Source organism: Medicago sativa, chromosome 2 (genome assembly GCF_051527215.1).
Source record: "Medicago sativa cultivar Bolivia chromosome 2, Bolivia_mono, whole genome shotgun sequence".
NCBI classification, from domain to species: Eukaryota; Viridiplantae; Streptophyta; class Magnoliopsida; order Fabales; family Fabaceae; genus Medicago; species Medicago sativa.
This window is the reverse complement of record NC_140750.1, coordinates 77,984,871-78,105,375: the sequence shown is the minus strand read 5'-3', so window position 1 is coordinate 78,105,375 and position 120,505 is coordinate 77,984,871. Positions and strand designations below refer to the sequence as shown.

General features: G+C 34.6%; 10 protein-coding genes and 3 long non-coding RNA genes across 18 annotated transcripts; 9 read left to right on the top strand and 4 right to left on the bottom strand.

Annotated features, from left to right (window-relative positions):
• Nucleotides 1-4,895: 4,895 nt before the first annotated feature.
• On the bottom strand, nucleotides 4,896-9,672 carry LOC146951042 (uncharacterized). The gene is made up of 4 exons (XM_085747006.1): nucleotides 9,041-9,672; nucleotides 6,358-6,641; nucleotides 5,917-6,144; nucleotides 4,896-5,747 (listed from the first exon to the last, which is right to left on the bottom strand). The coding sequence occupies exons 1-4, from the start codon at nucleotides 9,465-9,467 to the stop codon at nucleotides 5,238-5,240; spliced, it is 1,449 nt and encodes a 482-aa protein (XP_085603132.1). The 5' UTR covers nucleotides 9,468-9,672; the 3' UTR covers nucleotides 4,896-5,237.
• A 4,209-nt stretch (nucleotides 9,673-13,881) lies between these two features.
• LOC146951041 (inactive rhomboid protein) lies at nucleotides 13,882-19,930 on the bottom strand. Of its 2 annotated transcripts, none has more exons than XM_085747004.1 (7): nucleotides 19,420-19,930; nucleotides 17,740-17,952; nucleotides 15,893-16,036; nucleotides 15,376-15,495; nucleotides 15,195-15,281; nucleotides 14,306-14,752; nucleotides 13,882-14,218 (listed from the first exon to the last, which is right to left on the bottom strand). In XM_085747004.1, exons 1-6 carry the CDS (start codon nucleotides 19,774-19,776, stop codon nucleotides 14,312-14,314), a joined length of 1,362 nt encoding a protein of 453 aa, XP_085603130.1. In that variant the 5' UTR covers nucleotides 19,777-19,930; the 3' UTR covers nucleotides 13,882-14,218; nucleotides 14,306-14,311. The 2 variants fall into 2 exon arrangements, with proteins under 2 accessions (XP_085603130.1, XP_085603131.1); XM_085747005.1 differs by having other exon boundaries at nucleotides 15,893-16,033; nucleotides 19,420-19,894.
• Nucleotides 19,931-23,200: 3,270 nt separating this feature from the next.
• LOC146951040 (uncharacterized) lies at nucleotides 23,201-26,051 on the top strand. Of its 2 annotated transcripts, XM_085747003.1 has the most exons (10): nucleotides 23,201-23,360; nucleotides 23,599-23,866; nucleotides 23,957-24,175; nucleotides 24,265-24,355; nucleotides 24,454-24,592; nucleotides 24,683-24,840; nucleotides 24,940-25,060; nucleotides 25,151-25,321; nucleotides 25,421-25,501; nucleotides 25,599-26,051. In XM_085747003.1, exons 1-10 carry the CDS (start codon nucleotides 23,223-23,225, stop codon nucleotides 25,893-25,895), a joined length of 1,683 nt encoding a protein of 560 aa, XP_085603129.1. In that variant the 5' UTR covers nucleotides 23,201-23,222; the 3' UTR covers nucleotides 25,896-26,051. The 2 variants fall into 2 exon arrangements, with proteins under 2 accessions (XP_085603129.1, XP_085603128.1); XM_085747002.1 differs by having other exon boundaries at nucleotides 23,599-24,175.
• A 2,667-nt stretch (nucleotides 26,052-28,718) lies between these two features.
• LOC146951039 (uncharacterized) lies at nucleotides 28,719-30,046 on the top strand. Its single transcript, XM_085748704.1, has 2 exons — nucleotides 28,719-29,149; nucleotides 29,251-30,046. Exons 1-2 carry the CDS (start codon nucleotides 28,761-28,763, stop codon nucleotides 30,044-30,046), a joined length of 1,185 nt encoding a protein of 394 aa, XP_085604830.1. The 5' UTR covers nucleotides 28,719-28,760.
• A 1,310-nt stretch (nucleotides 30,047-31,356) lies between these two features.
• Nucleotides 31,357-32,285, top strand: LOC146951038 (uncharacterized). The gene is made up of 3 exons (XM_085748703.1): nucleotides 31,357-31,479; nucleotides 31,561-31,911; nucleotides 32,037-32,285. The coding sequence occupies exons 1-3, from the start codon at nucleotides 31,357-31,359 to the stop codon at nucleotides 32,283-32,285; spliced, it is 723 nt and encodes a 240-aa protein (XP_085604829.1).
• Nucleotides 32,286-33,058: 773 nt separating this feature from the next.
• LOC146951037 (uncharacterized) lies at nucleotides 33,059-34,142 on the top strand. The gene is made up of 3 exons (XM_085741584.1): nucleotides 33,059-33,162; nucleotides 33,254-33,604; nucleotides 33,687-34,142. Exons 1-3 carry the CDS (start codon nucleotides 33,091-33,093, stop codon nucleotides 33,960-33,962), a joined length of 699 nt encoding a protein of 232 aa, XP_085597710.1. The 5' UTR covers nucleotides 33,059-33,090; the 3' UTR covers nucleotides 33,963-34,142.
• A 997-nt stretch (nucleotides 34,143-35,139) lies between these two features.
• On the top strand, nucleotides 35,140-44,140 carry LOC146951035 (uncharacterized). Of its 4 annotated transcripts, XR_015027763.1 has the most exons (4): nucleotides 35,140-35,810; nucleotides 36,038-36,091; nucleotides 36,886-37,009; nucleotides 42,893-44,140. It is a non-coding gene; the product is annotated as an uncharacterized LOC146951035 (long non-coding RNA). The 4 variants fall into 4 exon arrangements; XR_015027764.1 differs by lacking the exon at nucleotides 36,886-37,009; XR_015027765.1 differs by lacking the exons at nucleotides 36,886-37,009; nucleotides 42,893-44,140 and having other exon boundaries at nucleotides 35,140-35,488; nucleotides 35,636-35,810; nucleotides 36,038-36,796.
• Nucleotides 39,236-41,934, top strand: LOC146951036 (uncharacterized). The gene is made up of 2 exons (XM_085747001.1): nucleotides 39,236-41,619; nucleotides 41,735-41,934. The coding sequence occupies exon 1, from the start codon at nucleotides 39,718-39,720 to the stop codon at nucleotides 41,587-41,589; it is 1,872 nt and encodes a 623-aa protein (XP_085603127.1). The 5' UTR covers nucleotides 39,236-39,717; the 3' UTR covers nucleotides 41,590-41,619; nucleotides 41,735-41,934.
• A 19,918-nt stretch (nucleotides 44,141-64,058) lies between the features above and the next one.
• On the bottom strand, nucleotides 64,059-65,531 carry LOC146951034 (uncharacterized). The gene has a single exon (XM_085748702.1). It carries the CDS (start codon nucleotides 65,529-65,531, stop codon nucleotides 64,059-64,061), a length of 1,473 nt encoding a protein of 490 aa, XP_085604828.1.
• Nucleotides 65,532-73,764: 8,233 nt separating this feature from the next.
• LOC146951033 (uncharacterized) lies at nucleotides 73,765-75,183 on the top strand. Its single transcript, XR_015027761.1, has 2 exons — nucleotides 73,765-73,958; nucleotides 74,036-75,183. It is a non-coding gene; the product is annotated as an uncharacterized LOC146951033 (long non-coding RNA).
• Nucleotides 75,184-83,248: 8,065 nt separating this feature from the next.
• LOC146951032 (transcription factor bHLH130-like) lies at nucleotides 83,249-87,010 on the bottom strand. The gene is made up of 7 exons (XM_085747000.1): nucleotides 85,950-87,010; nucleotides 84,945-85,267; nucleotides 84,681-84,854; nucleotides 84,007-84,072; nucleotides 83,833-83,901; nucleotides 83,616-83,689; nucleotides 83,249-83,421 (listed from the first exon to the last, which is right to left on the bottom strand). Exons 1-6 carry the CDS (start codon nucleotides 86,530-86,532, stop codon nucleotides 83,630-83,632), a joined length of 1,275 nt encoding a protein of 424 aa, XP_085603126.1. The 5' UTR covers nucleotides 86,533-87,010; the 3' UTR covers nucleotides 83,249-83,421; nucleotides 83,616-83,629.
• Nucleotides 87,011-89,622: 2,612 nt separating this feature from the next.
• On the top strand, nucleotides 89,623-91,456 carry LOC146951031 (uncharacterized). Its single transcript, XR_015027760.1, has 2 exons — nucleotides 89,623-89,768; nucleotides 91,205-91,456. It is a non-coding gene; the product is annotated as an uncharacterized LOC146951031 (long non-coding RNA).
• A 3,791-nt stretch (nucleotides 91,457-95,247) lies between these two features.
• On the top strand, nucleotides 95,248-98,962 carry LOC146951030 (uncharacterized). Its single transcript, XM_085748701.1, has 3 exons — nucleotides 95,248-95,512; nucleotides 97,292-97,776; nucleotides 97,855-98,962. Exons 1-3 carry the CDS (start codon nucleotides 95,248-95,250, stop codon nucleotides 98,881-98,883), a joined length of 1,779 nt encoding a protein of 592 aa, XP_085604827.1. The 3' UTR covers nucleotides 98,884-98,962.
• The last annotated feature ends 21,543 nt before the right edge of the window (nucleotides 98,963-120,505 follow it).

Here is a 120,505-nt window from a genome sequence, read left to right as displayed (position 1 = left end):
CGCAATCTTGTGGATGCAGTTGTGATCGTTGATAACATAGCCGTCTGACGATCATAAATTTCTCTAACCCAAATTGAATATTTAGTTAGTACTATAAATATACATCTCCAAATCATATTTAACTTCCACACATTCATTGATATTGATATCAAGTAAAATTCACAAATCTATGTGATAGTTTTTTTGTTTTTAGAAGAAATCTATGTCTTAATTGTTACACTTTAATTTGCAAATTATGTGATGTATGCAAACCTCAAATCTTGCAGCCCCATGCTTAGGACAACAAAATTCAAACCTAATGGAACTCATCCAAGAGCATCAAGAGGGACAGTTGGGTGCTTTGGCTCCTCAGACCATTGCTATCACCCAATAGAACGAGGCCATTCAACGACTTGAAGATATGGGGTTCGACCGAGATCTTGTGGAGGTGTTCTTTGCGTGCAATAAAATGAGTTTGATGATTAGTCAAAATTCTAGATCTTTAACCTTTAGCCGTGGTATTTTTGTGTCTATCGTTCTATCATTTTTCTATGCTAATTCTTGTGTCAATTGTTTGTGTCCTTTGTTGTTGTTTTCAGAAACAATAGTATCTATTAGAATTGTGTTGGGGATGGACCATAGATTTATATACAGTTATTCTTGAATTGTATAAATAAATAAGAAAGTATTCAGATGTATATTATACTATTGAATCAATGAATTTAATTCAAATAATCGTTTTTCGATGTTGTGCGTGGATGTGCTAAAGAGCAATCTTAGCTTTATAGGACTTCAGAATTTCCAATGCAAAGGGTTGATTATATGATTGCGTGTATCCAAGAAGTTTATAATATTGGACGATCAATGAACAGCTTCATTGAATTTTGTTATAAAAGAAAATATGTACTCCCTCCGTCCCAAATTGTATGACGTTTTGGGCATTTACACATATTAAGAAATGCAATTAATATTGTGTGGAAAAAAATATTATGAGTTGTTTTACAGAATTGTCCTTAATAAATAATATAGGAAAGATAAATGAAAGAATTGAAAGAATAGATAGTAATAAATAGTTATTAAGATTATAATAGGAAAAGTAACATTAATGCTGCATTGGTATTGTAAAGCGACATATAATTTGTGACAAATTTTTGTCCCTAAAGCGACATAGATTAATGAAAGAATTAAACTTAGTTCGGATAATAAAAATCCTCTTAAGTTTACAACTTAACGTGTTTTTTTATAAGAATGTTTTTTTTTTGAAGGAATAAGAATGTTAGTGTTGTTCACATCATAAGTCTGGCGCCATTGACTGTGAAGACATGTTTGTAAATTTAATGAACAAATAACTAGTCACGAAGAGAATAATACAAAACATAGGAAAGCCATAACTCTCGGTTCAAAAAAAAAAAGTCATAACTCTTGATATGCTCCTTCAAAAAAACTTTTTTTTTGAGAGAGAAAAAAAAAACTCTTGATATGTTGAAAATAGTCAAGTTTTCAAAAACTTTATTATATCAAATTTCACATGTCGATACATAAAACTTTGCTTCCGCAGATATAAACACATAAAATCTCCAATGTGTGTAGTGCAAATATTTAACGGTATTTTGCATATAAAATAAAAATATTAATAGAAACATTATTAATGTTGATGTTTTAAAAATAATCACGAGTTTTTCAATTTTTAACATATCAACTTTCTCATATTAATAAATAAAAATGTGTTTCCCCATATATAAACACATAAAATCTGTATTGGAGACAATCCAAATATTTAAAGGTGTTTTGTATATAAAATAAAATTAATAATATTTAATAGAAACTTTATATGTTTAAAATTAAGAATGTAATTAAGAATGTTCTGATGTTTCTCATATATGTTCAAAATAGCAACTGTAGTAATTTATAATTTTTGAAAAATAGTTAAAATTACATGTGATTGTTTAGAAAAATTCAGTTATTTGGTAGATAATAGAAATAGATAAATAGATAGTATAAATGTAATGTGGGCTAGTATTTAAAATTTATTTGTATTTTTAGTATATAATATATTCATTCTCACATGACATGCATTACTTTAAAAATCATTTTTAATACATGAAGAATGAAAGAGAATGAATTCTCATGATGCATATCAAATCAAAGTGGTTGTAAAAAATAATATTTATCATAAATATGAAAAATGGATAAAGTTGTTTTTATTTTTTAAGGAAAGAATGGATAAAGTTGTTCTTAAGTAAGAAACTAAAGTTAGGTATAATGGTTAACTTTATTTTCACATGCACAACAAATTAAGGTGGTTACAATATCAACCCTTACTTTTCTCACTTTACTAACTAGTCACTTTAGAGGAGCCTAGACCATGAAGATGAATTGAAATAAAAGTAACATAAAATACGCACGATTGGTATACATAATTGTCTCATCGAATTTTCAAAATTGCGCTTATAGGATAGCATAAATTGTCATTAAACACAACATCATTCATGCAATTCCACATGACCCAAACTACAGCATTCCATACCAAAAGAAATCCTCTCATTCCACTTTCTTGCGACCTAAATCCAACAAGCTCAGAGGCGTTAAAAAATCACCCAGAATAACAAGAACCAGACCCATCCAACAGAATTGAGCTAGGCTGGACTTTGTAAGGCCTAAGTCTGACCTACTTAAAAAATTATTGGTATGAGGCTGGAAAATTGCTCTTCTCCCATCAAGATTTGCTCACTCTCATACAAACTGACGAAAATACCCCTAGTGTGCGTTAAGTCACGTGGATTACAAGTCAACTTGAGTTAACTCACGATGGGTACTGATATATCAGCAGATAGCATTGAATGCATGCAACCAAGTCATTAATAACCTGTAATCAATACACACTCATAATTGAACCGAATTATATCAGTTTAACAACATAATCACATAATCGCACATAAACGATCGAAATTACACAAATACGTCGCTAATCACACAATCACATAATCACACATAAACGGTCCAAATTATACAAATTCGTTGTTAATGACGCATAATCACTTAATCACACTTAATGACATATAAACGATCCAAATTACACAAATTCGTCGTTAAATTACACATAACACAAATTCATTAAAATGGTAAAATTAGAGAAAGATATGTTACACTAAAATACAATATTTTTTATATAAGGTTGAAATAAGATTTTTTTTATAATATCCAAAATTGTTATTATTAATGATTGTTCCTATTTTAAAGGAATATAACTACTTTTTTTAATTGATAATTTAAATAATAAAATACAAAAATGATAAAATTGTTTAATTCAAGGATAAACATGGAGGAAAAAGGTCTCTGTGGGCTTAGCTTTGTTGGTATGGACATTGCATAATATATGCAGGGGTCGAGGTTCGAACTCGAACTTCCCACTTTTCCACATTTAAAATGTGTAAGCTCTTACCGCTAGGCTACTTTGCCAAAAAAAAAATGGAAGTTTTTTCGGTGAGCCCTTATTGATTACAAAGGATAATTTTATCATTTAATTGTCGTACTCCCTAAAAAAAATCATTTAATTATCGTATATATCCTATCATATCATTATTATACATTTTTTTTTTTGACAAATATCATTATTATACATGTATCAAGTATTAGATATGATAAAATAATATTATCATGTGTGTTTCAAAAAAATGATAGGATAAGTGATTATCAACTCTATATTCTATCATGTATCTATCAAACTACATTTTTTTTTTCTTTTCTCCATATCTATTATATTTATTAATTCAGGCCCCTAAATTGTATTGACGACACGTCAACTCTTCATCCGCCACTTAATACAATTATTGTCATGTCAAAAATATTATGGTATGGCACCTCTAAGAGGCTACTCTCCCATTCTCCTATGTTGCTCTCACAATTTTTGCATCCAATATTATTCACTACTTGAGTTACAATATAATATAGCTGTTACAAATTAAAGGTATCAATTATTCAAAATTCATTGTTTCTCCATCACTTTTGGTATTTTACCTTTATTTCTTTAACGATGCGAAACACATTAATGTCATTGAGTAAGTTATACATTACAAAAATTATTTCATCATTTTTTTTTAGGGATAAAAATTATTTCATCGTGTCAGTTACAAAATAGAATTAACATAATTTGATGCATCTTATAAAAATCCATTATTGGCTCACTCAGATATAGGGTCCATTTGTTTTGGATTTTTTTGATAAAAAAATCTATTTTTTGATCTAAAAAAATCACTTTTTTATTTTTGTAGTTACAAAATAGAATTAACATAATTTGATGCATCTTATAAAAATCCATTATTGGCTCACTCATATGTAGGGCCCGTTTGTTTTGGATTTTTTTGACAAAAAAATCTATTTTTTGACAAAAAATCTATTTTTTGACAAAAAATCTATTTTTTGATCTAAAAAAATCACTTCACAGGGCCCGTTTGTTTTGGATTTTTTTGACAAAAAATCTATTTTTTGATCTAAAAAAATCACTTCATAAAAAAATCACTTCACTTTTTTATTTTTGTAGTGTTTTTTTTTTTTTGGTGGCCGGGGTTTGAACCCCGGACCTTGCATATATTATGCATTGTCCATACCAACTGAGTTAAACTCACAACGACATAGTAGAATTTGTGAAGCAATGGATTGAAAGAAGGTAGAACAAATTGGCCGGTTTTCAAAGATTTCAATTGGCTTCTCTTTAGAGAGAAAGAAGGTAGAACAAATTTTATTTAGTGATTCAATGGATTGAGAACTATAATATTCTTTTAAGCATGCGTGTTAACGTAATAGGATTTTCATTGTCCCTTAATGGACAAACACTAATATATGCTCATTTAAATTTATATATTTCGTCTTATTTGATAGTCTAATAAGCTTCTTTAACATTGGCAACATAAATCAACTTAATGATGAATAAATAATATAATTATTCTTATAAGATGGGACCATATAATTATTGGAATATAAAATTCCAACCTCACATAGACAAAACACATTACATTTTTAATTAAGATTCTAGTTTCTTCAAAACCAGTCAGTTAAATAAGAAGAAAACTTCTTGCTACCTAGTACAATAGTGTACATTATCAAAATCAAAAACTACAAAGAACAACAAAATAATGGTTTTTCTTTTTCAACTCTATATGCTCCATTGTTCTACAAATCAAATGCAATGTATATAGTTTGTATTTATGTACATTACAATAACGACAACAAAATCATAGTCTTCAAGTAAGTAATATATATCATACCCAGTTGCTAGAGAGAGAGAAATCATGAAATCTGAATGAGGCTTCACCAGCTGTATCTCTCTCAAGCCTCGATTGTGAAACCTCGCTAGTGATATCGGTTGGATCAGAAGCTTCTGGTGGCAATGGGAGCGTATGAGTTTCATTTGAAAACCGGCCAATTTGAACTTCAGATGGCAATGGCTGCAGCACAGAAGGAGATAGAGCTCTGAATCTACTGCTCCCACCGCTTGAATTAACCAACGATCGGTCCCAAAGGAAGACATGGAGGAGAATTGGAACTCTGGTGTGTCTGTGCAAGGATAGCTTCTGGCTCAAGGAAACTGTGTCGTAACATCGAATTGCTCCTGTTGAAGATACCATCCATGGAAGTACTTTTTGGTTTGACACTCTTGACACTACCAATAATCTACAAGTGTCTGTTGCTAGTTTATAAAGACTGCTTAGCCCTGAACGTGTAGCAGGTACATTTTCTTGATTAATCACTGATGATATGAAAATAAATCCCTGTATATTACAATAAAATTATCAGCTAAAATTTTATTCAATATAAGAACCTCTTTAACTATATGTATTATAGTAAATATGTATGTATATATATAGCAAAGATTTTCTTATGTCTCTGCAACATAAGACAAATGATAATCGACAAGAGAAGAGATGGTGAGAGAGAGACCTCTTCAGTACGACTAATGGCGAATCCAAGTTTTGAATCTTCTTCTTTTAGTTTGATCTCAATAGAAAGCTCTCCTCCAACTGGAGCATACCATAAACGAACTGCTCGAACAACACCTATGTCTATTCCATGGTAATCCTCAAAACCATAAAGGCTTGCATTTGCTAGGTTAGATAAGTCAGACAGAGAACCTGCATTCACAGTAGCAGAAGCTGTCTCTCCAGATATCTGTCACACAAACGGAAAAATCCATGTGTTAGTATGTCATGTTAGAGGTTAGAATTCCAATCCTAAACTTCCTTCTCAAACTTCTTCGAATGTCTCAGCTCAACCACTTAAGTTACATGTTTGGAGACTCAAAATCCAAAAATGAGTTTTCGATTCTCCCAAGCTTAGTTGATTAAGTTAACCTACTAAGTCTTTTTTTGTGTGATCATTTACCTTAGTGAGTAGGGACTCAGTTTGGATGTTCATGAAGACAATAGGAACCCCAGAAGCTTGACCTGCATTAATCCATGCATTTGCTCTTGCTAGGGTATCTTCTAGATCATTGTAGCGAGATGCTACTCTATCTGAAGCTTTGGGGAGGAGCAATATGGAAAGAAAGTTACTTGAATTTGGAACTGTTAGCATCTCTTGCATCCTTCTCTCCCATGGATAAGAAACATATCCATCTTGTAGTTTTGTCCTTGTTAGTGCATTTACCATTCTACTGCTTCTTGAAGCTGAAAATTGTGGTTATTGCTTACTAATTAGATGCAATGTGAGAAAGTAAGAAAGCAAAGATGCATTAATGTTCTTGTCTTATGAAGCACTAACACAGACACGGAAACCATACACAACACTGACACGTCAACACCGATAATAATTTAATAAAATGAATTAATTGAATGTAATAACATGTGTTATAACCTTACAAGTCTTCAATCAGAAATGTCGGTGCTACAGAGAAGTTGGTATAACCTTACAATCAATTGAAATTCTTAATCCACGACAAATCTTTCTTCTTTCCTTTTGCGTGGGTGTGTTCTTTCCTATGTGAGACATTTTTACAATTCACACCAACACAAGTTCTAGCTAATGGGACATGTGTTTACTCTTCTAACTTTCACTCACATTCAACTAGTGTTCCAACAATTAATTACCTTATAATCACTATATAATCAACCAACAACTAATTATAATTAACTAGTAACTACCTGATCAATATCAAACCGAATCTAATAAATCACCAATTATACCGAACATTTATCTATAACATCTATATATCTATAGCAAAGTGGGGATGTAATAAAAAGTGGGTGAAACAAACTGTCTACATCATTCATGTGCAGCAAGGACCCATGTGACATCACAAGTTTCATGCAGAACACACAACAGCGTGCATGAAGATAACAAAGTTTGCATCTCTCACATGAAATGTTTTTGCCTCAAACAAAAGGTGTGGCCTATTGTCAACATTCAACAAAGCCAACCAGTTCAAACAAAGTGACATAAATTGCTGGCAACAGCGTTAGAGCTGAGAAAGAGATGAATTTCATTTCTATATGGAGTAGGAAGAAATTTATGCTAAGAACAACTCACATGATAAGATAGGGTTTAATAAAAGAAAAGGTTAAAATAAAATTCACTTTATGTTACTTATTTTCCCTAATTATGATTGGAGTCCTATATTTATAGTCTAATTTTTAAAAAAATTGGAATTTTCTCTACTGTTAAATTTTCTAAATCTAAACATATTATAATTAAACAATTTTTTAATTAGTAAATGACATTATAAAAAGTTATTGGAAAAAAAAGTTATTGGAAAAAATCTAGTAATAGTGAATGATAAATATTTTTTAAGAAAAATATAAACGGAACCTAATGTATCCAAATTGACATGATGTAAATCTAATGAATCTATCACATTTTAACTTTTAACAAATGCTTTAATTTTTAGGTTTAATTGCACTTTTGCCCCCTATATTTTGCCAATTGTGCGATTTTGCACCCCATTGTTTCAAACGAGCGATTTTGCACCCTCTATTTTGCCAATTGTGCGATTTTGCACCCTATTGTTTCAAACGAGCGATTTTATACCCCGTAGTTTTCCCCCTTTCTGATTTTGCACCCCAAAAAAACTATGGGGTGCAAAATCGCTCGTTTGAAACAATGGGGTGCAAAATCGCACAATTGGCAAAATATAGGGTGCAAAATCGCTCGTTTGAAACAATGGGGTGCAAAATCGCACAATTGGCAAAATATAGGGGGCAAAAGTGCAAGTAAGCCTAATTTTTATACACTGACCGTGTAAATTTTTACACCTGCATCTAATTAAATTACATTTTGTAGATATATTTCAAGAACTAACTTAAAAAAGGACACTATAATATGATTTAATTGAGTACATACATAAACAAAACAAAACAAAACAAAACAAAATTGCCGTCAGTCATAGAAATCAAACAAATGCAGCGGCTACATATGTTCCAAAATATTTGTCCTAAAAACATGTACATTTCAGCTGATTTTGTTGACTTTCAAACTCCCTCAACTGTAAAAATTATTCTCGTTTTCTAACCAACTTACACCCCAAGTCAAAAAAATAAATTCCTTCCCGATTACATAGTTTGCAACTTGCAAGCTTTGTAACCTTAAAAGTTGAAACAAACAAGTACCTGTTAAGGTTATTGCCACACGTGTGAAGTAAATCACGTGAGAAAGGAAATAAAAATGTAGCGGGAAGCAACGTTCTCACACGTACTCAAACATTTTTAGAAACAAAAACTAAAAAAACACACAAACCAAACTAACTAATTGATTTAGCTCAAATAGTTAATGAATTTTATCTAAAGACGGATGAGAAATTATGCATCCGCCCCATCTTGCTCAAAACCGGAGAAAAAACCTTTTAAAAATTAGAATTCTATAAACAATGGAGTCTCGTTAAAGACGAATCCTTTAAAAATACTAGAATAATTCAATATCTGAATCGAAAAATTTTAGGTCGAGTTTTATTTATCCTCTTAATCGAACTTTGAATTACTGGAACAGAACTTGGTCGTAATTGGAGGATAAACAAACAACACAAAATAAAAAGTCAAAACGCAAAAGAAAGGAAGTTGAGGTAGGTGTAAAGTACCTTGAATCTCAAAGCATTCAACTTCAGTTCGATCCAAAAACCCGACAACATAATTCGGGTCATCAATGGATCTCAGAACAAACTGTTTCTTCCCCGACGCATCATTCGGAACAATACAAGCTTGTAACTCCGCCAATTCATCAGAGCCTCTTCGAACTCGAATCATTATCGAAGTTTCCTTCTTCTTATACGCTTCTTGAAGAATTTTCTGAACTCCACTTCTACCACCTTTGAACGGTGAATTATATCGGATCTGTGATTTTGTTTTTGTTCCGATTCGAAGCTCTTCGACTATGTCACCGGTTTGAAGCATGTCTACTGTCCATTCATCTGCTTTGGAACTTCCTCGTAGACATTCGATTGATAAAACTTTTGGGTCTCTGGTTGGTGAGTCTGAACTTGTTTGTGATGTTCTGTCCATGATCATGTTTCAGTTTAAGGTTGTGTACATGTGATGTTTCTTTTATGTATGATAAATTTGGTAAGATATGGAAAATTTTGAGTTATTTTATGAAGGTGGTTTTCTTGTTTCTTTGTTTGAAAAACAGAGAGGTTTTTGTTATTGTGAGGAGAAAGAAGAAGAGGAATTTGACACAATATGGGTTTGGTATGTGTCGTGTTTGTGTGAATCTGTCACAATTACTTGATATAACTGTATAGTTATACTACCATCTGAAAAATAATTAAGAAGGTAAAGTCAAAGAATCTCTAGAGATTAGTAAATGGTGGGAACATACTCTGAAAGTTCATGTTCTATTAAAATATTACAAATGGAATTTAGGATTGAAAGCAAAATACTAACAACCAATAAACATTTTGTTTTAGGCCAACATTTGATTGATTGAAGTGGTAAGCAGGGACGATCTGGACTCAAAATATTAGTGGGGCAACTTTTTTTTTTTTTTTGAGAAATGATATTTGTATAACCACTTTCTTACAATTTTTTGACAACTTTCTCTCTCATACTCACATTATATTCTTATTCTCTCTCTTCCTTTTTCTCTCTATTGTTTTGGACCAATGAGAAGAGAGAAAATGAAAGTTGTCAACAAAGTTGTCACAAATGGTTGTACATATATCACTACTCTTTTTTTTTGTCAAATAATTAAATAATATTGTATTTAGTAAGAAGTTATATTAAAAATAGTTGTAGCAATCAAAATTAGAAAGAAAATAATCTATTTTCCATTTGTTGAAAATGAACTAAAATTATATCATTACTAATTGTTCTAAGAACATCTCTTTCTATATAGGTTACAAGAGATTAATCGAATGCTCTTGCATGATACACGTGCATACGGGCGGGTGAGTGTGTTGAGCTCTTTTTTTAAAGCAAGTCGCAATTGCGTAAAAATTATAAAAATATAGACATGTGTACAAATTGTACAAAAATTTATTTCCGTATTAAATATGAGTAAAATTATAGACATGTGTATAAATTAAAAAAAATCGGTCCTCATGTAAATATATAAGTTAAAATATAGACACATGTATAAATTAAAAAAATAGGTCATCTTATTAATATACGAGTAAAAATATAGACACATGTATAAATTACAAAAAAATATATCTTCATATTAATATATCAGTAGAAATATAGGCATATGTATAAACATAAAAAATTAAGTTTGTATTAATATACAAATAAAATTATACAACGAACCAGTAAAAAAAAATTTTAAAAAAAAAAAGAAAAGAAAAAGGGGGGACCTAGGCTGATGTGGCACTTGCCACACTGTGCCTTAAAGAGGTCCGCCCCTGGTGGTAAGGATCTTGAAGTTCCTAAGCATCTGGTTAGAAGTTCGATCTCTGACTCATATGTATGAAAAAAAATTGGTTTAGAGAGAAGAACCCACCTTATGTATCTCACATGTTCTTCGATTAAAATTAATAAGCGGAAGTAGAACTTCGTACTAATATCATGTTGGAAAAAACATTTTTTTTTTTGAAAGAAATGTTGGAAAAAACATTTTGTTTACACATTAAAGTGTAAAACTTTTTTTTATAAAACTTTTTAACATATGTGTATTCATTTAAAACAAAAAAAAAATTAGAATCAAACATAACAAAATGCATTTGTTGTGTGATTTGATTGAATGCATACATAAATAATTTTGCATTACTCGTACATAACCAATATAAGTTTAATTATGTATTCTACTGCATATAAAGGGTCGGGGGAGTACTTTCTATTGCATTGAAAAACTAGTCTTTTTCTTTTAGAAAAAATAAATAGTTGTATTTAAGTATGAACTAAATTTTTAATGAGCATGAGTTTATTTACTTTTGCGTATAATGTAGATGGGACGAAATAAAATGTACTTGAGTAAATTCGATTCAAAGTTTAATCATATAATTGGAGCTCCAATTCTACAACCGACCATAATTGACCAACATCGTTCTCATTAGTGAAACTAACTCAGTCCCTTTTCAAAAGAAGCTTAAGAACAGTATACTCCTCCTACTCCCACTACTTCATATAACTATTTTTAGATACCCGGTCTAACTAAACTGGTTGACTTAAAACAACACTAATTTTATTTTTGTTTTTGGATTGTATAATGGTTAATAGCAAGGTTTGGTTGGAAATTTGTACTCCATTCTAATCACAATTTAATAATAATACAGTTTTTTTCAACAACAAATAAATGATACAGTAGTCTCTTTATTTTAAATCTGTTCGTATTTTTTTAAAATATATTAAAAGAAAATGAATAATGATATTAATGTTGATCAGTTAGAAGATATTTTAATAAACAGGGATAACAAGATTAAAAAGAAAAAAAAATAAAAATAAAATAGAAACAGGATTACCACAATTATTCTTTTCAATCATTGAATCTAAGGAAAAATATAAAGACCTTATTTGATGATGTACTGTGTATCTTTTTTTAATCATTTAATGATGTGTGTATCTGATTACATTAAGTAGGAAAAGGGTTTTGTTGGTTATTTTTCAGGTTTCCAAATAGGGATCCACAAGTAAGCAGCAGTACCATCCAAGAAAAAAGGAAGTAAGTAGTAATACTAAGATTAAAGATCAAAGGTGAAGATATAATTTAAAGGTTTTCTCTAATTTGCATAAGTAAATTAGTCTTGCATCATACAAAAGTCTATTTTCTATCTTTTGATCAATAAGTTTTATCATATTTTATTTGATTTAATGATGAAATTTATTGATCAAACTATAAAAACAATTTTGTACAGTACAAGATTTATCTTATCTGCGCACAACTTGGCCAAATTTTAACGGTTCATATGATATACTCCCTCCGTCCCGGAATAACTGACCTATTTTCTAAAAAAAAGTGTCCCAAAATAACTGACCCATTTCAATTTTCAATACAACTTTCATCATTCTCAATACAATATAACACTAAATAATACTATTTTTATCATTCCCAATACAATATATTCCACTTTCCCCTTTATTTATACACTTTTCTTAATCTGTGTGAAAAACCAAAGTAGGTCAATTAAACCGGGACGGAGGGAGGAGTATTATTTTATGGGAAAGAAATCAAAGAATGGTGTAGTTTTCACTCTTCAAATGAATCTCTTGGAGGAAATGATTTGGAAGTTGAATATGTGTGGGGTATTCATCAAATGATGCGGTTTGTGTACACATGTGGACTGACTCTGACTCAATGGAAGCTTCATTATGCGCAGCCCACACAGGTTGAAGTTTGTAGCGCAAACATCATACCAACGTCATACTTCACAACCGTCATACGTAGTAGGCAAGTAAATTATTACTCCCTCCGTCCCATATTACTTGACCTATTTAGAATATTTGCACTATTCATGTAACATGTTTTGACTCTTTTTTTCTACTAATATATAAAAACAAAATATAGCATATAAGATGTTGTTAGATTCGTCTCGATTAATATTTTTAAAATATCAAATTTTCGTAATTTTTTCTACTAGATTATTAAAGAAATTTAAGTTTAAAATTGTGCATTGGCATACGTGACAGAGTCAACTAGGTCAAGTAATATGGGACGGAGGGAGTATTATTATTATTTGTGAAAATAAGGAATGACTATTTAAATTACTATTATTTTCCATTATTTTTATTCCATCAAATAATATACTTTTTATAGTATCACCGTAAAACGCATTTTGATGGAGATTCCATTCCAACTCCACTTGCTCGGTGCCTCTCCACTGCAGCATAAAATTCACAAATGTGAAATACAGATAGAGCCAACAAAACAGAGTGAGGCTAACAAGAATAATGAAGATGATGACGACAAAACAGAAGATAAGACTAGGGATGTGAAAGCAATTTGAAATTTGAAGGCCTGAAGAAATAATTCTGAACTCATGTTTGCCGAAAAATCTCCTTCATACATTACATCTAAAAAAATTAAGTTGGTTTTATAAGAATATAGAATTTAATAATTTACTTTATAATAATAATAATAATAATAATAATAATAATAATAATAATAATAATAATAATAATAATAATAATAATAATAATAATAATATATTTGAAAATGCCGTCAATATTCAAAGATTTGTTGAAGAAATTCTTTGCCCAAAGAGAACAAAGGAAAAGGAGAACCAAACTTGAGGTAACTCAATAGAGAAGGGTTTAACATTGTAACCGGTTCAGTTAACCACATTTTTGCACACCCCTACCTATAGATGTAGAGTTAAAACTCATCGGGGTGGTTGTGAAATAGTTACTAGTGTCACTTTGATTAAAAAAAAAAAAAATAGTGCTAGCTATAATGAGAAATGAGCAGAGGTTCATTAGAGGTTATAAATCGGGAGAGTTCATCGTAACGATGAAAATGAAGTCTCACTGGTTTGGTTTTGCTTCTTTAATTACTTGACAAAATAAAAGACCATACTTAATGGGTAATTAGTCTATGAAGGATACTAATCAAAATAAGAGATCATCCCAAAGACAGCAATAGCTGGCTATAATTTACAAAACCATATTTAATGGCTAAAACTTAAAATAGTCCCTGCTACTACTATCTATAATTTAACAACGCAACAAATTTTTAAAATAGTATCACCATAAACCTGTAGAATATTGACTACCTATTGTTTGCTACTATTTGATCATGTTTGCTAATTGCAAAGCATAGCGCAGTCTAAGAAAATCCAAAATATGTAAGAACAAAAGGCAACCTGTACTCTGCTACATTCCACAGCAACCTACAAGGAGACATCAACACGAATAAGCATATGTAAATGGAAGTCACCTTAATGTAAATTGAATTCCAGAATTTTGAGCTGACTTACTCGCTACTAAACCCATCTCTTATTTGCACTCGCACTCTTAGTTCCATTGAGAGATCGTCTTCTACTCTTTCTTAAGTCCTTACGAGGTGACAATTGTTTTTGGCTCGAAGAAGAAGCTGCATTAGATTTCTGATAAGAAGGAATTTCTTTAAGAGGACTAGCGGATTGAAATTTCGAGCGGCGTTCAATGAGTCTCCCTGACGAATTGAAGATTTTTGCTGGCGTAGATATCTGATCAATTGTAGATTCAGAATTCTTCGTTGGTAGAATGACATCAACAGGAAGATCTTGTGCATTGTTGACAGGAGAACTATCAGAATCAGAAGATGAGGGGCTAGTGGTGCTGTCCATATCATAAATGAGGTTATCTCTCATTTGTGGCAGCTGAATTTCATTTGGAATACTTGCAGAGAAGGATGGTCGACGAAGCCTTGAAAGCTGCATAACCTGCAGTCAATTTTGAAAGGGCCATTAATATAAGAAGCATTTCAAAATTGTACTTAAGAAACATACAACTTTACTTGAACTCGTAAGAGTTTAGTTAAAAGAGAGTTTATATACAAGTTGACACTTTTTTGTGATTTAGAATCGTAAACTCGTAAGAGTTTAGTTAAAAGAGAGTTTATATACAAGTTAACACTTTTTTGTGATTTAGAATCGTAAATTCGTAAGAGTTTAAAAGTCAAATCGGGAGTTCAACAATCATGCTAAAAGTAATGTGATATTGAATGTATTTTCAATAGTAATTCAAATTCTGTGCACATAACAACAATAACAGTAATTCAAATTCTGTGCACATAACAACAATAACAAGTGAGTCAATCAACTTATGCACCTAAATTACCTATTGGTGCATTCCATTGTTTATATCTACCATGTATATATGTACCTTTTGTTCCAGAACAACCAAATCCTTCTTTAGTTTTGAAATTGTTGTATTCTTCCTCCGTATAATGTCTTCTAATTCAGAAACCCTCTGTTTTAAATTGTAGTGAAAATGATAAGTGGGTTAGGAAAGGGGAAAAAGAAGTTGCAATTTCCAACTCTGGAGAATAAAATGCAGATATTACCTTGCTATTAGCAACCTCAGAAGAGTTTAGCAGATTGGTCAGCTCTTTTATTGTGGTCTCCTTCTCATCACAGTCCCTCTTAAGATTATAAACATCTTGTTCTACAGCCAAGTTGTTAAACTGAGCATAACAAAAAGCATGTCAAAGATAATAATATATAACAGATGATATAGAACTAATAAAAACACAAGGAAACCAGGAAAAGAAGCACTGCAAGAGAGTAAAACAAATTAACAACACAAATATAATTCTGCCATTGCATTTAACTATGTCAATGCAATAACCACAATTAAGCAATTACTAATTCATTAACTTGATTCCAATTAAAGTCAAGACCATGGAATGCAAACAGGCTACAAAATTATTTGATGAATGAATCATGAGAATCTGGTTTGATAAAAGTTATAAAGAGAATCCTGTATCATTTGATAGATAACCTGATATATGATGTATTTATAAACTGTAACAGAATAATCATACCAATATCATTCAACGATGACACTGAAGAAAATAATACCTGGATATCAGCAGCAGATGTGACACTTGAAGCCAAATCCGACAAGCCAGACATTCTTCTCTCCTCTTGGTCTTCATTAGAGAAGGGTGACTTATATTGGAGGAACTCATTTCCACTGGAGGCTCTTCTACTCAAGGCACCCTGCTAACAAAGTCAATGAGTGATTAAGTTCAGAGCTAGTTGTTCCAATGTTGTCATTTGCGGATAGCAGAAAATAACAGTTTATTCAAATTCGTCTGCACAACAGTGCTATAACACCGGTACCATTATTTGACAATATTTAGTACTAAATACGTATCATGGAACGGCAGTGATTTGTTCAAATTCCGCTATATACAACAACAACAACCACCAAGCCTTATCCCACTAAGTGGGGTCGGCTACATGGATCAAATGACGCCATAATGTTCTATCAAAGACCATATTTGGATCCAACTCATTGACCTCTAAATCTTTTCTAATGGTTTCTCTAATGGTTTTCTTAGGTCTTCCTCTACCTCTTTTAACTTGACTCTCCTCCATTTGATCTACTCTTCTTACCACGGCGTCTACGGGTCTTCTCTCTACATGTCCAAACCATCTAAGCCTATTTTCTACCAACTTTTCTACTATAGGTGCTACCCCCACTCTCTCTCTAATGATGTCATTCCTAATCCTATCATGTCTAGTCTTACCACTCATCCAACGCAAAATCCTCATCTCCGCTACGCTTACTTTACTCTCGTGTTGGCTCTTAACCGCCCAACACTCCGTCCCATACAACATTGCCGGTCTGACTGCTGTCCGATAGAACTTTCCTTTCAGCTTAAGTGGTACTTTCTTATCGCACAAAACACCTGAGGCTCTTCTCCATTTCAACCACCCAGCTTGAATACGATGATGTACATCAGCTTCTATTTCTCCGTCATTTTGTACTATGGACCCAAGATATCTAAACCGTGTAACTTGGGGTATGATATGATCTCCAACTTTCACCTCTAAGGTAGACCCACTTCTCCTTTTACTGAAGTTACATTCCATATACTCCGTCTTGCTTCTACTCAGGCGGAAACCATACGCTTCTAAGGCTTGCCTCCAAGTCTCTAGCCTCCCGTTTAACTCCTCCCTCGACTCACCAAGCAAGACTACATCATCTGCAAAAAGCATACATCTTGGTGCTAACTCTTGGATGTGTTCCGTCAGTACATCCAAAACTAAAGTAAAAAGATAAGGACTTAGGGTTGACCCTTGGTGCAGTCCTATTGTTATGGGAAAATCTCCGGTATCCCCATCCTGCGTCCTCACACTAGTCGAAGCCCCCTCATACATATCCTGGATAGCTCTAATATAGGCAATCCTCACCCCTTTCTTCTCCAGGGCTTTCCACAAAATCTCTCTAGGTACTCTATCATACGCCTTCTCCAAATCAATGAAAACTAAGTGCAAGTTTTTTTATCCGTCCGGTATCGCTCCATCATGCGTCGAAGTAAGTAGATCGCTTCCATAGTCGACCTCCCAGGCATAAAACCAAATTGGTTATCCGTAACGTGAGTCTCTTTTCTTAGTCTTCGCTCAATTACCCTTTCCCATAACTTCATGGTATGACTCATTAGCTTAATTCCCCTATAATTCGCGCAATCTTGTATATCCCCCTTGTTCTTATAGATTGGAATTAAGGTGCTTCTTCTCCACTCGTCTGGCATTTTCTTCGTCCTCATAATCTCGTTGAAAAGTTTTGTGAGCCACCCAATTCCTCTATCGCCAAGACTTTTCCACACTTCGATAGGAAGATACAGAGTTATAATTGCCCAGCACCAAGTGAAAAGCTATATAATAACCACAATACAGTAAGTATATGAGTTTCTTACCTTATATTCATTACAGAAGGAAGAGTGTTCATCACAATGCCAACAACCGCAATCAACAAACTTAATTCGCTCAGAGCCAAATGTTTCATCTAATTGCAATTCTCCGTCCTTGGTGGATAACTTGTTGATAGCAGCAACTGTGTTCTCTTTAGAATTGTTAAACTGCTCACAAAGATTGTCAAGCTTCTCCTGCATGCTTGATAACAGCTGATCCTGGAAAATAGCGATGAAACAAACCAATATTAATACACACATTCAAAGTTGGAACAATCAAACAAGTTCAAAAGTTCATCTTACCATGATAAAAAAATCAAAAGCATAGAAAAATACTAATGAGTTCGCTGTCATAACAGCCTTTCAAAACATATTACAATTACGGAATATATATCGTTATTTAGCAATGAATAATCCCATTGAGAAACTTGCTCAACCAAGTTTTCTCATATTCAAGATGAAAAGTTCCCACATCAACCACTTGCTTACGGTGTTCTGCACAGTTATAAATTGATGGGATCACGGATATGGCCATTGTGGCTGTGACAATGTGTATTGTTGGTGTTGGGTGTGAATTTATTTTTTATTAGCATCAAACGTTATAATTTATTATCATGTCTATCTTACTATTTCATTATCAACTCTCCATTTTAAAAGATCTCGAATTCTTTATAAACTTATAGCATCCTCTAAATCGGATATAAAGAAAAAGAAAGATAGAGAAATAATTTGTGTGAGCACTATATAGTCCACAGCCTAATGCGACCTATGCGCGATGCGTCCATTGCACCCACTACATTGAGGTGTTGCACGGATATTAGGCGATTTACAATCACCACGCAATTACGGAATGATGCAGTTGCGGACACTGTCACAACTGCAACTGTGCATTTGGTAGGTTTGAGTTCCTTACCACTCGGACTATTGGTTACTATGACAACAACATTTCTTGGTAAATCACAATTATGTTACATAATCTCAAATAGTAGCTTGAGTTAAGGAACACCAAGGCTCTGTTTGGTAAAAAACAACAATTAGCTGATAAGCTAGCTTATAGCGGATAGCTGATAAGCTAGCTTATAACTGATAGCGGATAAGTTAGTTGATTGAATTTGTCGTGTTTGGCAAAATTAGGGGTTAAACTAGCTTATAAATATGAATAGACATAAAAAATGATATATTTATTTTTAAATTAAGATTGTAGAGGCAAAATTGAGATAAGTAATGATAAGCTTTAAGCTATAAGCTACTTGAATTAGCTTATCAAAATGCGCAATAATCTAGTAAAAATAAGCTATAAGCTCGTGAGAAAGTGACGGTTACCAAAAGGTCTTTTTTAGTGAAATGAACTTAAAAGACATAAGTTATAAGCTATAAGCTCAAAAACCTGTCTTACCAAACAGACCCCAAATGACTATTAACATAACAAACCCTACAAACTAACATAACCACTAATTTACGAACATTTTGCAACAAAAGAAAAAAAACAATTATTCTTCATAATCAAAATTAATCATGAAATAAAAAAAGCAGTAAAGCATATTACACAAATAGATTTAAATATCAACTTTGAAAAGCCAAAATGCTTTTCAAATAATTAAATTCAAATTTTCATCAGAAATTGGCCCCAGCAACAATATTATAACAAATTTGAAAGAATAAAAGCAGAAATTATATTATACATACCCTAAGCTCAACGGATTTCTTAAGATTGAAAATCTCTCGATCCTTTTTGGACTGAGCAGCAGCAACACCAATAACAGCAACAATAAGAAACCGATGAATAGGCGGAAAAAGATCCCAAGCAAATGCAAGTTCATCACTCAATCCACCACCAACAGTTCTAGCCGCGCTAGCTTCATCAGCGTTAACAACCCGTCCTTGAAGGTTAATCCAGGCCATTGGCTTCGAAAATGAGATCGGACGCCGCGGCTTGACCGTTGCGGCGGAGAGACGACGACGGCCGGAGAGAGTGATTGGTGGAATTGAAACGAGACATGGTAATGGTGAAGTAGCGTTAGGGTTGCCGTTAGAGTTGTTCATGGAAGCGTTGTTTGAATTTTGAGTTTGAGAGGGAAAAGAGAAAGAGAAAGACTCTATGCCATTTTGTTTAGAGTTGGATGCTAGCGAAACTTACAGTATCAATCATTTTCTGTCACATTCTCCTCTCAATTTACTATACTATCATTTTCTCTATACAATAGTTTTTTTTAAAGGATATTTTCAAATTTATGATGTCAATTTATTCAAATAACTTCTTTGACTATTATTAACATAAAGAGTATTTCAGTATTTTTAATGAGTATTTTTATCTTTTTTTTTTATTCTTTGACCAAGTGTATTTTTATGTATTATCAACAACAAAAAATGAGTATTTTTTATCAAATGTAAGAAAATATAATAAAATGTTGATTTTATTTTATTGCAAGAAAAGATTGATTGATTTTTCTCATAAGAGCTAAAGAGGAACAATAAAATTGAAGAATCGTCCAACAGAATGAACCATGATGACTCAAGTTGGTAAGAAAAACAACAAAAGAGTTACCCTTCGTGTAAACATGTTTTAACGATGCATTTAAATATAGAAGTTTCAGCTCATATTTTGGTCTCCTAGAAAAAAAAAACTCATATTTTGGTTTTGTAGAAGAGAAAAAAAAAAAGACTCATTATGATCACTTATACAATCTCAAATTAATTTTGCACTATATATTTCAATTTTTCAATGTGTAGGTAAGCCTATCATCATAGTATTAATAATTTGAGTTCTAAATCATAATTCAACCCTTTGCCATTCAATTTTGACTATGTGTCTAACACATAATATACAAACGAGTAATGATATTTTGACATCCATTTGATGACAACTTTGTTGACAACCTTGTTTTTCTCACTTCTTATTGGTCAAAAACAATGGAGAGGGAAAAAGGAAGAGAGAGGATAACAACATCATGTGAGTATGAGAGAGAAAGTTGTCCAAAAATTGTCAAAAAGTGGTTGTCAAAATATCATTTCTCTATACAAATTAATTGCACAGAGTTGGCCTCTAGCTATAGTCTTTGAAGTCTAGTATCACTCCTAATTTTTCCAGTATTTCAAACTTATAATTAAGACACAATATATAGGCTTGATAGGAATTTTATTAACAACTCGATTATCAACGCTTGTCTTCAAAGTTCAAACTGCCATCTTCTTCATTTGGAGTCAGTGATGTTAAGATTGCAAAAGGCTCGTCATGTTTTCATGATTAGTTTCTTAGGCTTTGTTTGCGAGTTTGGAGGGAAGGGGAGGGGAGGGGAAGGAAAGGTTTTGATGGGTGGAAAATATGAGGGAAAATGAAGAAATTTTTCAAATTTTTTAAAGGGTAATTTTTTAGAGAATGATAAATTAATGCATATGATTATTATATTTTTAATTTTAAAAATAATATAACAACATAGATTAAATTTGAAGAAATCATATAAACTTTTCAAAACCCCCCAAAACTCTCCTCCAATACAATTTTTTAGTTCCCCAAATAAGGAGGATCTAATATTATGAAGAAAAGTTAACCCCAAAACCCTCCCCTCCCATTTTCCTCTATTTCTTCCACTGGTTCATTCCTTTTTTCTCAAGTCTTCTCCTCTCTTCTCCACCAAACTCGTAGACATAGCCTTAGGCTCTGTTTGCGAGTTTTGAGGGGAGGGGAAGGAAAGGCTTAGGAGGGGAAGGGAAGGGAAGGGAGGGAAAGGGAGAAAGGAGGGAAAACCTTCCCCTTGTTTGGGAGTTAAAGAAACCAATAAGGAAAGGAGATGGAGGGCTTATGTTATAATTTTACTATTTTACCATTTTTTCTTTTAAAATCAATACATTGTGTTATACTTTGTAATTTATCTTGTAAATTATAATTGGAATTTTGAATTATTATGAGCACAAAATTGTCAATTTGTATGTTTAACTCCCCAAAACCCCCTAATTTGGGGGAACTTTAAAATTGGACAAATGAAGCCCTTCAAAACCCCCCAAAACCTTTCCATGTTTTTTTAAAACTCCAAAACAAGGGTTTACCTCTCCACAAGCCTTTCCTTCCCCTCCCCTCCCCTCCAAAACCCAACTCGCAAACAAAGTCTTAGAAAGCTACTCATCAACTTTTTTTTTCTCATTAATGGTCTGTTTGTTTGAGGAGAAATAGAGACGAGAGAGATGCAGAAGAGAGAGATGCAGAAGAGAGAAGCAATTTCTTTCGTTTGGCACAGAAGAGAGATAGAGTAGAAAGACTAAAATGTTGTGGGGCCCGCGCTTTTTCTTTTCTTCTCATGCATGCGAAGAAAGACGAGAGAGATCTGTGAAAGTTTGATATTTCCTAAGCTGCCCTTCTCTCTCTTCATGTTACAAGGTCATTGGCAAAATAACATCATTGTACTTGTCCAAATTAAATATAGTATCTTATATAAGTTATATTTTAAAAATAATAATTAAACTAATACATGTTCACACCAAAAATAATTAATTAAGTTGATCTAGTTTATAAATCTAATACAAATGAAATCAAGTAATCAATTAGTTAAATTAATTCTTGAAAAATAAATAGTTAAATTAAAATGGGATGTGCTTTTAATTCAAGGGTATTATTGTACTTTCAAAAATAATCAACACTTCTATCTCTTCAATTTCTCTCTTCTTTATCTTATACCAAACAACTCATCAAATCTACTCTATTTCTCACCTTTTTCTCTCTTCACAACTCTCACCTATTTCTCTCTTCACAACTTCTCTTTTATACCAAACACACCCTAAGCTTATCTCTTCAATTTTCGTATATAAATGAACTTACGGGCTGATGTACATTTAATTTAATTAGGTGGGAAATTTATCCTAAGAAAATAAGATAATATCATTTTAACCTAAGGAGATTGTCAAGTACTGTCAAATTTTACGCATTTAGATTTTTGGTTACAAAACAAACTATCCTCCTTAATATAAGAAGATTCAATGTTGTGGAAAATCCCAATCTGGACATCCTATACAACTGCCACGTCCTAAATTAAGGGGTAAAAGAAGTCTAAATAATGCTTTTTGTAACTAAATTAACACCTAAGTATCAAGTTATGTTTGTTTGGTTACATTGCACTTCATAATGCTTTTCCCGGTTTAATGCTGACTAAATATACAATAGCTACATTGGTTTAAGTTACCTTTTGTAATAATACAGAAAGTCAGATACCCAATCAATCAAACTGCTTCACTATTATCAATATCTATCATCATACCTAAGTCTATTCTGTCCTGCTACTTTTAAATATACTACACACACAATATATTACTACACTCTAAACACACAAACTCATATTTTCACACTTCAACTTTGAGGTAGCCACTTCTCTCATCTATCATGAATCTGAATACCAATTATTTTCATTAAGTTAGTGTGTTGTTATGTCATTCCGATTTCGTTTTTAGATCTGAGTTTACATCTAACATATGTATTTATGTTTATTCTCAGAGGAATCACAATGGAGAGACCAATTCAATATATCGGTGATATTAACCAAAAGAAGGATTTCTGGAAGCTGGCTGTGAGGGTGAAAGACAAATGGGTTGTTGTTAAGGATGGGAAGGAGCACTTGGAAATGGTTATCGTTGATGCTAAGGTTTTGTGTTTATCTTAAGCTGTTTTAATATTGTAGATGCTTAGTAGAGGATAAAACATACCTGAATAACAATTACTTTTACATGCTAAGGTTTTGTGTTTATCTTAACATACATCTATGATTATATAATTTTTCTGAAAAAATAATAATAATGATTATATAATTATATGTGTCTCTCCTTACTTACTTTAACATACAAAGTTTGCTTCCATAAACTAACAATCAACATATGTTATAGGGGGATGATATTCATGTTGCGATCCCTACTGAATACAAAGCTATGTATGACCTGATACTGAAAGAGAACAACACCTACACATTGAGCAACTTTCAAGTTGGTACCAATGATTTGCTCTTCAAATCATCCGATCATAAGTACCGTTTGAAATGGACTGGCGGGACAACAGCAACTGATGTAAATGTTCACAACATACCAAATCCTCCACTGAAAATGAAACCTTTAGCTGAAATTATCTCTGGAAAATGGCGGCCTGATATCTTATATCGTGAGTGTCTTATGTTTATTTTCAAAACTCTGTTAACATGCCTGACTTATAGAATATGGTTTAATGGGTTTATGTGTGATTTATGTCCAGATGTCATCGGTGTGGTTCAAGACATGGGATATTGCCAGCTCCATGAAGGTACAGGGAAGAAACTTCAGGTAAACTTTACTTTGAGAGACTTGAGTGATGTCACTCTTAACTGCACTCTATGGGAGTCCTATGCTGGGACCTTTATTCACTACAACAATATGAGGAAAGAACATGGTCCAGTAATAGTTATGCTGAAGTATGGCAAAGTCAAAGAAGAAGGTTTGTTTATATTTTTTCATCTACAATTTAGAAGGGTAGTAATGTGTTTAAAATTGGTTCTTTACTACTTATGTCACTCTCAGTTGTAGGTCGTTTTCCACTCAGCATTTCTAACACTTACTCCTTCACCAAGTTGTTTATTAATGACGACATTCCTGAGATCAATCAGTTTAGGGAAAGGTCTGGTCTAATTTTTTAATGACTCTACATTACTCCATACTTTTGTCTTATGTTATTGTACTTTAAAGTATGTTTATATCGATACACAATCCATGTAGGTTGCCTAAGGAAAACCTAAGTCAGTCCCAAAGTCAGATTGTGTGTACACAATCAAGTGGTTCTCAGATGTCGACTGAAGCTGATTTGTTGTCCGAGCCAATGATTATGCCATTGTCTCAGATCATGGAACTTGATCAGGTTTAATAAGTGCATCACTACTAAATATGTTGCTTTTTTTTCCACACATTTATTTGCATTTATCAATACTTTATGATTTGGAAAATCCAGATATCCTATTGTGTCACTGTTGCACATGTTGAGAAGGTAAACTCTACCAAATTTGGCTGGTACTATTTGGCTTGCTGCAAGTGTAATAAGATTGCTAAAGGTGACAATCCTCCATATACATGTGATTCTGGACACAACACCGAAACTGAGGTAGTCAAGTAAGTATTCTACCGTAAGATTTATACTATCTTTCGCAACTTTTTTAAAGGTAACCTAAACATTAAGACACTTAACTGATGATATCACATGGCTGTTAGGTACAAGTTGGAGATTGATGTATCTTACGAGAACACAAAGGCTAAATTTGTTCTTTGGGACCGTGAGGTCGCTCAATTGTTGGGTCTTTCAGCAACACAGCTCCGCAGTGACATGATTCAGGTCTATTCCTATTTAAGTTATTTGAATTTTAAACATTGCTTTCGCGTTGCATTTCATAACTTTACTTAACAATTGTTGTTGTTACCTCAGGCTGGCATAACTAATCGCTTTGAGTATCCTATGATCATTGATAACATTGCTGAAAAGACTTTCGTTTTCAAGGTCAAGTGGCAACCCAGGTGGAAGTCATTTTCTGTGGTGTGTTGCCGGGTAGGGCAACCATTTGTTGATCAAATCATTTCTATGTTCCCTATTGTTGAGGTAATATTAATTATATAACTATCACCTAATATGTAGTTCAACTTTATTCATATTAGGAGACACTTACGTATCTATAATGATCACAACTATAATATGCAGCCTGTTGCACCACGTGCTGACCCAATTGAAGTTCCTCAGATTTCAAACACTCTTGAAAGTGAAGATCATACCATTCCAGCTGTAAGTACTATCATTATATTTGAGGACAACTTCTATTGTAGTCCCTGCGTATAACAAACGAATTAACCTTTATGCCGTACAAAATCACCAATTGCAGGAAGGGATGTCTGGAACATCTGAATATGATCCTGATCAAACATCATCTCAGATCACACCTATTAGCAACCCCAACAATGCTGACAAAATGGTTGATTGGGATGGTCTTTCCCAACTCACCCCTCTGAACAACATATTGCTTGCTGAACCATCATTTGCACCAGCCCGCACTCTAACAACCCCAGAAACTCCTAAGGCCACATTTCCTGTTCCTCCGCCACGCACCCATGATGAAATGCCTCCTGCGAAACACTCTTCATCCAAAAGGGTGAAGCTAATCAAACAGGAGAAGAAGTGACCTACATACCTGCATTATTATTATTATTACTTTTAGCTATAGCATCTGTTTTGTAATATTTTGAAAACGTATTAACTTGGTGAACTTTTGTTTCCCAAGTTATACATAACTTGCTACTTTACTACCAATCAATGATGCTGTTATATTATTTCACTATTTATATAACTTATTTAATCAACTACTATGTAACTTCTATCTATTTAAAACTTCTGTAGACTTGAATTCTATATGTAACAATGTTTTATCCTAATTATACAAAATGATTCTCAATCATGTCCAGTTATGACTCATTTTTTACCATAGAAGTTATAACTTCATGGCATAATATCATATCCATTCCCAAAATACTCAACATATTGTTGTATCAAGACAAGGATAATATTCTACTGAATTCCATTCTAATGGATCCTTCTAAAAGTTAATATGAACTTACCATATCATATTTTTACTCTAATCCCTCATCTGAATCGTTTAATACATATACATATACATACATCATATTTTTCCTCTCATTCACTTATACTTCTACTCTAAACTATATTGTTCTACTATAAACTAAGTGTCTACTATTATTCATTATAATTTTTGTTTTTATAGAACAATTTGGTATTAAAGTCGGTTTTCTATTCAAAATATCTGTATGTCAATGCAACTTGAATGTCCACTGTACAGTTATCTGAGGTACTTTGATCAACTCATTGTATGAAACTAATTATTAAATCTGAAAATAATACTCACAAGCAACATAATACTTCTTTCCTGACTCCACAACACTTTACAACTTATATAATAAATACATATAAAATACACTACTTCCTGTTTGACAAGACATTTGAACTTTGGAAAATGTACCCTATCTACCATGCATTAATTGATGAAACAGTGTTGGCTGGTACTCAGCTGCACGCTTATACATCTTTTACTAACTTCATGTTTGTTTCTACAAGTCCTTTTGGTTTATACTTACTCTCATAACATGTCTACATTTTCATACTAATCTTTTTTAAAAAAACTATATGCAATGTCTCACTTTGCCACCTAATTAATTTGTATATGGATTATATGTTTGGATCTAACTCAATCTTTCAACTATCTTACAACAAATGTGATATATGAAATGAAGAAGTTTCATTCAATCATAGAACATACCAGCAAGGTACATTTGTTGATTGCAGGCTGAATCTATTCAATATAAGTACCAAGTGGAGAGAAGACACCAGGTATTTTTTCAACTATATCCATAATAATCTCTCCATTTGAGGATATATGCGGACCTGATCTGTTTTATTCATATATGTGCAGGAAATGGATGAAGATAATGTATCACCTCAAACAAGCTCTGCAGAAGCTAGAAACAAGAGGAAGTTAACTTGCAAAAAAAAAGGTAATATTTCAAAAAGACCAACTAGATCAAAACCTCTTTCTGATATAACCTCATCCACACTTAACAGCCAGATTAATCCAACAAACACCGCTAATATCTCATCCGTTGCTAATCAAACCCAGTTTTCACAACTTGATCATCATATCCAACACCCACCTACCTATGGAAGGAGATGTGTACCTGGGTTAAATCTTATTGCAAAGTTTGATGCAACTTTGCAACCTGGATCAACTGCTCACCAAAATAATAATTTTGCCAATAAGAATGTTGCCAATAAACGCAAAACACCTGATATATCATATGTTCATAACACCCCTTCTTCATCCATTACAACAATCAACAACCAGACGTTTCCAACATCAATAGCTAAGTCAACTGCATCAAAACCTCTTGCTGATAGAACCTCATCCACATTTAACACTCAAATTAATCCAACGTCAAGCCAAAATTTCGTACCTATACCATATGTTGGAAGAACAAGCCTACATGGCTCGAATCTTCTTCACCAATTTGATGCTGTGGTGCAACCTGGACAAACTGGTTCCCAAATTCCTAATGTTGCCAGTATGGAAAAAAACACCTGATAACCGTAATGGTGATCACCTCCCATCTCCATCTATGAAACAGCTTAATAAGAGGATACTTCCGGCTTCATTAACTAAGCCAACATATCAAAATCAGCAAACTTTCCACAAATCAGCTTTAAATAACCCTCCAAAAACGCCTGCTACTCAAAACAACTCCACCATTATTACACAACCTTTCCCAATCAAATCTTCAACTTCTAATGTTGAAACATACACCAAAACTGCCTCATCCAATCCTGATTGCTTCGCAAGGGGATTCTTATGTAGAAACAGCAGAAATGCCAACACAAAAGACACTGTTCCTACTTTTGAGCCATTACATCATTTCAACGGCTCAATGGTTCATAACTCTTCAACCACATTCATGGCTTCAAACAAGACCAATAACCTCCCAACTTCACATACAACCAGAAGTGATCCTTATGTGCCTAATAATGTGAGTAATACACCAACATCCAAATCTGATCATGGTCATTATTATCCATCATCTAATTTTCACGTCGGTGAAAGTTCTAATTCAACTGCTCAAGTTCGAAGAAGGAGTACATCTATTGCCAACGATGCTGAATACTTCAGGACCAGGCCTGTTCATTGCAACACTGCAACACAAACTAATGTTAATGGTAATGATACGGATTCAGACTCTGACTCTGATCAGAGTACCAACACAGATCACTCAGGCAGTACTTCAGATGAAGAAATTGACATTGAACAAGACAACCATGCTGAAGGTATATTACAATGTATTACAATTTCAAAATGTTCTCTTTTTTAAATACTGTCTATTCATATTACAATGATAACATTTAAATACATATTAATATACTTTATATCTGCATAGGGTACTTTGATATAGGTGATCCAGTTTGGGAGTGTCAATATTGTGGTTCTTTAATGTGGTATCAAGAGAGGAAAGAAAAATCAAGGAACACAACACAGCCAAAGTTTAGCTTATGTTGTGGAACTGGTAATGTTCAACTACCACTGCTGGAACAACCTCCACCTTTACTTAAACATCTCTTATTTGATCATCAAAGCAGAGACAGTAAGAATTACCAAGCAAACGCAAGAGTATATAATGCTATGTTTTCTTTTACTTCACCTGGTATGAGTATGGACACCGACATTGGAAAAGGCAGAGGTCCACCCACATTGAGACTGCATGGACAGACCTGTCATAGAATTGGCAGCATGTTACCCTTAGCAGGACAAAGACCAAAATTTGCACAGCTATATATCTATGACACAGATAATGAAATTGCTAACAGAATATCCACTTTCAAGTCAGTAAACATATATAACTTTTGGTCTATATCTATATTTACCCTATCAAGTCATATTTATTTTATTTATGCACTTTACAATTTTTTTATTGGAATACCAGGAACAACAAAGACCTTGACCCGAAGATTGTGCAGCAATTGAAGTCAATGCTTGATCAGAATAATGTACATGCTAAAGCTTTTAGAATGGCACGAGATATTTTAAAGGATGGCCCTGTTCAGCATGTTAAGTTGAAACTCATTTCTGAAAGGAAGAGTGATGGTAGGGTTTATAACAAACCTACAGTTTCTGAGGTTGCAGCACTAATTGTAGGTGATATCGATTCAGCTGCAAAGAGAGATATTATAATGCAAGGTCAAAGTGGACATTTACAAAGAATTGATGAGTTTCATGCAAGCTATCTAGGTTTTCAATATCCCCTTATTTTCCCTTATGGAGAAGATGGTTACCGCCCTGGAATATTGCTAAGGTACAAAGATGATACTGTTGTTACTGGAAGAAATCGATTAACTATTAAAGGATGGCTCTCATTCCGTATCGTGGTCAGAAAATTTGAGGCACATACTTTAATATGTTCTAGAAGACTTTTTCAGCAATTTTTGGTAGATGGTTACACAATGATGGAAACAGAAAGACTTACTTGGTTAAGAAGAAATCAAACAAAATTAAGAGTAGGTAAATACAGGCAACTAACTGAATCCACTGCTGGTGCTAATCAAGGTACACAAACAATAAAAGGAACAAGAGTAGTGTTGCCCTCAACGTTTGTAGGCAGCAAAAGATACATGGATCAATTGTATTTTGATGGGATGGCTATTTCAAGTATGGTTGGATTCCCAGACTTTTTTATTACATTTACATGTAATCCTAATTGGCCTGAGATTACCAGTCAATAACTTTTTCTTTTCAATTGTACCATTCAATTACTATTATGTTATACTACTTCCAAATCATTATTTTTTCTTTAATAAAAAACAAACCAATAGTTGATTATGATAATTTGGTATAATTCCTATGACATTGTACTACTTTTTTCCATTACTAAATCTGTTTGCAATTGGCTAAATCGGCATTCATTTTTTATCCGCCATATTACATATATTAATAAACTTTTTCCAATTTATATTGACTGGTCAAATCAAATTATGTAAGGAATCTCCTTTTACTTTTGCAGGTCTATTACCTATTGAATAGACAACACTATATATGAATCTCAATTATATAACTGTAAGTATCATTTGCATCAAATAAAATTATGTTTATATATAGAGACGTGGGTAGTTTATCATCCCAAACAACCATTTTTCTTATATATATTCCCTCCGTTTTAAAATGAATGTCGCTTTAGTAAAAAAATTTGTTTCAAAATAAATGTCATTCTCACTTTTCAACGTACTTTTAATTACTTTTTTCAAATAGTTTCCTTAATTATTACTATCCACCCACAATTCAAAGTAGTACTTTAATTTATAATCATGATAAATGCACCAATAACTACCAATGTTATTTTAGTAAAAGTATCATATCTTTGGACAACATTATTTCATTACTTAATATATGTGCAATTGGCTAAATTAACACTTATTTTGAAACGGATGAAATAAGACAAATTATATTTTTGCAACAATTTTTTATAAATTGTGTGACAATTTTATCTCTCATACTCACATTACCTTTTTACTTTTTCTCTCTATTACTTTAGTTTTTGTACCAATATCTCATTTTATTAGTAAAATTTGGGTTGTTATAAAAATTTTCACATATATAAATGTTCAGATAACACAACTCAACAAATAAATACAATATCCAATGCATTGTTTGTCTTATTACGAAATTTTTCTACCACCACTGAATTCTCTTTCACAACTTTATGTTTAATTTTATTCACTTATACACCGAATATATTAACTCTGTAGTGCCATCTAATCAAGCATGCATCAAAAATGTCCATTCCAATACAATGCTTCCATTACTTTTATGTGTTTTCAATTTCACAAGTACAACCTATGCTATATTTTTATATTACTTTATGTCAAATTGATAATTTTCAATACAGCTATTGAAATTATATTCTTCTCTCTCATTATATTCTTCATCAAAATCGACATTTTTATCTATCTCAACTTATTATGTATACCGCATTATTTATATAATTTTTGCAATTCAACTCTACTTACTAATTTTTCCTCATCATCTCTTTTTCAAAATGGAGTCAAGTTCATCTTCTATGACTACACTACAACAAGATCAAATTTCCGTCAATTGCAGTGTTGCTCCAACAATGACACTTGAATCTAATAGACCATTTTTCATTGCTGTTTGTACAGATGTATTACTCCCTTTTTAACTCTTTGTTTTTTCGATTCAAATTAAATGTCTATATACTAACAATCTATTTTTTATATCACAGATAATTTGTGAATTAGATCCGATTTTTATTGCAGAACATTATAATGATCTCTCCGTATTATGGTACCTACAAGATGGTTATGGCAATAGTCATGAAATTGTTTTTAACAATAGTCTAATATTTCCAATTCTTGCTGACGGTTGGCACGACTTCCGTAATTTCTATAATATCACAACAAATCCACTCATGGCTTACACATATTTAGGTAATAGTGTTTTCCAAATTAAATTTTTCAAAGGTTCTACCACAAATATTGAATATCCAAGGTACCATAGATTAACTACCTCAAGCACTAGAAATCTTACATTTGAAGTCAACGTTCCGAACACTTTTCCAATGAACTCCAAACTGGTATGTTTTTTTTCCTCTTATATTATATATATATCATATATATATATATATATATATATATATATATATATCTTTCAACATTATTTATTTTTCTCTATATGATAATAATCAATTTTTTCTTGCAGATTTTACCATCTGATATTAGTGATTTCCTAAGTATTACCAACCATGAATGCCTAAGATTATGTGGACGATCTAACACAATCACAACGTGCAAATTGATATTGAAAAGAAATCTTCAAACCCAACAAGTAACTGCGATAATTGGAAGTGGATGGAAATCCTTCCGTTCAATCAATAATATTCGGCCAGACGCAAATTTGGATTTTAAGTGTGATTCGATCATGGCAAAAAAATTTGTATTTGTAATTTAATTTGATAAGTTTATTAACTTCTACTACTAATTCATTTTTACAAGTCTTGATCATGTCCTTCTAATGTTCTATTCATTTATTTATATAGCATGCCAATTTTTTTTCCTTATTAATATACGTTGCACTGTAATTTTATCAACTTATTATTACTATACGCAATAGGTTTATATGTATATCATTTATAAATATTTTTACTTCCTGTTCGATACATATATCCATTGCACTGATAAAAAGTATATACCAATCTCTAAAATTAAGAAATTAAATACGTTTCAAATTCATTATCGCTTTATCCTTTTTGCACACAGATTAAGAAATTAAATGAAATCATCATTGGATATACTGCTTTTACTCAACTGCTCTTACTTTATAACATAAATACAAAATTAAACCATCATTTAAAATTATGTGAGACAAAACTTGGAGTATTTATTGACGGTAAGTTGGAAGTTAATAATTAAATTTTTATTGATAATGTAAAGTGAAATTAAATTTGAAAACTTTTTTTTTTCTTCCTAAAGATACACTCATTATAAAATGGTTTAAGTATTATAAAGTTCATAAGGAATTTAACTACAAACTTAATTATTCAACCATATTATTTAATTTTTTCGCCCTGCTACAACCATACAAATTTTATTCAGTGGTGTAATTCATATACTAAACTTTATTCTTACATATCATATGGACTGCCTTTTTAATATTAAAATAAAATCAATTATCCTTGGTTAGTATACAATACACACCATTCAACATCCTCACCATTTGACAACCTTTTTCTTCAACTCACGCCATAAACAAGACAATGGAAAAAATCAGATCTTTGCTTCAAACAGACCCACTTGAATATTTCTCGGTTGTGAAGGTTCAAGAACAGGTTTATGCATGATATTTTGGTCTTTACTTCAATTCTTTTTTATTGCTTAATTCTTATTATCGTTATCAATTATTATATCTTATTTCTTTAGATGCATCCTCAAATTGAACCAGCTTTTGTGAAGGAAAATTTAGCTAACCTACCAGCTTCATGGCATCTTCTCAATACAGAAAACAGAGGTCACATTTTAACTTTCAACAAAAGCTTGGTTAACCCTTTGCTTACTCATGGTTGGACTGAACTTAAGGAATTTAATGACCTTCCTGAAAATGTTGAAATTGTTTTTGCTTACTACGGAAATAATTTGTTCTCAGTGTATATGTTCAAAACAATATATACACATAATGACTTACCTACATGGCACAGCCGCTGCACAATCAACAATCACACTGCATATTTTGATTCTCTCCTTACTGAAGATGACTTTCTCAGCCCCATGAAGGTTTTTATTCTTTTTTCTTTTTTTTCACTCCATTCCTTTTTTTTTCTTTGTTTTAAATATCATATTATAATTCTTTATACAGCAAGTTGATGAACAATTTGGAATGTGTCTCAAGCAATATGGTTTCCAGGATATTAAACTTTGTGCTGATAATGGCAATGAAGAGAAATTTAAGGTCTACTTACTTAATGATGGAAAATTGACCACACAAATCGGAATTTTGTGGGATCATTTCTGCAAAACCAACAACTTCAGAATTGGCCAAACAATACGCTTCAAATTGAGCCTTTCAGATAATGCTAAATGTCATGTGTATAAAGTCAATCCTCCAGCTACATCTTCTATTGCTTCTGCTTAGTCAGTTCTACTGCCATCATCACTTGAGATCTACTTCATCAGCCATCAAAAAAACCTCAAATCACTTTCCCATTTCCACTCTTTTTATATTTGTATTTTTATTTTCCCTGCAGTATTATGGTTATTTTCATTAATGCAATATATGTAACATAAAGACTTTTTTATTTATCTTCGGTTTGAATTATTATTGTTTTATTATTCAATACTAAGTTTACTGCAATATATGTAACATTCATATATTATATTAACCATTGCATGTTTTAATTATTGAATCCAATTTTTATATACAACAATTTCCAACTGCATATATCATCCCCGACCAACCATCACCCGTGCGGATGCACGGGTTTGTTACTAGTGACCTTGTAGAAAATTTTGACAAGGTATGAGAGAGAATAATGTTTAGAATGAAGAGCGAATGATGAGAGAGATACCAAATAGAGTGAGTTAGAGAGAAAGGTGGTAGAAGAATAAAGGATAGATAGTTGCTCTTAAAATATAAGTTGGACTTCATTCGACACTTATAAAATCGAATTATAAGATGAAGAATATTCCACTTAGAAATTTTATATCCAAATCGTATTTCATCAAATATGTGATTGTTCTTAACGTACTATCTCATGATCAGGATTGACATTTGGGGTGTAACATGATTGACCGACAATGTGACCTAATATATATGTCTAAGAGCAGGGTCGGCCCAATGTATTTGTAGGCCTAAAGCGAATTTTAAATTGAATGTTCAACCTAACTCATTGATAAGTTATAATAACAAAGCGAATTTTAAATTGAATGTTCAACCTAACTCATTGATAAGTTATAATAACAAAAATTTAGCCTATCAATGATACTGTGTGTTCAGAAAGTAACCAAACTTCATTGTTACTTTGATTAAAAAACAATATTTTCTTTACTTTGTTTCACTTTTTTTGTTAGATGTATTTTGTTTTACCTTGTGAGTTGTAGCCTATATGAAATATTTTTGACTCAACACATATCAATCAATGTTGCCACTGTTTTATAAATTTGAATTGTTACCCTTATTTTTATTTTTATTTTTATTTTGCCACAACATATACCGCAAGTTTTATTTTTATATTGATATTAATTTAAAATACTGAATTAATATCTTAAGTTGCAATCATTTATATCTAATCCTAACAAACATGCTTTTACCCTAATTCCCAACCCTTAACCCTACTTTTTTGGCTCCAATCTATCCAGACCGTTAGATCATTGTAATTAGGGGAGGTTATCATATCAGCCGTTGATCAAATCTCACTCCTTGAAATTTGATTCACGTGCATAGGGAAGATGAGTCTCTTTCTCTTCCCTTCTAGCGTGTAATTTCCAAGGCTTTCTCTCTGTCATTCAAACGCTGCTTTCTCTCTTCCTCAAGCTTCTCTCTGTCCACCACCGCCTGCCCTCACATGGTCATTGGCCTCAACCTCAACACACCGCCTCTACACTTTCCCGTCGGCAACGCTGCCTCTCCTATCTTCTGCCTCACATGTTGTTACTGCCACGGTCAAATCTCTCTCTCTCTCTCTCTCTCTCTCTCTCTCCACGACCTTGCTGCCCTACCCATGGCCAAACCAATTGGTTTCAGATTTCCCTCTTTCCTTTTTCTTCAATCGTTTAATCATCTTTTTCTTTCTTCAATTTCATTTTGAGAGAGGTCGCATGGTCGCATGAAACTAGCGTCGGAAACGATGATGTGATAGTTGGCTGAATCTCTTGAACGCAAAATCCGAAGACGGCGCTAGAAGGGTGATTGTTCGATGTAGAAGACCAATCGTATATGCGTGTTGCCAATGCAATGTTCTTTGGTTTCTCAAAGGATTTACATGTAAGGAATTGTTTCAAACCCCATTTTTTTTAATTGTGATTTCACAATGAAGATTCTTATTACATATGAGATAGGTTAGTATAACTTGGTTGTTTATCCATTGATTTATTTGCATATTAAAGTTGATTACCGAAAGCTTTGTATCAATTTTGTATACCATTTGTTTTGCACATTGTATTAATGAAGCTAACTATAATTTTTTGTTTTTGTTTTTGTATTTGTCCAAGTACTCTGAAACATATCATATGTTAGCAAGAGATACAGGCTTTACTAGAAGTCGGGTAAGCCAAGAAAAAATTGTTTTTATAACTAGATAGATTTTCTGCGTTTATGTTTGGTTGGACGAATAATTGAATTATATTTGTTGCTAAAAATGTTTAAGATCTTGAATTCCTTTTGTGGATGTCAACAATATTTGGTTTCCCATATCTTATGTAATGTCATTATTTAAGTATATTTACTTTTCTAGCTTATGGTCCTGCATTTTCTCTGTTTATATTGCTTTCTTTAGAATGAAAGGTAAGTTAGCTTTCATCTAGAACTTATTTGGTCACTTGACGTTAATTACATTTTCATTTCACCGAACGATGGAAAATAAAATGGATTCAGACAGAAGATTTTGTTTTCTTTGGAACACTGATCAAATGTGAGGAAGGTTCGATCAGCCGCAAAAATAAAACCATTGCTGAGTCATCCGATCAACTTCAAACTATCCCTATTTTGCTATACTCCTGCAAATTCAAAGTTGGAAGGTTTGATATAGTATTTACTAGGTTACTACTTATGAATCACAAAAAAAAAAAAAAAATTTGAAAAGAAGTTACTGGGTTATTTTAGTTTGAACACTGAAGTGTATATTAATATTATATATTACACATTATTTTATTTTTCTGATCCATAGTTATAATTTTGTTAACGATAGCTCTGTTTGGTGGATAATGTAAAAGGCACTTGACATGTATAAAAGCAGTAGCATTTATAGCTTATGTGAGTTTGGATGATTGCTATTTTGTTCTTGCTGGCCCCTGGCCTTGCAATTATCCATTTGATGTATGGGAATTGGATTTGTTTTCAGTAGTAGATGCACTAGCACATTTAGGAGTACTGAGGGAGGGGTTTTTTGGAAATTACCGGTCCGTTGCAGCAGAAAGTATTAACGATAATAAACGGATTAGTGAAACAAAGTTCTGCTGCTGTATGTAAGTTTGTCGCGTCATTTTTTGGAGATCAAGGCTATTTGATTAACTTTTGACTCGCTTTTGATTTCACGACTGAACATTTTAATTTTTTTAAAGAAAGGGGAAAGAAAGTTCAAAAATACCCCATATTGAAAAGATTTAGGGTTCGGGGGTTGGTTATATTTAGGGAAGGTATTAACACCCTAAATATTCGTAGTACTCTACGAGAACCTCTTGATTTTATTTAACTTTTTGTACTATAAACTTGCTTGCTTTTTTTAAAAATGGAATTTTGAAATGATTAAAAAAGGAAGACCTAATTATCTACATTTTATTGATTTGGAAGGACGAGTGTCCTCTGCCTACGTACCCGTGAGGGATCAAAACCTCGTAGTTCGGGGTTAAAAAAATGACGTTTGATTTGTTGTGTTTTTTATTAGTTTTGAAAAAAGTTTTAAAATAAAAGCCAAGTGGCAAATAAGAATTGGTTTGTATTTTTTATATTGAAAGAAAAATGGACTCAAAGTATGATTAAAATTGATTTGATATTTGATTAAGAAATAAAATAAAAGGAACGATCACTTGATTGAAAATCAAGGTTTATTATGAAAATATTTTTTGTGATTTTTGCTATTTGAATGTTTTGTTGTTTTTGAATATTGAATAGAACATAAAAAAAAAACTAACGTAGCAATAAAAATAAAAGCGTGGGAATTTTGTAGTGACGTTGGATCACCACAAAATCTCCTAACCTAATCTATTTTTTTGTATTTTTTGATATATATAAAGCTTTAAAGAAATAAAAGACACGCGCGCACACACACACACACACACACACTTTTTCTCATTTATAGTTGTACAATTGACCTAATTACATTCTAAATTTATGCAATAAAATAAATGACAAAATTTAAATAAATAATAAAATGTGATGCAAAATAAATATAAAAATGCATGAGAGACATAAAATAAAATAAAAATAGAAAATAAAGGAAAAGAGGGTGCAGGTAGTAAAAGAATTTAATCTGGACTGTTGATTTGATCAACAGTCCTGATCTGATATAAAGGGCAAGGTTGCAGGCTGTTAGATCGATATCTGAAGGCTAGCAAGGGCGAGGGTGCATGGTAAGACATGCACCGTATGCATTGAATCACAAGGTTACATAAGTAACCCCACCGTCCCCATCTATTTCATTTTCTTTCTTTTCTTTCTTCCTTCTCGTCTCTTCTTTCTTTTTGTTTCTTTTCTTTTTCTTTTCAATTTTTTTCACGGCTCCCTCCTACTTCTATTCCTTCTTTCTTTGTTTCTTTTTGTTTTTTTTTAATAACCTAAAACCTAAAAAAAACTAGATCTAACAATGTAAAGCTATACCTTTGGGTCCGTTTGGATTGGTTTGAATCTGCTGGCAATGGTACGATGCTGTTGGTGATTCTATGGGTTGTGATATGAGTTTTAGGCAGGGGCGGAGCTACATAGAAGTGAGGGGGTTCAACTGAACCCCCTGGACTTAATAAAATTACACCAGTACCCCAATATTATTTGTACTTTGAACCCCCTGGAATTAATTTTTTGCACCTTGACCCAAGACAGTCTTTCTAACACTCAAACCTCAGACTCATTTTCTTATTATTTCCTCTCTCTAACCTTCTCTTCTCTCTACTGACTACACACTCTCATCTCCTTTCTTCATTCCCTGAGATCTGCCGCCGGAAAACCACCGCACACCACCACTAAGCTAACAGACCGCGCATCTCCTTTCCTCTTTGTTGTAAACCACCGCGCATCTCCGCGCTTCTCAACTACAAACACACGAACTCGGCCACCGCCCACCGCACGCGCACCACCAATAGACCGTGCCTTCTTCCACACTTACCTTTCTGGCTTTCACCGAAATTTGTGATTCAGAACAGGTAATGATTCAGAAATTTGTGATTTGAGAATTTTGAAATTATAGGGTTTCTAATTTGGGGGTTTTTGTTATATTCTTTAAAATTGGGACTTGTTGTTAGTAACTTGTTACTGCTTGCTGATTGATTGTTTAGTTTAGGGAATACTGACATGTTGTTACTGCTTGCTGATTGATTGTTTATGATTCAAAAAATTGTGAATACTGATATACTGTATAAATTTGTGTATACTGCTAGTCTGCTTGTGTATAGGCATTTTTCATGGAACAAATGTATCAGAATAAAAACAATGATATTGCTATCAGTTGTGTAAATTGTTGTTTTGAATGTTGTAGGAGTTTATGGAGAAACTTTTTAAGAGGAGATTACCATCAATTGAGCAAGGATCTAGTTTTCAACGACAACGACAACATGTTCCATGTAATTTGGAAGAGTTGCCATCCGATCCTGGAAAGCGGCCGAAAATGTCATCATATCATCCTAATGATCAAGAGATAATACGCAGAACATATTTACAAAGAGGACCATACCAACCTACTCAACACACTTTTCCTCAAAGAAGCATCGGAAAATTAATGAGAAGATTTTGTCCCTCTTGGTTCAATGAATTTGGAAATTAGTTAGAGTATAGTATAGAAAAAGATGCCGCATTTTGTTTATGTTGTTCTCTTTTTAGACCCGATATTGGAAAACAATGCGGTGGTGATACATTTGTAACAGATGGATTCACTAGTTGGAATAAAAAATCCAAACTCTCATTACATGTTGGAGGAGGCCCTAATTGTGCTCATAACATAGCTTGGAAGAAATGTGAAGATTTAATGAAACAAGATCAACATATTGAAGTTGTGTTGTCTAAGCAGTCTGAAACAACTCGTGATTTGTATCGAAGGAGGTTAACGGCTTCCCTTGATTGCCTTCACTTTCTAATGAAGCAAGGATTGCCTTTTCGTGGTCATGATGAAAAAATAGAATCTTCTAATCAAGGGAACTTCCTTGAAATGCTTAGATGGTATGCTGACAAAAAAAAGAAAGTGAAGCGAGTTGTATTGGAAAATGCTCCTGAAAATGATAAAATGAGTTCACCATCCATTCAAAAGGAAATTGTTAATGCTTCCTCTCTGGAAACCACCAAAGCTATTATTGATGACCTTGGAGATGAATTGTTTGCTATTCTTGTTGACGAATCAAGAGACATATCTGATAGTGAACAAATGGTTGTTGTTTTGCGTTATGTTAACAAGCATGGAAGTATTGTTGAACGATTTTTGGGTATTGTTCATGTTAAACTTACAACAGCCATATCATTAAAAATGGCCATAGATGAACTATTTTGCAAACATGGACTTACAACTTCAAGAATTCGTGGACAAGGTTACGATGGTGCTAGCAACATGCAAGGGCAATTTTCTGGTCTCAAAACTTTGATCTTAAAGGAAAGTCCATGTGCATTTTATGTACACTGTTTTGCTCATCAATTACAACTTGCATTGGTTGCTATTTCCAGAGATCACCTTCTAGTTAATTCTCTTTTTAGCACAATATCCACTTTAACAAATGTTGTTCGAGGATCTTGCAAACGTACTGACATGCTTCACGAACAACAAAGAATCAATGTTAAGAATGCATTGGAAGATGGAGAAGTTGTTAGTGGAAAAGGTTTGAATCAAGCAAGAAATATGAAACGTGCTGCTGATACCCGTTGGAGTTCCCACTTTGGAACTTTGGTGAATTTGATATTGATGTATAGTTCTGTAATTGATGTTCTTAAAATGTTGAAAGATGATGTTTCAGTCAAAGATGGAAGAGGGGAAGCAAATGGTCTTTTACTTTTAATGAATAATTTTGATTTTGCTATCACATTGCATTTGATGAAAAAAGTCTTAGGTATTTCAAATGATTTGTCACAAGCATTGCAGAGAAAAGATCAAGACATCGTCAATGCTATGAACTTGGTTAGCATTACAAAAGAGTTGTTACAAACACTAAGAGATGATGGCTGGGAACCTTTATTGGAGGAGGTAACTTTATTTTGCAACAAGCATGGCATTAGCATTCCAAACATGGATGATATATACTTTCGTGGACAATCAAAACGTGGAGGTAATGTTGATTCTATCACAATAGAGAGTCATTACCGCATTGAATTATTTTATACTGTTGTGGATATGCAGCTTCAAGAACTTAATAATCGTTTTAATGAGACAAATAGTCGATTGCTTATTTGCATGGAGTGTTTGAGCCCAACCAACTTGTTCTCTAGTTTTGACAAGGCAAAGTTGATTGAATTTGCCAAGTTTTATCCAAGTGAATTTTCTCCAACCACATTGGTATTCCTTGATAGTCAACTTGAGACTTACATCTCTGATATGCGTAAGAGTGTAGAATTTGCATCTTTGAAAGGAATAAGTGATCTATCAAAAAAACTGGTTGCAACTAAAAGGCATATTACTTATTTGTTCGTCTACCGACTTTTGAAGTTAGCAATGATTTTACCTGTTGCAACAGCAACCGTTGAACGAGCCTTTTCTGCTATGAAGATTGTGAAGAACAGATTGCGTAATCAAATGGCGGATGATTTTCTAAACGATTGTCTTGTGACTTACATTGAGAGAGATGTGTTCAAAAAGGTTGATAAGGAGTTGATTATTCAACGATTTCAGAAGATGGCACCTCGTAGGGAGCAATTGTAGAGTATGCATATGAAGTATTTTGACTACAAGGTACACTGAATGCACTGTAATTTTTTGAATATATATTATTATAATTATTAGTAATTAAATATATTATTATAATTATTAGTAATTAAAGTTCGCAAGTATGAACCCCCTGGTCCAGGTTCCTGGCAACGCCACTGGTTTTAGGATCGAAGATGTTGGGTTAGAGTGGTAACAGATGTGTTGGTTTTGATTTAACTGACTGTGTTGTGATTGCTTTGTGCGATGGCCTGGCTGTGGTTATGTGTGTTGGAAAGAGTTTTGGTTACTGGTATGATTGGTACTGGTGAATGGGAAATTGGTGATTGGATTCCTGTTGTGAGGTTTGAAGCTGTGCTTGTGTGTTACTGTGTGTGAAAAGAATTGTCCTCTTCTCTAATTCAGTCTCATTCTTTTAAAGGCCAAGACCAATTCAGAAAAGGGAAAAAATATGTTAAATGGGATTGAATGGATTTTATGGGAATTGAAGGTGATTGAAAACGCGTGTAATGGATTTGGAAACAAAGTTCTGACCTTGGCAGTTAATTGTGGCATGGAGAAAGTTAAGAAAGAAAATTGGACACTATTATTTTTGGACACTTAAAAAGAAATAAAAAAAAGCTAGAAATAGAAGAATAGAAAATGACTAAATAAAAATTAAAATTTAAAACTAAAATTAAAATTAAAATTAAAATTAAAAGAGAATTAATAAAAGATGGAAATTTTAAGGGTGAAAATATAATAATAAAAAGAGAAGAGGGTCCGCTTGGAACCAAAAATGAGGTATTTTAAAATACCTCCCTGCCGAAATTTTCTTGAAAAGTCAGGGGCTAATCAGGGTCAAACGGCTTATGAATGTATGACCCTAGGTCAAAAATTGGGGTATGACAAAGTTCTACTACAGCACTAGCACATTTGTTGTATTGCTTGCTGTATGTAAGTGCAATTGCTGCAAATTATGCAGTCTGTGCAAGCTGTGTTCCGGCCAGATCAGATTAATACTGATCTGTGAAGGCTGGTTCACGGTGCATCGACAATTGAAAGGCGTAGAAACAGTCATAAAAAAATTGTTATGATAAGTCATTAGGATCTCTTACTCCATTGAATTAATTTTAAATTAGCTCTAATATGCACTCTTGGTGAAAGTATGATATTTGATAAGTCTCCTTCCCACATGCTGTTTTGTTATTCTAAGTTGTTTACTTACCCTCACATATCTTAATTTGTAATGCTTATTTTAGTTTAATCATAGCTCCATTTTACTGCAATGCTAACAAATGTTTTTTTTTTCAATACATAGCTCCATTGGATCCAAATTCATTGACTGATATGGACATGTAAACGAGCTAAGGGTTAAATATCGAACATATGTTGTTGGATTTCATGTTAATGATGTGCGTGTAATTTATCTTTGATCTTTCATTATATTTTTGTTCTTTTTCATTGATCCTAACCTTTCACTGTCATATAGGGTGCTGTGATGTTACCTCCCATGTTTGTTGCTGATTTTGGTAATGAAATCAATCACTATGCAACAATGATTGATTCATGTAACAATTAATTTGATGTTGTAGTTGAAAAGGTAAATGGTAGTATATATTTAACCAAAGAATGGTTCGCTCTCCGTTATTTCTATGACATCCGTTTTGGTGCTTGGATCACTATGGTATATGCTGGGTTGGGTCAGTTTGGAATAACCATAAAATTTTCTATTTCTATGTCATTGCTACAAAATTTTCTCTTGATGGGTTCATGTTGATTTTGATAAGATTGCAAATTTGTGTAAAAACATATGTATGCAAACCTTTTTTTATGAGCTATTTTTTGTTCCCGCTGTGTGTTTTTTGCAGATTTGCTTAAGATTTGTGCAGCTACAAGTTTGTTACTTACATGGTTGTCTAATTGTGGTATGCTGATTTGTTCATTTAAGGGTTGAGAATGAAATTAGTTTGCACTCCCTTAGAAAATAGTTCTCTAAACTGAACTTCCCATAATCTCTTATGATCATTGTACACACCAAATCTCTTACCCCTAAGTCAAATTTGCTTTTGTCTACTACATTTCATTGTTTGTCTACATTTACTTATATATATATATATATATATATATATATATATATATATATATATTATTGGACAAAATTACTTCTTATGCCTATTCTTCCCTGATTCATAGAAGTTGTTCTACAATGGTTTTTGTGAATTTGCATTGGATAAGAGGACCACGGCCATGGTGGTCATGGCACAAGTGCGGAAACAATTGGAATTGCACTATTATTTTTTGATATGTCGTACAATCATAATTGGTGGTGAGTGGAAGTGTATGATTGAGTGCAGAATATTTGAAGGTGTACGTTTCAAGCTAGGTGATCCGATGGTCGGCAAAAGTTAAATTGTTTACCTTCATGTCTATCGAGAGTTCAGTTTTTAAGCTGGGGTCTTCATATGAATTTCCATTTTGAATGTTGTTTCTATTGTAATCTGCCAATTATCAGAATTTTTTTGAAGAAACCAATTATCAGAATTATGTTAGATAAGTTTACGTCTAATGTGTTCAGCTCCATTGTGTAATCTGTTTCCGTGTTTCAATTTCAATAAAATCCAATTAAAATAACCTATTCTGCTTCAAGCTGTATGTGTAATTGCGTAATCAAATGGCGGATGATTTTCTAAACGATTGTCTTGTGACTTACATTGAGAGAGATGTGTTCAAAAAGGTTGATAAGGAGTTGATTATTCAACGATTTCAGAAGATGGCACCTCGTAGGGAGCAATTGTAGAGTATGCATATGAAGTATTTTGACTACAAGGTACACTGAATGCACTGTAATTTTTTGAATATATATTATTATAATTATTAGTAATTAAATATATTATTATAATTATTAGTAATTAAAGTTCGCAAGTATGAACCCCCTGGTCCAGGTTCCTGGCAACGCCATTGGTTTTAGGATCGAAGATGTTGGGTTAGAGTGGTAACAGATGTGTTGGTTTTGATTTAACTGACTGTGTTGTGATTGCTTTGTGCGATGGCCTGGCTGTGGTTATGTGTGTTGGAAAGAGTTTTGGTTACTGGTATGATTGGTACTGGTGAATGGGAAATTGGTGATTGGATTCCTGTTGTGAGGTTTGAAGCTGTGCTTGTGTGTTACTGTGTGTGAAAAGAATTGTCCTCTTCTCTAATTCAGTCTCATTCTTTTAAAGGCCAAGACCAATTCAGAAAAGGGAAAAAATATGTTAAATGGGATTGAATGGATTTTATGGGAATTGAAGGTGATTGAAAACGCGTGTAATGGATTTGGAAACAAAGTTCTGACCTTGGCAGTTAATTGTGGCATGGAGAAAGTTAAGAAAGAAAATTGGACACTATTATTTTTGGACACTTAAAAAGAAATAAAAAAAAGCTAGAAATAGAAGAATAGAAAATGACTAAATAAAAATTAAAATTTAAAACTAAAATTAAAATTAAAATTAAAATTAAAAGAGAATTAATAAAAGATGGAAATTTTAAGGGTGAAAATATAATAATAAAAAGAGAAGAGGGTCCGCTTGGAACCAAAAATGAGGTATTTTAAAATACCTCCCTGCCGAAATTTTCTTGAAAAGTCAGGGGCTAATCTGTTGGAACAAAATGTGTTTAACAATGAACCTTAAAGGGTTTTGATGATAACAAGGTATTAAAAATTGTAAATTGGACTAGCTAATATTTGTTCAAGTGTACAGGACCATAATTATAAAGTTACATCATCATTGGTTCTGAATGAGCAAATAAAGAGCTATGGAAACAACAAAAATTTGAAGCTTGGACGCTCCTGAAGGCAACTTGCTACTGAAGAGAAAAAGCGCTCCTGAAGTCAAGCTGCTCCTGAAGAAATAGCGCTCCTGAAGTAAGCTGCTCCTGAAGAATAGTGCTTCTGAAGACAAGAGGTCCAGAAGCCACATCATCAGAAGCTGCGTCATCAGAAGCTGCAGAAGTCATATCATCAGAAGCTGCATCATCAGAAGCTGCCTCATCAGAAGCCATTTCACCAGAAGCTGAATATCAACTGGATTTGCAAAGAATCAAGAATTGAAGAATTATCAATGCAAAAGCTGTCTATTGGATTCGAAAACACAAACAAAGGATTAGTGGAGTTTGCAACGGTCATTTCAAAGGTGTTTGAAGGCGTGTGTTTGCAATTTGGACGAAAGCGTTGACATTGTACTTTGTACGAATTGTACAACCACGTTCTCCACTACTCTGTTTTGTGTCCGCGCTACAGGACAAGAAAACAGCTCCAGAATACGGTTTCGCCTGCATAGATGTTCCTTTGGATAAGGAATGGATTTCAAATTTGTTCTTCATAGGACAACAGCCAAATCAGGCAAAAGATTATTGGTGAAAGATCAAGCTTCAACAACGACTCTTTGGTGTGCTGGCAATTTCACAACGTCTCTTTCACACCACTATATAAAGGAGTGAAGACCTAGAGAATTGGTAATGCATGAACTCTGAACGAAAGACTCACAAAGATTTTCACAAGTACCAAACCTCTGCTGAAATTGTTCTGCATTCACTTAGAATTTCTGTGTCTCAAAGTCATATCTTAGAAATTCTTAAGTCCATTGAGTCTGTATCTGATTTGTATTGTGAGCACCTCTGATTGTATATCAAGTGTTCAACCTTAAACAATTTTCTGTGTAATTTTGTTTAGTTAGGAAGTCTCTTGCAGTTGTGCTTGAGCAGGAAGTCTCTTGATTGTGTTCTTGAGCAAAGGAAGTCTCTTGCTTGTGTGCTTGAGCATTGGAAGTCTCTTGCTTGTGTGCTTGAGCATTGGAAGTCTCTTGCTTGTGTGCTTGAGCATTTGTAATCAGATATTACTCATAGTGAAATCTCCTTGGAAGTGCAAGGGGGATTGGACTACTTCCGGATTGTGGAAGGAACTAGTATAATTGCTTTGTGTCGTTCTTCTTCTCTCTCTCTCTCTGTTTTATTCCGCTGCATTTAGATTCTGATTATCACTTCAGAAGCTGTCTCGCTTAGCTTCTGATCAGTGTGTTCAGTTTTTAGGAGAAACGAAGAATTTTTCTAAAACACAATTCAACCCCCCTTCTTGTGTTTTTCTCACCTTCAATTGGTATCTAGAGCCTTGGTCTGTTGTGTATCACTTAACCGTGCAACAGTCAAAGATCTGAGAAAAACATGTCTACTCCTACTCCTACTGGTCCTGGTGATACTAGCTATAAACATGTCTCACATGATTATAGTGATAGTAAGAAAACCAGTATTGGAAAAGTTCCAAAGTTCAATGGAGATGCTGAAGAGTTCTCTTGGTGGAAGACCAACTTTTACAGTTACATCATGAGCCTAGATGAAGAATTATGGGATATTCTGGAAGATGGTGTTGGTGATTTAGTCCTTGATGAAGAAGGAGCTGCTGTGGATAGAAAGAAACATACTCCAGAACTGAGGAAACTTTACAAGAAGCATCATATTATCAGAGGAGCTCTTGTCACTGCCATACCCAAAGCAGAATACATGAAGATGAGTGACAAATCCACTGCTAAAGCTATGTTTGCTTCTCTCTGTTCAAATTATGAAGGGAGCAAGAAGGTCAAAGAAGCAAAGGCTCTCCTGCTTGTACATCAGTATGAGTTATTCAAAATGAAGGATGATGAAACTATTGAGGAGATGTACTCAAGGTTTCAAACCTTAGTTTCTGGTCTACAGATTCTAAAGAAGAGCTATGTTGCTTCTGATCATGTAAGCAAGATACTCAGAAGCTTACCTGCCAGATGGAGACCAAAAGTGACTGCCATTGAGGAAGCTAAAGATTTAAACACTTTAAGTGTCGAAGATCTTGTTAGTTCTCTCAAAGTTCATGAGTTAAGTCTTAATGAACATGAGTCTACTAAGAAGAGTAAATCAATAGCTCTTCCATCCAAAGGCAAGTCATCAAAAGCTCTCAAAGTGGTTGAATCTGAAGAGGAAGAACAGTCAAGTTCAGACTCTGAACCAGATGCTGCAGAAATGGCCATGCTCTCAAACAGACTTCAATATCTGGCCAAGAAGAACAGAAAGTTTCTCTCCAGAAGGGGTAACTCCAGAAGCTCAAGGAAAGAAGATCAGAAGGGATGCTTCAACTGTAAGAAGCCAGGTCACTTCATTGCTGAATGCCCTGATCTTCAAAGAGAAAAGTCAAAGGACAAGTCAAAGAGGTCTACATTCAAACCAAGAAAATTCAAGAAGCAGATTAAGCAGAGTTTAATGGCAACCTGGGATGATTTGGGTAGTGAATCTGGATCTGATAAAGAGGAAGCTGATGAAGATGCAAAGGTAGCTGTTGGGTTGGTAGCAACAGCAACTTCAGAAGCTGGGTCAGATTCAGACTCAGAAGATGAAAACGAGGTATATTCCAAAATTCCCAGAGATGAACTTGTTGAGTCACTTAAAGAACTTCTTACACATTTTGAAGTAAGAACCAATGAGTTGAAGGATTTAAAAGAAAAATATGCTGATTTGGTACAACAGCAAAAATCAACTTTATTGGATCTGAAAGCTTCTGAACAAGGACTTAGGGGCTTTGACTTCATGTGTAAAACATATGAAGATCAGCTCAGGTTCTTATGTCAGAAGCTACAAGAAAAGTGTAATGAAAAACCTTTAAGTAACCATGAAATTGCTCTTGAAGATTTTATTATATCTGGCATTGACAGAAGCAGAGTGGCTTCTATGATTTATAGCATTTACAAGAACAATGGCAGAGGAATTGGTTTTCCAGAAGTGAAACTGGAGAAAACCAATCTAAAGTCTTGTTGTGAATGCATCAAGGAAGGTCTGAAAACATTCTTTGTACCAGAAGGGGCTGAGTTGGAAACTGTTGTTCAATCAGAACCTGAAGCTTCTAGTTCTAAGGCTAAGATTATTTCAAAGCCAAAGAACTCTAAGTCAAAGGCTATGATCAAATCTGATTCCAAGACTTCAAAGGTTAGGATCCTGAAAAGATCAGAACCTATTCCTCAGAGTCTGGTGAAACCAAAATCTGGGGTTCTGAAGTCTAAGTTTCAGAAGAAGACAGTTACTGCTTCTGAAGTACCAAAACCTAAGGTGATGGTTAATCAGAAGCAACCCAACTCACAGCACAAGGTACAAGAAGTGAAGAGTAAAGCCTTAAGTACTAACCTTCCAGGACCCATAGAACAATGGGTACCTAAAACTAAAAATGTCAATGATGCAGGTATGTCTAAGAGCAGTGCCAAAGCAAAGATCATGGTACCTAGACAGCGGTTGCTCAAGACACATGACAGGAGACAAGTCCATGTTCCTCAGCCTAACAATGAAAGAGGGAGGAAATGTGAAATTTGGAGGCAACCAGTCAGGCAAGATCATAGGTACAGGAACTATTGGTAACTCCTCTACCTCAATTAATAATGTATGGTTGGTAGATGGTCTTGAACATAACCTTTTGAGCATTAGTCAATTTTGTGATAATGGTTATGATGTGCTTTTTGAAAAACCCAACTGTACAGTAATCAACAAGGAAGACAAATCCATTGTGTTCAAAGGAAAGAGAGTTGACAATGTCTATAAAATCAATTTTTCTGAACTGGCTGATCAGAAGGTGATGTGCCTACTATCAGTGAATGATAAGAAATGGATGTGGCACAGAAGGTTGGGACATGCTAACTGGAGGTTAATCTCTAAGCTTAGTAAGTTACAACTTGTGAAAGGGCTACCAGACATTGACTATTATTCAGATGCACTCTGTGGTGCATGTCAGAGAGGAAAAATTGTGAAATCATCTTTTAAAACAAAAGATATTGTTTCAACCTCAAGACCTTTAGAATTACTCCATATTGATTTATTTGGACCAGTAAGTACTGCATCCTTATATGGAAGTAGATATGGATTAGTCATTGTTGATGATTACAGCAGATGGACTTGGGTGAAATTCATAAAGAGTAAAGATGTTGCGTGTGATGTATTCAGTAGCTTCTGCACTCAAATTCAATCTGAAAAAGAATCAAAAATTTTGAAAGTCAGAAGTGATCATGGTGGAGAATTTGAAAATGAGCCATTTGAAGCTTTTTGTGAAAAACGTGGAATTTTCCATGAATTCTCTTCTCCTAGAACACCACAACAAAATGGGGTTGTAGAGAGAAAGAATAGAACTTTACAAGAAATGGCCAGAACCATGATTCATGAAAACAATTTACCAAAACATTTTTGGGCAGAAGCAGTGAATACAGCATGCTATGTTCAAAACAGGATCTATATTAGACCTATTTTGGAGAAAACAGCATATGAACTCTTTAAAGGAAGAAAACCCAATATCTCTTACTTTCATCAATTTGGATGTACATGTTACATTCTGAACAACAAGCTCTACCTAAAGAAATTTGATGCAAAGGCCCAAATAGGAATCTTTTTAGGTTACTCTGAAAGGTCAAAGGCATACAGAGTGTATAATTCAGAGACACTCTGTGTTGAAGAATCTATGCACGTTAAATTTGATGACAAGGAGCTTGAAGATAAAACTTCAAAGCAAGGTGAAAGTTTTGCAGAGATACAGGTTCCTGAAGCTACTCCAGAACCTGATCAGATAGCTGAATCTGAAGATAGTCCAGAAGCTGAACCCACATCAGAAGCGCAAGATGAAACTGCTTCTGATGAAGCACAAGATGACTCACATCAAGAAGATCCTCCCAGAAACACATTCAAACACAAGTCTTCACATCCTGAGGAGCTAATCATTGGAAACAAAGATAGTCCAAGAAGAACAAGATCACATTTCAGACAAGAAGAGTCAATGATTGGACTAATCTCAATGATTGAACCTACAACAGTTGATGAAGCACTTTCAGATGATGGATGGATCCTAGCTATGCAAGAAGAGTTGAATCAATTTCAAAGAAATGATGTGTGGGATCTGGTACCCAAACCTCAGCACAAGAACATTATTGGAACAAAATGGGTATTCAGAAACAAGCTGAATGAGCAAGGTGAAGTAACAAGAAACAAAGCCAGACTTGTTGCACAAGGGTATAGTCAACAAGAAGGCATTGATTACACTGAAACGTTTGCTCCAGTTGCAAGATTGGAAGCAATCAGGTTACTTCTTTCCTATGCAGTTAATCATGGCATAATATTATATCAAATGGATGTCAAGAGTGCATTTCTAAATGGTGTCATAGAAGAAGAAGTGTATGTCAAGCAACCTCCTGGATTTGAGGATATTAAATATCCTGACCATGTTTTTAAACTGAAGAAATCACTATATGGCTTGAAACAAGCTCCCAGAGCTTGGTATGATAGACTAAGTAATTTCTTAATCAAAAATGATTTTAAAAGAGGACAGGTTGATACTACACTCTTCAGAAGGACCCTTGGGAAAGATATTCTTGTTGTGCAAATATATGTTGATGATATAATATTTGGTTCTACTAATGCATCTCTTTGCAAGGAATTTTCTGAGTTAATGCAGGATGAATTTGAAATGAGCATGATGGGAGAGCTGAAGTTCTTCCTGGGCATTCAAATCAATCAATGCAAAGATGGAGTCTATGTTCATCAATCAAAGTACACAAAGGAGCTTCTGAAGAAGTTCAAACTTGAAGATTGTAAAGTGATGAACACTCCAATGCACCCTACGTGCAACTTGAGCAAAGAAGATGATGGAGCTAAAGTAGATCAGAAGCTGTATAGAGGTATGATTGGTTCTTTGTTATACCTCACTGCATCTAGGCCAGATATTTTATTCAGTGTATGCTTGTGTGCAAGATTCCAATCAGATCCTAGAGAATCTCATATGACTGCTGTCAAGAGAATCTTCAGGTATTTGAAAGGAACAACTAATCTTGGACTCCTTTACAGGAATCCTTAGATTATAAGCTAATTGGATTCTGTGATGCTGATTATGCTGGTGATAGGATTGAAAGAAAGTCAACCAGTGGCAATTGTCAATTTCTGGGTGATAATCTTATATCCTGGGCTAGCAAAAGACAAACAACTATTGCTATGTCTACAGCAGAAGCAGAACACATTTCAGCTGCAAGTTGTTGTACACAACTACTTTGGATGAAACATCAGTTGGAAGATTATCAGATAACTGCTAACAGTATTCCCATTTATTGTGATAATACTGCTGCTATTTGTTTGTCTAAAAATCCAATTTTGCATTCAAGAGCTAAGCACATTGAAATCAAACACCATTTTATCAGAGATTATGTTCAAAAAGGAATTTTAGATATACAATTCATTGATACTGAAAATCAATGGGCTGATATATTTACTAAGCCTTTAACTGTTGAAAGATTTGATTTTATAAAGAAAAATTTGAACATGCACTTTGTATCTGATTAAATGCTTGCTTGCTCCTGAATAGGATTTTAGGTTCTGAAGTTAGTTCAGAAGCAGTAGTCCATCAGAAGCTCTTTATTGAGGTTCTGAGGAAAACTCGCTTCTGATGATGACGTCAGCATCTGAAGTCCAGAAGCTGGATTTGTTGCTTCTGAATAGTTGAATTAGTGGAAACGTTGGAAGTTACCTTTTAAAAAGTAACTTCTGGCCCACTAACTTGGTAGTTACTCTGTGAACTTCTTACGTGGCCTGTATGTGTTGGTGTATAACTAAAAGGGCAATGATGATTTAATAGCTTTGAAAGTACTTTTCACGCGCCCCCAATTTTGTCATTAATGTTATGTTTGTTTGTCTCTTTTGAATTGCAATCGTTTTACTTTTAACACTTTGTCAATTCACACACTACTCACTCACAACAAACACATTTGCTCTCAAACCTCTTGCGAAGTAAGCGCATTCTCTCAACCTTAGAACCCTAAAATCTTCATCTTCTTCAAATCTTCGTCAATCATCAAATGGCATCATCAAGCTCAAAAGTTTCAGAATCTACATCAAACAAGCAAAGCGTATCAGAATCTGGGTCCATCTACAAAGAGAAGACTACGGATATTCCATGGGAATCCTTAATAGTTCAAGTAGAGTCACCAGTGGATTTTGCTTCACTCAAGAAGTATGAAGTAAACATGGAAGGTTTGATAGAAACTCAGATGATGTCTGAGTATTTCAAGATGCTAAATGGGCCAACATATGTGAACTTGGTCAAGGACTTTTGGTTAAAAGCTGAAGTGTACAATGAAAAGCCTGCAAAAGTCGTAAGCAAACAAGCGGGGTCAAAGAAAGGGAAAATGGTCATGGATATGAATCCTACATCATTTGATAGCTTAGAAATAAGGTCTGAAGTGATGGGCATTCCTATAACCATCACTGAGGACGTTATAGCTAAAGCTTGTAGGATGCATGCAGAGGGAAGATTCCAAGAAATAGTCAGGAAGGAAGATGTCCTGCTAAAAGGTTACTACAACTCTCTTCTGGGTGGGAAGAAAGATGCCAAGCCTTCAGAGATGGAGATTCACAACAGAATGTTGGTGAAATTCAGTAATGATTGCTTCTTTCAAAGAGCAGGAGGGTCTGACCAACCCAACAACCAACAGAAGCTAGCAATTTATTTCATGACCAATCTTGAAAAGATAAACTTCCCCAGATATGTAATGGATCATCTCTGCTGGGCCATAAACGAAAGCACTACAAGAGGAAGAAAACAAGTACCCTATGGAAGATTGCTGTCTGAAATCTTTCATCAAGGAAGGGTGCTGGAGTTCTTAAAAAGGACAAGGAGTGCTTCTGATAAATGTTTCGAAGTCTCTACTGCTGAAAGGACTATCAGTAGCAGGAGCTTATGCTCTATGAAGTTCATCAAAGAAGCCCCTAAAGATGAAAAGTGGTTAGAGATGACAACTGCTGAAACTGAGATAATCAGGGACTTTCCTCCCATCTTTAAGGAAAGTGACTCTGATTTCCTAGTTCAATCAGTAGCTGAGTACGTCTTGGAGGAAGATGCGAGGTCTCAGGAGGAAGCTGCTCTTGCTAAAGGGAAAGGCAAGAAGGCCAAGGCAGTTGCTGTGTCAGAAGCTGCTGTTTCTGATGCACCTGAAGGGAAAAGGGCCAGAACTAGTTCTGAATCAGAAGCTGCTCCTACTAAAGGAAAGAAGGCCAGAACTAGTACTGAGTCAGAAGCTGCTAAACCTGTTTCTATCAAGGAAAAAGGAAAGATGCAGAAGGTTGGTGCTGCTTCTATTCCACAGAAGAGGAGAAAAGGTAAGGCAGACTTGGTAATCACTCAAGAGCAGCTGGATGAAGCTCTTGAAGAAATAGAGAAAGAGGAGGCTGATCCCAAGCTGAAGAAGAAGAAGGCTCCCCTTCAACTTGTGAGTCCTATGGTTGAGATGACTCGAATAAGGAAAAGGATGGCAGATGAACGTGCTTCTGAACTTATTTCAGACAACAAGTATCTAAAAGCACAATACACTCATCAAAGAGATGAAAAGCTCAAGGCCTTGGGTATGGAAGATTGTGATAGGTACTTCAAAGAGAAATTGGCTGAAGTAAGAGCCATTGCTGGTAAGCCTTCTGAAGACAATGAGGAAGACGATATGATGCTCATTTTTGAAAATGCTCCAGAAGAGGGAACTTCAGAAGCAGTTCCTCAATCTGCTGGTCCACAGAAGATCTCTTCTGAAGCTGGCCCTGCAGATCAGGCAATCCAGATTCCAGTCACCTCTATCCCCATTTCACCCTCTTCACCATCAGCACCTGAATCATTAGAAGACACTTCTGTCTTAGACAATCTTGCTCTTCACTACTCAGGTGAGTTACCCATAGACAAATCTACCTCAGAAAAGGCCTCTGAAACAACTCCAGAAGCAGCTGCTTCTGAAAATGGTGTTTCAGAAAACCCCCATCAACAAACACCTGAACCACAAAAACCCACAACACCCCCACAATCACCAATAGCTACTATTGACCCCCAACTCAACACTCAAACATCATCTTCACCACAACAACCATCAACTGAAACTGAATTTCAACCTTTACCTGAACACTCCCCTGAACCAACTCCCATGGATGTTGACATCTCTCTAGTCAATGTTCAAGCCTCAACCTCCACCACACACATTGATTCTGACCAGCCTTCATCTTCAAACACACAAACACACTTTACCATTCCAGTTCCTAACCCTGTTCAAGATTTGGAAATCAATGATTTTGATCTTGAAATCCTTGAACAACCACCCACAGACATCCTGGAATCTGGATATATTAATTCTGAGCTTCTGACAATTCTGAGTCAATTGCATAATCTGGTGGATCAAAGAGGGACAATTGATCTCACAGGTGCATATGAAGACTCCTGGGCATCTCTTCAGAACCGGGCAACTGAGCTAATTGAAAGCATAAGGGCTAAGTGCATCAGAAGCAAGGAAGCTACTGTCAGGAAGTTAATGGAGCATCTGAATCAGAGTCTCAGAGTAAGAAGTTCTACACTGCTCCTGGCAAACCAGCCTTTCTTCTTTGAAACGGATTACTTGACCAGAGAAGCAAGGTTGTGTAAGCTTCTGAAGAAACAGATGGCACAGCAGCAGCAAGAAGCTAGAGAAAGGGAACAAGCTCTTCTTCAGAGGCAACAACAACTTGAAGAACTGTTGAAGAAGAAGATTGAAGAAATGGAAGAGATGAAGAAACAACAACAAACCAACCCTTAGTTGCACACCCTTGTGTTTTTCTTTGTTTGTTGTCTGTTTTAAAATTTCTTAGTCCTTGCTTCTGAAACCATCTTGTCTTATTTCTCTTGCTTCTGAATGCTTACTGATTCTGACTGTTTAGCTGCTTCTGACAATTGAATATACATGTTCATATATTTTGCTCTGATTTATTTAGTTCATTGCTTAGTATACTCTTTCATGTTTGAGTTTTTCTCATATCTCTTTGTCTTTTATGCCTATATATTTCAATTTTTTTGATAATGACAAAAGGGGGAGTATATGTGACAAGTATTTAAAGGCTCTGAGCCCCATTAATGGCATTTGAAATTTTTGAAAACCTTCTATCATTTTTTTTACCTTATTGGTATAAGCTATGAACGAACGAAGGAGTATCAAAATTCAAGTAAAATTAATTGAACCATTCTTCTTATCTATAAGTTAATTCTTTCAATGATTCAATTTTGTTTTTAAGCTCTGATAATATTATTGCGCGAAAAATGAATTTAATTAACCTGGATAGAACTTAGGGGGAGCTTACAAACCTCACCTTAAAGACTATCAGACTCAGGGGGAGTTTGAGCTTACAAACCTCAGATTCTGAGCTTACAAACCTCAGAACCCCAAAGTCAACTTGTTAATTAGATTAACAACAATTGATCAATTTTAAATACTTTTGTTTGTCATCATCAAAAAGGGGGAGATTGTTGGAACAAAATGTGTTTAACAATGAACCTTAAAGGGTTTTGATGATAACAAGGTATTAAAAATTGTAAATTGGACTAGCTAATATTTGTTCAAGTGTACAGGACCATAATTATAAAGTTACATCATCATTGGTTCTGAATGAGCAAATAAAGAGCTATGGAAACAACAAAAATTTGAAGCTTGGACGCTCCTGAAGGCAACTTGCTACTGAAGAGAAAAAGCGCTCCTGAAGTCAAGCTGCTCCTGAAGAAATAGCGCTCCTGAAGTAAGCTGCTCCTGAAGAATAGTGCTTCTGAAGACAAGAGGTCCAGAAGCCACATCATCAGAAGCTGCGTCATCAGAAGCTGCAGAAGTCATATCATCAGAAGCTGCATCATCAGAAGCTGCCTCATCAGAAGCCATTTCACCAGAAGCTGAATATCAACTGGATTTGCAAAGAATCAAGAATTGAAGAATTATCAATGCAAAAGCTGTCTATTGGATTCGAAAACACAAACAAAGGATTAGTGGAGTTTGCAACGGTCATTTCAAAGGTGTTTGAAGGCGTGTGTTTGCAATTTGGACGAAAGCGTTGACATTGTACTTTGTACGAATTGTACAACCACGTTCTCCACTACTCTGTTTTGTGTCCGCGCTACAGGACAAGAAAACAGCTCCAGAATACGGTTTCGCCTGCATAGATGTTCCTTTGGATAAGGAATGGATTTCAAATTTGTTCTTCATAGGACAACAGCCAAATCAGGCAAAAGATTATTGGTGAAAGATCAAGCTTCAACAACGACTCTTTGGTGTGCTGGCAATTTCACAACGTCTCTTTCACACCACTATATAAAGGAGTGAAGACCTAGAGAATTGGTAATGCATGAACTCTGAACGAAAGACTCACAAAGATTTTCACAAGTACCAAACCTCTGCTGAAATTGTTCTGCATTCACTTAGAATTTCTGTGTCTCAAAGTCATATCTTAGAAATTCTTAAGTCCATTGAGTCTGTATCTGATTTGTATTGTGAGCACCTCTGATTGTATATCAAGTGTTCAACCTTAAACAATTTTCTGTGTAATTTTGTTTAGTTAGGAAGTCTCTTGCAGTTGTGCTTGAGCAGGAAGTCTCTTGATTGTGTTCTTGAGCAAAGGAAGTCTCTTGCTTGTGTGCTTGAGCATTGGAAGTCTCTTGCTTGTGTGCTTGAGCATTGGAAGTCTCTTGCTTGTGTGCTTGAGCATTTGTAATCAGATATTACTCATAGTGAAATCTCCTTGGAAGTGCAAGGGGGACTGGACTACTTCCGGATTGTGGAAGGAACTAGTATAATTGCTTTGTGTCGTTCTTCTTCTCTCTCTCTCTCTGTTTTATTCCGCTGCATTTAGATTCTGATTATCACTTCAGAAGCTGTCTCGCTTAGCTTCTGATCAGTGTGTTCAGTTTTTAGGAGAAACGAAGAATTTTTCTAAAACACAATTCAACCCCCCTTCTTGTATTTTTCTCACCTTCATAATCAGGGTCAAACGGCTTATGAATGTATGACCCTAGGTCAAAAATTGGGGTATGACAAAGTTCTACTACAGCACTAGCACATTTGTTGTATTGCTTGCTGTATGTAAGTGCAATTACTGCAAATTATGCAGTCTGTGCAAGCTGTGTTCCGGCCAGATCAGATTAATACTGATCTGTGAAGGCTGGTTCACGGTGCATCGACAATTGAAAGGCGTAGAAACAGTCATAAAAAAATTGTTATGATAAGTCATTAGGATCTCTTACTCCATTGAATTAATTTTAAATTAGCTCTAATATGCACTCTTGGTGAAAGTATGATATTTGATAAGTCTCCTTCCCACATGCTGTTTTGTTATTCTAAGTTGTTTACTTACCCTCACATATCTTAATTTGTAATGCTTATTTTAGTTTAATCATAGCTCCATTTTACTGCAATGCTAACAAATGTTTTTTTTTTCAATACATAGCTCCATTGGATCCAAATTCATTGACTGATATGGACATGTAAACGAGCTAAGGGTTAAATATCGAACATATGTTGTTGGATTTCATGTTAATGATGTGCGTGTAATTTATCTTTGATCTTTCATTATATTTTTGTTCTTTTTCATTGATCCTAACCTTTCACTGTCATATAGGGTGTTGTGATGTTACCTCCCATGTTTGTTGCTGATTTTGGTAATGAAATCAATCACTATGCAACAATGATTGATTCATGTAACAATTAATTTGATGTTGTAGTTGAAAAGGTAAATGGTAGTATATATTTAACCAAAGAATGGTTCGCTCTCCGTTATTTCTATGACATCCGTTTTGGTGCTTGGATCACTATGGTATATGCTGGGTTGGGTCAGTTTGGAATAACCATAAAATTTTCTATTTCTATGTCATTGCTACAAAATTTTCTCTTGATGGGTTCATGTTGATTTTGATAAGATTGCAAATTTGTGTAAAAACATATGTATGCAAACCTTTTTTTATGAGCTATTTTTTGTTCCCGCTGTGTGTTTTTTGCAGATTTGCTTAAGATTTGTGCAGCTACAAGTTTGTTACTTACATGGTTGTCTAATTGTGGTATGCTGATTTGTTCATTTAAGGGTTGAGAATGAAATTAGTTTGCACTCCCTTAGAAAATAGTTCTCTAAACTGAAGTTCCCATAATCTCTTATGATCATTGTACACACCAAATCTCTTACCCCTAAGTCAAATTTGCTTTTGTCTACTACATTTCATTGTTTGTCTACATTTACTTATATATATATATATTATTGGACAAAATTACTTCTTATGCCTATTCTTCCCTGATTCATAGAAGTTGTTCTACAATGGTTTTTGTGAATTTGCATTGGATAAGAGGACCACGGCCATGGTGGTCATGGCACAAGTGCGGAAACAATTGGAATTGCACTATTATTTTTTGATATGTCGTACAATCATAATTGGTGGTGAGTGGAAGTGTATGATTGAGTGCAGAATATTTGAAGGTGTACGTTTCAAGCTAGGTGATCCGATGGTCGGCAAAAGTTAAATTGTTTACCTTCATGTCTATCGAGAGTTCAGTTTTTAAGCTGGGGTCTTCATATGAATTTCCATTTTGAATGTTGTTTCTATTGTAATCTGCCAATTATCAGAATTTTTTTGAAGAAACCAATTATCAGAATTATGTTAGATAAGTTTACGTCTAATGTGCTCAGCTCCACTGTGTAATCTGTTTCCGTGTTTCAATTTCAATAAAATCCAATTAAAATAACCTATTCTGCTTCAAGCTGTATGTGTAATTGCGTAATCAAATGGCGGATGATTTTCTAAACGATTGTCTTGTGACTTACATTGAGAGAGATGTGTTCAAAAAGGTTGATAAGGAGTTGATTATTCAACGATTTCAAAAGATGGCACCTCGTAGGGAGCAATTGTAGAGTATGCATATGAAGTATTTTGACTACAAGGTACACTGAATGCACTGTAATTTTTTGAATATATATTATTATAATTATTAGTAATTAAATATATTATTATAATTATTAGTAATTAAAGTTCGCAAGTATGAACCCCCTGGTCCAGGTTCCTGGCAACGCCACTGGTTTTAGGATCGAAGATGTTGGGTTAGAGTGGTAACAGATGTGTTGGTTTTGATTTAACTGACTGTGTTGTGATTGCTTTGTGCGATGGCCTGGCTGTGGTTATGTGTGTTGGAAAGAGTTTTGGTTACTGGTATGATTGGTACTGGTGAATGGGAAATTGGTGATTGGATTCCTGTTGTGAGGTTTGAAGCTGTGCTTGTGTGTTACTGTGTGTGAAAAGAATTGTCCTCTTCTCTAATTCAGTCTCATTCTTTTAAAGGCCAAGACCAATTCAGAAAAGGGAAAAAATATGTTAAATGGGATTGAATGGATTTTATGGGAATTGAAGGTGATTGAAAACGCGTGTAATGGATTTGGAAACAAAGTTCTGACCTTGGCAGTTAATTGTGGCATGGAGAAAGTTAAGAAAGAAAATTGGACACTATTATTTTTGGACACTTAAAAAGAAATAAAAAAAAGCTAGAAATAGAAGAATAGAAAATGACTAAATAAAAATTAAAATTTAAAACTAAAATTAAAATTAAAATTAAAATTAAAAGAGAATTAATAAAAGATGGAAATTTTAAGGGTGAAAATATAATAATAAAAAGAGAAGAGGGTCCGCTTGGAACCAAAAATGAGGTATTTTAAAATACCTCCCTGCCGAAATTTTCTTGAAAAGTCAGGGGCTAATCAGGGTCAAACGGCTTATGAATGTATGACCCTAGGTCAAAAATTGGGGTATGACAGATGCCCCTATTTAAGTTTCTTCGTCCGGAGATTTGAAGATGGAATCTTTGATTTGACGGACCGAAGAGACTTAAATACAAAAGTACACCAATTTTGGACCTAGGATGTTGTGAAACGCTCATAATGCGAGTATGAATGCAGGAAGCAAAGATGATTTAACTGGGATGAAAAACATACAAAGGGATACCCAAGTTCGTTAAAGAAAGGGATCCAACACTGCTGGGGAATGTAATTTTACTGGGGAAAAGATTGTCCACTACCGTATTGGTTTGGGACGATAGCTTAATGAAGACAAAACTTTTTAGCGACATCTTTGGAACAGCTAAGCTGGGGATGACACTTATTGAAATTGAAATTGATTAGTGACATCACTAAAACAGCTAAGCTGGGGATGACACCTCTAAAATTGAAATTGAAATAGAAATTGATCAGTGACATCACTGGAATAGCTAACGCTGGGGATGACACCTCTGAAATTGAAATTGAAATTGACCGGTGACATCACTAGAACAGCTAACGCTGGGGATGACACCTCTGAAATTGAAATTGACCGGTGACATCACTAGAACAGCTAACGCTAGGGATGACACCTCTGAAATTGAAATTGAAATTGACCGGTGACATCACTAGAACAGCTAACGCTGGGGATGACACCTCTGAAATTGAAATTGAAATTGAACTTGACCGGTGACATCACTGGAACAGCTAACGCTGGGGATGACACCTCTGAAATTGAAATTGAAATTGAAATTGAAATTGACCGGTGACATCACTGGAACAGCTAACGCTGGGGATGACACCTCTGAAATTGAAATTGAAATTGATTAGTGACATCACTAGAACAGCTAAGCTGGGGATGACACTTTTTTATAAGACAAGAATTTTGCAAGCTATTCGCTTGACACACAGGTAACAAAAGAGGCTCGCAAGCTATTCGCTTGACACCAAGGTAACAAAATAGGTTTGCAAGCTATTCGCCTGACACAAATGTAACAAAAATTGTTTGCAAGCTATTCGCTTGACACCAAGGTAACAAAAGAGGTTTGCAAGCTATTCGCTTGACACCAATGTAACAAAAGATTGTTTGCAAGCTATTTGCTTGACACAAATGTAACAAAAGATTGTTTGCAAGCTATTCGCTTGACACAAATGTAACAAAAGATTGTTTGCAAGCTATTTGTTTGACACCACGGTAACAAAAGAGGTTTGCAAGCTATTTGCTTGACACAAACGTAACAAAAGATTGTTTGCAAGCTATTCGCTTGACACCAATGTAACAAAAGATTGTTTGCAAGCTATTCGCTTGACACAAATGTAACAAAATATTGTTTGCAAGTTATTCGCTTGACACCAATGTAACAAAAGATTGTTTGCAAGCTATTCGCTTGACACCAATGTAACAAAAGATTGTTTGCAAGCTATTCGCTTGACACAACAATGAGTGAAGATCGAACTGAAAGGGTACAGCCATACAAGATTATGGGTGATCAATGCGGTTATGTATGAATGATGTTGTGTATATGCTGTGTATGAGTGAATGTAATAATGCATGAATATATGGATGTGTGAAAGTATTAGTGTATGAATGTATGATTGTATGAATGTATGAGGTGGGTGATCAATGCGGTTATGTATGAATGATGTTGTGTATATGCTGTGTATGAGTGAATGTAATAATGCATGAATATATGGATGTGCGAAAGTATTAGTGTATGAATGTATGATTGTATGAATGTATGAGTGTATGAGTTGTAACTTGTATGACTGTATAAACTGTATGTGATAGGTGAACTTGATGAGACAAGACACAACAGGTAAGATGGGAGTCGAACTGACATCGCGGTACAAACACTCGGCAAACTTCCTTGGAGATGATGTTATTGTGAACAAATTGAACCGTTGATGGGTGAAGCCTGGCACAAGGTAGCAGTTGATGCTCCTGGGGATAAAGCCCATTGTTGACCAAGAGTCTGGAAGAAGTCGCCATTTGTAAATTGACGCAGAGTGTGTCTTCCACTGGTATGCTTCAACAGTCATTTTTCATTTTTTTTTTGAAAATCCCTAACTTTTGCCTGGACCGCCCTTTCGGGTTTTCAGTCCACCGGGAGTATATTCCTTTTTTGTGCCCCTAATTTTTGCCTGGACCGCCCTTTCAGGTTTTCAGTCCACCGGGACGCTCTCTATTGCCTAAGCTGCCTTTTCAGGTTTTCAGCTTAGCGAGCCCTTTTTTTTTAATTTTTTTTGATTATGAATGTATCTTGCTCAATGCAGAGATCCTCTCCATAGTGCTTAGACATGTTTCTGTTTTGGAGTGAAACCGTTCTCAAGGCGCATGCTGATGTACGCTTCAACTACTCACAAGTTCAAAGAGAGTGTGCTTGTTGTTCACACTTTTCAAAAGATGTAAAAAGTTTTGTATTTTGAAAATTTTTGCTTCAATTATTGTCATAAAAAATAGAAGAAATTTTGCAAATAGAATAAATGAGAGTTCCAAATAAATGTTCACAGGCTCAGATTTTGATGAATTGAGTGGTGGCCTGCCAATGACGGACCCCACGGATCTTTGAAAAAAATTGGAAAATGGTAAATATAATGGAAGGTACATTGAACACAATAACCATTATACTCTCTAACAACTTTGAATGCCCCTGTTTCGAGTCTTTGATTTGTGGGTGCTTCGAATTGGAGGTTCTTTTGACGACTGGATTCCCCAAGTGGACTGTGCTGACTGATGCAGTTACTTGTCATGATCCCTAACTTTTGCATAGATTGCCCTTTTGGGTTTCAATCTATCAGGATAATCATTTTCGTTCATGTCTCTAACTTTTGCCTGGACCGCCCTTTCGGGTTTTCAGTCCACCGAGATGCTCATTTTTGCCTAAGTCGCCTTTTCAGGTTTGCGACTTATCGAGCTTTTTATTTTGACAGAGTATTTCTTGACTGCACCAGCATTCATAGGACGTGCGAGTTTGTCACCATCCATAGTTGTAATGGTCACTGCACGCGAGCCTTCATAGTTAGGCATCCACTTGCCCCTGGAGTCTGATTGGAAAGTAGTACAAAGTTCCCTTCTTGAAATTCGTGGGGACAAACCTTTTTGTTAGAAGCTTGTTTCGAACCTCTTTTGATTCATTCGTACAAGGTCGTCATGCGTTTAAATTCGATCAAGCTGGGACTTTAGCAGAACTTCTATTGACGAGACTTCGACCTTCATGGGAAGCACGACCTCCATGTTGCATATTGGGGAAGGAGGGGGGTTGCCCCTGTTGAAATGTGTACTGAAGTATGATATTTGAGCAAAGCGAATGGTAGCACCCCGAGCCAGTCTTTGTAATTGAATATCATCTTCTGGACAATCTCCTTGATATTTGTTTGCAGCTTTGATGCCCCAGCATGCGAGAGACCTTGTCGGGAATCTCTTCATTCTCCTTCTTCACTTTCGGACACAGGGAAATCAAAGTCGAGAGAGAATACATGGTTGATGTGTTCAACGGGTTTATCAATGCATGATTTGATTATTGATTTTGACAAGTAGGTATAAATTATGATTATGTAGATATTTGAGAATGATTAAAGAAATATTTTGGTTTTTTGTATTACCATTTTTCCAGAATAAGCACAAAAATAAAAAAGCAAGGTCGGGATCAAAACGACCTTTTTATTAATGATGGAAATTTCCTGAAGCAAAAAAAGCCCTGCACAAGTTCACTTTCGTCTTGGGCGGGACGAAAGGATTTTTTTGAAAAGCAGCAAACAACAAACAAACGCATTATTTGAATAGATAAGTAGTAGAAGGAACATCAAAAACGACCTAATTACGGTTATCCACTCCAATGGTCACAATATAGTTCGGCAGTGGATTAACTTGCACATCCGAATTCAAACTCTTCGAAAGGTATGAGGTTTTTTTGGATCAACTTCTGAACAATCTTCTGCAACGCAAAACAGTGCTCAATATCATGACCTGGTGCCCCTTGATGGAAAGCACAAAAGAGGTCGGGCCTGTACCGGGATGTCAATTTTGCTGGCACTGGAGAAGGTGCCTTGGTGTAGACCAAATTCCTTTCGAGTAATTTTGGAAACAAATCTGCATACGTCATGGGAATCGGATCAATCTGTATCCTCGAAGCCTGTTGTCGAGGCTGTTGTTGACATTGTTGGAACTGGGGTTGATAACCCGAACTTTGAACATCATTTATGATAGGCATAACAGCGGCAACAGGGTGATAAGCGAGATACTGTTGTTGAGGCTGACTTTTCACCACACTCATTTCCTGGTCTTCTTCCTCTGAACTGTCAGTGGGAACACTTTCTTTGATCAAACGTCCTTCTCGGACCCCTTCTTCAAGACGCATTGCGGTAATCATCATCTTTGCAAAGTTGTTGGGAGCACTTCCAACCATTTTCTCATAATAAAACTGATCCAGAATCTTCAAGAAAATCTCAGTCAATTCTTTCTCTTCCAGAGGTGGACGAACCTGATCAGCAAAATCTCTCCATCGCTGGGCATATGCCTTGAAAGATTCATTATCATTCTGGGTCATGGCCCGGAGTTCGTCTCTGTCTGGGGCCAAGTGCAAGTTGTAGTTGTATCGTTGGACGAAAGCATTACCCAAATCTTTTAAAGTTTTGACATCAGCACGGTTTAGGCCCGTGTACCATTTCAAAGCGGCACCAGTTAGACTATCTTGAAAGCAATAGATAAGAAGCTTATCATTGCCGACTTGGGGAGACATCTTTCTGGCATACCTTGTCAAATGGTCCTTAGGGCAAGTATTCCCTTTGTACTTCTCAAAATCAGGGACCCTGAATTTGGGTGGTATCATGACATTTGGTACCAAGCAGAGATCGTAAGCACTTTCCCCAAACATTTCTTCCCCACGGAGAGCTTTCAATTCCAACCGTAATGCATCAAACTTCTCTCTCAGTTCTTCTACCTGGTTATATGCAACCACACTTCCTGGTTGATAGATGAGTTTATGAACCAAAGGAGTTGAGTAGGTCATAGCAGCTTGAGGGAGCAAAGGGCCTGATTGTTGCACAAAAGGAGTTTGAACTTTAGAGACAACGGGACAGAGTATTTCACAAGCACTTAAAGGTGTACTCCAGAGATATCCTTCCAGCATAGCATGTTGAGGAGTACTAGCAAACACTGTTGAAATCAGGGTAGTGGAAGCAACCGTCTGAGCTTGAGTACTGACAATAGGAAGAGATACTGGCTGACTCTGTGCAACCGTCATCAAAGATACTAAGTTCTTCAAAATCTCATTTTCGGCCCGGAGGGTTGTCACCTCTTCACGAAGCTTGTGGTTCTCTTGTTTAAGATGATCCATTCTGATTTGCTCGAGTGTTGTAGATGCGAGTAGACTGATGGATTGACCTTTTGTAGACAGAAACAAAGTATGAGACACGAACTTTAGAAACTATGAATGCAAAATGATGCGTGATATGTTTATGAAAAAATATTTTTGTCAAGGGCTTTATCAAAGTTAATTGTAAACATTGTAGATGAACATGGTTTTGTTTGAACATTGTAAAGAAATTGAAAATGGTTCCGAAACCAAGGAAAAAGTTCTTAACAAAAGCAAAAGCTTAGTTAAGATTTTTGAAGTTGTATTCCTTTGTGTACCTTCTTGCAAGGTAAATATCTTTGATGTTTACAAAAAGCTTATCTAAGCCCTTCGATATGAAAAAGTTTTTTATGAATGTATGCATGTATGTATGCATGGTTATGCAACAAGAATGGTGAAAACATGGTGAGATTAAGTCTAGAATGTTGGAGTTAAGGGTAAACACGCCATTGGTGAGGACTATGGTCTTCAAATGTACCTGTATCACGGGTTCTACAAAGTTCCCAAAGTCCAACCCCCTCTGAATTTTATTGGATACCGAGACAACACCCGGTCCAACAACGTTCGTAGGAAAGTCTCGTTTGAGTGTAGCATCGCATGTCGACTAATACCGAGACAACACTCGGTTAGCCACCGCACTACGTCCTAAAAGGCCAAGATGGGTTAAGGGTTACTAAAGGTCCTTAGCGTTCAACGGAAACTTAAGAGTAATAAAGTCTAAACGTGACAACACACGCCGACATATATCACGTCAAGATCCTCCGCTAAGTGTGGTCATATCACATGCGTCAAGACACGAGAATACTCTCGGTATGCCACTATGATTCTACCACTCCTATCTTATATTTCCCTCAAGTCCGGGTTAGGACTTATCTCACCACTCACGTTATGAAAGGAGAAGGAAGAAGGAAGAACAAATATACACGTAATTTCCATCTTTTATTTTTTGATTTTTAAGCAAGTTTAAAGCACAAAATTTTAAACAAAACCAAGTTAGGCTTAACCCTCTTAGGGGGTCCCCAGTGAAGTCGCCATTTCTGTCGCGTCATTTTTTGGAGATCAAGGCTATTTGATTAGCTTTTGACTCGCTTTTGATTTCACGACTGAACATTTTAATTTTTTTAAAGAAAGGGGAAAGAAAGTTCAAAAATACCCCATATTGAAAAGATTTAGGGTTCGGGGGTTGGTTATATTTAGGGAAGGTATTAGCACCCTAAATATTCGTAGTACTCTACGAGAACCTCTTGATTTTATTTAACTTTTTGTGCTATAAACTTGCTTGCTTTTTTTAAAAATGGAATTTTGAAATGATTAAAAAAGGAAGACCTAATTATCTACATTTTATTGATTTGGAAGGACGAGTGTCCTCTGCCTACGTACCCGTGAGGGATCAAAACCTCGTAGTTCGGGGTTAAAAAAATGACGTTTGATTTGTTTTGTGTTTTTTATTAGTTTTGAAAAAAGTTTTAAAATAAAAGCCAAGTGGCAAATAAGAATTGGTTTGTATTTTTTATATTGAAAGAAAAATGGACTCAAAGTATGATTAAAATTGATTTGATATTTGATTAAGAAATAAAATAAAAGGAACGATCACTTGATTGAAAATCAAGATTTATTATGAAAATATTTTTTGTGATTTTTGCTATTTGAATGTTTTTGTTGTTTTTGAATATTGAATAGAACATAAAAAAAAAAACTAACGTAGCAATAAAAATAAAAGCGTGAGAATTTTGTAGTGACGTTGGATCACCACAAAATCTCCTAACCTAATCTATTTTTTTGTATTTTTTGATATATATAAAGCTTTAAAGAAATAAAAGACACACACACACACACACACACACACACACACACACACACACACACACACTTTTTCTCATTTATAGTTGTACAATTGACCTAATTACATTCTAAATTTATGCAATAAAATAAATGACAAAATTTAAATAAATAATAAAATGTGATGCAAAATAAATATAAAAATGCATGAGAGACATAAAATAAAATAAAATAAAAATAGAAAATAAAGGAAAAGAGGGTGCAGGTAGTAAAAGAATTTAATCTGGACTGTTGATTTGATCAACAGTCCTGATCTGATATAAAGGGCAAGGCTGCAGGCTGTTAGATCGATATCTGAAGGCTAGCAGGGGCGAGGGTGCATGGTAAGACATGCACCATATGCATTGAATCACAAGGTTACATAAGTAACCCCACCGTCTCCATCTATTTCATTTTCTTTCTTGAAAATTGATGTTGACACGTTAGAGAAGGCTGGGACACACATGTAAAATACGCTTTTGCTCCCTCGGCAGTTAACTGCCGAGGAATTTGAAATCCGGCTGCAGTTAACTGCCGAGGAATTCCTCGGTAGTTAACTACCGAGGAAAGCTGTTTCATCAGATGAAACAGTCACCTGCTCCCCCTACACACTATTTTCTCATCACCTTCCATACAACTCCAATCCAACCCAAAATCCTAAAATTTTTTCCATCAAATCTTGCTCCAAAATGATTCAAGCATCAAGCATAGGATGATTCAACACACTTTTGACGTAAAAAAACAGGTATTGTGCATTTTATTCGGTTTATTTTTTGGATTTGTAACACTGTCATGGTGGTTTTACAACGTCAGTTACGTAACACTGTCATGGGGAATCTCGGTAGTTTACTGCCGAGGAAAACCTCGGTACCTTACTGCCGAGGAAAACCTCGGTAGTTAACTACCGAGGAACACTTAGGAAAAAATTTTTGAACGAAAAAATGGCAGCTACTGCCATTTTTTCCAAAAAAAAATTTCTTTGTTTTTTTCTTTGTTTTTTTTGTTTTAGTTCATTATGGCATTGATGTTTATGCATTAGTAAGTTGTTAATTTATATTTTTGTGTTGTTTAATTATAGTAATGACCGAGAACGCGGAAGATGTTTCGGGAGAGACAAAACGTAATTTTGTCCAAATTTCCGGAGATGTCAAACCGCCTAAGGTTGAAGTCAAACCAAACATTGATGGAGCTTCCATCCATGTTGAAGCTTCTAAATATGTTAGCCCCGGTGTCGTCCCACTTCAAGCCCACGAAGTGGACACGGCTAGGTTTTTTTCTGACGACATTAAGTTTCAAGATAGAGAAGAATTGCTTGGGTGGGTACGTTGTCAAGCAAATAAGGCGGGATTTACAATTGTTACACAAAGATCAAGCTTGATCCATCCAATATTGCGCCTAGTGTGTGAAAGGAGTGGAGCTCACAAAGTGCCTAAAAAAAACCAAAGCATGCGACAACGGGCTCAAGAAAATGCGGGTGCTTGTTCATGATTAGTGGATATCAAAGTACGCAAACAAAGGAATGGGGATTGAACATTCTTAATGGAGTTCACAACCATGCGATGGAGCCGGCTTTAGAAGGACACATTCTTGCCGGTAGATTAAAGGAGGATGACAAGAAGATTGTACATGACTTGACCAAGAGCAAGATGCTTCCAAGAAATATTTTGATACACTTGAAGAACAAAAGACCACATTGCATGACAAATGTGAAGCAAGTGTACAATGAACGTCAAAAAATATGGAAGGCAAATAGAGGTGACAAGAAGCCGTTGCAATATCTAATCTCGAAGTTGGAGGAGCACAACTATACTTATTACTCAATAACACATGGTGAAAGTAATACAATCGAAGATATCTTTTGGGCTCATCCAACATCCGTTAAGTTGTTTAACAATTTTCCAACGATTTTGGTTATGGACTCCACCTACAAAACCAACTTGTATAAGATGCCAATGTTTGAGGTAGTTGGGGTAACTTCGACCGATTTGACATATTCGGTTGGGTTTGGATTCTTGATGCATGAGAAAGAGGAAAACTTTGTTTGGGTTTTAAAAATGTTGCGTAAACTTCTTACTTCAAAGATGAATATGCCTAAGGTGATTGTTACCGACAGAGATGGGTCTTTGATGAAAGCGGTTGGAATTGTTTTCCCGGAAAGTTATGGTATGAATTGTTACTTTCATGTGCAAGCAAATGTTAAACAAATGTGCGTCTTAGATTGTAAATATCCTATGGGAAAAAAGGATGGGAAAGAGGTGAGTAATCGCGATGTTGTCAAGAAGATCATGAGGGCATGGAAAGATATGGTTGAATCGTCCACTCAAGAGTTATATGCAAATGCATTAGTGGAGTTCCAAGATGCTTGTAGTGATTTCCCACCTTTCCTAGCCTATGCCATGACCACCTTGAATGAAGTGAAGGAGAAAATAGTGAGGGTATGGACAGACCGTGTGTTGCATCTTGGTTGTAGATCCACCAATAGGGTAGAATCGGCTCATGCTTTGGTGAAGAAATATTTAGACAATAGTGTGGGTGATTTGGGTACTTGTTGGGAGAAAATACATAACATGTTGTTGCTTCAACACACTGCGATACAAACAGCCTTTGGTCAGAGCGTTACCGTGTTGGAACATAGATTCAAAGATGTCACTTTGTACTCCGGCTTAGGTGGTCATGTGTCTAGATATGCTTTGGACAACATTGCTATGGAAGAGTCACGTTGTAGGGAAACGTTGTGCATGAACAAGGAAATTTGTGGTTGTGTTCAAAGGACATCTTACGGCTTACCATGTGCATGCGAAATTGCAACTAAACTCCTTGAAGAAAAGCCAATTTTATTGGATGAGATACACCACCATTGGCAAAGGTTACGCATGGGAGAAGAAAGTAATGAACTTGGTTTTTCGGTGGATGATGAGTTGAAGGGTATTGTAGAACGTCTCAAGAAACTCCCTTTCCAAATGAAGCTTGAAGTCAAGGAGGCTTTGCGGCAATTGGCATTTCCTGAAACCACCATGATGTCTCCACCACCACAAAAAGCAACAACCAAGGGAGCCAAGAAAAAAGTGGACATTGCGAGGTCTAAAGGAAGAATTACATCCACTAGCCGGATCCCTTCTTCTTGGGAGGTTGTTGATTCCCAAAATCCGGATAGTCAACCGTCACCATCACCAACAACATCATCATATAAAAGGAAAAAAGGTGCTCGTCTTGGTAAAGCACAAATTTCCCCACTTCCACCACCTTCTCGGTATCCAAAGCCTAAGGCTATCCCGGTTATGAGGCCTATTGATTATATGCCACGCTTCATGCTTCCATTTATTGAAAAAGTGGTGGATGTTATTGGCGATGGACATTGTGGATTCCGGGCTATAGCCGAGTTCATGGGCTTAACCGAACAAAATCATCTCATGATTCGTACACATCTTATTCAAGAATTAAAAGATCATAGAGATGATTATGTTGAAGTATTTGCGGGTGAGGATCGTTATAACTACATTTTAAATGGCTTACATCCTCCCGCAAATACAAAAAGTTGTGCACATCTTGTTGATAAGTGGTTGACTTTTCCGGACATGGGGCACATTGTTGCCAATTATTACAAAAGGTGTGTGGTTGTGTTGACAAATCTTGAACTTGGTAACTCGGAATCTTTTTTTCCACTAAGAGGGCCACCACCGCCGGGTAAGCAAAAAACTCCCATCATGTGCCTTGGGGTAATTCCTAATCACTTTGTGCTTATTTACTTGAGGAATGGTTGTCCACTACCTCCATCATCTACGGAGTGGCACAATCACAAGAAACAAGATGCGGTGACTTGGGAAGATGAGTATTTGGATCAACATGAGTTATTCCGAAAGCTCATGGCTATTGAAAGTGGAAACAAACCGCCAAAACCACAAAAGGAATCAAACAAAGCGGCGCCTATTTTGTTGGACACTCCCGAAAAACCAAAGCAACAATTTGAAGTTATTGCGGAAGATGAGGAAGATTTTATGTCACTTGATCTTCTCCAATCACTTGGCAATTAACAAGGGATTTTTTTGTCAGTGTTAGTCCTTTTTTTTGGTAGAAATTACACCGACGTATATTTTGGGGTCAAAATTGTAATGCCAATTTTTTGTGGCCAATATATAAGTAACATTATGTAAATGATATTGATATATATGATAATATGACTTTTATTGACTTGAAACTAATGCAATACTTATTTATAGCTTATTAATGTTTACGCATTTGATTTATTCGTTATTACATTCCATTTAATTTTGTTCTAATCTATGATTATTTTGTTAAAGCTTTTGTCAAGTGAAACATGTCAGAGGTTGCAAGAATTGAAGGTCGTGTTAGGTATTGCGCGTTTAAAAAGACGGTTAAGGTTATGATAACACCGACAGACTCTATTGATGATTTGAAGACACAACTTAACACTTATTTTGAGCATCTTGGTGAAAATCAATATACACGTCACTTGTCTGCTCTAATGCCAATGATAGACCTAGGAGAAGATAGAGATGAATTCGCATGGAAAACGGCAAGCTATATGCCTTGGCTTATTAAAGACGATAGCGACGTCGGATTTATGTTTAGGAATATGGTGGAAAATAATGTATTATATATATATGTTCGTTCCATATGCAATTGTAATGAATGTAAGTAGGGATTTAATTTAATGATGTGTAATGATGTGTAATGACTTGTAATGTGTTGTTTGATTATGGACACTATGTTCCGTTTTGATGAATTTCAAACTTTTGTGTGGTTTGAACCAAATGTCGGTTTGATTTAATTATGGACATATGTAAAAGATATTGTATTTTTCTTGTTTATGACCGAGTTTCATTCTTGTATAATTTGAATTACCTATGGAAATGCACTGGTGAAATTACAGGTCAAAACTGGCCTAAAAACGGCTTGGTAAGGGTTAGCATTAATGCAGGACCTGCTGTCTGCATAAATGCTTTCCTCGGCAGTTAACTACCGAGGAATTCCTCGGCAGTTAACTGCAGCCGAATTTCAAATTCCTCGGCAGTTAACTGCCGAGGGGGCAAAAGCGTATTTTACATGTGTGTCCCAGCCTTCTCTAATGTGTGAACAGCAATTTTCTTCTTTCTTTTCTTTCTTCCTTCTCGTCTCTTCTTTCTTTTTGATTCTTTTCTTTTTCTTTTCAATTTTTTTCACGGCTCCCTCCTACTTCTCTTCCTTCTTTCTTTGTTTCTTTTTGTTTTTTTTAATAACCTAAAACCTAAAAAAAACTAGATCTAACAATGTAAAGCTATACCTTTGGGTCCGTTTGGATTGGTTTGAATCTGCTGGCAATGGTACGATGTTGTTGGTGATTCTATGGGTTGTGATATGAGTTTTAGGATCGAAGATGTTGGGTTAGAGTGGTAACAGATGTGTTGGTTTTGATTTAACTGACTGTGTTGTGATTGCTTTGTGCGATGGCCTGGCTGTGGTTATGTGTGTTGGAAAGAGTTTTGGTTACTGGTATGATTGGTACTGGTGAATGGGAAATTGGTGATTTGATTCCTGTTGTGAGGTTTGAAGCTGTGCTTGTGTGTTACTGTGTGTGAAAAGAATTGTCCTCTTCTCTAATTCAGTCTCATTCTTTTAAAGGCCAAGACCAATTCAGAAAAGGGAAAAAATATGTTAAATGGGATTGAATGGATTTTATGGGAATTGAAGGTGATTGAAAACGCGTGTAATGGATTTGGAAACAAAGTTCTGACCTTGGCAGTTAATTGTGGCATGGAGAAAGTTAAGAAAGAAAATTGGACACTATTATTTTTGGACACTTAAAAAGAAATAAAAAAAAGCTAGAAATAGAAGAATAGAAAATGACTAAATAAAAATTAAAATTTAAAACTAAAATTAAAATTTAAATTAAAATTAAAAGAGAATTAATAAAAGATGGAAATTTTAAGGGTGAAAATATAATAATAAAAAGAGAAGAGGGTCCGCTTGGAACCAAAAATGAGGTATTTTAAAATACCTTCCTGCCGAAATTTTCTTGAAAAGTTAGAGGCTAATCAGGGTCAAACGGCTTATGAATGTATGACCCTAGGTCAAAAATTGGGGTATGACAAAGTTCTACTACAGCACTAGCACATTTGTTGTATTGCTTGCTGTATGTAAGTGCAATTGCTGCAAATTATGCAGTCTGTGCAAGCTGTGTTCCGGCCAGATCAGATTAATACTGATTTGTGAAGGCTGGTTCACGGTGCATCGACAATTGAAAGGCGTAGAAACAGTCATAAAAAAATTGTTATGATAAGTCATTAGGATCTCTTACTCCATTGAATTAATTTTAAATTAGCTCTAATATGCACTCTTGGTGAAAGTATGATATTTGATAAGTCTCCTTCCCACATGCTGTTTTGTTATTCTAGTTGTTTACTTACCCTCACATATCTTAATTTGTAATGCTTATTTTAGTTTAATCATAGCTCCATTTTACTGCAATGCTAACAAATGTTTTTTTTTTCAATACATAGCTCCATTGGATCCAAATTCATTGACTGATATGGACATGTAAACGAGCTAAGGGTTAAATATCGAACATATGTTGTTGGATTTCATGTTAATGATGTGCGTGTAATTTATCTTTGATCTTTCATTATATTTTTGTTCTTTTTCATTGATCCTAACCTTTCACTGTCATATAGGGTGCTGTGATGTTACCTCCCATGTTTGTTGCTGATTTTGGTAATGAAATCAATCACTATGCAACAATGATTGATTCATGTAACAATTAATTTGATGTTGTAGTTGAAAAGGTAAATGGTAGTATATATTTAACCAAAGAATGGTTCGCTCTCCGTTATTTCTATGACATCCGTTTTGGTGCTTGGATCACTATGGTATATGCTGGGTTGGGTCAGTTTGGAATAACCATAAAATTTTCTATTTCTATGTCATTGCTACAAAATTTTCTCTTGATGGGTTCATGTTGATTTTGATAAGATTGCAAATTTGTGTAAAAACATATGTATGCAAACCTTTTTTTATGAGCTATTTTTTGTTCCCGCTGTGTGTTTTTTGCAGATTTGCTTAAGATTTGTGCAGCTACAAGTTTGTTACTTACATGGTTGTCTAATTGTGGTATGCTGATTTGTTCATTTAAGGGTTGAGAATGAAATTAGTTTGCACTCCCTTAGAAAATAGTTCTCTAAACTGAAGTTCCCATAATCTCTTATGATCATTGTACACACCAAATCTCTTACCCCTAAGTCAAATTTGCTTTTGTCTACTACATTTCATTGTTTGTCTACATTTACTTATATATATATATATATATATATATATATATATATATATATATATATATATTATTGGACAAAATTACTTCTTATGCCTATTCTTCCCTGATTCATAGAAGTTGCTCTACAATGGTTTTTGTGAATTTGCATTGGATAAGAGGACCACGGCCATGGTGGTCATGGCACAAGTGCGGAAACAATTGGAATTGCACTATTATTTTTTGATATGTCATACAATCATAATTGGTGGTGAGTGGAAGTGTATGATTGAGTGCAGAATATTTGAAGGTGTACGTTTCAAGCTAGGTGATCCGATGGTCGGCAAAAGTTAAATTGTTTACCTTCATGTCTATCGAGAGTTCAGTTTTTAAGCTGGGGTCTTCATATGAATTTCCATTTTGAATGTTGTTTCTATTGTAATCTGCCAATTATCAGAATTTTTTTGAAGAAACCAATTATCAGAATTATGTTAGATAAGTTTACGTCTAATGTGTTCAGCTCCACTGTGTAATCTGTTTCCGTGTTTCAATTTCAATAAAATCCAATTAAAATAACCTATTCTGCTTCAAGCTGTATGTGTAATTTTCTTTAAATGCTTGCTTAATTATCATCTCCAATCTGCACAAGTGAGTAGCAGAGTAATACTATAAACAAGGTCTCATTTTTGTCTACTTACATTGTCGATGTGAAGTGTCTTAGTCCATGGCGGTAGTGATGTGTGAAACTATCGGTATCATACGAGGAAGGTGAAGATACATATATAACATTAAATTGCTCAAATGACATTGTCTACAGAAGAACTACCTTATATGCATTTGAAGATACAACACGTTTATTTGAGCATGCCAAACGTCAATAGCAGGTGTTAAATTGCTCACTTCTTTTAAAATTTAATTACTAAAATGTATGAAATTTCAATTATAATAGTGAGGATTATGATAAATTTACTATGTTCCATACCACTATTTAAACATCCACAAGTCCTAGCGCAAACTGACAGAAATGTCGAAATTGTTAGGACCAGACACCTTGAATGGAGTTCAAACCTCGACACCTCCGCTTATGTGTGAATTTATAATGGATTTGTCGTTTCATTTCTCTATCCAAGAGTTAAATCAAGAAATGGTCCGAAAATTCTTAACTGATAAAAATTATAATTGCATTTATACGACTTTAAATATAATATATAAATAAATGTTCTAAAATGTGTAATTTGATATATATAATATTGCATTTAAGTACGGGTTTAGGCCCTCACTATTATAAAAAAAAATTGCATTTAAGTAAAAAAGAATATATATGACCCGTGCGGCAGCACGGGTAGATGATCTAGTAAAATTAAATATGAATATAATATTAATATCTTAGGTAAAGTTGTGGGACCCAATATTTTTCAGAGTTCACTATTAGAGTTAAAAAATGAGTGAATTGCTTCAAGATGACGTGTCACATTGGGGCCCACAAAATAACCAAGAGGAGAGATCACCATTGAAGGGGCTCTAAATGAGGCCTAAAAAATTTGGGGGTCTAAAGCTCTTGCTTTAGTGGCAGCCCCCTTAGATCAGCCCTATCCAAGAGATCATTGATAGGCTATAATAACATCTTAAAATTTTGGTTCGATCTAACTCAATCCCTAATCAAACGTCTATAGAGTTAATTCTAACTTAAAATTACGATTTACATAATTTTTGTCATCATGCATAATTTTTACACTTAAATATATTGTTTGGTACATATAAAACGTATCAAAACATAAATAATTGTACTTTAAATTCATTTGTTATTAAAATGAAGGGTCATGCTAACTTGTGTCATTAGAGCTCAAGTTAAGAAGCTTAAAATGAAAATTAAAAATAAATTTGATATTGAATATATAACTTTTAAGACATTGAATGGACAATTTTAAAAAAAAAAATATATTACATTTGGTTTCTTAACTTATGCCCCAAGGGCACAAATTAACATTTTCTTAAAATGAATTTAAGAAATCAATTCAATTCTAATCACTTTCCACCATTATAAACCAACGGCACACTAAATCACCAAAATGGATTTTGTCACCATTTTTAAGTAACGTCCATGTCATATAACAATCATCACACACACAACAATACCTTTTTCAAATGGATAATACTCGTCGCTTTTGAATATGAAGAAGCATCTCAAAATTTGATGATTTTTTTTGGTTACATAAAATTTTATGTAACCAAAATTTGATGATTTATAAAATAATTTATCAATAAATTTTCGATGATAAATGTCTATGTTTGTTTTCAAAAAAAAAAATCTATGTTTTTTTTTCAATCATATATTAGTTTTTATGATGGTGATCGAATCATTAACTTCCTAATCACTCGACTTTTTAACTCTACCACCACACAGTCATCAAATCATCATGATATTTCCTCAAACGTTTAATAAACAAGTATTTGTTTATCCTAATTACAAATACTAGGAATTCAACCCGTGCGTTGCACGGGTTTGTTAAAATACGGTTAAATATTATTATTTTTTATTATAGTATGAAATTGAAGAAAATTAACCTTTACAACAACATGTCATTAGATAAAAAGAACTATATAGATTTGATTACAATAATAAAAAATTATAACCTTTACAACGACATGTTATAGTTAAAAAAACTATATAGATTTGATTTCAATAATAAACAAATTATTTAATTGACTAAAAAATAGTAATATTGATACAATGCACTTATAATTTTTTCATTTAAGTACACTCAATTTTGGTGTAAAATGTTTTGTTTAGATATATATTTTTGTTTAGAATGATCATCAACCATTGGATAAAAAATAAATGGTTGAGATTATTCTCATATAAGATAGTCATTCTCATAGTACACATCCTCATATTTATGATTATAAATAAAGGGGGATTTGTTGCATGAAGGGAAAACATAGTAGCATCAGAGTATGAAATAAATGATACATTTTAAATTCAACCATTGGCAATGCAATGGAAAAACTCTTCACCGTAACGTTTGAAGCTTTGTGTGGCTTCACTAAATCAAACTCATCGATTAATTGGAATGCGTAAATGGATATTTCCAAAATTATCTATGGTGGTAATGACCTTTAGTTTTTTTTTCTTTCTTCTTTATGTCAAGTAATTTGTTGGTTGGATCTCACATATTTTAAATAAGGGTCATGTTAACCAGTGCCCCCGGGGCACTGGTTAAGAAAGTTAAAAGAAGAAATTCTAAGTCAAAAAAGACATTTTTTAAGCTTTTAATTTATTGATTACACAACTACCCATACAAATATTACTATATTTGCTTCCTTAACCAGTGCCCCGGGGGCACTGGCTAACATTTCCCTTTAAATAAGAAGAAGTGAAGATATTGAAGTTCGAATCCCTATCCGAGCATATTATTGTCCTTGCAACTACCATTAAGTTGTACCTGAATAGTATTGTCCTTACAACTACCAACTAAGGACACGATTAGCTATTAGCTCAACTTTATATAGACCTTTAATTTCATAGAGTACAATTGTTAACTTATGTGATTTTAAATTTTTTTTTAGTAGAATTAAAACTTACATATAAATTAATATGAGAGAAAAATATTATAGATTTCAATAAAAGATTACATAAAAGATAAAATAAAATAAGATTAAGAATATAAAAGAGACTAAAGATGCATTGCACGGGTTTTATAAAAATACGCTTAATATTATTTTTTCGTACAATGTGTTTATTGTTTGATTTTATTATAGAGCTATTAAAATTTCTGAATAATATTTATTTATGAAATGGAAGAATTTTTTAAGGTAACTTGTACTTAAACAACTATATAAATCCGACTTCAAAAATAAATAATGAATTAACAACACAACATTTACACAATCGATTAAAAAAATGCAATCTTTTTTAAATTTAATTACACTCAAGTTTGGTTGAAAATCAAAATACTAATATGTTTTTTTTATTTTTTTTTAGGGATGTTTTTTTTTATTTGGTAAGTAAAAAGTATATTAAATATTGAAATATAAAATATATCTACTTAAATTCTTTAAAAAATGATATTGTTAATGTATAACTTGTTATTTTTGTAGAAAAATTTCGATCTGATGTTTTTGCACTCATTCTTCGGTTATTTTTGTAGAAATTATTTTGAACCAATGTTTTTGTACTCATATAATTCTATGAGGGTGCATGCATGTAAAATACCAATTTGCCAACCCCATAGTATTTATTTATTTATTTTTACATTTTCCATATATTTTGTTGGTTACATCTCCGCATAGTATTTGAATGAGATGTTTGCTCTCATGCACTCTTATGGTTTTTAATAACTAATTTGTTGCTTATAATTAAAAAACACTAACATAGAGACATAAATAAAAAGGGAATCAAAGTATAACACTTGGTTGTAAACTATTAGGATTTAAGTTTTAATTTTCAAAACAAAGATGACTTAGCCTTTCATAATCAATGAAAGATATATATTGAAACAAAAATATAAATTTTTGCATAACATAAAACGAAATTGATAAAAATAATGGAGAAATAGTTGCATGAAATAGCATCAACGGATGAATGTAAATGAAATGTTTTTAAATGGACCATTGTCGAAGCAATGACAATTCAACATACTCCAATTATACTTCCACAACCCCAAGATCAACGACCTCCAATTATACTTTTACGTATGGAAAAGTAAAACCAATCCATGAGATCGATTAACTGAAATTTTCTTAAAATATACACGCAGACATGTTGGTAAGAGGTTTATGACATCTTCAATGCTCTATCCTATGTTTACATGAAAAATCTCAATTCTAATTAACGTTTTGGTGTGCCTGTAGTGATAACCTATTGGCTTAACTTTATATAGACATCTTGTTTGAAGTAATAAGAGTACAATGATAACTCTTGTACTTCTAATTTTTTTAAGTCTTGTGCTTTTACATTGTCAAAAAAATATGTAACTGATATATTTTAATATTATATTAATTGCATTAATACAATGCTTCCATGAGAAGAAGAAAAAATGAATTGTACTAAAACGTTGGTTTGCAATGAAAAGCATAAACAACTCCTAAACTTCCTTCTTTTGAATTAAAAGCTTACGGTGATTTATATTGGTTATGTAGCTAAAAAGACATCAATCAATCAATAGAATGATAATGAATGAGATTTTTTTTAAAGCACCACTAAAACATAAAATATAGTGTGTGTTAATTAGAGATGAAATCAATAGATTTGAGAGATGATAGAAAGCTTTTCTAGAGTGCCACATCATCATAAAGCTTGCATGAGAACAACTAAAGTTTCCTTTACAAAAATATATAGATAGCTATGGAAGGATCGTAAACACATTTATCACCCAAATAAAAAGAACAAAAACTTATTTTTATTGCTAGTCCTTTTTCTTACATAGTGCAAAATTACAGAGTCATGGTGATTTTGTAAAATTCATTATGATTTCAAACATGTGTGTAATCTAAGTGAGCATGCTTTCAAAAGTTGTATTCATCCACTATAAGTGACCATATATATTGCAACTTTACAAGTTAATTGCAGTGCCATCCCATTCCCATGTGAAACCATAGCACTAAAAAAGATTGATTCTGTTAACAATAGTAGATGCCAAGAACTTCACACTTTTAGTTATATATATAACCATGACTAGAAAGGTCCCCCCAGCATAAAAGGTCATGCTCCTGCTGCGTGTCTCCTTGAGGCTCACTTGATTAAATACAAATTTCATTTTTATTTATTGTTATGTACTTTCCAGCTTGCTGTATATGTTGTAGGGTATGTGACTCTAATACAATGATAATACTGCACCCTTATTTATTTTTCTGTGAATTTCTTCAAATAATGGCATTCTTGCACTGCAACTGCATCTACCTTCCACAACGATCCCACACCAATAACTTTACTCTAACTTTAGTGATCTGACATCATATGTGACATGGCCTTCACTTCAATGGATTTAGATTTGGACCCCACATTTTGGCCCAATAGAGATATGCTTATGGTGACACTCTTGTCCACTGTTTCTAGGCTCCGTCTACCGTGAGAGACCTTAATAGGTCTCCTACGGTGCGCAAGACATAATCCTTTTTTTTTTTTTTTGAAAGAAGACAGATAATCTTTTGTTAACCGTTAGATAACAAAGACCCAAGGATCTTATCATATACTGTCAGTACCAAATACTTTTTTAATTATTCTCCCTTTCCAAATTCTCTATGTTCTCTACCCAGATGGCCAGATCTGAAGATACCAGAGAGGCACAGACCGAAGAAGCTTGCAATGCTGATACAAGAGGACGCGGCGGAGAGGGGGCAGCCACCACAGCAAGAATATGCAGCAAAAAGAGTGGTTTGGATAGACCCCTCTCTCTCATAGTATATTAATGGCCACCAATTCTTAATTCAAGGATCCCCTCTCTCTCATAGTAATTCAAGGATCACCTTGAGTGTTGAACTAGAAGGATCCCACCTTTAATTTCTAAAGAAATTAAATTTTTTGTTGTGATTTTATGGGTTCTGTTTAGTTCCAGAAGGAAAACGGGTATTTGCATGGCTGAGAAATTTATGAGAAATAAGTAAGGAGTGGAGAGTGAATTGCGAGAGGAAGAACAAATGGAGAGTAATTTGAGAGGTTATGTCTTCATTGATTTTGGTTTTTTTAAGTAAGGATGTTAAGGAACATTGGAGAGGTTGCTGTAACTAACACATATTGTTGGTGGTGGTGGTGGTGCGGGGCAAGAGGGAGAGAGAAAGGATGATAGAACATGATGTAAAAAAAATCTAGTGTTAAGAGAGTATGGTAATACTATGGTCTTCAAAAAATATTAAGAACATCCAATGGTTGCAATCCATTTTACAAACAACAAAAAAAAAAAGTTAAGTCTCCTACGGTAGGAGACCTAAAGAGGTCTCCCACCGTAGCCTTTGCCCTGTTTCTAGTTGTGCCATATATATCCTAACTTTTTCACTTTAAAGCATATTAACTCTATTTACAAAAAAACAAACAAAAAGAGGCACTACAGTATAAAATCATCAACTCTCAAAAACAGCCCAAAATGCATGCATTTTCCCCTTTAGGGCATCCAAAGATACCCAACGAAATTATTTCTATCTCCATATTTATGTTTATCACGACAATTGAAATGATAGTGTCTCAAGGAATGATTAGTATTATAAATACTCTCTTTCTAACGCTCTCTAATACTCGCTCTCTTATTGAGTGAAATTTATATGGGTATAACACTTTAAAAATGGGTTCCACACAAAACGGGGAGACCTTTATGAGTTTCGCTCAATATGAAAGTAAGTGTTAAAAATAATTTTTAATAAAATTATGTGGGAAGTTTTAAATTAATACAAAAGTATACATTTATCAACCCTATCCTTTAAGAAAAGAAACTCAATTTATAATAACTACATTTCTTCGTTTGTTTTCACATATAATCACTATTACCTCTTCTCAATCTACTTTTCAATAATAAGGAAGAAAATAGTTTTAACATCTAACTAAGTTTAAAAAAATGGATCAACTCACTTTGTTAAGCCCCATTACCACCACTAATCCGCCTAAAATTTGGCAAAGCTAGGACATGTAAAATAAGAAAAATAGGTTGAAAATTTAACATCAACATGTGGCAGGTCGACAAATCGGCCTGCCAAAAATAAAAGCAAGAAACATATATTGATTGTTAGGCAAGTTGACATCAAGTTAAACAAACAATAAGCTGATGAACCAATCCGCCCACGGTCCGCATTTTTAGAAATTATGTATGACGGATGAAGATGGGTTGAAGGGTTGAAAATCTCAATCTATATTTCATCAAAAAAATATATATATATATAGGGGCAGTTGAACAGCTCAATTCAACATGTTCAACTCAATATGTCATCCCTAACCAATTAATCAAACTAGTAGTGTGTTCCCCCAAAACAAATCTTCATAACAACAATGAAGAGACACATTTGCAAACAAAATTGTCCCTTAAATCATATTACATCATACCATCACATCGACTTTGTGCTAGGAAAATGTTAACATTACATCCAATATAAAAAGTAAGTGTTAAAAATAGTGTTTAAAAGTGAGTGTTGTTAGCATTCCTCGAACAAATGTGTGTCCCTTCGTTAATAACTATAAAAGTGTTCAAACACTTTTAAAAGATCAAATATAGTAATAATGTTTTAAGACTCAAAATGTAAGGTATATGAAGTAAAAGAGATTCTTTCAACTTTAGATAACTAACACTAAAATGCAAATGAGAACCACCAGTTGGCTTTACCAAACACCACCAACATTGAAGAAACAAAATGAAAAGAGTAATATAAACGGTAAACCTCAAATACAAATTCATCATATCATATAACCAACAAAAATGTGTCGGTGTCTCGGCGCCCACCATGTTATAATCCAACGCCAACCATTCAATGTGAAACGTAAACGTACATATTTGTTATTATACGGCAATACCAATAGATTTCATCACCAAATATGGGCCCTAAATGCTTAAATTGGATCTACTTACCACATGGACTTTTTGTACATACATACATGCTTCCCTCAATTACACTCAACTTAATTTATAACCCACTTTTCTTCCCTAGCTAGTTCCCATAATTGTTGAAGAAAGAAGTGCAACCCTACTAATTTATCTCCATCTTCATTATGTACATCAAGGGGTGAATGAATTTATCTTTGGAATTAAGTGCAGTAACAAATAAAAGCTAATCTAGGTAGATTCTAACTTGGTGATACCAAATTATTACAAATCTGTACATGGACTAATTAATTAAGGGTAGTGTTAACCTGTGCCCTTAGGGCACATGTTAAGAACTCCAAAAGAAGAAATATTCTATAAAATTTTGTGCATTGAATTCATTAAAAAGTCAAAGATTAAATGAAATGCACACATTCCAATACATTATTTCTATATTTGATTCCTTAACTTGTGCCTTAAGGGCACAAGTTAACATTTCCCATTAATTAATTCACTCTTTGCCGTTATTGTTGTTGTTGCTGCTTGTGTGGGCACGTACACTTTGCTTGACAATCTTGAAGCTTCTATACAAGTGTTGGAAGAAAATTAATTAGGTAATAATTCATAATAATAAATACGATAAAGATATATATATATATATATATATATATATATATATATATATATATATATATATATATAGTTGAGATATTGCATTTTGAAATACCTGAGCTTGCTTTTGAAGGTCTTTGATGTAATCCACAGCCAAGTCCAACATATCTGCTGTGTTTGTTTGCTTCAAAAAAGGAAGAGAAACAACGTTGTATCTTAAAGCATTCACATAAATTAATGTATGGTTTGAGACTTTACAAATGTTAAAACCAATCATGAAGCATGGTACCTTATCCATGTTTGGGACCAGATCTTGTAGCTTCCTCATACGCTCACTAATTTTAGTCCTTCTAACCTGAAGCCAATTTAATGATGTGTTAAGAGTATTAATTTATGGGGAATTAGTCACTTTAGTCCCTGAATGGGGAACGATTCGTCAATTTAGTCCCTGAATGAAGATAAATTGCAAAATAGTCCCTGAATGTAGACTTTGTTAGTCAATTTAGTCCCTGAATGCAGACTCCGTTAGTCAATTTAGTCCCTGAATGTAGATTTCGTTAGTCACTTTAGTCCCTGAAATTGACCATGCAGGGACTGTTTTGCATATTATCTGCATTCAGGGACTAAATTGACGAATCGTTCCCCATTCAGGGACTAAAGTGACTAATTCCCCATTAATTTATATAGTTAGTAAACTCAAATAAAATGAACCTCAATGTACATATAATGGCCCCAAAAATCATGTCTTAATAGTACTATACTAAAACTAAATATGTAAATTGGTTTATGATTTCCTAAACAAAAGAAAAGTAATATAGGGAAATTGTTGTCAATTAGAATTATCTATAACCAAGTGGTTTGCTCAAATGGTTAATAAGCTTCGGACTGAAACAATCGTTGATCAGACTTTACTTGCCTCATAAGAACTAAGGTAAAAAAATATTGTAAATCAATAATCCATACCCTTTCGGCAATGCTTCTTGGGTGGGTGGCACAACCTCGCTTGGCACGAATTTTCATCGGAACAGAATCTGAGAAATGCAGAAACTTCTCCATAGCTGCCATTTCAGATGAAGTATTTGGCATACTCAATTGATGAGCCAAAGGAGAATTAGAATGTCCTCCTCCTGTTTCATTCTAATCAACCATAACAAAATCATGTCAAATGAAATTCCATTAAGAAACTACACTTAAGATCAAATTAACCAATGCTAGATAGTATTCTACCTGAACATTTAAACCAGAAAATTGTTGTTTTGAATCATTATCTCTAAATCTTTTTAAACCACCAACATTTTCAGACATCATTTCAGAATCATCCCAAGTATCAACCTGATAATCCAAATATTCGTTACCATGAATTTCACCAAAAGCTTCATTTTCTTCATTATTTTCTCTATTGCCTTTGTCACCAACTTCAGCTATTGTTGACATTAACCCTGATGAATAGTTTGATTGATTCTTCAAATTCCTTGAAGTAGAAAATTTTGGTTCTTTCATAGAATTATTAACAGCTCCTAAAGTTCCCATTCCTCTCATACTAACATAACCTGCCAATTAAACTTGCATAACATCACTATAACAATCTATATGTTAAAGAAATAAAATAGTTTGGGGACAAAAATGAAGCCTAATAAGTAATAACTAATATTCCCACTAGGGTTTTTTTTTTTCACCACTTGTTGCAACAAGTACAAAGTATAAAATATAATGTCCACATAATAGCAAATATTAAAAAGTATATGTTACCCTAAAGAGATCTTTAATATATATAGTAGCATCATAAAACCCCTGACAAGAAAATTTTCAAATTTAACATTTTTCTAGGAAAATTATATTTTTTTCTCTTTAAAGTAGGACAAGGAAAACTGGGTTGAAATCAATTTATTGAAGTTGTACATGCCACGGACAGTACCTTACAAGTCCACATACTAGTAACGTGTACTAATTTTAACCAGAAAACCTTTTACAATTCATTTTCTTCAATTTTATAGATCAAATATGTAAACTTATTCTAATAAAATCCACCATTTCGGATCAAAAATCAGTAATGTCACATAATCAAGTGTAATTACACTTGGTTAATAAATATTACACGTCAATCTTGAAACACTTGAAAAATGTGAGTAAAATTTCAGATTTGGAAACGAAAATTAAATCTCGTTTCTGTTAAAATAGAGGGACCAAAAGTGCGTAACAAAGAAAACACATACTAGAAGATATGAAACATACCATTTTCAATGTTAATTTGAGAAAATAATCCAGCTGGTGAACTACTATGTCTAATAAGATTTGAATTAGTTCCACCATGATTCTTCACTGGCTGCAACCTATTAACTCCCATTGAAAAACTTCCATCTAAACCAGAAGAAACATTCTGATTTGGCAAAGGTGGCATCATAGAGCTTTGATAAAAACCATGAGAAGAAGGAACAGAGTTGTTATAATTATTATCACTGATATTGATATTGATATTACTCTGCTGATGAACCACATGTTCATTGTTGATTGAAGCCAAACCCTGATCTTGTTGTTGTTGTTGTTGATGATGATTCATATTAACCTCTTCTTCTTCTTTCACTGTTGAATCTACTGAGATTTTTTGAGCTGCTAGTAAATCATCTTCTGAACCAAAACTGTTAATAAACCTTGAAAAAACTCGCTCTGTTTCTGGACTTGATGGTTTATTGAAAACATGCTCGTAGAATTCTCTGTCAATGATGTTGTTGAAATATGAACTTGGTGCTGATTTAAACCTTGTTAAACCTGAAGAATTTACTTGTGGGTGTTGTTGTTGATGAAGATCTGACTCCATAGTTTTCTACCAAAGCTTTTTTTTTTCCCTTCTTTAAAAAAGATTTTTTTTTTCTTTGACAAAACCTTCAAAACCAAGCAATTATTGACCCTTTTTTCAGATCTATATGTAGATGAAATTCATTTATTGTTGGAGTTTGAACTGTGAAGTATGGTGAAGGTAGAGTGCATACGAAACAGGACAAAACAGAGGAATGGAAAATGAAAAATATATATAAAAATAGGGTTATGAGAAAAATATAAATATTTATTAATTTTTCTAACTTATCAACAAAAAATGATATTGAGAAGGTCAATGGAAGAGTAGTTGTAGCGAAAGTAACAGCTAAATAAACAGCTGAATAATTTTTTTTTTGGTTGAAAAAAATTGTAAGAACAGAACAACAAGAACAGAACACAAACCTCTGTGTAAAAGCTAAATATTTATTCTCCTGTTTATGTGTTCCTCTATGTTATTGTTGTTGTTGTTGTTGAGGTTTGAGTGGTGGAGATGTTTTTAGCTGTATTATTATTGTTGGAAAGAGAAAGAAAGTTTAAAGTAATGGATTATTTTATTTTACATGGAAAAAAATAAGAAAAATAGTATTTTATTGTGTGTGGTTCTTTGTGCAGCCAATGGAAAGTGAAAAACATGGTCATAAATCTTGATTCACAGATTTGGTGGTGGATTTCATTTTACTACATTGTCCTTAATTTTGGAAACAAACTGAGTGTAAGATGAGGGTGACACGTGAGGACTTGAGATGGGAGAAAAAGGGAAAAAAGCTGATCCTGTTTTAAGAAAGCAGTGTAGGTTTTGATAAAATTGGTAGGATACCAGGTGAAGTGACTTTACTATTGCCCTACACAGCTGCATCACACACTGATTGGTAGGCTAGATTTACAGCAGTAAAAAAATGTGATAATGAAAGCCTGATTACAGTTTTGGTTTTACTGGGAAATGATATGGGTAACACTTGGGTGGTGTAGCTTTTGGTGACATTGTTCCAATTTCTCTTATCAATCATTCTTTTTCATTAAAATAATTTATTTTAATCACCCATTTATAATTCTCTCTCATCTAAAATACATTAATGTCACCCAAAAACTATGTCACCCAAGTAAGGGACATTGTCAAAACGTTATTCAAGCAACCTACGAAAAAAAATTGTTTTGAAAATACACAAATTAAATTAAATACATGTAGAAATTATAACTATATAATTTTTGATATAAAGTTACTAATTTTTATATGTTTAAACAATGTTTTAAGAGCATTTATAATGGAGAAACTCTATTTTGGGTATTAAAATGGTTCTCACGTATACACATTTCAGGAGTTGAAGAATGTATGACATGACTTGGGAGATTTATCTAAAAGACCCAGGGTAATTGGATGCAAGGAGATCTTCAAGCAAATGGGAGATGTTCCGTGGCTGAAGACGATTTGGTGTAGACTTGCGGAACTACCTAAAATCCTAGTCTAGTTGGATGCAAGGATCCTCTAGAGGACGGAAGGCATCTCGAGGGTTGAAGAGGCTAACGGTGGAAGCTTGTGGAGCAAGGTGATGTAGTTGGATGCAAGGAAAAGAAAAAGAAGCAAGGTGGTTGATGGTTAAACTGACATCATCACCAATTTAAAGTCAAGGAGGAGATTGGAGAATTGCTATTTTTGACTCAAATTTGGAGATCCTGGTAAAAGTAAGAATCGTGACACGATTTTAGAAATTGTGACACGATTTTTTGGCAGAATGCAAGGAAGCTACTGGAAGCAAAATCGTGGCGTGATGGTAAAATTCGTAGCACGACTTTGGGATAAGGATGTAGTACTATTCTGTGTACTAGCTTTATCGTGGCACTGTTTAGGCAAATTATAACACGATTTTGCACTAATTTGAACACTATTTGAGGCTTCATTCTTCATTTTTGAGGTAAGGCTTCAAGAGAAAGAAACTTGAGAAATCAAATGAGATAAACTTTGGTCAGGGTTGTCTTAAGAGGTTCTCTTGGGTCAGAAAACATTTGTAAATACATTAGGTGAGTGAAATCATTAGATCTAGGTTTGTTTTTGTTGTTGTTGTTTGAGGTTACTTTGATATTTGTTACTACTTTCCTTTTGCTCCACACATCTAAGTTTATTGGTGTGATTTTGAATCCGAATTTGTAACGTTTTTATTTTTTATTTTTTTAAGGACTACATTGGATCCCGCTGTTTTTGTACATACACTCTTAATAAAATAGTAATAAATAAAATAAAATATTTAATATTGAAAGGGACACGGATGTATATTGTACTTCCTTTTTATTTTAATTTAATTTATAATTTGCTTAAAAAAAAAGCAGTACTGTACCTTTTTTTTTAACCTCCAATTTTTAGAGAAAAATGGTGATAATAATCTAAAGTTTGTTTGAGAGGTAAGAGCATCCACAATGGCAGTTCACGAATGGGGACTTCTTAAATGGACTTCACGTGTACACATCACTTATTTATAATTTTTTAATAAAAGTACTTATTAAAGACACAATGACTCCAATGACAATACACTAATAAGGACTTCAATGAAAAGTACTTAAATAGGTCACACTAACTTTACATCATTAAGCAAAAATAATTTATTATTTCTTTTGTAAGTGGGACCAAGTAGTACATATTTTATTACTTCTTTTAAATGTGTGACCCGTTAGTTACCTAGGAGAGATATGATCCTTATATAGTGACATGTTGCTTAACATGAACTCATTTTTTCTTCCTCCAATGAGGGGATCCTTAACAGAGAGTGATCATTGTTAAGTAAGGACCCCCATTGGATATACTCTAAGTAAAATCTGATCAATAATTATTTTCACGAGAATCAATGTAACGCCCCATTTTTATTCTATTATTTTTAGTGGATGTTTGAGTGTTTTATATAATTTTATATGATTTATTTGGTATTTGATGTGTTGTATATTATTTAAATGAATATGGCTTTATTATTTGTGGAAATATTAGGAGAAATAAAAATAGGAGTAAAATATTAATATTTTGGTTAATGGGAGTTAATTAGTAATTATGAGAGTTTAGTGGGAGTTAAATGAAAAGAAAGAAGTTATATTTTTGGGAGAAAAAGAAAGAGAAGCAGAGATAAACAGTTTCACGTACAAACAATAGAAAAACTGGTTTTTGGAGAGAAAAAGGAGAAGAACCAAGAGAAAGCTAGGAGAAGAGCTAGGAAGAGAGAATCCAATCGTTTTTGCTGTAGAATTTGCTGAGATAAGGTAAGGGTGGGATTCCTTTCAATAATCATGGTATATAATTTGAAAATTGATGAATTTGTTGTTCTTGGTTTTTAGGGTTTGAGAAGTTATGTTAGATGATGAATTATGATGAAACTTGTTGTTGAATTGCATGATTATATGTTGTTTTATCCCCTATGTTGTCTAATAAACCTGTAAACATGTTTCTAAAACAATTTGGGTGATTATGGGATCAAATTTGGGGTTTGGGTTGATGAAATTGGGGTTTTTGGAGTGAAAACTGGTCTGTTTCCGTAGAACTGTCCATGTTCCATCGTAGTACGATGCTGGGAAATCGTACTACGATTTTTCCAGCAGCAAACAAGACTTTTTCAGTGTATCCCATCGTAGTACGATGCATTCCATCGTAGTACGATGTAATAGTGACAGCATTCCCCTGTTTCGTGTTCTTGCGTCTTTTTCACCCGTTTTTGTTTTGAACTGGCCTTAGGTGTAAACATGAAAGTTGTAGATAATTAAGTTAGCTTTAAAATGGCCTTGGTTTGGAGTGGAAAAGATTTGTAGATTTTGAGTTATGATAAAAATAGTCCAAGTGGATCTTCAGAAAACTTTAAGAAAACTTAGCATAACTAATCCCAAGTTAGTCCAAAAACATATGGTTGGTTTCCCAACTTCAAACTTAAGTGTTAGGGACTTAGTTGAGGTGTTTTATGGGTATTTGGCTTATGCCCCATTGATCAAAACTTAATTGCTTTTGAAGGATGTTTTAGACTTAGAGATGAATGTAATTGATTTATATATATATGCTATGTTGTTTGATTTCCGTTGTTGATGTCGTTGTATCATCTGATGTCGAAGTTGGGGAGTGTGTCATAATTGTTGTAGGCACATATGTTGTTGTTGTAGTCGTTGTTGAAGTTGTATGTTGATATACACAAGTCGAGTCCATATGCATACTCATGTTCTGTTGGGGGCTTATGCCCTGGAATGCTTATCATTCAAATTGTTGGGGGCTTATGCCCTGGAATGTTTATCATTCACCTGTTGGGGGCTTATGCCCTGGGATGCTTTAACCATCCAAATCGTTGGGGGCTTATGCCCTGGAATGCTTAGCATTCAACGCGCGTAGATTGGTACCACCTGCATGATGCATTAGTTGTTGTTGTCGTAGCATTGTTGGGTTATTGTTGTCGTTGTAGCATTGTCGAGTTGTTGTCGTTGTCGCATTGTCGAGTTGTCGGTGTCGCTGTGGATAACGTTGTTGTTGTTGTTGTTGTACCTTGTTGCTGAAAATAATTATGTCGTTGCCTTTGTGTTTATTTAAATACATTATTAATGATGCCTGTTGTGATATGCTTTGTTGTTTTCATTAATTTGATGAATTATATATTATTATTATTGGATAAGTTTCTCACCCCTTCTGCGTATATGTTGCCTCGACCGTGGGTAATGTGCAGGTACTGATGACTTGTAGGTTTGGTCGGCTCAAGTGTCTAGGGCTCTGATACATACTAGGATGGGGAAATCGTTGCGAATGTCTTCTCATTTCTTTTATGTATCACATATTTTGGAAAAGACTTGCTATTAGAGTTTATCGTTGTTGAAAATAAAGTTGATTTATGTTGGGGCCTATGTGCCAAGATTTTCATTGATGTTGAATTTTGGTTGAAATTATATTTTTAAAGAATTATTCCGCTGCGGTTTATTAAGATTCTTTATGTTGGTCTTAAATAAATAGATATTTTCTATTTATGAATTTTTGAAAAGTAGTGTGACACTCCGTTGTGTGATTACTCTGATTATAATAATTAATATTACGTTGTTGGGAGAACGGGGTGTTACAATTGGTATCAGAGCAGGTCGGTCCGTCCGGCCAATTAGTAGAGTCGTGTCGAGCCTAGTAGTGTTGTGTGACAATTTTGTATTGTCCTAGTTGTCCTGTTTGTTGTTGTTGTGTAACCCTTCGTATGAACTGGTAGGAGAACAACCATGTTCATATTAATTGTTTTAGAAAGACGGTGTACTTTTCTTCTGCTGAAGAAGAGAGTGGAGCAGAATTTTTATCTACCAAGCAGCTGAAGCGGTTAGAGCATGATGGAAACTTAATGTTTTCCTTGATGGCGTATTTGTCTGTAGAGAGTCAGTCGATAATTGATGGATTGCCCGTGGTGAATGAATTTCCTGAAGTTTTTCCTGATGAGATTCCAGATGTGCTACCAGAGAGGGAGGTTGAATTTTCGATCGATCTTGTGCCGGGTACGAAGCCTGTGTCGATGGCTCCTTACCGTATGTCAGCCTCCGAGTTGGCAGAATTGAAGAAGCAGTTGGAAGAATTGCTTGATAAGAAGTTTGTAAGACCGAGTGTCTCACCTTGGGGAGCGCCGATATTGTTGGTGAAGAAGAAGGATGGTAGCATGAGATTGTGCATAGATTACCGTCAGCTTAATAAAGTGACGATAAAGAACAGGTATCCATTTCCGAGAATTGACGACTTGATGGATCAATTAGTGGGTGCTCGCGTGTTTAGTAAAATTGATTTGAGGTCAGGTTACCATCAGATTAAGGTGAAAGATGAAGATATGCAGAAGACGGCCTTTAGGACACGGTATGGCCATTATGAGTATAAAGTGATGCCCTTCGGTGTCACTAATGCGCCAGGTGTGTTCATGGAGTATATGAATAGAATTTTTCATGCTTTTCTGGATAAGTTTGTTGTTGTATTTATTGATGATATCCTGATTTATTCTAAGACTGAAGAAGAGCATGCAGAACATCTGAAGATTGTGTTGCAGGTGCTGAAAAAGAAGAAGTTGTATGCAAAGTTGTCAAAGTGCGAGTTCTGGTTAAGGGAAGTAAGTTTCCTTGGCCATATTATTTCTGGTAGTGGTATTGCAGTGGACCCATCGAAGGTTGAAGCGGTATCACAGTGGGAGGCTCCTAAGTCAGTTACAGAGATTAGAAGTTTTCTTGGTTTGGCTGGTTATTACAGAAGATTTATCGAAGGATTTTCGAAGTTGGCACTTCCATTGACTCAGTTGACCTGTAAAGGTAAAGCTTTTGTGTGGGATGCTCAGTGTGAGAATAATTTCAATGAGTTGAAGCGGAGATTGACAACGGCTCCAATTTTGATTTTGCCAGAGCCAGATAAACCTTTTGTTGTATATTGTGATGCGTCCAAGTTGGGCTTAGGTGGTGTGCTTATGCAAGATGGCAAGGTAGTGGCTTATGCTTCGAGACAATTGAGAATACATGAGAAGAACTACCCTACACATGATTTAGAGTTGGCTGCTGTGGTTTTTGTGTTGAAAATTTGGAGACACTATTTGTACGATTCCAGATTTGAAGTGTTTAGTGATCATAAAAGTCTGAAATATCTATTTGATCAAAAGGAGTTAAATATGAGGCAGAGAAGGTGGCTAGAGTTGTTGAAAGATTATGATTTTGGCTTAAATTACCATCCGGGTAAAGCTAATGTGGTTGCAGATGCCTTGAGTAGGAAAACGTTGCACATGTCGGCTATGATGGTGAAAGAATTTGAATTGCTGGAACAGTTTAGAGACTTAAGTCTTGTTTGTGAATTGGCACCTCAGAGTGTGCAGTTGGGTATGTTGAAAATTAATAATGATTTCTTGAAGAGTATCAAAGAAGCCCAGGAGGTTGATGTGAAATTTGTAGACTTGATGGCTGCTAGTAATCAGAATGCAGATGGTGATTTTCAGGTTGATGATCAAGGAGTGTTGAGATTCCGAGGTAGGATTTGTATTCCTGATAATAATGAATTGAAAAAGTTGATTTTAGAAGAAAGTCACAGAAGTAGCTTGAGTATCCATCCGAGAGCTACAAAGATGTATCATGACTTGAAGGAACTGTTTTGGTGGTCTGGATTGAAGCGTGATGTCGCGCAATTTGTTTATGCTTGTTTAACTTGTCAGAAATCGAAAGTTGAACATCAGAAGCCTGCTGGTTTGTTGACACCATTAGATGTGCCGGAATGGAAATGGGATAGCATCTCCATGGACTTTGTGACGAGTTTACCAAACACTCAAAGAGGGCATGATGCCATTTGGGTTGTTGTCGATAGATTGACGAAGTCGGCACACTTTATTCCAATTAATATCACTTATTCGGTAGCTCAGTTGGCGGAGATTTATATTCATAATATTGTGAAGTTGCATGGTGTCCCGTCGAATATTGTGTCAGATAGAGATCCGAGGTTCGCTTCGAGATTTTGGAAGAGCTTGCAAGAAGCTTTGGGCTCTCAGCTGAAGTTGAGTTCAGCTTATCATCCGCAAACAGATGGTCAGTCGAAAAGGACGATTCAATCATTAGAAGATTTGTTGAGGGTGTGTGTACTTGAGCAAGGTGGAGCTTGGGACAGTCACCTACCATTGATAGAGTTCACGTACAACAATAGTTACCATTCGAGTATTGGTATGGCACCTTGTTTACGTTGGATTTTCGTAAACAACCGCTGGTTTACAAATGGTAACTTGCAAGATCAACCAGTAAATCTTAGGACATATTGTGTTTGTTCTTGTTGTTAGAAATTCTGTGTTTTTGGTGTCAAAAATGTAAGAAATATGACAAAAAACAATCGAATTCAATCCACTTGAACTCAATCGAACTTGATAAAGTAAAGTGCAAGAACACTTAAAGAACAAAGGGTAAATTGCATTGATTAAACAAAAGTTGGTACACAGATTCATACATTGCAACTTGTGACTCGTTTCTCGCTTCCATACGGATACTTTGAGTGTAAGTTTGTATGACGGAATTGTGACCTGTTTTTCCTATGAAAAACTACTATTTATACTAAGTCTAGAAATAACTACATTTCTTTGAAACTAAAACTACAACTGCCACAAGTCGACAGTTTTCCTTATTTGAAAACAAACTTAAAATAAAAACTGACTTAAAGAATAACTGCTGATAACCACCTTCGAAAACTGCTTTATCGAAGTCTTCTGCCATCTTCGAACCCATATTTGCTTTCAACACAACACTCTGTTCGAATCTTCTTTGAATCTAGGTCAACTATACTTTGACCACATTTATTACAGCTAGTAAAATATATTGGCTAACAAATTGCCCCCCAGAAACGCCATTTTCGATTTCTCTGAAGAAGAAAAAGACGTTTTTGAAAGAAAAAACTAACATTCTCCATCGAAATGAATGATGTCAGTATTTAATTCAAAACTAATTCAAATTCCCTTTAAATACTGACCCCACAATCTTAGTTAGTGGGCTACGTTCTCTAACATTGGAAAAGACAACACTTTAATGGTAAAACTGTCAAAATAAGATCTTGACATGTGTCATGATCAAAGGTCCATATAGAAGCAAACTCACCTTTACTCTTTTCACTTTTCACCATTTCATTTTCACTTTCACTGTTCCTCTTCTCCGCCAAAAGTTCTCCCGAAGAAAAACTTTGAATTTTCTGCAACTCCTATCTTTAAACACGAACTATTCATCAAATTCTCACCAAAACACTTAAACAATGACGAACGCAGCAGGAACTTCTCATGTGAATCGCGAAGAACCCATTGATTTTACCAAAGAAATCGCCAGTGCTGCTCCTGCTTTTATGAACGAACCAGAAATCAATGAAGCTGAAAAAGCTATCTGGAAAACCCAGGTAATCATCCCTTGTACTGATACTCCACATGCATTTTTAGGTCCCATTTCTCTAGAACCTGAAACTCCAGAAATTAATTCTCTTTTCCCATGCATTGAAACTCAACCTCCTTTAATTTTCACAAAAGGTCCTTTTGACCTAAGTTTTGTAAAATCCAAAATTAGGACTGAACCAAAAACTTATCCCGAATATATTGCTTGGTTAGACAAAGTTCAAAAACAAAAGGGCCAATTTTGGAAGGAGAAAGGGCTTTTTGATCTCATCCAAATATCTCGATATGGTCCAAAATACCATAATGAATTGATATTTGCTGCTTTACATTTTTGGAACCCATCGAACAACAGCCTTCACTTGAAATGTGGAATGCTCACTCCTACCCTTTTAGATGTGGCTGGCCTTACTAGCTTAAAACCAACTGGATACACCTTTAATCCAGATGTTACCAACTCTCAATACTCAGTCAATTTCGATAGCCCTGCTTATGGTATGTTTATAGCTAACAACCATGATACCGAATGTGCTGAAGTATCTGCAGATGAACATGTAGCTTTTTTGACCTACTGGTTATCTATGCATGTTTTTTGCTCAAGGTCAGTCCAAGTCCCTAAGAAATTCATGTGTCTAGCTAGTCAGTTACATGAAGGAACAGATATCTGTTTAAGCAAACTGATTCTAGGTTCTTTATATGAAACCCTTAACCAAACAACTAATAATCTTAGAGATTATCCCCAAACTGGTGGAAATTTAGTTGTATCAGGACCCATATGGTTGTTCCAACTATGGCTTTTAGCCATTTTTGGATCAAAACTTGCTTCGATCCTACCTTCCTTTTACACATCAGCATACTCAGACAAGACCACTGAAGGTATAGGCTTAGCTATGTTTCACCCCGATGGGAACAAGTCTTCACAACAACTTTTTGCAAATGCTTATGAAACCCTGCTTGATTGTCCCATTTTCACCCCTATGATGGCACCATTTACCACTAGGAAATATGGACCTAACTGGTTCAAAGAAGACTTTCCCACCACTTCGAAAAAAACCAATAAAACAGAAATCAATGCTATATGGGAAGCTTATTTGACCCCTACCTATCTATCTAGCAGACTTACACCTGGTAGCCCTTATGGAGTATATGGTTATCAACCTAACCATGTAGCTAGACAGTTTGGTATGGTTCAATCAAAACCCAGCTCTTTGTTCAAAAGTATAAGTGAATGGAAAATTCCTCTGATCGAACCTGTATGGAAATCCATAATTCAAGCCAAGAGAACAACTGTGTTCGAGCCTACATATTTCTCAACATCATTTGCATGCTCTGAAGCATTCTTTCGATGGTGGCGAAATTATTACATACGTCAATCCAATCGAGGGAATCCTGATGAATTGCTGCCTCAACTGATCAGTACTTTTCACACTTTGCAGAACAAAGACAAGAAGACTAGAGGTACGCACATTAAAGAAATTCAGCAATTTCAAAGATATTATCAAACAACATATGACCCTTTACATCCAAAGAGGACAGTATACTATGCTGCTCAAACTCTGAGAGATAAAGTTCGAGAGAAAATTTCAGAAACAATTTTTCCCCCTGGAACACCCAATAAATATCTTTATGTTTTAGAAAAGAAAATGAGACTAGCAAGACTTCCATCTTGTAATCTTGCTTTGGCCTTCAGGCCACCATACCCAAAATGGTTACTTTATAATTTCAAATTCCCACAAAATAATTTAGTAACCTATGCTAAATGCAATTTATACCAATATAATGGTGAACTTGGCTATGAATTGTCCCAAGTTCGAATCGAAACTCCCAGTATCATGGGTATGATTTTTTCTTTCGCTAAAACACATTAATACTATTGTTAAAAGAAATAGTACTTATCTGTATGATCACATATTTCAGCTTTGCCTTTAACTCCAGGAGAAGCAAAGCTTGATGATGCCAGCACCCAGAACACTTCGAAAAGCAAGTCTGACAAGAAGAAAAAGAAAGCTTCCCAAACTAAAGAAGTTGAATCGAAGAAATCTGAGGCTGCATCGAAGGAACCTCCTAAATCAAAGGAACCCAAAGTGAAAACAACTTCATCAAAAGGACATTCTAGATCGAAGAGCAAGAAAGAACAAGCAACTGTTGATCTCTCTGATGATGATAGTGAGGTGGAGATAACTAAAGAACAGATCGAAGCTTCCAAAGTAACACTTCCCAAAGTCCATACTGAAGGAAGAAGGAAAAGAAAACAAGAACAAATATCACTTGTCCAAGAAAAAGAAGTCGAAGTGGAAGCTTCTGAAAGTTCTCCCCCCATCTCGCCATCTAAACCACTCAAACGTCGTCGAAAGACTTCTCATTCTAGTGCTCATTCACATGTTGGTGATAATGGTTCGAAGGTATTTTATCAAAACCATATTTTATACAAAATATCTCTAAATGTCCTGTTTTTTAAGCATCTATCTTATTCTTTTTAGGGTATCGAACAAGAACAAACTAATCCATCACAACATGGGCAAGTTCTTCCTTCTTCGAAGACCACTTCACCAATTGCTGAAGATAAAGAGGATGAGCATGATGATGCTAGCAGTCCAGAAGGTCTTAAAGTGGATCCTCCTCAACATCAACAGGCAGAAACACCCACTGATGACTTGGTAAATGATGAATCACTCAACAATGACCAATCTCATTCTGCACCCACCCTTGGAGATAATGTATCGAACTTTGTTACTGAAGATACAAACATAACTACTCGACAAGATGCTCCTGGTGATGCAGAGATGATTGCTCAACAAGATGCCCCTATGATCGATCTGGAAGAAATCGATCGATTGGCCAAAGATGATCCTTTCAATGCCTTTGCTTTGATAGCTAAGAGTAATACTCTTTTCTCAACTAGCACTGGCCAAACTTCTGATTCATCCAAGGGAAATCCCTCTGAGACTTCAAAAAACAACCTGCTAGCAGAATTTCAAAAGAAGATCATCGAAGCCAACTTGCTAGAGTTGATTGAAAAGGATGCTGGAGCTCTCGCTGAAATCAAGAGTTTATTTGAAAAACTTGATGCTCTCCCAACTGGTTGGAAATTTCGAAACCTGTTTAATTATCTTGAACCAATGTTGGAGAGTGCTAATCAAAATTTCCAGAAGAGGAAAACTGGTCAAGCTCAAATGGCAGAGAAGAAAGCGCATCATGATCAAATTGTGATCGAACTGTCATCCTTCCAAGAGAAATTTAAAACTCTTCAGCAAGAAAGAAACAATGCGAAACAGCAAGTGGTTGACATCGATGCCAAAATTAAAGAACTGGAAGCTCAGAAAGCTGAAATTTTGGCTAAGGATGAAGCCAGAAATCGAGAAGCCAATGAAGCTGTTAACAAATTCAAGCTCTCCAAGGAACTAGAGTCTACCATTGCTCAACTTGCAAATGACAACCATACTCTCGATACCCAACTGGCTGAATACAAAAGCCAAATTGAGAAACTCATCTCATCATTTGAGATTTAGTTCTGTTTCTATTTTATTCTCTAAGACTTTTATTTTGTTTCAGCCTTATCGAATATCTTGGTCTGTAATGTCTTTCTAACAATCTGTGGACCATTTTCTATTTCGAACGACAATTTCTTTTCAATCATCGAAATTCCTTTCTTATTTTCTTGTATCGAATTTAAATTTTATTTAAATCCAAATAAGATTGGAACAATTTCCAAGACATTTTAATGATGAGGAAACAAAAAAGTAACTTTTTGTTTAACCCAACAAGTTAAACTTGCCTAGGAAGTTGAAAAGAAATAAAACAAATAAATGACCTTTTAATCATGAATTAATCCTTTTTAAAATAAAACCTTTAAAACTTCCCTCAGATTACAAAGTTAAGTAACCATTGGCCATCAGAATAACTGCTCCCACGTGTCATCATCTTCAAAGCAAGAAGAACCGTTTGATTGAGCCACTTCTTTCAACTTCCCTCCATTATAAATATGATTTTCCCTTTTATAAAAATCATTCTTTTCTTTGTTTCGTCTTCGTCCGAAAAAATCCTTCTTACTCAAAGCTTTTCTTTCTTAAATCATCATGACCACCATTGATAATCTGAGTGATGATCTTTTAGTCAAGATTGCTACAAAGATTGCTGCTCAAAGCAGGAAAGATCTTTTCGCCTTTCGCCATACCAATAGCAGGCATTGGCGCGTCAGTGAGGATTCTGAAGTTTCTAAGGCTTTTGGAGATGATGTCCTCTACTTCCTCTACGACCCCAATGAATGGTACAACAATGCTATGGTGGCTCATTCTAAGTTTGCTTTTAAACTTAGACTCTGGAATCATGGCAACGCCATGTTCTGTATTCTTCGAAGCACTCAACACATGTTGGATGCTAATCCAAACATTGAAGAAATGAAACGCCTCCTTACTACTGCTATCAATGCCACTGGCTCTCTGAGTGCAAGGTACTACCTTCTTCTCATCAATGCGCTCTCTATGCCTATGCCAGAAAACATCCTCGAAGACTTCAAAGATCTTGCATGGACACATCGATTGGCAGAATTTCGAAGCGACATTTTGGGGGAAACTTCAACTTATCGATTTCGCTGTCCTTGGTGGAATAGGCCCATGCCTATTTGGCTTACTAGGCGTCGTTTTTGCAACAACTACCACAACTGTGCAGGAGATGGGAGAATTGGAGGCTGGTATTCACTTCTACCTGGGCCAGATCATGACTACTACCTGGTCAATGCTTGCTTCAGGTGTCGTCTCGATACAGAAATTCGCTGGTTTCTCGATCGTTTTGGGATTGTAACTGAATGGTGAAAACCATTTCTAAATGCTTTTTTGTCTTTAAGTACTTTGTGTTTTCTTTTGTAATGGTTTTTCCATTTTAAGCATTTCGATGTAACCTGCCCATCAGTTGGCATTTTTTTTTTTTAAAAAAAAAAAAATTAATGCCAAGTTTTTATTTCGAATCAAATTACTCTTGTGTAATTTTAATTTCTTGTAACATCGGTTTATATTTTTTCAAATATTTACCGTTTATGCGTAGAATTCTCTGATCTTCTTGCAGTTCCTCGATCTCATACGCATTATTCGAGAAAACTCTTAGAATTTTCCATGGTCCTTCCCAACTAGGAGACCATTTTCCTAAACATCGATCCTTTTTATCCATAGGCAAAATAACTTTCCAAACTAAGTCTCCTTGCAGGAATAATTTCGATTTAACTCTTTTGTTATAGGCTTTTGCTATTCTTTCTTTTTGCTTTGTAAGCACTTCTAAAGCCATTAATCTTTCTTCATCAATATCTACTAATTCATCCAACATCATATCCAAATATTGATTTGTTGGGATTTCGATTTGTCTTTGAATTCGAGTAGATTGAAGTAAGATTTCTGTTGGCAATACAGCATCATGGCCATATGTTAATCGAAAAGGAGTAGTATTTATGGATTCTTTAGGAGAAGTTCGAACTGCCCATAAAGCTTCATAAAGAAACTCATGCCATTCTTTGGGTTTTTTCTTTTGGCTAGCTTTTCTTTTGATTATAGTAATCAAATTCTTATTTGCTGCTTCTACCTGACCATTTGCTTGAGCATAATATGGTGTTGAAGTCAACAATTTATATCCCATTTCTTCAGCAAATTTTGCCATCTTTCGACCAGTAAATACAGATCCTTGATCTGTAGTAATAGTTTCTGGTATGCCAAATCTATAAATAATAAATTTTTGAATGAAGTTTATAACTTCATCTTGAGTCACATCTTTTAGTGGAACAGCTTCTATCCATTTAGTGAAATAATCTATTCCAACCAAAATATATTTGTAGCCTTTGGATGACTTAGGTTTGATTTCCCCAATTACATCTAAAGCCCATCCTCTAAATGGCCAAGGTTTTACTATTGAATGTAATTCACTAGCTGGTACTTTTTGAATTCCAGCATGTTCTTGACACTCTTTACAACCTTTAGCAAAGTTTATGCAATCTTTTAACATGGTTGGCCAATAAACACCTTGTCGAAACAAAAGCCATTTTATTTTATGGCCTGCTTGATGTGTACCACAAGCACCACTATGAGTATTCGATACAGCCAAATATGCTTCTGCTTCACTAAGGCATTTGAGTAAAACTCCTTCTGGAGTCTTTTTAAATAATTCATTGCCTATTATCATATAACTCAAGGCTCTATATTTGACTTTCCTACAAGTTGTGCCATCTGGATTTTCCAAAAAATTGACTATGGGTTTTCGCCAATCATCATCATCCAAATTGTTAATGACCAAAATTTCAGAAAATTTTGCACTCTGAAGGTATCCTTGAGATGCTTCCATGCCCCCAAGTTTTGGTCTTAACAATTTGTTAGGCACAATGTCTATCGAATTACGCTTTGTTTTAATTTCAATTACCTCTTGCTCTTGTCCCTTCGAAAGTTTGTACCCAGAAGCCAATTGAGCTAAATCATTAGCTTCTTGATTTTCTGTTCTAGGAACATGTTGAACTTCAATTTGAACAAAATGTTTAAGTAATGCATTAACTATAGTGTAATACATTATCAAAGTTTCTTTGAGGCATTTATATTCTTTTGTTATTTGCTTTATTACTAATTCAGAATCACCTCTAATAATTAAACATTTTGCCCCCAGTTCGAGCAAAATCTCTAAACCATTTATTAAGGCTTCATATTCTGCCTCATTATTCGAACAATATTGGCTAATTCGAAATTTATATTTGGTTACTTCATTTGTTGGTGAAACTATAACTATACCTATTCCAGAACCATTTTTATGACTAGACCCATCGAAATACAATGTCCATGGAAATGTTTCGATGCCCCCAGTCACAGGTTCTTCAATGGAATGATCAGCAATAAAATCAGCCACTATTTGGCCTTTCACAGTTTTCAAAGATTGATAAGTTAAAGAATATTCTGTGAGTGCCAAAGCCCATTTACCAACTCTACTATGTAGAATAGGTTTAGATAACATGTGCTTAATAATATCGAAATGGGAATAAACATAAACATCAAAAGGCTTTATATAATGTTTAAGTTTCATACATGAGAAATATAAACAAAGACATAGTTTCTCACTAGGATGATATCTTGTTTCAACATCACTTAAAACTCTACTAAGATAATAAATGGCTCTTTCTATACCATTTTCATCCTCTTGTGCTAACATACTCCCTATAGTTCTTTCAGATGATGCTATATATAACTTCATCTTCTTGTTTTTCAACAAAGGTGAAAGAATAGGAGGATTAGATAAATATGACTTTATGTCTTCAAATGCCTTTTGGTGTTCAGGCTCCCATCTAAAAATTTCCTCTTTCTTTAATCGAAGTAATGACGAGAATGCTTGCGCTCTGCCACTGAGATTAGAGATAAATCTTCTGAGGAAATTTATTTTGCCTAATAAAGACTGCAACTCTTTTTTGGTAGAGGGTGCTTTAGCCTCCATTATAGCTTTAGTCTTATTTTGATTGATTTCGATGCCCTTTTTATGGACAACAAATCCTAAAAAATCACCTGCACAAACACCAAACGCACATTTTAATGGATTCATTTTCAATCCATATTGTCTCATCCTTTCGAATGATAAACGTAAATGTTCTAAGTGTTTGTTTTCAGAAGATGATTTCACAACAATATCATCAATGTAAATTTGCATAAAATCTTCAATAAAATCATGAAACATTGAATTCATTGCTCTTTGATATATAGCACCAGCATTTTTAAGACCAAATGGCATTACTATCCACTCATAACATCCTAATGCTCCTGGGCATCGAAACGCTGTTTTAGAAACATCTTCTTCAGCAATAAATATTTGATTATAACCTGAATAACCATCAAGCATACTCAAATATTCGAAACCTGCTGCAGAATCTACCAACATTTCTGCTACTGGCATAGGATATTCATCTTTGGGAGTAGCGAGATTTAAATCTCTAAAATCAATACAAACTCTTATACTACCATTTTTCTTTTTAACAGGAACTACATTAGCTAACCAATCAACATACCTTGCAGGTCTGATGAAGCCACATTTGAGGAGTCTTTCGATCTCTTCTTTTATTTTTGGTAGAATCTCTGGTGCAAACCTTCTTGGAATTTGCTTCACTGGTTTCTTGTCTGTCCTGATTGGCAATTGCAACTCTACTACCTTTCTACTCAAACCAGGCATTTCATGATAATCCCAAGCAAAGCAATCCTTGTAATTTTTCAAAAGCGCCACAATTCGATCTTTGAAGCTCTTAGGAATCTTTGAACTTATGTATGTTGGTCTTTTTACAGAACCATCTCCTATATCCACTTCTTCAAGAGGATCTTGGGCCTTCATTTTTATTGTAGATCCCATTGGATCTTCTTCAAAACCCAAAGGTTCATCATCATAAATACAGTCTAATTTTTTATCATCAATGAGGTCATCAGAATTATTTCCTACTGAAGCATCGAAGACCTCTTCTTCTTTGGCTGTTTCAGCCAAATCGAAGTTTTTCTCGGCTACATAAGCCGTAATCTTTTCCCATATGCTGGGCTCAACCATTGATCAATTATTGATATCCCACCTGGTTGGTGAGATTCCCTTTGCTGAACATCCTTGGTCATCAGTAACCCTCTTGTACGAAGTACTTCTTGTCTTCAGCAAATCTTTCTCCTTTACAGGTATTTTCTCATGGCAATCTTCGTTGTTCACCACTACGAAGTCATCGTCGAATGCAGTTTTCCAACGAAAACCCCATTCTGGAGCAAGTTTTACAAAGAATTTTTCTTCTTTAGTCATAGAACTTGATGCATCATTTTCCATGAATGGTGCAATAAATTGAAGTTGTTTGTCAAAGTTCTTTTTGTTAATATCTTGATTATCAACTTCAGCTTTGAAATAATAACTCTGATCAGCCTCAATATTCTCTACCAAACCATCTTTCCTCCAAATCACAATCCTTTGATGCATTGTAGAAGGAACTGCACCTACAGCATGGATCCACTCCCTTCCTAATAATGCATTGAAATTGGCTTTAGAAGGAACTACCAAAAACACAGTTGCTCTGGTTATGCTTCCTACTACCAATTCTAGTTCGATGGCACCAAGAGATTGTCCAGTAGATCCCTCATAATTAGTGAGCACTACATTATGTGGTTTCAAATCACATTCAGAAATACCAAGTTTCCTTAGAAAAGATTGTGGTAGGAGATTAACAGTAGCACCACCATCTACTAATACTTTGTTAATTCCAACACCATTTAATTTAGCTTGAATAAACAAAGGCTTTAAATGAAGCTTCATGCTATCATCAGGTTTCTCGAACACTGCATGTTGATCTTCGATACAGCCATTATTCATAACATAATAACATAGAGGCCTATGACGAGCCATTTCCTCAGTGAAATCACATTCATCATCATGATTGGCCTTCGAAGATACATCATGTGCATATTCAATTGGTAGTACAGAAACCACACATATAATGTCAAGACTTGGTTCAGAATCTGAAAAAGTAGAAGTTAGAATATCATCATCCCCTTTAGGGATGTTTAAAGCAGAAGATAATGGAGGGAAAATTCTTTCAGTAGCTGGTTTTTTAACCATTTCGAAAACTATTGGTTGTTTTCCCTTACTTTTGTCACCATTAGTGACGTCTTTCAAAACTCCTTCCTTTTTCTGGCGTTGAAAACGGCGCCATTGAGTTCTAGTCATAGGATTCTTACCTTTATAGTTATTTTTGTAAGCATACTTGTTAGGATTAGAACTCTCTGGTTGGTCTGGAACTTTGACAACTCTTTTTACCCATTTTGTTGGTGGTGCTGGAGGCGCAGAATGACCAGTTTTCTTGCCTCCAGAGAAAACCCAAGTATCAATAGGAGACTTCGATGAAGGAACGAACGTCTTCTTATGGTTCTTCACTTGATACTTCTCTGAAGTTTTCATCTTGTAAGGAACACCTCTTTTGTTAAAGCCAAACTTAGAACGGTTCTCGAACCACCCTCCTTTACGTTTTGTTTGAGGTTGATATCCTTCAACTGATTTCGCAGCTTCTTTATCGAACACTGCACTGCATCGAGGACAAAGCATAGCATGGGTGTTAGATATTTTACATCGATTTAAAAAATCAACCAAATCTTCTTCAGCCTTTGGATATGCTTTCTCCATTTCCTTGGCCAATTGATCTTCAGTAACCACTGGCTCTTCAATTCGATGGTCCTCAGTAACCATTTCTACATCAATATTATCTGAAATTTCCACCATATTGATAGAAATACCAGCAAACATGGATTCTACCACATTGGTAGACACATCAGCAAACATGGACTCTGCCTTTTTCATAGGATCTCCATCCACTTGTTGTTTTGATTTCTCTCCAAATTTCAGCCTCCCTTCATCAAGAGCTTTTTGTACAGAATCCCTGAAACGAGTACATCGAGATAGGTTATGACCTAAAAAACCATGGAATTTACAAAATCCTCTTTTCTTCCTTTGTTCCAAAGGAGGTAACTTCATATTAGGTGGCACTAATATTATGCCATCATTAACTAAAAGATCAAAAATTTCTTCACTTTTAGTAATATCAAAAGTATAAGTTTTAGAAGGATATTTATCATTCTTGGGATCTTCAGGATTCTTTCCATTGGATGGCCTCAACATTTTACAAGCATATGGAGGTCCATCTTTTAATTCTGCCAGGTTTATATCATTGTCTTCAATGATATCTAAACCCCAATCGAATTCGGGTTCACTATCTCCTGTTTCTATATAGGCAATTTTTTCTTTTTTGGGAAATTTGTTATGAGTTCTAGTTTTTTCAGCTTTAAGTCTTTCAACTTGTCGAACTCTGTCTGCCAATTGGGCCATGTCTCTTAAGTACTGGGTATCTAATTTCTTCCGAACAGAATAATCGAGGCCACCAGCAGCCATTTCGACTAATTCATATTCTGGAACAGAAGTAAAACATCTAGCCTTAAGGAGACGAAACCTATTGAGATAATCATCGATTGACTCATGACTTTTACGTCGAACACTGGCCAATTCTTTCAAACTAATCTTAGATTGACCCATGTAAAATTGTTCATGAAAGGCTTTTTCTAATTGGTTCCAACTATAAATTGAATGAGGAGGTAAAGTTGTAAACCAAGTAAAAGCATTTTTTGTCAAAGAACTTGGGAAATATTTCATTCTCAAATTTTCATTTTCTGCAATATTTCCTGCTTCCATGAGAAACCTAGCAATGTGTTCGACAGTAGATTCATTAGTTTCTCCAGCAAATTTGGTAAACTTTGGAATTTTCCAATTTCTAGGCAATTCAGCGTCTAAAACATACTCAGACAAAGGAGACGCAAAATTTGGTCTACGTAAACCCATATTAAAACCATTTTGGGCTAACAAAGCCTCGACAATACCCGCTATATTATTCTGACCATCGAAATTGTTCCGACGGGCTTGTAAAACCACTTGATCGGCATCTTGGTTTCTGTTAACCAAAATGGGTTGTCTTTCAGGTTCTGCCTGAACTTGTGGTTGTACTACTTGTGGTTGGACAAAATTTTCATGATTTCGAACCACTGGTTCATCAGCAATTATTTCAATTGCCCTCACATTTCGATTTTGAGGCAATGGGTTATTTTGGATTGGTGGAGCGCCAAAGAAATTGGCAATTCTTTCCATTTGATCAGACAACCGTTGATAACTAGTGTTGGTATCTCGAATCAAAGGATTTATGACAGTACCAATTTGTTGGGTCATCATATTAACCATATCATGATTAGTTTCTTCCATAGTTTGCCTAATGGCAGCCATAAAAGCGTTGGTTAAATTTTGTTGGGGACTTCTATATGTTGTAGATACCCCAGGACCAAAAAGTTGTGGTAATGAAACATTTAAATTCTCTGAAAACATATTACCACTAGTTTGTAAGCCTTGCATCAATGATGATGGCATACCATACGGCATTGATCTATGATCCCAAACCCCTTGAATAGAAGTATTATTTGGATAATCATGGGAAGTTTGGGTAACCATCGAAGGCATGGCTTGAGAAATTACTGTGGCCATCGAAGGCATGGCCTGAGACGATATTTGAGTGACTGTATTACTAGTTGGAACAGCCTGTGATGTTCTAACATTCCCTGGGGATGAAACATCATCTTCAACCGTCACTTGATCCACATCTTCATTTGAAGATGTTGGATTTGTTTTCTTTTGGTTGTTAGCGCGTGTCATATTAAGAAGCAATTTCTTGTTTCTTAATTGCATACACAACAAAACAAACCAGAATTAAAAGAAACTCTAACAAAACTATAAACAAAAACACAAACGGTCCCACTGGGCGTGCCAATTTGTTTACGTTGGATTTTCGTAAACAACCGCTGGTTTACAAATGGTAACTTGCAAGATCAACCAGTAAATCTTAGGACATATTGTGTTTGTTCTTGTTGTTAGAAATTCTGTGTTTTTGGTGTCAAAAATGTAAGAAATATGACAAAAAACAATCGAATTCAATCCACTTGAACTCAATCGAACTTGATAAAGTAAAGTGCAAGAACACTTAAAGAACAAAGGGTAAATTGCATTGATTAAACAAAAGTTGGTACACAGATTCATACATTGCAACTTGTGACTCGTTTCTCGCTTCCATACGGATACTTTGAGTGTAAGTTTGTATGACGGAATTGTGACCTGTTTTTCCTATGAAAAACTACTATTTATACTAAGTCTAGAAATAACTACATTTCTTTGAAACTAAAACTACAACTGCCACAAGTCGACAGTTTTCCTTATTTGAAAACAAACTTAAAATAAAAACTGACTTAAAGAATAACTGCTGATAACCACCTTCGAAAACTGCTTTATCGAAGTCTTCTGCCATCTTCGAACCCATATTTGCTTTCAACACAACACTCTGTTCGAATCTTCTTTGAATCTAGGTCAACTATACTTTGACCACATTTATTACAGCTAGTAAAATATATTGGCTAACACACCTTTCGAAGCTTTATATGGTCGAAGGTGTAGAACTCCTTTATGTTGGTTTGAGTCGGGTGAAAGTGTTGTGTTGGGACCTGAAATAGTTCAGCAGACCACGGAGAAGGTCAAGATGATAAGAGAGCATATGAAAGCATCGCAGAGTCGACAGAAGAGTTATCATGACAAGCGTAGGAAGGACCTTGAATTTCAAGAGGGTGACCATGTGTTCTTGAGAGTCACCCCTATGACCGGCGTGGGTCGTGCATTGAAGTCCAAGAAGTTGACTCCAAAGTTTATTGGTCCTTATCAGATATCTGAGAGAATTGGCACGATGGCTTATAGAGTTGGTTTGCCACCACATCTTTCGAACTTGCATGATGTGTTTCATGTGTCGCAACTTCGGAAGTATGTAACGGATCCTTCACATGTTATTCCTAGAGATGATGTGCAAGTTAGAGACAACCTTACGGTGGAGACTTTACCTTTGAGGATTGATGATCGCAAGGTGAAGACGTTGAGAGGCAAGGAGATACCTCTAGTGAGGGTTGTTTGGGGAGGAGCAACTGGTGAAAATCTTACTTGGGAGTTGGAAAGTAAGATGCAGGAGTCATATCCTGAGTTGTTTGCTTGAGGTAATATTTCGAGGACGAAATTCTATAAGTTGGGGAGAGTTGTAACGCCCCATTTTTATTCTATTATTTTTAGTGGATGTTTGAGTGTTTTATATAATTTTATATGATTTATTTGGTATTTGATGTGTTGTATATTATTTAAATGAATATGGCTTTATTATTTGTGGAAATATTAGGAGAAATAAAAATAGGAGTAAAATATTAATATTTTGGTTAATGGGAGTTAATTAGTAATTATGAGAGTTTAGTGGGAGTTAAATGAAAAGAAAGAAGTTATATTTTTGGGAGAAAAAGAAAGAGAAGCAGAGATAAACAGTTTCACGTACAAACAATAGAAAAACTGGTTTTTGGAGAGAAAAAGGAGAAGAACCAAGAGAAAGCTAGGAGAAGAGCTAGGAAGAGAGAATCCAATCGTTTTTGCTGTAGAATTTGCTGAGATAAGGTAAGGGTGGGATTCCTTTCAATAATCATGGTATATAATTTGAAAATTGATGAATTTGTTGTTCTTGGTTTTTAGGGTTTGAGAAGTTATGTTAGATGATGAATTATGATGAAACTTGTTGTTGAATTGCATGATTATATGTTGTTTTATCCCCTATGTTGTCTAATAAACCTGTAAACATGTTTCTAAAACAATTTGGGTGATTATGGGATCAAATTTGGGGTTTGGGTTGATGAAATTGGGGTTTTTGGAGTGAAAACTGGTCTGTTTCCGTAGAACTGTCCATGTTCCATCGTAGTACGATGCTGGGAAATCGTACTACGATTTTTCCAGCAGCAAACAAGACTTTTTCAGTGTATCCCATCGTAGTACGATGCATTCCATCGTAGTACGATGTAATAGTGACAGCATTCCCCTGTTTCGTGTTCTTGCGTCTTTTTCACCCGTTTCTGTTTTGAACTGGCCTTAGGTGTAAACATGAAAGTTGTAGATAATTAAGTTAGCTTTAAAATGGCCTTGGTTTGGAGTGGAAAAGATTTGTAGATTTTGAGTTATGATAAAAATAGTCCAAGTGGATCTTCAGAAAACTTTAAGAAAACTTAGCATAACTAATCCCAAGTTAGTCCAAAAACATATGGTTGGTTTCCCAACTTCAAACTTAAGTGTTAGGGACTTAGTTGAGGTGTTTTATGGGTATTTGGCTTATGCCCCATTGATCAAAACTTAATTGCTTTTGAAGGATGTTTTAGACTTAGAGATGAATGTAATTGATTTATATATATATGCTATGTTGTTTGATTTCCGTTGTTGATGTCGTTGTATCATCTGATGTCGAAGTTGGGGAGTGTGTCATAATTGTTGTAGGCACATATGTTGTTGTTGTAGTCGTTGTTGAAGTTGTATGTTGATATACACAAGTCGAGTCCATATGCATACTCATGTTCTGTTGGGGGCTTATGCCCTGGAATGCTTATCATTCAAATTGTTGGGGGCTTATGCCCTGGAATGTTTATCATTCACCTGTTGGGGGCTTATGCCCTGGGATGCTTTAACCATCCAAATCGTTGGGGGCTTATGCCCTGGAATGCTTAGCATTCAACGCGCGTAGATTGGTACCACCTGCATGATGCATTAGTTGTTGTTGTCGTAGCATTGTTGGGTTATTGTTGTCGTTGTAGCATTGTCGAGTTGTTGTCGTTGTCGCATTGTCGAGTTGTCGGTGTCGCTGTGGATAACGTTGTTGTTGTTGTTGTTGTTGTACCTTGTTGCTGAAAATAATTATGTCGTTGCCTTTGTGTTTATTTAAATACATTATTAATGATGCCTGTTGTGATATGCTTTGTTGTTTTCATTAATTTGATGAATTATATATTATTATTATTGGATAAGTTTCTCACCCCTTCTGCGTATATGTTGCCTCGACCGTGGGTAATGTGCAGGTACTGATGACTTGTAGGTTTGGTCGGCTCAAGTGTCTAGGGCTCTGATACATACTAGGATGGGGAAATCGTTGCGAATGTCTTCTCATTTCTTTTATGTATCACATATTTTGGAAAAGACTTGCTATTAGAGTTTATCGTTGTTGAAAATAAAGTTGATTTATGTTGGGGCCTATGTGCCAAGATTTTCATTGATGTTGAATTTTGGTTGAAATTATATTTTTAAAGAATTATTCCGCTGCGGTTTATTAAGATTCTTTATGTTGGTCTTAAATAAATAGATATTTTCTATTTATGAATTTTTGAAAAGTAGTGTGACACTCCGTTGTGTAATTACTCTGATTATAATAATTAATATTACGTTGTTGGGAGAACGGGGTGTTACAATCAACACTTTCCAACAATTCGTGAAGCTCATTGACTACTTGAGTCAAATCAATTAGTTGCATAGTACTCCCTCTGTCCCAAATTACATGACGTTTTGGCCATTTTATATGTATTAAGAAATGTAGTTAATTTGTATAAGTGTTTACACTGAATTTTGGTAATACAAACAATATTATCCAAAACAGTTAAGGATTGAATAAAAGTCCTTTTTATGGTTCTTTGGGTTTAGCGATTTATGGTCTATTTCCTTATGTATTTGTCGAAAACAAATCAAATTGTTCTTGTTAGCGTTAGAATTGCTTCCAACAATTTTAATAAAACAAGTTATCAAATGACAACTTAAAAGAAATAACACTCAAATAAGCATTCAAAAGAAGAAGAAAGAAAATGAAAAGGAAAAGTGCAGAATGCAGTAAAGGAAAGGGAAAATAAAGCAGTAATAAAGCAATTAAATTGCAGAGAATATAATGGTGGCTGGAATCCGTCTATCTGTCCACTCTTGAACCTGTTTGCTCCAATGGCGTGGGTGTTACAGAGTTTTCAGAAAAATCAAGCATCTGCCCCTTGTTCTTATTACAAACTGATATATATGGAAAAAAAAACATTATATCCTACAGTCTAGATTAAAAGTAGAAATGCGGCATGACGAAGTCTGTATGCTTTTGGTCGAAATCCTTTGTACTTTGCAGCATGTCGAAATATTTTATTTCTGGTATTAACAATAAGAAATTGATATTATAAGTTATTTTAAAAAATTGTCCTTAATAAATAGCATGAGAAAGATAAATTAAAGAATTGAAAGAAGAGAGAATAATAAATAATTAAAGATATAATAAGAAAAATAATATTATTGTTTCATTGCTATTGTAAAACGACATATAATTTGAGACAATTAAAAACAAAAACTATCCTTGGGGGACAAGCAAGCTGTCCTTTTTTTTTTTTTTGTTCTTTTAGTCAATTAGTATTATTTAATTTACATGTAACCTAACCTAATAAGCCAATCATTTTAACTTTTAACAATAATACTTCTATAAACTCCGTCCTATTGAGATTAACTCAGTTGGTATTGACATTGTATAATATATGTAGGAGTCGGGGTACGAACCTCAAATACATCATAATATAAGATAATTTACCAATTAATATTTTAAGTCACGGTTTGTTAATATCTTCTTTTTAAAGTCACGTTAATTGTTGCTGCTTTTTTTCCCTTCTTGATTTTTTTTCTTTCTCAAATACTAAAATAAAAAGGGTCTTCAAGCATAAAGTTATTTCATTTTCTCTTGATTTTTGAACATTTCATTATTGCAAAATACTTTATGAAAAGACAAATTTTGAATTGAAAAACAGAACACTTTTTCAATTTTCAAAAATCGACACTTGTTAACATTTCTCATATTTTAAACTAATCTCTATCTTTGTCAAACGATTCTCAATTAGATATCTCCGTTGGTATCTTTTATGTGACAAAACATAAAAACATAGACTTAACCGAGACACTTGACAAAAACAAAAACCAATTGAAAATACAAGGAATGATATTTGGACAACCAATTTTAAACAACTTTAGTGACAACCATTTTTCCTCTCTTATTCAAAAAAAAAAAACATTTTTTCCTCTCTTCTTGTTGGACAATAACAATAGAGAAAAAAAAAGAGTTGAAAATACAAGGAATGATATTTGGACAACCAATTTTAAACAACTTTAGTGACAACCATTTTTCCTCTCTTATTCAAAAAAAAAAAAACATTTTTTCCTCTCTTCTTGTTGGACAATAACAATAGAGAAAAAAAAAGAGGGACATAATAAAAGAGTAATGATATTTTGACATCCATTTGATGACAACTTTGTTTTTCTCACTTCTTGTTGGTCAAAAACAATGGAGAGAGAAAAAGGAAGAGAGAAGATAACAACATCATGTGAGTATGAGAGAGAAAGTTGTCCAAAAATTGTCAAAAAGTGATTGTCAAAATATCATTTCTCATAATAAAAGTACAACGAAAGTATGAGTAAATTGTAACAAAAGTTGTTTAAGAATGATTATTCAAATATTATTTTTTTTAAAATATCTTAAGAGTCAGAGACTAATTTAAGAGTGATTTAAAAAGCAATGGCCAATTTAGTGGTTTAGTCAAATCACTCAAGTGTAAAAATTTGACTCTTGCTCCAAGGTGGGAAGAAGTGCTCTGTTTTTCCCATAAAATTAAGTTACGATAAGAACGTGATGGGTGCGATAGTTGACACCAACGAAGCTATGATTATAATACGAGTTAACAGCCTATTACAGTTTATGATTGTGATTTACATAATTGATTATTAGATCTCATTTACATCCTTGTTCACACTTCATACTTAACTTTTGTTAAAAAGACAAAATTCTTTGAGTGGTTGTGGAAGTGACGAGACTAAAGCACCTTTTGAGATAACATTCTTAATGTAGATCTTATAAACTACTATTAATTTGCTAATTTATTTAACAAGGTTTTGGCTTGGCTTTTCAGGAGACGTCGCATGCTATTTTGTGTTTCACAGATCATGAATTTTAGTTCTTTGAATTTGACAATAAAAAATTGATTATTTTTTTTTACACACAGAATTGAATGCGAGACTCTTAAGATTAAACTTGGTTTCGTTTTCAATTTATTTGTTTTTATCTAACTTTATATAATCATGATACAAATATGTATGTTAATCAGTTCAAGACTCACTCCTCACGACAAATATGTATGTTCTGAATCAGTTCATTATCTAAGCTAATAAGCTAAAGCCTAATAAGTATACATCTACAGTAGCGGATTACATGTACATGTGAAGAGGTGTGATACCAAATATCATGCTCAGAACTCATTTGGGCTATTCACATGAACCAACGATTGATCGACCATCGAATCTTAAGGCTTTGTTTGCGAGTTTGGAGGGGAGGGGAGGGGAAGGCTTGAGAAAAAAGGAATGAGTAAGTGGATGAAATAGAGGAAAACGGGAGGGGAGGGTCTTGGGGGTTAGCTTTTCTTCATAACTAGATTGATGACCCGTGCGCCGCACGGGTCTTATGAGCATTGTAATACATTCACTATGAGGGTATCTAATATATGAAGGTATCTAATAAGTATCAAGTCTTAAAAACATACTTATATACATAGTTTTGTTAAAAAAGAAGTAAAGTACAATGTAAAAAAAGTGTGGTAATTCCCCTTAACCAATAGTTTCATATTTTTTCATCAAAAACCAACAAATGTAGACATCCAAAAGTAAACAACTTATGGAGCATTGCATAAATGGCTTAAACTCCGTTAAAATTCACTTTTGCTATGATTCCAATAATTGTTGCAGCAGCTTATAACATCGACTAATCTCCATATGAAGTCATAATCCCTTGGTAAGACCAATACTAATTACATTTCAAGTTCCACAATTGTATGTGAGCCATTCATCTCAACCTGGAATATCTATTCCAGGAAACATCCTCATAAATAATTCTTTCATTAATACTAATACAAAAATAGCCTGGAAACATCTTTTGAGAAAGACCATATATCAAAGTATAAACATGAAATCACCAACAACTATAATATATGGCAACAGGTCCATTTTTCTTATCACACCTTGAACTTGTTGAATTTTTATAACATGTGCTTGTTATAAAAATATCCAAAACCAAACCTCCTTATGCTTTTTTTTTCCTCTCAATTGTTGCAAAAATAAAATTTACAATGAAAGATACAAAATAATGTAAAAAAATAAACAGAAAAACCTTTGTTGATTCGATATTATAGAGAAGAAACATTTTTTTATCAGCTAATATTATTCGTGTCGAGTTGTACGAAAGTCGAGTTGTACGAAAGCGGTACTACTCGCGGATAAAAACGAAAAGAACGAAACATACAAAAGGTGCCGCATACATACGGTACACCAAAAACCACCTTGCCTAAGAAAAAAGTTTTGTTAGGAAACCAACTTAATTACTCCTATCAGAAAAATGGGGAGAATAAATATGAATTCCACATTGAAATACAAAAGAAACCTATTGACTCTGATCAGTGGCGGATTTTGAATTTTTTTTCCGGGGGTGCCAAATATTTGAAGAATATATATATTTAAGAGTTTCAAAAAAATTTACATGATTGTAAACTGGTGTGGTGGTGATATTGCCATGATTCATACATGGGGGTGTTGGTTCGAATCATGGGGGTGTTGGTTCGAATCCCACCAGGACAGTTTTTTTGAATAAAATAAGAAAAAATTGAAAAAATTTCGCTTAGAAATATAAAAAGCAGTGTGCCAGGGATCGAACGCGCGAACTTTAACAGAGTGGGGGGACCGCTGCAACGACAGTGAATTAATGAGATACCATGCATAATATCAAATTTATATAAAAACTGGGGGTGCAGTGGCACCTGGGGGTCTCTGAAGAGATCCGCCCCTGACTCTGATATGCTTAGATCATTAAAAGCATATGCAAAAAAAAAAAAAATGAAAGGTTACACCTTTATCAGAAGAATAATTACATACACATATCTGAATGAAAAAAAAAAACTCCTTAAACTATAACAACTAAGTGTCAATCTTTACTACAGTTCTTTTTTTAACGGTAAAGTGATCTTGCAACTTCTTTTGACTGAAGAAAAATTTGAGAAATTATCATTGGCAACGACATCAAGAACAATCACCGGCCTATAATTACGTCAAAAATATCATATCAGTTAATTGAAACACAATAACGACTGCTATATGGCAACGCTGTTAACAATTTCAACGTACACGTAATTATTGTTCTTGTGGCGCATCAACTTTGAGTACACTATTCTAAAGCATAACAGAGGCCAATATTGGATAAAATTGCAAAAGAAAGAGTTGTCTCATACATTTTAAATAAAAATCATTCCAATAAATTGCCTAATATACGGTAAACATTATCTTTACGTGATAATGAGCATGTCTAAATAAGCCAAAACATTCACCAATGTCAATCAAAATCGATTAGTATCACAAATTTTTTATAATGTACTGCATCATTTGTGACAGAAATAATAACAACTCATCACAGTCATTGCTAATTATATATGCATAAAAATAGAGGGCAATTTGATTACAGGCAGAAACATTGTTTCAACACAATGAGTCAAAAGTTCAGATACATAAAGGACTGAAAAAAAAATACTTAGAACATATATATTCTACACTCACAACATTGAAATCTAATCTAATCATATTCAAATTAGGTCAAAACAATCAAAATTAAAAAAAAAACTCAACCTCTTCATCATCAGATTTGCAGATAGAAGTGAAATTTTCATCAAAAAGCCAGAAGAGCCAACTAATGATTTCCATCTTAAAACATAATTCAAATAGAAGTGAAGAAAAGGCGGAATCAGAACAAAACGGTAAGCTTTTTATGTACCTTTTCTCTTCTTCTTTCCTTTGTTTCTCAATTGCAGTTTTATGCTCTACTGACCCAAGGCTTGAACTGGAAGATTTATGAGCAGGAGATAGGGGTGGAAATGGGCTAGGCCGGGCCGGGCTTTGTAAGGCCTAAGCCTGGCCTACTTCAAAAATGCTAGGCCTTAGCCTGGCCTATTACCCGTCATAAGCTCATTTTCGAGGCCTGGCCTGGCCTTTTTAAAGGCCTGATGAAGCTTGAAAGCCTATTTAAAAGCCTATTTTATGCTAAGGCCTGGCAACACATGTAAGCCTACTCCTATATAGGGCAAAACTTATTAAGGCCTAAAGCACACAAATATGTTTGCTACTAAATAATGAATTCTTACGAAGGTCTAATCACACCAATATATCAGCTACTAAATAACCAATCATATGAAGGCTTGTGTTTATGGAAAAAAACTTCAAAAATATCAATAATGGAAGATATATTATATATGAAAAGCTTAATAGGCTGGCCCAATGGGCTTAATAGGCTTTTCCGCAAGCCTTAGCCTGACCTGTTTAATTAAATAGGCCTTATAAAAAACTTGAGCCTGACCTTGTTAATAAACGAGCTAGGCCGAGTTAGGCCTTAAATAGGCTAGGCCGTAGGCCCCTGTCGGACGGCCTGACCTATTCCCACCCCTAGCAGGAGACAATGAGGAACTCCTGCTTCTTTGTCTTCTGTATCATTTTGCAGTTGGAGATCGACTTCTGCGATGCCAAGTAGTTGTAGAAGGAATTATGCGGCCTCTTGGTGAAATAGAACGACTTTTTTGTCTGTGAGATAATACAAATGATCATAAGCAACGAACCCTTATAAAAGCAAACAACTATCTTAAGTGAATATAAAGCCTGCTCACCATCTAGCATGTTAATACCAAAACATGTACAATTACCTCATAAAATAATCATTGTCTGCTCCATCTTTTATTACATGAAGAAGTAAATGTCACAATTGCTCCGTCGAAACAACAATCCTCCTGACCGCATCAGTTTCAGTGTAGTCCTCACACGAGCACAACCACCAGGATAACAAATCGAAGGCGGGAAGAGGTTGGAGCCAGAAGGATGCCGAACAGAAGGATACTCCGGTTATAAATCCAGCCATGATGGTGATTGTAGGGTTTGTCTCTAAGCACCTATAGAGATCAGATTTGAAGAACCAAATGAAAAATTAGAGATTGAAGATGGTTTATGGAAAAATGAGAGAGACGTGTAAATTGATGGCTTGGAAACGATTGCAGTGTATCAAAGAGAGAGAGAGAAAAGGAACCGACCGTGGGCAGAAAAATGGGAAGAGTTGTTTGGTTTTTAATTTGGTATTCCAATAAACGCCGTTTAATGCTTTGCGTATCTCAAGCAGAGAAATTTTGAAAATTAAAATAGCACACATTGAAAGCAAGCGAAATTGAAAGAAACTCAACCATAAGAATTTTAAAATTCAAATAGGGCATACAATAGGAGGGAAATATTTTAGGGTTGCAACAATTAGCATTTAATGACAGGTGATTAGAGGGAAAAAAAGCTAGGTTTAACAATTGCTTAACGTAACAACTTTTAAGAATAAGAGATACTAAACCCTCCTCGTTTGGGGGAACTAAAATTGTACTGGAGGAGGGTTTTGAGAAAAAAAATAGGGCGTGTGAGTAACGTAAGGTGTGAAAAGTAATAGCCATTAATTAAAAAAGAAGAAGATGAGATTAGAGGATTGCTTTTTAAGCCCCCAGTATCTCTTTAAACCCCCAAAAATACGAAAATAACCTTTATAAGATATCCCCAATAGTTCATTTTAATTTTTCAAATTTTACACCTCCGGTATGTACCGAAGGCACATGTTTAAATTTGCACATTTTCACATTAATATACATATACTAATATCTCTATGAGAAATGATATTTGAACATCCATTTTTTAACAACTTTTGTGACAACCCTCTCTCTCATACTCTCATTGTACTTTTATTTTCTCTCTTCCTTTTTCTCTCTCTATTATTATTGTCCAATAAAAAGAGAGGAAAAAAGTTGTCACTAAAAGTTGTTAAAAATTGGATGTCAAAATATCATTGCTCTATCTCTATATTGAGATATAATTAAATGTGTACTTCCTCCGGTCACATTTATAAGCAAAAGTGTACTTTTTAGGTTCATTGAATACATAATATATTTGGTACTTTTTAGTTCTAGACCAAATACATTATGTATTCAATGAACTTAAAAAGTACAATTTTGTTTATAAATGTGACCGGAGGGAGTATATAAATTGACTTTACACTTATTTTAAAATGTATGGAGTATGCAAAAAGTTGATATAAATTATGTAAAATATTGCAGGAGTTGGCAAAGATGGTCAAATTCGTCACTTTTTTCATAGGCCTTCCAAAGCATACACAACAGGAACAAGGAAAAGAAGAGAGGTTCACACTGATGAAGAAGGAATTGAAACAAGATGGCGCAAAACAGGAAAAACTAGAGCTATTTTTTCCAATGGTGTTGTGAAGGGATTTAAGAAGATACTGGTACTTTACACCAAATATTGCAAAGAAGGAAAGCCACAGAAGACTAATTGGGTGATGCATCAAAGACTAATTGGTATTAATGAAGAAGAAAGAGATGGAGAATTTGTTGCTTCAAAGATCTTCTACCAGACACAGCCTAGACAACATGGTAATTCCATTAATAATGTAAGAGATTCGTATGAAAAAATAATGAACAAAGGAAGTGGCCATGGTAATTGGTAATAACAGTACAAAACCCAACAGTTTGGTAATTCCAACAGTTTGAAAAATGTGCCTTCGGTATGTACACACCGGAGGTGCAAAATGAGAAAAATTAAAATGAACTACCGGTGTTTAGCTACCGGACGTCTTATAAAGGTTATTTTTGTATTTTTAGGTGGCCTAAAGAGATATTGGGGGGTCTAAAAAGCAATCCTCATGAGATTATAGTTCAAGGCCCAATCTACTTTCCTTTGAAGAGCTCCAATCAAAAGAATCCTGCTCTTTACCCAAATGATTTCGCTCATTCCCAAAGTAAAAGACCAGATTACCCCTACGCAACTTAACATGCGCTACGTGAGTTAAGTCACGCTAAGTGCAGTTTTTAGTTCAAAACTCAGCATGCAAGCCCAAAACACCATTTTTTCTTTCCCTCCACCTTCAAAAACCCAAAAAGTGAGAATTTTTGGGTCATAATCTCAACTCCAAATCATTGCAAATCGTCAGGAAGCAAGTTTCTACGCTCATCAAGCATCAAAGAACAGGTAATGTATCACCAAAACTCATCCTATTTTCCTGGTTTTTCTGCCTGTCACGTCATTTTTGTCAGTAGGTGCTAGGGCTGAGCGTGAGTTAACTCACGCTAGTTGTGAGGTGTGCGCAAGTTAACTTGCGTAGGAAGATAACACTAGCGCAAGTTAACTCACGCTAGTGTGTTGCCCAGTCTGTTGCCCAGATTTTGAAATTTTGTGCCACTTTTTTTTACTTGCTTTGCTTGCCGCACAAGTCATTTATTTATTTTTTTCTTTGTATTTTTTTTATTGAGTAGACATTGAGTGGCATGGTGGAACATGTGGCAGAGGATGGCGTTGAGCCCAAACCGAGCAAAAACAAAGCTTCCGGCGTAGGCAAACCACCCAATGATGTGAAGTTTAAAGTGAAAATTCCTTTTCAAGTTGTAAAATTTGGATCGTTTATGTGTGATTATGTGATTGTGAGAAAAACGATGTTTTTAATTAATTTTGATCAATTATGTCGTATTATCCGATAAACTTCTTAAACTGGCGTAATTTGGTTAAGTTATGAATGTGGCGTGATTACAGGTCTTTCTAGACTTTTCAAAAGTCTGTTCTGTTACTGCA

Bases quoted from the DNA above. Each gene is read 5' to 3' on its own strand.
- LOC146951037 (XM_085741584.1), top strand. From the start codon at position 33,091: ATGGAAAAAATCAGATCTTTGCTTCAAACAGACCCACTTGAATATTTC. The intron at 33,163-33,253 runs GTTTATGCATGA...TTATTTCTTTAG, and splicing joins TTGTGAAGGTTCAAGAACAG to ATGCATCCTCAAATTGAACC. The intron at 33,605-33,686 runs GTTTTTATTCTT...TTCTTTATACAG, and splicing joins ACTTTCTCAGCCCCATGAAG to CAAGTTGATGAACAATTTGG.
- LOC146951041 (XM_085747004.1), bottom strand. From the start codon at position 19,776: ATGAACAACTCTAACGGCAACCCTAACGCTACTTCACCATTACCATGT. The intron at 15,282-15,375 runs GTAATATCTGCA...AATTTAAAACAG, and splicing joins CTGAGGTTGCTAATAGCAAG to AGGGTTTCTGAATTAGAAGA. The intron at 14,753-15,194 runs GTACATATATAC...AATTGACTGCAG, and splicing joins TGGTTGTTCTGGAACAAAAG to GTTATGCAGCTTTCAAGGCT.
- LOC146951039 (XM_085748704.1), top strand. From the start codon at position 28,761: ATGTGGTATCAAGAGAGGAAAGAAAAATCAAGGAACACAACACAGCCA. The intron at 29,150-29,250 runs GTCAGTAAACAT...TTGGAATACCAG, and splicing joins AACAGAATATCCACTTTCAA to GAACAACAAAGACCTTGACC.
- LOC146951032 (XM_085747000.1), bottom strand. From the start codon at position 86,532: ATGGAGTCAGATCTTCATCAACAACAACACCCACAAGTAAATTCTTCA. The intron at 84,855-84,944 runs GTAGAATACTAT...ATGGTTGATTAG, and splicing joins TTTCTGGTTTAAATGTTCAG to AATGAAACAGGAGGAGGACA. The intron at 83,902-84,006 runs GTACCATGCTTC...CCTTTTTTGAAG, and splicing joins TGGTCCCAAACATGGATAAG to CAAACAAACACAGCAGATAT.
- LOC146951038 (XM_085748703.1), top strand. From the start codon at position 31,357: ATGGAGTCAAGTTCATCTTCTATGACTACACTACAACAAGATCAAATT. The intron at 31,480-31,560 runs GTATTACTCCCT...TTTATATCACAG, and splicing joins TCATTGCTGTTTGTACAGAT to ATAATTTGTGAATTAGATCC. The intron at 31,912-32,036 runs GTATGTTTTTTT...TTTTTCTTGCAG, and splicing joins TTCCAATGAACTCCAAACTG to ATTTTACCATCTGATATTAG.
- LOC146951036 (XM_085747001.1), top strand. From the start codon at position 39,718: ATGAAACAAGATCAACATATTGAAGTTGTGTTGTCTAAGCAGTCTGAA.
- LOC146951042 (XM_085747006.1), bottom strand. From the start codon at position 9,467: ATGATCATGGACAGAACATCACAAACAAGTTCAGACTCACCAACCAGA. The intron at 6,642-9,040 runs GTACTTTACACC...CACAATTTTCAG, and splicing joins TGAATGCTTTGAGATTCAAG to CTTCAAGAAGCAGTAGAATG. The intron at 6,145-6,357 runs GTAAATGATCAC...TTTGTGTGACAG, and splicing joins CTGAGTCCCTACTCACTAAG to ATATCTGGAGAGACAGCTTC.
- LOC146951034 (XM_085748702.1), bottom strand. From the start codon at position 65,531: ATGGATCATCTTAAACAAGAGAACCACAAGCTTCGTGAAGAGGTGACA.
- LOC146951040 (XM_085747002.1), top strand. From the start codon at position 23,223: ATGGAGAGACCAATTCAATATATCGGTGATATTAACCAAAAGAAGGAT. The intron at 24,356-24,453 runs GTCTGGTCTAAT...CAATCCATGTAG, and splicing joins ATCAATCAGTTTAGGGAAAG to GTTGCCTAAGGAAAACCTAA. The intron at 25,502-25,598 runs GTAAGTACTATC...CACCAATTGCAG, and splicing joins AAGATCATACCATTCCAGCT to GAAGGGATGTCTGGAACATC.
- LOC146951030 (XM_085748701.1), top strand. From the start codon at position 95,248: ATGACGAACGCAGCAGGAACTTCTCATGTGAATCGCGAAGAACCCATT. The intron at 95,513-97,291 runs GTCCTTTTGACC...CACATATTTCAG, and splicing joins TCCTTTAATTTTCACAAAAG to CTTTGCCTTTAACTCCAGGA. The intron at 97,777-97,854 runs GTATTTTATCAA...TATTCTTTTTAG, and splicing joins TTGGTGATAATGGTTCGAAG to GGTATCGAACAAGAACAAAC.